Here is a 144,179-nt window from a genome sequence, read left to right on the forward strand (position 1 = left end):
TGTGGTATCAATAATCAAACTAATAAGAAACAAAACTCATTTTCAGTTCACAATCATTCATTAACTAATATACGATTGTAAAACTATAATTTAATTTCATACTATTCATACATTTTAACGGTATTATTGGACTACAACGGTTATACTGTTCTACTTCAATCCTTTTAAAAGTATTTGAAATATTTTAGTTTTAATATTACCTTACGTTTTGCAAACAAAGCTTAAAATACACTCCAAGCTCAAAACTTAAAGATTGTAAATTCTAAAGTAAACAAGGAGTCTAATATACGGCGACTATTAGCATATTCCCTCACCTGGAAAACTCGACTATCTTTGAAAAGTTTCGTTCATATCTTGAGACATAAAGTTTCCTTAATGTTTTCTGAGGTTTTAAAACAGCTGAACTACTTTCTGTGAGGAATCCGTCTAAAATAAGCAATATTAATACAAGAAATGTTTTTTTATAGGAATGGATATCTACCCTAATAACCTACACAAGGGTCATAATTAACTAATATTTCTTTATTTATTTACATCATGATTAATACATGGACTCTGTATTAATTTGTAAAGCAGTAAAGCATAAATTTATTTCCAATACTCTGGAAATGCATCACCAATAATTTAACTAATAATAATGATTCTTAAATAAAAAATACCTTCAGGATTCTTCTTTATTTTGAATTTTCCAGTTGGTCAAATATATGGAAAAAATCACCCAAGATCAATGCTAAAATGCTGAAATATTTATTGTTGGAGGAACAAAGAATTAGTCTTTCAGTGTAAAACGCAATATTAATAAAATGCAAGCAATATTTTAGCACAAACCCATATTTACTGAGTTTATTGGATTCAATAGATATCTGGTAAAACTGTATTGCTTAACTTTATGGATTGGTTACTCTACTGTAGTGGACTGCGCCGTGATAATATTACGATGCAATAACCGCATTACACGCAAGGGTATAAATTGCTTAGCTTCGAAACTGCAGTCATTTTTAAGCTAATTGCTATGGAGGCCTTGTAAATCATAAAATAGGTTTCTTGTAACATAAAAAACTTAGTAAAATACTCGTAATTAAATAACTGTATAACGTGATAGCGTAAATCATTCAAAAAATATAACTGTCGACTGATTTACACGTTGTTTAAAATGTATTAAATGTGGAGGAATCCAATGAGTTTGAATATTAGTTTCAAATTATCTGTATGTAAAATATCCGCACAACTGTGTATATTATAATTGCTTATTTCACATATAAGATTTTGAATTTAATTACTAAAACATTTAAATAGAAAAATGCACGACTAGTAATGAATGGTACAGTATTCACAATTAGAAAGAAATTTTATTGAATCTATTAACGTGTTGTTGGCATTTGCTAAACATCATTTTAAGCACTAGTTTCAGAATCCATTTGCATCACATTAATCTACTCGTATGTACCATTAGGTAACACATTGCAAATAGTATTGGTAAAATACATAAGCAAGACTAATAGTGTGTTCATAGTGCAACACTATTATATGAATGTTATTAAGAGAGAGCTTAACGGAAAGCGTATTTTTTACAATACTTTTATTTGTTTAAAATTTATTTTATATATGGAAATGTATGGTGTTTAGTGATCTAATAAAATCCATCCATCCATAAATATAGCGCCCCTTATACACTTTACACATGTATTTATCACTAATAATGTTATACAATTATTTTAACAACTACTATTTACCATCATCACTATCAATTTTTAACCTAATTAATTAGGCTTTTATTCACCAGCATAGGTTTTTTTACGTAAAACAACTAAACTTCATACAACAACAAAGCCTAAGTCTACTATTTAAAATTTTAATTGCAGGAATAAATTAACTAAATGCAACCTACATATAACATTAATATGTAATTTAAATTTCAATAACATCTATTTATTATATAATAAACCAACTACAACGCAGATCAATTTAAGTTAAATATAACACCAATTGTTGTTGTTTGTCCATCGCATTGTTGTGTTTTACAGCTGTTAGTAACTAGGGACTCATGCGTTATGAGTTTTTTATTGACTGAAGGGAATAACAATGTTTTGCACACAGTGAAAACATTTTTTGTGCTCGGCCTACGATGTTGTTTCTCACAAAGGTATTCGTTTATAAATCTAAATCGAAAATATTTGTGTTGTTAACGTTTGGAAATGTGGTGTAAAAACTTCAAACGTTTAGCCGTTATTGGATATTTTATTTTGTAGGTTTCTTCTTACTACTTAAGGAACATCATTTATAGTCCTTTCGTAGTTAATCCAATTATACTATGTAAATTTATTTTTTTAATTGTTGTGATAACATTTTTTTTTGTTTTTTTCAGTGCATTAGATAAAACAACTTACAATTGTTACATGTATATCGGCTTTTCGACTCGTTTAAACATTCATAAATACTGTTATAATTATCTAATTTGGGGAAATAGAGTGTATCTTGATCAAATTTTGACATCACTTGTACGAAAGTGTTTGAAAAAAAAACATGGAAACTTTGTTACATGATATGTTAGTTAACCTAATAGTTCGACAAACAAGGATCAATTATGTTTATAGTTACTTATTATTTACTTTTTACTTTCCAACCATAAGTTTAGCAGCGGACATTGAGCCCGGGCTATCAAAACATAGCTCACGATAAATGTCATACGGGTGGCGTCGTCCTGTAATCCAGCTACTAGGAGGTCACGAATTGTGGATATTTAAAGGCATGCACTGAGGATGCGATACTCCCTGGTGTGGATTAACGTCCGCACGAGTGACTACTACGACTATCCGCAGTACTATCCTGATAATTAGACCAATTCGTATATACCATGGCAAAAAGTGGTTCGTATTCCACTATAAACTATAGGTCCCTTAGTTGCCATTAGCTGTATGGGTTATTAATTCAGCTGTGTCTAAGGATTATGTCGGCCTTGGTCACTAACAAGACTACAAGATCGCGCCACTCATCCCACACTCATCTCCATTCATACTTGGCTTAAAATACCTACATTTGTATGGTCGCCATTTCAAAGAAAAGTATAAAGTAAAAGTAAGTCATATATAATTAGTAAGATTAGTTAAAGGGGGAAAACACAATTTCCTTATCCATCAATGTTGTTGTAAAAACAAACACACTCTATAAAATGTAATTTTTACTGCCTTTGCCTGAATCTAAACCACTTTGACGGGGCACAAACAGATATACAAGCCACCATGATCGATGCTTATTTAAAAGTCAAATATCAGGTGGAGCTGTTTTGCTCACGTTTCTTTGGCTTTGGAATAAAATAGCTTTCGGGTGTATCGATGAAGGTTATAAAATATTTACTTTTTATGCAAATCTTGCTGTGTAGTACCTACATACTGTGTGCATTTTACACATTATAATTAAAAAACAAAGGAGGAAATAAAAAAAAACTTGAATAAAGGTAATCCAGTAACCCATTTCCGTACATAGCAAAAACTAACGTTTAAAAGTCGTCGCTTTATGTATGGGTTAATCTTCGAGTATTACTTTATATAGCAGTGGGAAATGGATAAATGTAACGTAAACACTCGTCTTTTCAAAACAGTTTGATATTGAATTATTAATATTGCAAGGAAAGATAAACTCAAACATATACAGCACCTGTGGGGTTATCAGGTCTTTGAGGACCGTTAGCCAAAGTTAAAGTGTTTTATTTATTCTTTCAGCACATTTCAACGTTGTACGATACATTTTGAGACGTTTAAGGTTACTATAAACACATTTTAAGTTTTCAAATAATTTTACGATGGTTAATAATAGGTACGACGATGTATTGTGCATCTAGTCAAGGGGTTGATAGTGATACATCTGTCTAGGAGGCCCCAGGTCCAAATCATAACAATCATTAATTCCTTTTAACTAACTATATGATAAAAAGTCACTCAGAGTTTCTTTATAATTTTACTTGAAATGGCGACCATACGAAAGTAGGTATTTTAAGCCAAGTATGAATGGATATGAGTGGTGAGATGTTGTAGTCTAGTTATTGACTAAGCCTGACATGTTCCATAGACACAGCTGTTAACTAATAGCCCCCTAAAGCCAATGGCAACTAATGGACCTACAGTTTATAAAGGGAATCACATTTTTGCCTTGTAATTTGTAAATTGGTCTAATTATCAGGATAGTACTGCGTATGTCGTAGTACTCACCAGTGCGGACAATCCACACCAGGGAGTAATGCATCCACAGATCATGCCGATAAATATCCACAATTCGTGACGTCCTAGTAGCTGGATTACAGGACGACGCCACGGTCCCAGTCAACTTTGGTAATTACAAAAAAATCCTATAGTCAGAAAATGTTATTTTTTTAAGTAGGATCATTCATTTTGTTTTCGTTGCGGACCAATCAAATTGCAGCATATTATAAAATGGCTAACCCTTAAATTGAGTGAATATTTTGATCTCAGATTTCTCAGCTGTCTCAAGTATCTTTTTCAACTCCTGACGTAACTTGGAAACACTCTTGCAGATATTAAACCAAATCCATGCTAACCATACGTACCAAACGTACCAAACGTATGCTACACGTATAAGGTCTTTTCCAAGGAAAATCCTAAAATAAGTAACAGTGATTTACTATCAGTTAAATATAAAAATCCTTAATAATCAGAAAATGTATAGGCCTACAGAAAAACAACCACTGTAAAATATAAAAGGTCTGATAGTAAGAATCTATTTAATGATTTAATATTTACAAAAACGTTTTAGTGTCTGCAATTTATTTTGGCTTAAATAGTAAGCTTAAAAAAATTTCTATCATAAAGGTTTAAATTACAATACTCTTTGAGAGAATCGTCATGTTTTATATGTTTACAATTTTGTTTCATTCTGTATCTAGATTGCATACACAAATTTAATGTTTAAAATTATATGTTTATAATTATGTTAGATTAAAAGTAGTACAACATTTATAAATTAGCTAAAGAATAATATGATAATATTTATAAAGCTTGTATAATAATATAAAAGCCTACTTCTAAATGTTATCATATAAGCACATTTATTGGCACTACAGTGTCCACACAAAAAAATACAATAACAAATATGAGATTGGACGACGAATCAAGATAATATAATCCTCAAATATGCATCCCTCACTCAATATGGTATAAATACCCCCGTCGCAGCAAACCTGCATACTAAGCGAATTTCCATTTACCCGGCTTGATTTCTACTAAAATATTCCCTCTACATTTTCAGATTTATTTCCCATAACATTAAATTTAGTGAGTAGTTAGGTTTGCTGCTACGGGGAAGATGTTGAGGTGTGTTTTTTCAATTGAAATATTGATAGCTTAGTATGAAATAAACCAAATTGCCAAATTTGATAAAAATATATCCATAAACAAGCAAACTAGAACAGTTTATTTATTCTCCATAAGAATAACACGGGAAATTTAAATTTACAATTTTTTTAATTTTCTCTGTAGTCAATGAACATTTAGAAACACTTCAATATACTAAATTATTTGTTTTTTTAAGCTCTTCAAAATGGTCTAGAGAGAAATTTAGAAATTTAAAGTTTTTAGGGTCAAAAATGAGAAAACCCCATTTTTACCCCATAAAACCCCCCATAAACCCCTGATCCCATGGTCCAATTATGCTGGTTCGCAAACTCGTTCGAATAAATGTAGGTTTACACGTTTGTACCAAATTTCATCAAAATCGGATCAATTTTGCTCGAGTTATCGCGCTAACGGACACATATATAAATATATATGTAAATTAGATTTTTAAGTGCTAAAGGTGTGAAAGCCATTGAAATTTATCGACAGATTAGTGAGGTGTGGGGCGAGAACATTTATGAGTGACGGAATGGTACAAAAGTGGGTAAGGGCATCTAAAGACGGCCCCACTAACGTTCATGACGAGCATCGCACTGGGTACTGGGGACAGTGACGCTGCCCAGTGCGTGGCGCATATTTTTTTCATTGCATTCTTTCTTTGAATTGTGTTTCATGCGCTGTTGGGTTCCAGAGCCAACATCGTCCTTATTATACATCTGTGTGTGTTCAGGATGACCTTCGGAATTAGATTACCTACTCGGAGGTAAAACCTGTCATGGATCTTGAAATTGTTGATCCCCTGGGTGATCCTCTCATATAAATGAGCTTCAGAGCTGACCATAGCAAAGGCGGAATTGAATTGAAGATTTTTTTCAAATAATTTCTAGATCTAAGCCTCAGAGCTCTGTTTTCAGATTGGGAGTTTCCAATAAGTTCCTGAAAGTGTGGTGAATACCGCAGATAAGGTACACGGTTCTCTCATTTATGGCAACAAAGAGTAACAATTGAACTGTCTCGGCCAGTCTTTTTTTTTTTTCTTAAAATGTAAGCCACCACAATGTTATCATTTAACGTTCATTTTTCCGAGGTTGGATGTATCACCACGGTGGTACTGCCACTCTGTAACCTTAAAATGTTCCATTGGGAGATTGATGCAAGCGGCCACGTTCAAATTTCCTCCAGCTACTCAAAGTTCTTCGTCTTACTGGTGGCATTTAATTTTAAATTCGGATAAAATACTATGGTTAATCAAAAAACAGAAAACACTACAACAGAATTTTGTAAATTACATGATATGGTAATATAACGGGTAACTGCACTGTAAATAATCACTTTCAAACATCCATTTCATCACACCGAACTGTAAGCAAAACAACTCGATAATTCAGTGAAATCAAATACAATGTAAGGTAAATAAATTAAACTATTACAAACAATTTGTTGTCAAGTCTTGCTAAGAAACTATTTATTTATGATCCAGACTTATTTAACAGATGTTTAAATAAAAGTATAAATTCCGGCTTTGCTCTGGAAGTAATAAGCCCTGCAGTCTGTGTTTAACCTTAAAAATCATTTCAAACTACGTTCATATGTTTAGTTGTAAACAAAGGGAATTGAGTTTTATACAATGCCAACAGATAGCGCTGCCATTCCCTAACTTTTGGCCTTAACTGTACTTAAGGGATGCCCTTTCTTAATTTTCCGAGACGTATTTGCACATCTACGTGAAAATACCTTTAATTTGACACCTCAAACGTTAAAATTCGTCAAGCCGTTATCGAGTTATAACTGTGAAAATAAAACTGCTTGCGTATTAATCAGGGTGTCCCGGAACTCTCTACCAATATTTTAGGGCATTGCTCCTGGGTAAGAAACATAACTAAATATAATATTTAAACTGTCTGGAAGTCCTTAGTTACTCACACAGCCGCCATTTTGTTTTTCAGTTATTAATTTTTTTCTAAAGAATGGTTAAACATACGAAATGGAAACTTTGCACAAACATGTAAGACAACTAGACAAAGCTACAAAAAAAATATCAAGATTTTTCAAATTCATAAAACAAAATGGCGGCCATTTAAAATTTGTGTAAAATCAATGGTTTTTGAGTTTTTTAAGAAAGAAAATTTTAAATGGCCATTTTGTTTTATGAATTTGAAAAATCTTCATAATTTTTTTGCAGCTTTGTCTAGTTGTCATAAATGTTTGTGCAAAGTTTCCATTTCGTATGTTTAACCATTCTTTAGAAAAAAATTAATAACTGAAAAAAACCAAATGGCGGCTGTGTGAGTAACTAAGGACTTCCGGACAATTTAAATATGATATTTAGGTACGTTACAAAAGTGGGTAAGGGCATCTAAAGACGGCCCCACTAACGTTCATGACGAGCATCGCACTGGGTACTGGGGACAGTGACGCTGCCCAGTGCGTTGCTCATAATGGACGTTAGTGGGGCCGTCTTTAGATGCCCTTACCCACTTGCGTACCATTCCGTCACTCATAAATGTTCTCACCCCACACCTCACTAATCTGTCGATAAATTTCAATGGCTTTCACACCTTTAGCACTTAAAAATCCAATTACAGCGCGCACTTCACAGTCGGCGGCAGTCTCAATTGGCGACACCATTTTGAATGTTCGATTCCGGATGTAAACACGGCCGATTGTTGTCAAATTTCCGGCTAGGGCTTGCCAATAGATGCACATATACAGCGAAAATGTCCAAAATGCCAATCGCAGCACTGCAACGGAGAAATTTAAAAACGGTACTTACTTAAAAAACATGCCTCGTACATTTAGATACCCCGTGCGTTGGTTAAATCAGGTAAACGTTAGTCACGCACGGTAATTTATTATTGTCCAGGGAAATCAAGGAGAATTGCTGACTAAGATTCTCCTCTAACCAAAGCTTAGACCCACGTGTTTTTGAAAAGAAATACTAATGTAATATTACTTCAAATGTTTGTTGTCTTGGTAGGTTTTTTGTACTTGTAGCTATTAAACTGAATAAAAAGTATATGGTCACCATTTAATAAGAAAGAAAAAAGTATTATTTCTTTCCTAGGACGTGATTCTTTTGACCCAAGCTCAAGTTTTACTCATTTTTTGGAAAATTAGCGAGGGTTAAAAAGTGTTTGCCTGTGTGATTAACTATATTTTTCTCATATTGGAACATTATTTAACCAACTAAGTTAGAAAACAAAAACACTGTTCATTTAAATACAACCTCTCAAAACTACTTCAAGCTTGTTTTCAATTTTGCTAATGAAAATAAGCAGCTGTTCAGTTAGTGATTCAATCATTTTGTCTATTACGTTTGTCTTACTTTATTATACTATCGATGTATCGAACTATTGATAATACTGCAACAATAAGCTACAACCAATAAAATCAATCGATAAATAATATCGATACATGAAATTGCTTACAATTGAAGTTTACAACAGCTGATTTTTACTTCTTATGAATTAAAAAGGTTCTGTTACTCCCTAGAAGAGCTCCTTTAGACCCACATTATTAAAAAAACGGCTATTTTGCTGCAGTATGTCGAAATATAGTTTTGTCTACGTTGAAATACAAAGCAGAACTTCGATTAAATAGAAAATCATCGCTCACACCAAAAATGAGTAATACCGTACATACAAATACATAATATCGGGAAATGAATTGGAGTTTAAATACATTACATACATCTTCATTTAAAAATATACAAATTGTTAAGCGAGTAATACATTATATTTTATGACAATCCTGATAACTTTTCCATATTATTATAATTAAATTAATTTCAGTTAAAGACTGGTAACATGTAGCACTCGCTACTGACATTTCAATTATCTTTTACGTCAAAGCGTTACGTATTTTATTAAAGCACCGTGTAAAGCTTCTACAAAGGACTTCTACGGTAAGTAGCTTCAGCTCCTCCTTGAATAGATGAAAATCTTCTTTGTTATTACTGTTTTAATTTATATCTTAAAAAATTGTAAAATATGCAAAACTCATGTTTGTATTAATTACTGTTTGCCCAATGTATTATTAAAAGTGTTTGGTAAAATTGAATCACTATTGTAAACTCTGAAGTGCAATGCCTATATTCATTTTCAACTAATTGGGTGTGATAAAGTTTGGGGTGTCCTATCACCCATCACTACTTCCTACATCTTCTAGTTATGTACAATTTTCGTTTTTATTCCTATAAGATATTTGACTAAGTATGGTTCACTTAGTTGGAGCCAAGGGAAATCAAAGACCTCGGCTAATACTGTGGCTTCCCCCTAACCACATCTTTAGGTAGACCACCGTGCTCTGAGGTAGTCGTGTGTGGGAAAGATTTATAAGAAAATAAAACTTGGTATCAAAGTTCAGAAGTTCACTTTCATTTAATTAAAGTTCTAAGAGTGAACTCACACAATAAACGTGTTAATAATTTTTGTCTGAAGATTTTATACATACTGGAATATAATACGAAGTATATTTAGTTAATCTCTTACTATAAATTAGAAGAAAAGTCTCACGAGTCACGACATATTAGAATATTCACGCAGATTGACAAGTAGACAAAATACTGTAAGTTTTAAAAAGTTCATCCTTTTTCGTTTTCATTAAAATTATCTAGTTATTTTGTTGTAAGCTTTTACATATCGAATGTTTTATTTATTGAGTGGAGAGAACGAAGCTTTTATATGGCGACTCTTGTGTATTTTCTCATACGCAAACTCCTCCTATAATAAATTTACGGCTGAAGCAATTGATTTCAAATTTTGTATGGTGATAAAGACCATAACGGTGAATGCCAACATCTATTTGGATGGCGTTCACAAAATCCCAACAGTAATCTACCCAATGGGTTCTCAAAACTCAAAAGTAATCCGTATTTGACACGTAAACAAAGGAATGGGATCAGCTGTTAACCTTTCAATGCAGTACATCAGGAAGTAGTTGATGGAATAATTTAATTGTAAAAATCAATTATTATCAATTATAACATAATATAATCAATTATTATATGTTATTTTCAAGCGTGATTTGGTTTAAGTTCAAACAATAGTTGTATTTTGTTTTTCCCTACGAAACAAGTGAACTATTACGTGTATTTGTGGTGGTGTTACATTGTTTCATCTTTTAAACCAAACATGATTTATTTCGTAAAAAATTAGAGGTTATTTACTTCACGATTACTATATATTAGAAAACTATATAATTTAACAGCACTGTCTAGGTTTTAGGAAAAACAACATTGAGTACTTTTATAACCAGAACCATGTTTTAATGTAAAAAATATTTATATGTCGATCATAAATAAATTTCCCTAAATGATATTGTATGTATAGAGGACCTACGACAGTATAATACGCTAACAACTCCACTCGACTATGCAGACGCCTCTACGAACTTCCGCTAGTAATATACAAAATTGTTTTCACCTTCATATTTACGAACATAGCAATGAAATTAGCTGGTATTGTATTTATAATGATGTCGTTTTTCATTAAGTAAGGGACGTTGTAATAGAAGAAGAAAAAATATCTTTCATTAAAAAAAAAATTAAAAGAAACATGCAGCAGAGAAAAACGTAGATCATATCCTTCAAGTTTTGTTATTAATTTGAAAAATAAGAAGAGTATACTGTATTCTGAAAGGAAGACAATTAACGCGATTCGTTAGTACTTCCTTTCATAACTCAGACTGCAGACCTACTTGAGTTATGGCTATTTGAAAAATAATGACGAAACGTGCTTTTGACCACTGTAATCATTAGTCTTGACATACTTTGTGATAAGCTTCAAGTGAGAGATAAAACAAAAAAATATTATATTTGTATACCTTTTAAAATTTATTGTATCATTATTACTGAATTTTATCATATTAAACTGTTACATGAATTCGTAATATTATTTTGCCAACACTTGATCAGCATTGTACGTGTTATTAAATTTACGGAAAGTAAATAAAAGAAACGTCATATATCACTTAAAACATAATATTTACGCTCATACAGTACTGATATTCACAAGACGGTAAATATACAAAAAAAAGATGGAAAATGGTGATCGATTTCGATTGGACACTCCAATCATCATCAGACTCAATAGGGAAATGACAAGAATCTTGAATGGCGTCCCTACTTCACATTTTTATAAGTACAACTGGAGTCAAAATTTACTTGCTCATTAATCAGCTTCTTTCTATTTTTCACATTTTCCTCAATATACAATTCTTGGAATAATTACTTGTGTTCCTATTTAGATTCAACGTCACTGGCAATCAGCATGTCAGTGTGTAGACTAGATACTTTGCGAAATCCAAAAATATCCAACTACAGTGGGTTTAGTAATTAGTTTCTAAATTACCTTTTCAATTTAAATTTAACCTTATCTAACGTTTATCATTCTGTTTGTGTAGGAGTATGGTTGGACTTGGAACGCATGCTATATGTACTATTAGCTATGGTACATAGAGTTCGAAAACGTTACTTTAATCATCCAAATTAACATGTTTCATAAATGGATTTATCAGCAAAATTATAGGAATACTTTGACCTTATTTACAAACAATGAAATATAGGGCCTACAGATAGAAAGATATGAACAGGCTTTGGTGGTGTTTTTTTTTTCAGGAAGTAAAAAGAAAACATAATTTGTTCTGTTAACTACACTTTAAGTCTATATAAACCAAACGAATAAATAGGATTTTCTTGGCAATAATTAAACATCAGAGGAATGTAAGTATTTATTTTGTTTCTTGAATTCCTCCTATACACATTTCATTGCACATAATAATTCAACAATATAGTTGGCATTTTATGTCTTGAAGATTATTGAAAAAATCTATTTAATACTTTGGTCATTCTGGGGGTATAAATTCAAAATTCCAAGTAGAAAAGTTATGGCATAAAAACACACAACTATGTGATTATTAAGGAAATAACCTGCGTGTTCTTTCGTGTTAATAGAATTCAGTACTAGATTCCATGTAAGATAAGGATATATTTTAGGTGTTGAGGATGGTGTAGTAAACGCAATTATCTTTCATTAATCCAATACATTTTAATACACCATACCCTTTTATTGAACATATTTCATTGAAGAGGTGATTTTTGTAAAATAAATTCGTGTTAGTTAGGCATTAATAAAGTTTTTTATGTGTTTTACTATTTAATTTACCAGTAGATTACTCTCCCAGTTAAGATGTAAAAGTAAACATCTTAACTGGGAGAGTTAACACTTACACTTACCTTTTCTAACGGTTGAATACATGTCTTGCAAACAACATGTACTACACAGTATATTGTTAACTCTCAGTATTACATTAGATACATAACCAGACAATATAATTAAGATGATTTTATTCAACGCCAAGAATTATTTGAGGCCACTCAATGTACAAGTCTTATAGCAGCCTACTTAGGCTATTGCTAAACTTGTAAACACACTGTAAGCCCATAACAACTTCGGTATTTTCTTGCATTTATCTACACTTAGGCGTATTTCTGAACAATCCTCCATAACATTTCCGTCATACTATCTTATATACAGGGTTGAGCAAAAGTATGGACACCCCCTTTTAACTTTGTAATTGGTTACATCAGGAAAACCAAACCCTGCACACCTATATACGGTCATTATTGTTTAACCCATTTTTTTTTAATTATTAAATCAAAATATATGTTTAAGATTTTAAAAATATTGCTCTATTTAACTAAGGTAGATGGATTGTCGTATGCCTTGAAAATAACCGTCGATTTCGACGGGTTTCACCTAGTATTATTAAACATGAAAGTATAAAGCACTAAAGGCTTTTGACACAGAAGCTAATTGGAAAGTCCCTGACACGATTCCAGAAAAGCATTTCTCTTAGAATACTGACTTAAGCTTCAATCTTATTAGGGAATAATTAATTTTCCTTCATAATAGACTTGCAGTGAGACAAGGAAACGTGTTTTCTGAATATTTGGTACGTCACACAAAACAATCGTTATATAAACTGTTATACATTTATCTGTAAAACGAAAACACGTTTGCAGTCGAATATTTGGTTATTGGAATTATTATAAAGACAGTAGTATTATATTTTTCTATTACTCAAAATTTAAAAGAATATTCATTTTCTCAAATCATATTTCTTCGTAGTTCGAATTGTTCTCTAAGAAGATTCGTACATAGAGAGATTTATAATTTTGTATAAAGAGATTTTTAATTTTTATTAACTCTACATGTATTAATTTTTGAAAATTAAAAAAAAAATTATGTCCAGTACCTATAGAAATTTGTGTTGGTATTGTGAAATAAAATCTGTTATAATAATTTTAAATGGTCAAAATAATGACGATTCCTGGTATTTTATGACAAAGGAAAGCAAGCCAATGTGGAACATCTCATAACAAACACCAAAATTTTAATTTGTGAACACACACAACTTCTATGACATTATATTTAGAATTTTTAGTAGTTTATTGTGTTACCACAGCAATCATACTTTCAGCCTGATTGTAAAGGCTGAAACTTTATAATACGAGCTAACAGACTCAATAACACGAGACAGTATTTCTGTAATGAAGAGGTGAGGCAATATAATATACGATACTTAGAAAAAATAATTAGATCCATTATTGTTTGTGAAATGACATCAGTTATTTCAGTAGATATCTGTTGTAAAGTGTTTTCTCCTATATAAATGTCTTCTTTCCGACTGTATTTAAAGTTTTTCCCTTGGTATGTCTTTAATTCACACACGTGTGTGGCTTTAAAAATGTGTTGTACTTAGTCATTGTTGGTTGTTTTGGTTTGTGTTCCGGTTGGGAATTAAAACTATTGTTCACAAATTTCTCTCAATTAATTTTTGCAGCTTACTCAAAGTATCTTATCTCGGGCTGATTATTGTTAACCTCAATATTTTCACAAAGAGATTTAGTAGCACTTATTACAAGTAATCTCCTCCATACATTTCTGTCATTATATTTATAACTTTAAATCGATAAAAATATTGTTTTATATTTTGACTAAAAACTTTAGTCAATCTGCTTCGCAAATTAAATTTGTGATATAAAGTGATTAATATTTATCACTATTGAATGAAAAAAATGCTTCAATTCTGCTGCTATTCTCACAACTCTATCTCTCAGTTTTTTTTTCGTCACAAGGACCTTTTCATCGACACAAATTGTTTCTCTTTCAAAACCAACGTCCCGGTTAACTGACTCTTTGTGTAAGTTTGGAATCTTCGAACAAGAAAATGGCTTCATGAGATTTATCCATCTTTCTGTTTCCATAGTCCTTTGTTATCATACTGAATGATCATACTAAATGCTGAATGAGGGATTATAAATGACGCACCACCTTAATAGGTTAGTATTTTACAGCCTACATACTGTAAAACAGGGGTTCAAATGTTTCAGAGCCTTAAATTGATTACTTATTTTTGTATTTTAAAAACAAAAGCCCATTGCACCCTTGTTATGGGGTTTCTCGTCATGACTATCTGCGAAAAAAACACTTGATGTACCTAAACGGCTTTTACCTTTAAAGCGGCAACCCAGATATTCGTGAAATATAAATGAAACTATATTTTGGTATGATGACAGTAGTATGAATCCAATTTTCAACAGTGAAACAATTAAGTTATTATAACACAGCCACCCTAAACTAAAATCCAGTTTAGACATTTAGTTATTACAAATTTTGAATATTATTACTGTAGTTATTTTTCTCACTAATATCTGAGTTAATAATGCACCATTGTTGGATAAAATATATTTGGACAGTTGCAAGTGTTTTTTTGTGTGTAGCCTAATTGTTTCTTATCTGACATTTTCTTATATTCAGCCCCATAGCCTTAATGTATTCTTTTAAAAAGTGCAATGTTCGTACTGCAGTTTTAATTCTAAAACAAATTGAAGATTAAAATAGTTGTAAATATACAATATTTGTTTCGATAATTTCAATTATGCACATTGTTAATATAGAACGGTATACAGATTACTCAAGTTTGAAATGTAAAAATTATGAATGAACCAATTTTTTGTGTTTTTAAATATATATGATATTTTAATCATATGGGATATCCCAAATGCTCAGCACCCAGCTGATATCCTTACCTTCACCCAGTGACCATTGGCACGACCACACGGACCTCGTACGTGACGTCATTGTATGTACGTGGACAACATAATGTGTAGTCGCGAGTCGGAGGACGATGCTGAAGGCCTGTGGAACCATCAAATGAAGGGAGTTCTTAATGTGAGAAGTGGTGAATTTGATTGACAAAGAGAGAACTAGTTACAAGATATTGTCAATCGAAACATTTAAGTGTTTCTCATAGATTTTTTCGTAGTCATTGACAATTGAAGACTAGGAGTAGAATTTAAGATGAGACTACAATTGGTTATAGAACTTGATTTATTTTTTCTATTATCAATGCTACAAACAGGCTATATTTTTCTTCAGTACTAGAAGTGATTTAAAATTTGTATTTGTACAGAAAGCCAACAAAGAGTGTTACTAGCTGTATATAAAATGATTTATTTTTTACAAGAATTGTTTGATTTTTATGTTTTACTTGGGCATGTTTATACAAACATATATGGCCATCTTCCATTTGTTTTATTTTTTAATAACAAATAATCAAAATGTTTTAAAACTTAGGAATTAGAATAGGTTTAACACCTTTTAGTTTTAAATCTTGACCCATTTACAAATAAAGTTTTAATATCTAAATGGTATTACATTAATTTACCTTTTAGAACCCAGATAATTCAATAAGGGGCAACTGTTGTATAAATTAAGAATACCATAGTGTTTCTACAAAAAGTAGGGTATGATTAACGTTATCAAAGTTTTGATGTAAATTGTGTCTAAACTCCAAGGACACTTCTCCCCCTGTTCTAAGCTCAAACTAGAGACTTGTTTTACCTAATTTATTTATTTTAAGTTTTAAGGTTCAGGAATGGAGCTTTGTATACGCTAGATATACTTAAAAGATACTGTAAAAAAACATAGTATTTTATATTCTAAAATGTTCTAATACCAATGCTCAACATTCTATGAAAATGGAAATGTATACAATGATAAACAGTAATATAATAAGTCAATAGAATTAGGTCATACTTTATGTTTAATAAACCCCATGTAACATTAAGATCTAATCATGGCATTATAACGAGATTACCTTAGAAGAAAACTACATGAATTTATTTACAGTAGTTTTAAAAGTTAATAAGCTAAGAGCCATACCATTTTTCAACAATTAAATATTAACAAATTTAAGTTTCACTCAATTTCGATTAACTTTTTACATGACCACACCGTTACACGTACTTGGAAATGAGTTTTACAGAGGTACAAGGTAAATTAATATTGTAAACCTGCGTCAAAATTTTGCAAACTTGCATGAGATAAAACAGCTGAGCCGGAGGGTAAATCCTTTTATCCTCATCAAAAATCCATCAAAATATTTCTCCCGCGGCAGTTTGTCTTGACTCGCTCCATTTGCCAACCTCGCCCGCGACTACCTCCTAACAAGTTACTGACGTAGAATTACGTAATATTATCATGAGGTTTAGAAATATTACTTTTTAATGTGTATGACATGACTCGATTTCTGGAAATTGTAGTATTAGTCACATTAAATTTAAGAATTTATTTAAAACTGTGCCTAATTTACTTTTACTTTCAATGTCGATGTGACTTGGGATTATGTTATCAATCAGATGTTGTTAATTTCGTGTTTCTTTTTGTTTACAACTTAATAGAATAATATTTGACCGGTGTGCCACCCACCATTACTCTTTGAGTTTATTGTATCAAAGTAGATTGTGCAAAACCACAAAATCTTGTTGATTAACCTTGGTGGTTATTTTTTTGAGTACTGTAATATTTCTGGATTGTACAGTTGTAGGTAATATTGAAACAATAAAGATTTTTCAAAAATAAAAACTTGCTATAATACAATACGAGTATGGATGATTAACCACCCCAAAGAATTTATGGTCGAAAATACACTTCTTTATTTATTTAGTTATTTCAAATTTCAAATGGACGTTCCACGTATGAGGGTCTGACTTAGGGGAGGTACAAATGAGACATTTAGTTCAAAATTCCTCCGTGAACAGCGCTGTAGTAGAGAGCACTTTGGCAATGAAGGTTTAATAATCGCAAAAATAGTTCTGTTCATAAAATAAAATTATAAATGCCTAAAATTCAATTTTATTAATTTTTAATTACAAAATTAAAGTATCATAACCTAACCGAACTAACCAAACTTGCTGATAAAGAAATAATATAACAAAAGTTTATAGTAATCGGAAAAATAATTCTGTTTATAAAATAAAACTAGAAATTGCTCAATTAAAATGTTATAATGACTTAATAATGAAATTAAACTGTAATAACCAAACCAAACCAACCAAACTTGCTGAAAATAAAAAATCTTGGACAAAAAATTAATGCCACCGGCGGGATTCGAACCCGGGACCTGCAGTATATCAGCCCGGCACGCTAACCATTAGACCACCGAAGCCGATGGCTATCGACCGTTTTGTTGCGGTAATGGCGTTCCCTCAGCTAATAAGAAGCCCTCAGCTGTCATCGTAGCCTCTTCTATACCTCCCCTGAGTAAATACCCACGTATGACCACATGGATTAAGTCCGGAAAACAGCTGTTTGCCGCCTACTTCAAATAGTGTTAAAAAAATATTTAAAAAAATATTTTTTACTGTACTAAACAATTATTAATCCCACCCTTGATTGCGTCTCGCGTGGGATCAACCATGATATACTAAAATAGTATATTATTGTGTGTTTTAAAAACAGCTGTTTTGTTGAAATAATACGAAATAGTATATTTCACTACTAGTCCCGAAAGTGACCCATTTCGTGACGAGTATTGAACGATACTTTTTATCACGATTTAAAAAAAAACTATTTCTTCAAACCGGGAACTTCAGTTGTAACTTTGTTTATGCCAGGCAAAGTATTGTTTGTGTAGCGAAAGTGATGTTTATGTCAGGAAAAGTCAGCTGATCACTATTTGTTTTTGGTGTATGGAAATTGAAGATTTTCGAATACAGAGTGATTAGAAATATTTGTTCACTATTAAACAGTTTACAATTTTGTCATTTTATTTTTGAACTAGCTGTGTGCCCGTTCTACGCACGGGGACCTTATACCTAGTAGTCAGTTGAAACCTTCTTATATTACGATTAAGAACAGCAGTTAGTTTGCATATTTGCAGATATGCTGGCAAAACTATTATATATAAACCTTCGCAAATACAGTATCTGACAGTTCAAGCCAAAATAAATGCTTCGCAATTAAATGTCACCCGGATCGTTATGGTCCATATGTCCAATGATTAAACTAAAAAATGTTTTATAGATCCATGAAGCGTAGCCCTAAAGTAGGCCTATAATTGAAGTTACTTTCCACATCGGTTAACTTAAACGTATTTAAAGTACTACCTCAACCTCACCATTTAACACTTTATTCCGGTTGACATTTTCAGTATCAAAGGTGCTCTTGTCCATTCCGTGAAACACTGAGAAATAAGGACATTAATGCGTTACCAACAGACATACACACAACAATCCAAAAAAGGCCACGGACTATTGATACATAAACAATATAAAGGCGTAAACAATTCATGATGGTTTGCCCAACAAATGTTTTACTCAAATAGGTTATCATTTTCTTAACATACCGGGTAGGCTAAGATTTGGAATCCAGACAGAAAAAGCAAAACTTATACAGAGTTAAGACATGACTTTTAAAATTGAATACGGACGGCTCTAATAAATAAGGTGCAACACCAACGATAACTAATTTGTAAACTACAGTGATGTGTTGGTACCTACGTAAAAATGATTCTAGCAGCTACCAACGGTTCTAAGGAAAAGAACCAGTACCTACGTAAGAACCTACCTAAGAACTATAGTACATCCGACCAATTAAATACATTAATATCTAGTCCCGAGGTTATTGATCTCTTGCTTTTGGATTTTCTCGTAAAAAGTTATAGCGTAAACTTATCGGTGTCAGTTTAAAAAAAAAAAACAACCTTACCCAAACAACTTTTTGTTATTTAATAGATTACGCATTCTCTAAACAATGATTAGTATATCTATTAACATTAGAAGGAAATGTGACGAAAATCACACAATGTTGGGGTTTTGGTCATTTGTAATTATATTTCTTAAGTAGGTAGGCCATGTATTCTATGGAAAAGTACCGGTATCAAGGATCGTCGTCAAAAAGGTTGTTATGAATAAATATGTAGGCTTACGTACCCAAGATATGAGCTATGGGCCTATTGGCTGTATGGTCCAGCGATTGCATCACACGGTGAGTAGAAACAGAAAGTGACACATTGGAAAAGCGAGTTTAGCACTTCCTCTGTTAAACCTCTGTTACAATCACCCACTGCAGTTGTGATTTGTTACTTTACACTTTACACAACCGCCATTGAAGCGTCGTCAATGAGTGGAAACATTTTTTGTAAGCTATTGGCGACGATCATTTCAGTGTCCCAGCCCTATACAACACTGATTCAAGGTCTTCTTTCTGGTTGTCAAAACTCAAGAAACATTTTATACTCAAAGAATTTTTGGTTCCGATTTGGACGATGTCTAGTTATTTAATTTCATTTACGGTTACACTATTACAGGGGTGCCCACAAGGGGGGGCTGTGACGCAGACTGCGTCATTGAAATTCTTGGGGGGGGGGCTCAAAAAATTCAAATGGGGGGGGTGGCTAAAGCTAATTGCAACAGTGTTCAACGTGACGACAATCCAAAATATATTTAAAAGTCACCAGATAGTAAGTGGATTAATTAATGACAATAGTTATATTATTGAATTCAATTAGTTAAAATAGGATTTTAGGATTCGTGTAGGAAGTTATTATTTAAGATTAGCAAGACGTGAGATCTAAGAGGGAGGGTATGGAATGGCTCAACTGCTGTGATAGATAAAAGATAACGCGTGGTACAGACACGTCCAGCTACACCGCGACTTAGCACAGAACGCTTTGTTGACATAAAGCTCGTTAAAATACAATCAAGTAGCATAGGCTACAATACTTTACACTATTGTGTAGATACTCGATTACCTGAGATAATAGGGAGGGGGAGTAATGAAAAATACGGTTAATCCAATATATTATAAAAACAGTTGACAAACTCATCAAAACGCTGTAAACAGCCTTTAACGTCACGATTATCATTTTTATAAACAAAATTCAATATTGCACAATCATTATTATTGTGCAATAACATTATTATTGTAAATTTCATATCATTTATCTTGGTACAAACGGCAACGTTTAAAATTATAGCTAATCACCAGCTCTAATTACTAAGCAGCATAACTACTCTACTAATCACCAGCCAAACATTGCATTGCTATAAATAACGTAAATATTAAAGGAACCTTTAGAAAGTGTTATAAGGTACTGCTCATGATAGACAGATAGGTTACCAATAGGTGCTGTATCACAGCATAGAAATTGATAGATAAGTAATAACAAAGTGTATATTTAGAGATAATTAAAACACTCTTAAAAAAGAATGTAACGAGAACAATCTTGTTATTCTTTTTCTTTGTTAGGTTTCTCTCCAATTCATACACAAATTCAACAAGTCACCATATTTAGGCCTACTCATTGGCCAATCACAGCCTTACTAAAGCTACCATGGTTACTAATCACTCAATCACAGTTTACTAAGCATTATATCGTCATCATTACCCCCAGCTGTTGTCTGAAATCTGTTATAACATAGCGCACAGCAGACAGAAGTGTAAAACGGAGCAGACGATTGTTGGCGCAAGCGTCGTTTCCATTTCATTTTCATCAAAGGAGCTGTGATGTTTCTAAAGGGAGGGAGAGGGGGTCGTTATATCGAGAAAAGACGCTGACAATTCGTTAAATAGAGGTTATGAACGCTATATGGATATTCTGGCAATACAAAATTCCTTAAATTGAGGGGACTTATAAAACTCTAATTTTATTTATATAGAAAGATAAGTTTTCCAGTCCTGTACAACACTGATTCACGGTCTTTTCCCTGTAATCAAAATTTAAGTACAACTTGATACACACAGAATCTCCGGTTCCCGACCTGGATGATGGCTAGTTATTTAATTTAATTTACAGTTACCGTACATATTAGTACCCATGATAAATCAAACCCGTTATGTAAGCCAAAGCCACACGGTTAGTAATCTCACTTGGTTTTGGGTTTGCTTACAAACGTGATCGGAAATGGTTAGGGCCCATAGAACAACAGAATAAAAATATTGATTCGTGACAGTATTCGTAAACAACATTTATGTAAACATATCAGTGACAGCTAAAAAAGGTCTCTTTATCAAAACAGCTTGTCGTAATTTCATATGACGTTTTCTCTTAACAGATTATTAGTATTTCATAAATATGTAGGCTATGTAGTAAACAGGGAGAAAAAAAAACTTGAAAATTCGTACAAAATTGGGTTTTTGATCGTCCGTTATTTAATTTTCAAAATAGTGAGGCCATATTTTAATGGCTAAGGACACTTTTGCCAATCCTGTGAATTAAACCATCAGAATCATAATTGGTACCCTAGTTTTCTTCAGAGTAGGCTGCGGGAAATGCCTTCTGGGCCGTGACAGACGGACATAAATTGAGATAAGACGTGTTTCAACTTCTTCAATGTATATACGTTAAAATAAACCAAAATATGTATAATTCAGTGCAATGTACAGCCAAAACTATAGCTTTGTTATATATAGATTAACTGGGTTTGAATTTTCAATATGTAAAACAATGTATAAAACTTCTTTTAGTTTTACAAATAATGCTGGGCGGGGGAATAATGTTTATCGTTTGTTGTGTACCTCATTTATGGTGAGGGGGGGCTGTTGCTCAATTGGGGGGGGGGGTGCGTCATGAGTCTAGGGGGGGATGGGCACCCCTGCACTATTAGACTATATTATTGCACTTGCGATTAATTAAATTCGTTATGTAAGAAAAACGTTTTTAATCTCACTTGGTTGGGATTTGTTTTCAAAACGTGATTCGAAATGGTTGCGGTATTTGTAAACAACATTTGTAAACATATCATTGACAGCTAGAAAAAATAATCTTGATCCGAACAGCTGTTCGTTATTTCATAGACGATTATGTGATAAAAATTGAACGAAAATTTGACAAAAATCGCACAAAACTGCATTTTTGAACGTCCGTAATTTTATTTACAAAGTAGTGAGGCTATATTTAAATCACTAAAGACACTCTCGCCAATCCAGTGAATACATTAAAATGACTTGGATCTTGATAGGTACTCTGGTTTTCACTGAGAAGATTGCGTAGAATGCCATCTTGAGTGTTACAGACAAAGGGAAAGACAGACAGACAGACAGAAATAGAGATAAGACTCGTTTCTGCTTCTTTAATGTATAAAACGTAAAAATAACCTAAAAGTATATAATTCTGAGCAAAGTACAGACAAAACTTTAATTTTATTTATATAGATATCAAAGAATAGGTGTTTTTTAAGAAGAGATTAAGATCTAAAAATGGTTTTACAATCAAAATATACGAGAAGTTTCTTAGAACTCAAACCAGGTCAAGGATATTGTTCTTGTCAAACTTAAGAGCAACACACCGCTTTAGGGCTTTCGGCAGCAAACTTTGTTTCAAAACAGAGAAATAAACGCTACACTTCAAGTTACTGCAACTCATCTGCAAATCATTGTTTTGTGACATTACTCCTAATAAAGCTTTGACGTTAAAAGTGACATGTAAATAAAATTAGTTACATAAACGAATATATCATTAGATATAATCAATTAAATGCAAGGAAACGCGTTCATTTTATTTACACCGACTTCGCGTATTCAATAATGTACTCTCTTGATGTTAAACTGTGAGGCAATAAGCAAAAGTATTACTGAAACACCTTGGAGTACCTAATAAAAGTCTGTTCAATTTAAAATTATGAATATCCTGTAATAAATCAAACCATTTTCTATCATCATTGTAAAGCAATTAGTCAATTATTTTTAAAGATTGTAAGAATGCCAATCTCTTTAATTACGTGTATTCACTAATTTATCCCTTTAAGCCTTTAATTCTTATACCCCACGTTTATGACTGTATGTAGGTTTGCACCATTACCTATATTATGGCTGGTTAAAAACACGATATCTCTGAAAAACCTGCTAAAGTAATGGTATCTTCTTTGTAGGGCATCTGCAGTCAACACTATTTCCTGACGCTAAGCCCACCATGATTAATAATCCAAAACAAGGTGTTTCAACACAACCTAACAAGCCTTCAAAGAATTTTCACTTTCTAGGGATCTAACTATTTACCGCGAATGATATTCTTTGGCTTCCAAAGTAGCTTTTAAAGCCAAAGGGGTTTTTTATATTTAGCATAAAAAGATCCTAACAATTTCGTAGAACGATGGTTTCTAAACTACGTAAAATAAAGGCATATGTATTTCATCATTGCATTTCATTTTAACTTGACAAAATAAGTTACAGTTTGCTTTTAACCTTTGAAATACTCAACTATATTTTCTTTGAATATAAAACTGGTTACACTTTGTATAAATATGTGCGTTGTGTACTTCAATAACTAACACTATCCTTTCGTTTACCCATTTTACTTATTTTAAATAATCCACCCATAAAACAGAAATTCTGTGAAATAACCAGTGATGAGTAAGAAGATGGAAGCTGAAACTCTACAAACTGTATAGCTAACCTATAAACAGTGTTTCTGTGTATTCAAGATAGTGTGCATTATTGAAAGCGACAGTGTACGCGTGCTGTTTAGTATGAGCACCGCGCCCTCACGTAGTTCAGTCAATGTTATAGCCGGGTATATATCGGGCCCTCGCCGTCGTAGAGGCATGTACCTCACTACACTCCAACCATCAACATGAAGGTGAGTAGTAAAGCTGGGACACTGAACATTCATGCTTACTTTTCTTCTTTTTTTTACATAAATAGTTTTAATGTGAACATGTTACGAACAATTCATTATTTTTTTTCTTTTTCTACTATAGCTAAAAATCCCGGGCTCTTGCCTAGTATCCTAGGACAAAAAGTATAGCAAGTTTCTTAATGTACAATGTTATTATACGAATGGAGACCAAACCTATCTAGTGCTGGCATATAAAATATGACGCATATATACTTAAAAATAACATACACTTTACTTACCAAAGCACAAAAAATAATTAAAACTCATGGAAATCCTTAAGGATTTTTTTAATAATCGAGATATAATGCCATTGGCACTATTTTTACTTCAAACACATAAAATACGATAATTTAGAATGTGTCGGAATTATTTTCTGAGTTAACTGATACTTTTACATTATACCATCTATGATTCTACTGTCATTTCCTCCCATACAAATGCTACATATTCTTAAAATCAATATTGTTTCATCAAACATAATCCCGCAAAAAAGTTAGTTTAGTGTTGTATTTGTAGGTAAAAGTTTAACTAAATTGATTGTTTGTAAGGTTATTTAGTTTACGAATAAAGTACAATATATTTAGGTGATAAAAGCCCCTAAATTTAATGAGCGCTTATTGTTTACTCCGTTTTGACCAAAAAGATTTTTGAGAAAATTTGTGTGCAGCAGATTGCCCACTTCGCACACTAGTTAGTAAAAAAACTATTTCCATTACTATACAAAACCATTGGTTAGATCTTTTACCCATTCTTTAGCTTTTACCCACACTCAACTAAGATTATTTCTGCAGGTTATCCTGGTTCTATCAGCTGTGCTAGCCTCAGCCCTCGCAGCACCTCCTGCTGATCCTGCTGCTCCAGCCAGACCGTCAGCACGTCTGATCCTGTTGCCGGCGCGTCAGCAAAACCCTCCCCCTGCTGAGGCAGCCATCCCCTCCCCTACTACAGCCCCCGCCGCTCGGCGGGACTCCAACAACGCTCAGGTAGGGATGATTTCACTAAACTTCTGTATACTAGTTAGCATACATCGTGTCGAACGTTCTGTGTTTGGAATATTACAAGAGTTTAGTCAGAAAAAATGTCAAGGGGTAGCTTATACGTTATAGTTTCTACCTGCCTTTAGTAAGTTTAAATTCTGAAAAATAATACAGTCATTCAGTTATTGCATTTTATAAAACATGTACACTTCAAATATTGAGTAGAGCTATGACGAAGAATTTGTGTCGTATGATAGCATAGCCGTAGGTTGACTCAGATTATAAATCCCACTCTTGCTCTGGAGATCCTTGTTTTGCTGTTAATTGTGTTTTTAAACCTATTATACATTTTTACAAAGCTAAAATAGTCTTATCCTTTCTCTACAGCTTAGTCATACTTGGTTTCAATTATAGTACGTTTAAGCTGAAACTCCTATGCAGCCGAAGACATGTTTTGCTTGCACTGCCATTTGATATTATTTGGTATTACCTTCAGTTTAGTTTAGGAATCACACTTTATTTATTTGAAAAATTATTCACAGTGATCAACCTCACACTCTCATAAGTGATTTTAAATTTTCTCTTTGATTTGAGTCCACTTAACTTAACATTAGAGTACTTTCCCAATTCCTTGGAACATTTTAAACAATTATACGTTTGTTTTACAATAACTTCTTACCCATCCGCAGACTGAGAAGCCGGATGTCCAATCTGAGAAGTTGCTGGACGCTGGAGAGTACTACGTGTTGACACCAGAAGGTAAACTACAGATGGTGAAATACACCACGGCCGCCCTCAGATCACCCGCCCAGCCCGCTCAGCCCGCCCAGGTCAAACAGCAACCCGAGCCTTTCGCGCAGTTCCAGGTCGAATACTTGCAATACCCTACCTTCGAGTTCCAGCCTTCCCCAGCTCAAGTAAAGGCTGAGGAGGAAGAGGAAGAAGCTGCTGGATACGAAGCCAAGGTGGAGTTTAGAGACGTCAAACCCATTCCAGCTCCGATCTATGCCTACAACCCGGCCCCAGTGGTCCGCATCCTCAGAAAATGAATTTGAAATGTGAATTTTTGTGTGTGGCAAATAAACAGTGTATTATTTATCAGGCAAAGTCTTGGTTTTCCTTTACCTATGAAGGATTACATTATTTATTTTTGACAACTAATATTAGGGCTAGAAGAAAGAAATTAACTATTGACCAAGATATAATGCATTAATATGTTTGAATACGTTTTTTTTTTTGCAAAAAGGTAACTATGACAGAGGGAAATTTTGATGTTGATTAATTTCGTGCTGTGCCTGTTACTATTTACATGAGTATAGTTTAAGTTCAATGGAAAAAGGCATCATCGCCCTGCATACTACACTAATGCCTTATACCAATTTATAAGGTATAGCCTATTTGATAAGAGACCGTGGCTTGTACCAATACAAATTATAAACTCGTCTCTCCATTTATGTATTGTTGATATCTATATGAAAATGAAACTGTCTCTTGACCATTCGTCTAACTTGAGGAATTGCCAATACATAACTTAATAATTATTTAAGGCCCGAGCCAGTCACAGGTACTACGGGTATATTTAGACAAGTCATATTTATTAGCCTGGAAAAGCATATTATTAGTAATCTTCTCTGATACACAAATAAAAGATGAGCTTTAATAGCAAAATTTTACAATTACATCTAAACATGTCATAAAAATATGAGAGTCTAAATTTGTGAACATGATTTACAAACATTTCATAAAAAAGCACACAATATATTATCGTGCACTAAGTAAATCTGTCTTTACTCATTGCCATCTCGACTCTCAAGGCTGAGCCGTCGCTATGATGAGTCAGTTCAGTTGCCTAGGTTACAGCAAACTGTTTGTTTGGTCTTTACACATTCATATGAGAAACGGGATAAAAGGTGGCATTGTTAATTACAGTACGGTAGAGAGGTAGGTTTCAGTGTGCTTTGATGGTTTTTGGTCTGTTTGATCAACAATAATATAAATATACATTGACTGTCCACAATATTTAATAGGTGAGTTAACCACGTTTAACTTTTATTCTAAATAGAGAAGTTGAGGGTATAGTTTGACCGAAGTAAATTTTAGAAATGAGGTTGTTATGAACAACAATTAAAACAATTACCTACAGGCAAGTGACATTCCTTCACCAAAAGTCATACTATATAATATTTAATTTCTATATGGGGAATTTTATCACTATTACTATATAGAACACACAACGTACTGTTAATTTGAAACCGGATGTTTAGCTCTTGGCTTGTATGGTCCCAAAGGCTGTAGTTGTTTGTAATTTCCTAAGCTCTAATTTGTACAGTAATACATTTTACAAAAGTGGCCGTTATTTTACATCAGTTGACCGAAATAAATATATGTAGGCTGAGAGCCTTCGAATACGGTATGAGATTTTAAATTGAAAAAGGGCATCATCTTAAGTTTTTATACTTTAAATATGCAAAGTTTGTGTTATCTCTATTGTTGGATAAAGACTAACTACTGTGTTTAAAATTTTATCAAATTTGTTTATTGTTCTATTTTTGTTGAACAGATTGTAAATTAAATAAAATGTAAAAAAAAACTTTAAACCGTATCTTGTAATCTTGTTTGAAATCTTAAACCATAGCAAAAGGATTAATTTACATGTAAAACAAAATGCGAAAATAACAAAGTTTGTATTCAAGGCAAGGGAAAGATATAAATAGAAGAATTAACACCCCATATAATAGTGGAATCTAAATACCTCTGGGGCCCATTTCATAATAAAGTACAAGTTACAGCTTGTAACTTGTAACTTCTATTAGATTTGCATTGGGCGATCAGCTGATTTACTAATAATATTAGTTTGCGCTTTATTATGAAAAAGGCCCAAAAAATATGTAAATAAATTATGAAATCAGAGGGTATTGAAAAAGATAACTTATACCGTTAGCATAAATAACTATATGAAAACATCCAAGCTGCATGTAACTCTATAATCAACGGGTCAATGTGTTAACTAATTCCTTCTTAACTATTTTACTTTCTATGTTATCGGTAGGAGTCAGCTGTTTTTTTAGAAGTTTTGAAACTTCAAACTTGACATTATGATGAAAAATTAAAATGACAGCGACAACAATAATAAATCAACGATGGTTTTTTGTTTAGGCTACATTTATTGTGTTTTGGTTGTAATGTAGTGTTAAGTGGTTTTCTATTGATCCTGATTTACTAAGTGTTAATAGTGGTTTTTCAATAATCTAAACACCAAGGCATTACGTTTTTATCTAGGCCTACCCTAAAAACATAATTATAAAACAAGACCCAGGTACTGTATGTAAAAGCTTAGACCAGAAGTCTTGATTTTTAAGTGTTACAACAAAAGGAATAGGCCTACATTATTGCTACAATTTACTGCTAAATTATTGCTAATAATTTATCAAAGCTAGGCCTAGTCCTGCAGAGAATAGTAGCTTTGATAGTAGGACTAGTTTAAGCCACATCACTCGGGACAAAATTGTGACTGATCTTGTCTTCCAAAATTCCAAAAACAGCTTCCAAGAAAAGCGGGGGAAACAGCGCTGTGTTCCCGTGCCACCTCTAAACATGTTTTCTTGATTGTTGTTAAAAAGCTAATGTTAAATGGCCCAGTAGTGAAAGTGAGGCAACTGAATTCAGTTCAATCGTTCGAAAAATCAAACTAGCTGCTGCACTCCTCATGGGATGGCAATCATGTTCCTTGTTCAATAATACCATTGACTTTATGTGGTAGCCTAATTAATTGAAGATTTATGGCAAAAAAAAATGCTTCATTCATAATAACAGAATGCATTTTATCAAACTACAAGCGGGTTTTGCTACTTTTTAGTATTGAATAGTTAATGTGTGCAAGTTATCTTATAGAGTTCAAGAGTCATATTTCTAAGGTAAATAAAAAACCACGCCTTGTTCAAAGGTTTGTAATGCTCTGTACCCCAACCTACATAAATCTTTAACTAAACTAAGTGTGGGCTCGCTGCTGGTTCAATTAAGTTATTTTTTCAGACTATGAAGCGCCACGAGGATAGAAAGCGAGGCTCGTTGTCTCAGTATTGCGATGGTAGAGGAGACAGGAAGACCAGAAAGGTGGAGCCTGAGAGGGCCATGATACCACCTGAGTTGTTTACATTGCCCAAAACAATCACAAGAGATCCAAGAGAGATCATGAAGAGAAAACCAGTGACCAAAGCTGCCCAGAAAAAGGCAGCTTTGGCTAAGGCGAAGGAGGAAGAGGTGAGGTTAGGGTTTTGTAGGCCTTCTAAGACAAAAGTGACTCAATTTTACTAAGGTTTGAATGTTTTAGTAGGTAGGGCCTACCGTACCAATTATACTCAATTGCCCTTATAAGGTCAAAATTATGTGTTTAGGCCTACCGGTACTGTGAATTCTTGTTGTATTAATTGAAGATCTTAAACCTGCCTCATAATGATCACACCCTCCTATTATGTTATTTGAATTTTTTAATAGGCTATTTAAAAATTAGCAAAATGACAAAGCTGGGCATACCTTCTATATTTATATTTAGGCCTATTTATTTATTTATATGGCAAAGCTGGACCTTTGCGATGTATCATTTTTATGATTTAAGCTACCTATTTCTTACATTTAACTTAAATGTAAAATAGTAGCTCAATCTGGCTTGTTTTAGAACAATTTACCACAACTTTTCCTGATAAAAAAAATTGATAAAATGCATGAAAACACACACTTAAACTGTTTTACGATTAATGAAAACAAGAACGATCCCTATGACTGAGGCTATGACCACTTTTAGATCCAGTGGAGTTGACCATCTAGCCTACCATTGTTCAGGAAGAATACAATGTTCAAAGTGATAAAGTAATGAATGATGTTATATTTAAGCCCAGTTCTTGTAGATATTTTCTATATTTTGACTAACCCAAAAATAATGAATGAGTTGCTAACCTGAAGGCTAGTGTCTTGGATTTTGAACAGGTGAGAGACACAGTTCAATTGAAAGAAGTAAAAATTGAAAGAAATACCTACTCTTTACCAACAATACTTAAATGTCAATAAGTACAGCCCAACTTTAATCCTAATTTCTATCAAACGTTTTTGTTTAAGGCAAAGCTGAGATCCTACACAGCACTGAGAAAGGAAAGAGAAGAGTTTCGTCAACGGTTAGTCAAACTGATTGTGAAAAAAGATCATGAGGAAACAGGGACGAACACATTCCCTACAGCTGATGAAATGGAACTTTTGCGGTATTATTACTATATCCGCCACGGCATCGACACAATCCACATTGCTCCGATTGAGAAATCGTGGGTGGATCATGTTTTTGCCTTGATTCCAGACAAATTGCGGAAACAAACTGAAAGCTTGGAAAAGCTGACCGCAGAGATGAAGGTAAACAATACCCTTTCGCTATGTATAGAATTAGAATTTAAATAAGCCAGGTTCCATTGACATTTCCTTCCTGAGAAAGATAAAAAATCTTCCATTTAACCTCTGACAATTTTTAACACATCAGAGATCAAAACATTGATATATATAACATAGATTAATTGACTCTGTGGTTTGTATACTCTGTTTGCAAAATTTAGGCAATTTGAGGCCAAGTTCCCCCCCAAAATTTTGTTTTGCTTATAGTCCTCGCCACCCTAAGTTGAGGCAGCCAAAGGCCGCACTAGATGTACACCGGCTTATGGGCCTTGGGCTGCCTCAACTTAGGGTGGCAAGGACTATAATGGATGTTGCAGCTGATTGATGGGTTGCATAAATGTTTATTTTATATCAGCTGTTGAGCTACTGTTTTAAAGGTAGGATCAAGTGGAGGTTTCTTCCCCTAAAACTGCCTAAATTTTGTGATTATAGTATCCTCCCCTTCCATCAAAAACACCATAACTGCAGTTGTATGGTAAATCAGTGATGTAGTCATAAATTTTCATGTGCAGGATTAAAACACAGGTTTTCTAAAAAAAAAAAAAACATATAGAATTTTTGGAAAGAAAGCACATGGGGGATGCGGTTCCCGTCCCACTACATCACTGGGTATAATATAGCCTATAAGCTTAATCAATAATTGATAAAAATAAAAGGATTACCTTATCCAACCACGGTTGCTGGTATGACAACTAGTTTCGTTCCTTAGAACTTCGTCAGGTCATTGTATGCAACCTCATTATCAATGTATTATACATTTGTGGTATGTCAAAAGATTCTTTAAAATACTGTCAAAATCACAATAGTCAAGGACTCAAAACTAGTCATGTTGATTAAATGATAAAAATAGAATAAAAAGTTATAAAACTGGTTAAAACTGTAAATGCTGTCCAGCACTTAAAACTGACTGAATCATGAGGTGTCTTCATCTCTCCAGTGCCACCTGTATTTCAGTTTGTTTTGTTCTTTTTATATTATACTTCTTTGATTTGTAGCTTCTCAATATATGTATCAAATATAATATTTGAACTTAAATTAATCAATAAGTTAATCAGTTATGTATTGCTTGTAATATGTTACCTTGATTAGATAAGTTCTTTATTGCAGCACCCCAGGCTCCAACAAACTTAACTTAGAGCCAGTCCTACTATATCATATTAATGTTGTCTTATTTGTAATGTTACAGGAAGACTTTATGATGGCAATTAAAAAGGCGACAGTTGATTTTGTTCTGAGGGATCCGAACGACACAAATGCTGATTCACTCCTGCTGCAAGTTCACACTCCGCTGAGAGATGAACTGCCAATGTTGACAAAACTGTGGAAACCGTCCTACGATGCAGCTCGTCAGAAAATACTGAGAAATCTTCACACGGTCAATCCGCTGCTTGCTCAGATTTTGGATTTGTGGCATAAGCACTTCAGGTTGGCTAAACATAGTACCTATGAGATTTTTATAAGGTAGACCTAGTTTGCTAAATTGAAATGATATTTTTGTAGGCCTTTTTTTCAAAAATGAGAATTCCTAAGTTCTAATAAGGTACTGCAACCCTTCAGCAAACTCAAACAATGAGAGCTCAGTGGTCTCAAAAATGTTAATTCTTAATTCCATGATGACTTTGAATTAATGAATTAATTGAAGATGGTTTATATTACCAGATCCATTAAGTGATATATTTTTAATAATACACCCCTATGGATTTAGATTTCTACAGTTCATGTTCAGGGGTCTTAGGAATAAAAAAAGAAGGTTAGAATATAGGTACATTCCTTGGATGTTGACGGAACAAATGAAAATAACTAGGTAGTCTATAACTATTATAGGTAGTTAACTGTTGATCTTGGATCAACATTTTGCAGTTTGTACTTGTTGCTGAGGGTCTAATCTGGTAGTATGTCGAAGGTCTAAGAGTACAGTCAATGCAAAAAACTCATCCACTGATACTGATTTAGACCTTGCGGGATTAGACCTTGGGCACACAGTGTAACTTTTTTAAATAAATTATTATAAAATGAGAGTTGCTGAAGGTCTAATTCCCGGAAGGTCTAAGATTCGAGTCCCGGAAGGTCTAAGATTCGATTCCCGGAAGGTCTAATATTCGAGTCCTGGAAGGTCTAAGATTTGAGTCCCGGAAGGTCTAAGATTCGATTCCAGGAAGGTCTAAGATTCGAGTCCCGGAAGGTCTAAGATTCGAGTCCCGGAAGGTCTAAGATGTGGGCGGGCATTGCGTCGCCATAGATGAAGGCTATACAAGCAGGCAATAACGCAACAACTTTTAGAGTTGTAATTATCGAGATGTTTCATTCACTCCAAGATGGTTCACTCCAAAAAGTAATTTTACAAATTATTTGCCTGTTCATTCACTCCACTGTTCATTCAATCCTACGGGTACAGTTAGCTCTATAAGTAGACTAACAAGTAGAGAATATAATTTTTGAATTTTACTGTACATTTTATACTATATCAACAACATGTTTTATAATTAACTAGTGTTCCTGTTGCTCGAAATCAAGCAATTGCTAAGTATTATGTAAGTATTACTAAGTATTATAAACTAACAATTTGGAATCCATACAGAAAAAGCAAAACTTATGACAAAACTTGTAACTCGAGCAAATATAATCCGGTTTTGAAGAAATTTGGTACAAACGTGTAAACCTACGGTTTAAACTTTTTATAGTAGTATTTCCAGTTTGACTTTTTGGTATAAAAATCCCTATTGGGCCACCCGAAACCAAACAGTGCATATAATATAGTTTTTTTATATTTGTGCAAATATAAAGCTCCTATGGCCAATTTTTATATAATTTAGACACAAAGGAAATTTCTTCTTAACATGATTTTTAGTGATATTGAAGAAAACTTCTCATTCCTTTTGGGTATGGACATAATGAGTTTGTTAATAAACTTATTTGAGTTAACATAAAGCCACTCATTAGTTCATATGCATATCATTAGATAAGTTTAACATCCCTGTCAATAGCTTTTCCGGGGTAATTCTCACGTCCTACAGAAAATAATGTTTTACCTATGTAGCCTACTATGTATCACTAATAGCCTATTTGTATAAAAATGTCCAAATTGATTATTTATAAATAAATAGTAAAAAAGCATATAGCTTTTTATCAGTTATTAAGTTACGGAAAATTCATCACCAACCGTTATAATATATCAGCATACTAAAATGTGGCGAATATGGTTAACATTGTTTGTTTTATAAAGTCTTAATACATTACTGTACTTTTTTTAAGAACCATCACTATTAGGGCGTTTAGGCATAATATTTTTACGGAACATAATAGGGCTCACAGCTGATGTTTGGCTTGGGGTATTTTGGAATTAGTCATCCCTAACTTTCGTCACATTCGTAGTTATGGATTTTTGATATTATTTCCAATAATTCTAAGATTATTTATAATGGGTGCCCAAGAAAAAATATCAAAAATAGTTTGGTGATATGTACTATCTCGTTCAATTTCCTACTTATAGCCTAATAAAATTGTAATACTCATGCAATTGCTGTTAAATAAGTTGCTGTATAATAGGAGTTCATGTTTTTGGCGTATTATGTCAAGCTGCTGAAGTGAATTACAAATTTTTTAAATTGTTTTTAGAGGAATGTATATTTATTACATCAAGTTCAAACAACACCTTTTACTGCAACCGCCACCAAAATCGTAGTTTGAGGATCCAGATTTGCACTTTATATTCAAGGCCGCTTGTGAGAGTCAATAAATTGAAGCTATGCCTTTAGTACTTTTTAAAATATTTAACTGGCCCAAGACTTTTTTCAACCCTGTATAAACAGTACATGTATGTATATAATATAGAGTGAGAGAGAGAAAGAGTGACCGAATATAACATGTCATATTAACTCCTGTGATCTTTGTAACTCAATTGTATTATTGGTCATTATTATCCAATACTTATTCTTTTGTTTTGGGTTAAGATTGTATTCCCATGTTCGGTTGTTACATGATATTCTTCAACCGAACCCATACAAACAAAAGATCAAATTGTCATTATTATTAAAAAAACAGCATTTGTACCAAAACCGTTTACAACAACAAATCGAACGATTAGTGTTTTGGCAGGAGACATCCTTATATATAATGTTATTTTAACACCAACTTTAACTTATTTCTGCCGAACTTATTTAACTTATTTATGCTGATTGCACAATGGTTTTTAATTACCAATTTAAACTGATGTAATGATTTATTCTGAGCTATAGCAACTGTTATGGCCCAGCAACTATGCCAGTAACAAAAATTAAAGTATCCAATAGTCAATGATATATTATAAATAAGGATTTTTTTATATCTCCATCGTACTTGTAATAACGAGCTAGCAAAAAAAGACGTGAGAGTTATTAAAACTATCACTAAGAGGAATATTACAAGTTGTTGCGTTATTGCCTGCTTGTGTAGCCTTCATCTCTGGCGACGCAATGCCCGTCCGCATCTTAGACCTTCCGGGACTCAAATCTTAGACCTTCCGGCACTCGAATCTTAGACCTTCCGGGACTCGAATCTTAGACCTTCAGGGACTTGAATCTTAGACCTTCAGGGACTCGAATCTTAGACCTTCCGGGACTCCAATCATAGACCTTCAGGGACTTGAATCTTAGACCTTCAGGGAATTAGACCTTCAGGGACTCGAATCTTAGACCTTCCGACACTCGAATCTTAGACCTTCAGGGAATTAGACCTTCAGCAACTCTCATTTTATAATAATTTATTTACAAAATATACATTGTGTGCCCAAGGTCTAATCCCGCAAGGTCTAAAACAGTATCAGTGGATGAGTTTTTTGCATTGACTGTACTCTTAGACCTTCCGGGACTTAGACCTTCGACATATTACCAGATTAGACCCTCAGCAACAAATACAAACTGCAAAATGTAAGTCGAAGGTCTAATTAGACCTTCCGGGACTTAGACCTTCAGCAACACTCCCACTTGAAAGATCAGGTAGGTAAGCCGTTTTCAAAAAAATTTAGAGAATATGAACAAGTGTAGGAATTTCTGGTTTCTACGTGGATTTCAAGACATTGGACGATTTTACCATACATATGGGTAAAAAAATGATTTATTTTTTTAAATTTTAATTGCAAACATTAGTAATGATTGCAATTAAGTAATGGTTGCCCACATTACTTACTTTCCAGTGTATGGAAACATTTTGAGACATTAATTCTTTAGTCAGCCATAAGAACGTTCATCTATTGACTAGTTTAATTCGATCGCTAGTGACCTGAGGTTGGTGGATGTGAAGACTTTGTCCAAATCTGAGTCGGCTTTGGAGCTTCATCCCTTCGGCAAACAGGTGACGGCTCACATTGACTATGCCAAGAGGCACTTGCTGACCGAGTGGATACCTTCCATACAGGCAATATTTGTACAGGTAGGCTCCAACCAATCACAATAACTGTCAAGTTTCCCTCTTTACACACAGGAAAAAGTTGAATGAAAATTTTTCTAAAGTTTTATTGTTTAGCTACGGATGTTAACTTTGATTACTTTTTTCATTATTTTTGGTTTCAACAGGTTATTCCTAATAGTCCTAATAGCCAATCACAATAACTGTCAAGTTTCCCCCACACAGGGGAAAAAGAGGAATGGACTATATGTTTTAATTTTTCAAAAGTTATATTTTTTGGCTACGGATGTTAGCTTTGATTACATTTTTCATTTATTTTTTGTTTCAACAGGTTATTCCAAATGGACCTAAAAGCCAGGTTTTTTCTGGTTGTCAAAATAGAATATTTAGGCAATTGTGAACTAGATGGTGTATATAGTAGAGGCACTACTGATATGGAGCATTATATTAAAGCGAAGTTCTTTATAAGACTATTTATTTATATTGTCTAACAACTGTTTTTGAACATTAAAAGAAAATGCATACATTATGAAAGTCAAGTCATGTAGTATTGTTTATTTTTCATTAAATATCTGTAATCTGTTAATATCTTCTGTTGGAACTACAAACAGCTTCACGACTTATTAGAAAAGCTGTTGTGTTGTAGTCCAAATCGAAATGTTCAACTTAACTGCTTGACTCAAATGTAGTTTTTAAAAAGGATTACCGCATGTAATTTGTAATCCAGGATTTAGAGGATTCTTTGTGAATAGTTTATTCAGTGATGCTATCAATAGTGACATTGCACTGGTTGACCTTTGTTCAGGGAAGCAAGAAGAAGCAGATTCCGGCAGATCACTTGAAGCGAAGGTTGAAGCGTTTCTATGACTGTGTCTCAGCCATTATGACCTTCCAACTACAATCCCTCTGTCTCAACTCTATATTGGATTATACTACTTTTATTCTGGATATCGGGGTTAGTATACTAAAGTAAAATTGTTATTTGAAAGGTCTATTAATTATTGGATGAGTAGCTTCCTCCACTAAAAACTAAAGTAGGCCTAATTAGCGAATTTCCCTATAGGGAAGTAGCTATTACCGTAGGTCTCATGGTAAGACCTAAGCCCGGGACCGATTTACTTTTTCATTTTGATGTCCCCAGAGGCCAAAAACACCATTCGTTCAAATTTTTATATATCTATATATAGAGAGATATATATATATATATATATGTGTCCATCCGCACGATAACTTGAGTAATTTTTGTCCGATTTTGATAAAATTTGGTTTGAAGGTGTAAGGCAGGATAAACTTGAATGAGTTCGCGAACCAGCATGATCGGACTATGGGAACGGGGGTTTATGGGGGGTTTTATGGGGTAAAAATAGGTTTTTCCCATTTTTGACCTTAAAAACACAAAATTTCACAATTTCTTTTTAAACCATTTTGTAGAGCTTAAAAAAACAAATAATTTAGTATATTGAAGCGTTATTATGCGCCTAATTGTTATGGAGAAAATTCAAAAAAATTGTAATTTTAAAATTCCCATGTTATTCTTATGGAGAATAAGTCAACTGTTGTAGTTTGCTTGTTAATGAACATATTTTGATCGATTTTGGAAAATACTTTTATTTCTTACTAAACTATTATCATTTTATAAAAACAATCTTTTTTACCCTCCCTGTTGCAGCAAACCTAAGTACTCGTTAAACTAATTCTATTTAAATAGGAAATAAATGTGGTATTTTTATAAAGGCATTTCAGTGTAAATCCAATTAGGTTAATGGAAATTCGCTTAGTCTGCAGGTTTGCTGCGGCGGGGGTATTATATATTTAAGTTAGCGATTTTTACCAGACCTACTCTTTACTCAGGTATATATCTAAGATAAGATTCCTAAGGAAGAAAATTATCCAACATGCAAACCCACACTTAATTAACTAAACCACATCTACAAATTAATTAGTTAAGGGGAATTTGCATTTAGGCCTACATAATATGAGTCCATAAAGATAATGTGAACACTTTGAAGGCTTGCAGAAGCTTTGACTGAATAATTGAAAATGTTTCTCAGTAAGCATTATGATGAATAAGGAAGTTGTGTTTCTAATTTTGCTTAAAATCTTCTTTTAGTTTCTGAGAAATTGTATTTGCAAAACTAATTTTACTTTATATTCCAAATAGCATTGGGTAATAATAATAATAATCATATTAATCCTTTACAGAAGTGTTTTCATTACTTTTTATTTGTGTTGAATCAAACCAATTAGGCTAAGGTATTACCGTCTTTTGCAAAATAATAAGAAGCTAGCTATGGTATAGTGCCAATAATGATTTGGTTAAAAAATATGTGTCCAAAAACAATGAAACAACACATTAAGAAAGTTATTATTTTAATATCATTTTATTGATCTATTTTATTTTATTATTCTATTGTTGGTGTTTATCGTTGGTGATTCACACTTTTGGTACATTGTTAATTGTCATTATTTATATAACATATTTATTTTACAATTAACCCATTGACAACAGAATTTTTTAAATTCTATATTAATAATTTTTTTATGGTTATGGCCTTTTATGTAAGTTATCATATAGGCTATGTATTTCAATAAGATATGTCCATTTTATCAAAAATAAAAGTCGAAAAATTAAAATCTGTGTTTTCCTCCTATGATATCAGTTACTGTACACTCACTAATGCCGCTAGCTTCAACCCAAGCCCTATACTCCTTTTTCATTTTACACGTTTTATTGTGGACCCTCCACTCCAGCTAAGCCACACATCAGCAAACTCAATTGCACATGTGCGGGATTCGAACCAGCGTGCTTGTAGCCGACTGAGCTATCATGTCACCTTGGCTGAACGGGTCGATTGCCAGTTTATGACGACACTAGCGCTCTTTGGTTGGATTCGACGTACTACTTTAGGGCCAGTGGGTTAGCAGTATGACTAAGTTATCTCATGGCAAAACACGGTGACAGGCTACACACATAAGTCATCGTCAGGGTCTTTTGATAACTGTCTAGAATAGGTTCTTCTGAGGACTAACGTGGCGACCTTCGGATTTGTAGGCAACCAATACAGTTTGTCTAACTAGTGAGAACAACCATGTCTTGTTTGCTCAAGCAGGACTTCCAACAACCTCCCATTCGATGTCATCAACTACTAATAATACACTACTAATATTTCCTATTTACAGATGTCCAACCCTGGGTTTGAGATAAGCATTCTTCAGCGGAACAAGATAATCCAGTTTGAACCGTCGTTCGCCAAGTTCCACGAGGTTGTACTGCGAGTGTACGATCAGATGATTGAAGCTGTCAGTAGGATACCACGTTTGGAGACTAAGCTGTACATTGATCTGGAGGACACGCCCAAAGAACTTAGGGTAACATTACGAATAATTACAACTTGTTAATGGTCTCGTAACTCTTTACCAAGTTCCTCTACTAGGCCTACGTAAGGTGTTTTAATCATTAGAATTTTCTACCGTAGAGTAAAACTGTCTATGTTTCATGGAGATAGATGATGATCAAACTCATTGAACCCCCACTCATTTACAATATCCTTAAGATTCTAAAAATAAATCGCTTAGCTAAGATTACATCCATGTTAAAGGATTTAATTGGTAGTAAAAAATAAATCATGAATTAGGTTCTCTAAAAAATATACAATTTTAACTTACTGCCTATGCCTATTTTAGTGTGGTGTTATTTTTTTTTATTATTAACAATGTTACGCATATGAATGGTCTTCTATGGATAGGTATCACAACCATTTTACTAAACTATTTGTGTTTTTGTCTTAACTTAAGCCGATTTCCTTTCCAGCCAGTGATTTTAGATGAAATTGTCAATGAATGTAGAACGAAAGTAGAAGAAACTCTTCACGAGCAGAGAATCGGACCTGAACTGCGAGTCCAGGACTTTGACGATTACATCCATCTCATCAACGGAGACGTAAGTTACAAATTAAGTTATCAAGCAATAAAATGTTACATGGTGAATTGAACCTGTAGATGTACAGCAATTCAAATGTTTTAAGTACTATAGGTAACCGGAGTATCTATTTATGTTCCTTGCCCACCATAACTGTTTGACGTTCCATTGTATTTCGTCTGCATGTTTTGTGTTTAAACATTTATATTTAAATAATATTTACATATTATTAGGAAAATATTTTCAGGCGCAAGAAGAAGTAGAGAAGTTCCTGACCCAGGACCACTCGTTTGAAGACTACAAAGTGCAAGTTGCGTTGTACGACACGTTGATGAAGGAGATCCCTATCCAGCTGGCACACGTCATAACAATGGGACTGTTTGAGATGCATCGCGAGGAGCTGATCGCAACAATGGTGTCCCAGGCGAGGAACCTTCGCGATCAGCTGATAGCTCGACTCACACGCGACTACCAGAACCTCTGCAAGCAGTAAGTGTGGGTTAGGCCTGTTTTAGTGATTATCAGAATATTTAAATTATAAGATAAATTGTATAAGATAAATTGTTGTAAGATAAATTGTTGTTATAAGGTAAATTGTAAGATAAATTGTTTTTTTATCCAAGGAACACTAATACCTTTACACGGTTTGCACAACTACTGCTTTAATACTCTTAGGCTATGTTTGATTCGACTAAAAAACTGATGATGTTGACGAATTTATCACTTATTTAAGGTGTCCAGTTTTGTAAATAGAAATTTATTGTAAAATATGACGATGCCATACGTATGTTTTGTATGTTTTACGGCAATAAATGATTTGATTTGATTTGAAAGCGAATGAAGTTGACTTGGTTAAAATGTATTGTCTTCTGCCATTTTTGTGATTGTAACTAGTTGACTAGTTGGTTTTCTTACTTAAAGATTAAAGTAAGTCTCATTTATAGAGTTAAGTAAATTGGTAAGGTCATAACAAAACAAGATAATGTGGTTTAACAACTATATGTGGACTATGTGATTATGTGGACTTACAACTTGTGGTTAGTCATGGATGATGAAAGCACAAATATAGCAAATCACGCATGAATTATTCGTTCATGTGTAAATACCTCTTCCTTCGTACCAATTGGCCCTCAAATCTTTGAAAAGCCTGTGTCCCTTGTTGGTGACTTTAAGTTAGGTTGTTAGATGATCTCATTAAAATATAATATTTCACACACAAAACAATGGAATATATTTTACGTTTGGCATATTGTTTTGACACTCAATAATTATTCCACTATCGTGATTTGATATGAATCACATTGCTCTTAAATAATTTACCACGAATTATCTCAAATCTTGATGTTTTGAATGCAAATAAAATGACTTAATCCCTATGAGATGAAAACTTCTGATTTGTAGGCTGGGAGAAGACTACCAGCAGATCGCAGACAAGGCACTGTCAGAGCCGGCAAACACTGCGGAACTGATGAAGCTGATAGAGTACGTGAGAGTCGTGGAGTGTCAGACGGTGTTTGAGATGGAGGACAGACTCAAAGAAGTGATGGGATACATTCTGTTCCTATCAGACTTCACTCTTATATCTGCCATAGAGATGAAACAGAACTCGCTGACCTTCCAGTGGTACAACAAGATGTCCAGTGTGTTGGAGGAGAACAGACGCATCGTGGAGCAGAAGACACTGGAGTACCAGCAGTCACTGAAGGTTAGTGGAATGTTTAATCAATTGATCGTCCATTCAATCGTTAAGACAGTGTGGCACATAAAGCTGATAGTTTGTGTCGAATTGAGTAGCAAGTCTTGTGAAGCGTTTTTACTGACTAACACCTTTCGTTTATTTAGGACCATCTTTATTAGACAAATAATAATAATTATTATTATTTTGGTGGTTATCTGCACCGTTGGAATTTGTTTCACGCTTTTGCGAAGGAACGGTCCAAACCCTGCTCTTGTTACTATTTAACGTAGACTTTTTAGTATCGGTACCTAGATAGTATCATTAATTTATCACCCAATGACAAATAATGGCATCTAGGCCTGGTTTTTTATTAATCAAAAATTTTGATTTGATGGCAATGACTTTAACAACCACTCGGCTACCCAGACAATTATCAAGGAAATGTTTATTAAATAAGTAAAATTTTGTTTTTAGTGATTTAGTGCTTTTTGGATTATGATAAAGATATAATTGCCACTTTTTACTTTAAAGCATTCTAAACTCATTCCAGGAAAGAATTGAAAAGTTCAAAGACGATTTGGAAGCGTACATGAAGCAAGTTGATGAGCTGCAAACGTACGGAGACATCAACGAACTTCATCGCTACCAGAAGAAGGCTATGATGCTTGATAACAAACTGGACCAAGCCATGGCGAGAATTGATCAGTTCAATGAAGAGGAGAAGGCCTACAAGTGGGAAGAGAGCTTCTTCCCCATGAGGAAACAGGTAATTTAATTTTGCCGACTAAATTAATTAGTGTAGCATCAAAGATGTATCAATGATTGGATAGTTTCTCACAAGTTTCCATTAAAAATATACCTTGTGTAATTGTGTTAACTGTTAACATTGGCCTAATCTTACAGTCATTGACCAGTACTATTTATTGGATTCCCTGCATTATTTGCACAGATGTACACATGAATGATTGTCACAGATTGCAGACAGACTCGCGCCATACAAGCGTCTCTACGACAACGCTGTAGAGTTCCTGGAGAAGCACGAGCTGTGGACGACCAGCAGAGTAGGCTCCTATGACCCTGAGGATATTGACCAAGAGACGCAGGGCTTCTACCGCAACATCTACAAGCTGGAGAAACAGTTCTCTGACCTACCTGCTCCGGGACAACTGGCTAGCCAGGTACCTTCATGTATACAAAAACTTAAAAAAAAAAAATGTTTCAAGATTGCTAATTTAATTTGTCAAATTTCCTTTCTTTGTGATTGACATAGTGGTCAATGACCATGAAAGATTAATACTTTTTATATGTATGTAAATGTATATCATACTGAGAAGACTCACCCACTATAGACTTAAATCTACTCTTCCGATCAAATGCAAATTAAATCTATTCTGGCCTAGGGCATAATTTACTAAGAATACCTTAATAACTGTAAGATATGCAGTTACGTTTGTTCCAAAATTTGTTTGTAATATAACAGCTTAAACACTGATCTGCTATTATTGTAGGTAAGGTAACCATAGTATTAATTTTTCATGGTTAACTTATAAGAAATGTCGATTGATAGCCCAATGAATGAATTGGTTAATGTCCTATCTTGAATAAAAATCGAGTTCTGGTACATCTCTACTACAATTTTGTTTCCAATCCTAATTTTCATATTTATTTTAGATAATTTCCTTACTGAGATGTTTCAGTTAGTGTTAATTTATTCTAATATCTGATTAAATTTGTATGAGAAAATGGTTTTGGTTTCTCGTTTATTTAGTTCTTGGTTATCGTACTAAATTGTTGTTATTATAACACACCAATAAAATTTCTGTTCCAATAATTTTCAGGCTATTTAACTCATCATTAGCTATTTTGCATGTTAAGATGGATCATATTACCTTGTATATTTAAAAAAGCCTTTATCGGCATTTTAATAACGCTGATGTATTTTACAATAAACTAAATTACTTATTTTGTTGTTGTAACAGGTTAGGCAGCAAGTGGAAGATTTCAAAGGTCACATGCCGATTATAATGACACTCGGAAATCCAGGCATGAAAGAGCGTCATTGGGAAAGAATATCAGAGATTGTCGGCTTTCCCCTTAGAGCAGACGCGGAGTTGACTTTGGCGAAGATTATCGATTTGGGTCTTGAAGAATACATCCCGAGGTTTGAGGCCATCAGTGATTCTGCGACAAAGGAGAACAATCTTGAGAAGAATCTCAACAAGATGATCAATGAATGGAAAGACATTGAGTTCACAGTGTTGCCTTACAGGTCTGTGGAATTGAAATGAAGGTTCATCATTGCTACTTTGGATTTACTTACTTCAAACAAAAACCTAGACTAGAGTAAATTTTGAAAAAAATCATGTTCAAAAAAGATACTATAATGAAAAGTACTCTGTGTTAGGTAGGCTACTGTTATTGGCGTTATTGCTTTAGCTTTCATCAGATCTCACCATGCATTTAACAGATGTTTGTGTTTACAGAGACACTGGGACCTACATCCTGTCCAGTGTGGATGACATCCAACTGCTGCTTGACGACCACATTGTCAAAACACAAACAATGAAGAGTTCGCTGTACATCAAGCCGTTTGAAGAAACCATTTTGTGAGTTGTGTAAGACGTGTGTTAGAGATCAAAAATGAAAAATGAAACATTATATCTGTATTTTACATCCTTTAGTGATTTTATTTTGGACTTTGGAATATAAGTTGAAATAAATTTTCATTAGGATAAAACTTAAATTTTATTAACTTGAATATTAAACCTCTTATGATTGGATTACAGTGGCTGGGAGGCCAAGTTGTCGCTACTGCAAGAGATACTGGACGAGTGGCTGAAGGTGCAGAGTACATGGATGTACCTGGAGCCCATCTTCTCATCACCTGACATACAACAGCAGATGCCTGAGGAGGGACGAAGGTTCAGTGCTGTAGATAAGGTGTGTGATTGTTATCGTCTGCAAGATGGTCTTACTAGTCCATCACTACTGTAGAGAGCAGGGTGTAACTCATCAAGGTCCTGGGTTCAAATCCCACCAGATAAATAGATGGCTTTGTCTATCTGACTATGTCTCAACCCTAGTCGTATGTGACGTGAAAAACGGTCCCGAGAGAGTCATATACTAAAGTTGTGGGTAAAATATACATTTTTTTGAGTAGAGCCCCAGCCTCTTGTTCTGGATGTCCAGATAGAACTTTTAAAATATGTATCATCTTCAGTTGGTTTTTATATGTGTTAAGTTCATTGGTTTATTCAAATATTTTACAAATTTGGGGTTCCCTTTAACATTGCATATTTGCCTGTCATAGATAGGCCTCAAAGATATTTGATGACATTGTGGGGTTACAATACTACCAGAACGTCTTTATGGAACACCCCTTATAGAATAGTTTTTGACATTTAGAGTAGTATTTGATAAGATATTAGTTCTAAAATGTATCCATAGTTTAGTTATGGAAAGCAAATGGACATCTAATACCTATGTGGATTGTGGATTGGTTGACAGGTTTGGAGAGATGTGATGAAGACAGTAGTGTCGGACACCAAAGTCATGTCCGTCGTGGAGATTGACAAGATGTTGGAACGTCTGAAGAAGTGCAACAACCTGCTCGAGATGATACAGCGAGGTCTCAATGAGTATCTGGAGAAAAAGAGGCTCTACTTCCCAAGGTTCTTCTTCCTCTCTAATGACGAGCTGTTGGAAATCCTCTCAGAGACCAAGGATCCCACTCGGTGAGTCAAAACCACCACTCACTTGGTGAGTCGGTGGCTCAGTTGGTAGCGTAACGGACTTTGAGCCCAAGGCAGCGATGTTGTGGGTTCGGATCCTGGTCACTGCCACTAAAATTTATCTGTACAGTTCACCTTCGTACCGTACCGGCTCATCCCTTGCTTTGCTGGATAGGTTCCACGCACAGATCTGTAGTCTATGTGGACGGGCAAATGCAAGGTTAAAAGAGGTCGCCAACCTCTTAAAAAAAAAAACACGTCAATTTTTCACTGTTTCTAGTTATTGTTGAGGAATTGTAAACTACCAAGTTATGTGGCTGGAAGTAAAATTTAATATGACAGTGAAGGTGATAAACAATATAGCTCGGAAGTGTTCTCAATCATTCATTGGATCCAAAACAAAATACTCTTGAGTGAACATTGTGTTATGTGTTGTTACAGTGTGCAGCCTCATCTGAAGAAGTGTTTCGAAGGTATCGCCAAGCTGCAGTTCACCGAGGACCTAGATGTGACCAAGATGAAGTCCACTGAAGGTGAAGAGGTTGCTCTAGTGGATGTCATCTCCACCTCCCAGGCCAGGGGACAGGTGGAGAAATGGCTGCTGCTGCTGGAGAAGGATATGAAGATCAGCATACACAAGGTAGGAGCATCAGCATACACAGCAGAGACAACCTTTGGTTCAATTAAACTGCATGGCTTGATCCATGCACTGTGGGTGATGTGTATAATCATTAAAACGTTAGTTAGCTCAATATGTTAAAAATATAGAGTTTAATTCATGTTTCAACAAGACAATTGTATCATCATAACCAAGGTAAATCGTGGTAAGGTGAAAAAGGGATACAGCCTAACTTCACTTATATTAATTACTTGATTAAGTGATGTACTCTTTGTGTGTACTCATAATTAAAACTGAATATGAGGGTTAACATAGCTATTTAAATAAGTTAAATTATCTAGACAAATACACTACATTTTAAAAATGCAGTTAATACATGTACGTAAAATATCTAAACAGTAGTCCAACAATTTAACTCTATTGTTTAACCTGGGGATTACATTTATATTTGCCATAGCTCATACTACACTATTAGTTAACTACTTTGGGAGTGAGGTGATCTAATGTTAGAGTGTGGGATTTAGGTCTTTAAGGTCCCGGGATCAAATTATACAATTACCAATTGATATTATCTAAGTGATGATGCCACAACCCTCTACGGTTAGCCTGAAATGATGTGAAAAAAGGTCTGGGCTAAAGTCTAGCACCCTAAGATAAGTTGGGATATACATAGGCTGCACTACTAACTTAATTTAAAACAAAGTTTGTTTTTTCATAGGCACTGCTGAAAATTCCCCTCTAACTTTCTTGTAATTTGTGTTTCCTCTTTCTGCAAACGCAAAATGTTAGCGTTTTGCATTATTTTTACTCATTTTTCAATAAATTCTCTTACCGATCAAGCCATTTACTTGCTCCTTTTCAACATTTCAACCCCGTATTTCACTATATCCTCTTTAAAAGCGCCACTCTATCGCACTTTATCTTAGCCATCAAAGCCTAAACAAGCACGTTATATAAAAAAAATGTTTCCGTCATTTCTTACTGTTTTTATTTTTTTCATCACTTTACTGTATAGTTTACACTAACCTTGTGTTGTGGCCAGATGATCGAGCTGGCCATGGAGGCGTACCCAGACACGCCCAGACAACAGTGGGTGTTGACGTGGCCTGGCCAGACTGTGCTGGCCGTATCATCTACATACTGGACCAGTGAGGTACATTCGGCCATAGCCAGGCCAGGCGGTCTACCTGAGTATCTGGCCAAGTCTAACTCTCAGATAGACAACATCATAGAACTGGTCAGGGGCAAACTGGAGACACAGAATAGGATCACACTGGGTGAGTTTTGGTTTACAGTTAGCCATTTTCAACTATTATTTTTTCATAAGGTATTTACTCCACCACTGATCACTCTTGACTTATATTATATTTATTTATTGATTTAAAAGTGTTCGCTAGAACACTCTGAGACTTAAATGTAAACACACTTTCATAAACATCAAAACCAATCTTTAGCCCATCTTCCCCTTTCCTTTTTCCAAAGTAAAGTTTATGTGTGTGTTACTGTTGTAAACTCACCCCTATGGTGTGTGAATGTTATTACAGTTCATCTACCAGTCTTTAATTTAAGTGACAACAAACAACCAAGACATACCGTTATACGAATGCTCTCTCTGAATGCTAATTCTTGTGTTTTCAATCTTAAATACTAAGTGTTCATTGATCTTTATCACAAATTGGATTATTCATTATTCATAATCACCGTAAGTAAACCTATTTTACAATGTCATGATGTTCTACAGAGGCACTGGTAGTCATTGATGTCCATGCGAGGGATGTTGTGAGTTCACTTGTCAAGGCAAAGATTTCCAAAGACGATGATTTCCAGTGGCTCTCCCAGCTTCGCTACTATTGGCAGGTGATGTAAACATGATATATTTAACTTTTGATCTTGGTAGAAAAATACAATTATATTTACTTGGTACTAATTATGATAAAATTGTTTCGTAAACAAGTTTATACTTTGAACATTTTATGAGACAAATGGGTACTATGCCAATTTTGTCTGGTTAGTTGTTGAACCATGTATGATCTTGACGTTAACTCAAGTTTTATTTGTCTCAATCAAAAATTTTGGTGATTTGAGTCTGAAATAGGTTTTGTGAGGTCAAGAACAACTTATTAGAGAAATGGAATATTTGTGCGTTATCTTAGTGGTCAAAGAGAAAGTTTTTAAAAATTCCTCTTGCTAGACTTATTATGGTTTATGTACCTAAATAAATATGTACCTAAATTGTAAACTTTCCTTCTGTGTAACAGCTACCCTGCTTATTCAATGCAGTATTGTATATTGCAGGAGAATGCATTGGTAGTAAGTATGATAAACTCTACGCTCAAGTATGGCTATGAGTATCTGGGTAACTCGTCCAGGCTGGTGATAACTCCGCTGACAGATCGCTGCTACAGGACTTTGTTTGGAGCTCTTCACTTGCATCTTGGTAACTAGGAGAGTTTATTGTAACATTGGGAAGTATGTTGGTAGTAGAAATTTGGTACGTTAATGTTGAATGAGTTGATAGCCTTTAAATTGGTCTATAAGTATGAAAGAGTTATGTGTTAGAACTAAATATTAAATACCTCCAACATAAAGCCTTTTACTGTGGATTAAATAGGTTCGGAATTTGAATTTACCAACAGCCCCTTTAGTCTGCACTTAAGATTTTAAAAATGTGTCACCAAAAGGGTTATTGTGCTGGTTAGATAATGAATTTAAAAGATGCAGTTTTCTTTTCTAATAATATTATAATATGTTGTAAGGTGGAGCTCCAGAAGGACCTGCTGGCACTGGTAAAACAGAGACTACCAAGGATCTGGCCAAAGCAATCGCTAAACAGTGTGTGGTGTTCAACTGTTCTGACAGCATGGACTATATTGGGCTCGGCAAGTTCTTCAAGGTAACTAACTAGTCTTGATAAGAAGGCTTACAAACATGTACCTAAATTGTTAAACTTTCCTTCTGTGTAACAGCTACCCTGCTTATTCAATGCAGTATTGTATATTGCAGGAGAAGGCATTGGTAGTAAGTATGATAAACTCTACACTGAAGTATGGCTATGAGTATCTGGGTAATTGCTTAGAAGGTCTATTATAATAGTTTATGTATGAAAATGTGTAATTTGTTGTGTACAAATGTTTTTAATTTATCAAAATTTAAAAATCTATTAAATAGTTTTTGTTATCAGCTCTGTTTTAACAGAAAAAACAAAGGGCTAATAACAAGAAGTTGGATGGTTGTGATGGAATTGGTAAAGACAGACTGTTAAACATAAAGTGGTTGACTTGACTAAGGTGTTGGAGCTTAGAGACCTCGTAAACCAAATGTTGATCTACTGTAAACATATAATTGATGATGTAAATAACAAATATTTTACAGAAATATTCTTCTTACCTAAGAGATCATGGACCCACAATACAAGATCTGTTAAAAACAACCAGAATGAAGCATTTAGTATATGATAGAATCTCCTTTAGATAAATAAAGGAATTGAAACATTTCTTTGTCACTTTGGCTTTAATAAGTTTAACTTATTGATAATGATATTTTTCTAGGTACTTACCTACCAGGTCTGATCATGAAAGTCGCCATTGCTTTCTATTTTATTTTATAAATTTAAACCATAAAGTGAAAATTTTACTAGAAGAAACCATATTGTTCCAAATTGTTAACCCCGTATTTCTTTAATTTTTAATAATGCATAATTTTAGCCCATGCCTTTAAATGCAATCTTCCACTCTTCCTTTAGGGTCTTGCGTCTTGTGGTGCCTGGGCCTGTTTTGACGAGTTCAACAGAATAGACCTAGAGGTATTGTCAGTTGTGGCTCAACAGATTCTGACAATCCAACGAGGAATCAACGCTGGCAACCCCAAGTTGTGGTTTGAAGGTACGGAGTTGAACCTTGACCCGACCTGTGCCGTGTTTATCACAATGAACCCTGGGTATGCCGGGCGCTCTGAACTGCCTGACAACCTTAAGGTGAGCCTATTATGCATTTCTTAAGCAAAGCATGTAAAGAAAAAATAAGACTGTCTTGACTCATATATTTAAATATGTATTTAAATATATTACTCTCCTTACAATACTCTCAATAATCAATTCTTTACAAATCTTGGTTGCCCCTAGGTTGGAAGAACTGTGTGAACAATAATTAATCAACAGAGCTTTGGCAATGGAAGTTTGAAGTTAAATAAAAATTGAGTGGGCCCTATAGAATAAAATTATTCCCAGAGATTTTTAGGGGGCGTCCCTGGTGCTGTTTGAAGTTCTTCCAAGCTGAAAACAAATCTTAAACATACTATGAATTTACTTTGCTCACTACTACTCTAACTTTAGTATTGCACTTCAATGTGAATCTTTTGTAGTGGCCTATTGTTTATTATAATATACCAAACTCTTTTGAATGAATAGTATTGCTAAAAAGAAATACCCAGGTTATTGAAAACTAAAGAAATACGTAACAATTCAATTTATTGTGCAGAATAACAATATAGCAATTTACAATTCAATGGTTTCTCAATATTTAGTCAATAAATGCATGTAACTTAACTTAACTTTAAAAATAATATAATGTAATGACTGAACTCAGATTTCGAGTGCAACAATTAATGATAACCTTAGTCAAAAATTGTGAATAAACCCCTTGAAAGAGAAGTATATGGCGCGGTTACAAACCGACTCCGAACATGCCAACTGAGGTGTGATATTTTACTTTAATTTGAGATGACCAGTACTCGCAAATCCTTCGTCGGCCAACGACTTAAAAGATGAAGATTGTGTCTCGGAGTCCAACCTGGTTAAACAGTAGTTCTGTTTGAACGCAGTAAACGTGATGAAAGATTGCTTATTATTTTATAGCTAAAGAGTACTATGGCGGTTCATCTATCATGAAACACACGCACTACCCCAATTAACACTTCCATGTCTAGTCGAACCTGCAGCCTACCTCAACTTTAAGTATCATTTTATTTTCCCCAAATCAAAGCAATGGCTGTTACACTCTTAATTGATATTTACTGAAATATTAACAAATTTAAACAGCGATTCTACAAATAATTTTGTTGCGTTAAAATATTTTACAAGTTACTTTGAATATCCCTACAAAAACATGTTCACTTAATTTAATATAGAAGCATAAGATTACTACAGTCTACTATATAATACTAATTGATTTGCTAAAAGCGGACATAAAAATCCTTTGTGGGACTTAAACCTGAAGAAATGTCCTTTTATAACAAGAAATAACAAAACAAAATATAACATGAAATTTTACCACATGTGCGATTCACTGAAAAACTACAATTATAAGAATAAATAAAAATAACATAAATTACTTACAAATTTGGACGTCCAACACTGATATATACACTGGGATAGGTAGGGAAAACGTAATTGAGTTTACCAAAACACGATTGAATCAAAGAAATTAAAGATTTTATCGAAAACAATTGTATACTAAACCCAGACACAAGCAAATATCTGTACAACACCAACCCTTCCCCTCCCACCTTCAAACCTCTAATAAAAACCCACAAAGAAGGAAACCCAATTAGACCGGTCATTAATGCAATTCCAGCCCCATCATACAAAATATCAAAATATATCAACGCACTAATCAAAAACAACTTACCTAACACATCCACAGTATCATGCAAAAATAGTAAAGATTTCATTCAGAAGATTCAATCACAAAATATTCCTGAGAGATATACTTTGGCTTCCATTGATGTAAATAATATGTACGGAAACATTCCACGCAATGAAGCAATAGAAGTTCTGAAAAATAGACTAAAATCATCTAACAATTTTTTAGAAAATGAAATTAATGACATAATTAAAATAACTACCATAATAACTAAACAGAGCTACTTTTCATATAAGGGAAATATCTACTATGACCCCAAAGGTTTTCCCATTGGTGGACCTTTATCTGCCACATTAGCTGAATTATATATGCAGGAATTCGAAGAACAAAACGTCCTTCCTGATTCAAACCCGTTCTATAACAAAATAACCTTCTACGCAAGATATGTAGACGACGCATTCCTTGTAATGAACTGCAATAAACGACAATCTAATCTCTTTCTAAACCACATTAACAAAATTCACAACAACATCACATTCAAAATGGAAACAGAACAAAACCATCGTATAAATTTCCTTGATTTAACCATCACAAAAAACAGCACAGGAAAGGTAGCTATTGGAATATATAGGAAACACACCCAAACGGACCTCATAATACCTGCTGACTCCAACCATCCATACAATCAAAAAATGGCTGCCTTCCGTTCATCTATATATATATAAAAGGCAAAGCCCTCACTGACTGACTGACTGACTGACTCACTCACTCATCACTAATTCTCCCACTTCCCACTTACCTAGGAGGCTGAAATTTGGTACACTGATTCTTTAGGCATTAAATAGGAAAACTAAGTGGTTTTTATTCTGATCGGACTCTCGGGCTCCGCCCCAGTGGCTCTGGAGTTTCCCATGTTAACCTAATGAGTACTCATATTTAAATGGAATTAATGAATCATGACAGCTGTTTCAATTAAACAAGTTGGTTCTGTTCTATGATGTTCAATAGCATTAAAGTTACGAGGATTACCAAACAGAGTGCAGCACAATTATTTTTTTAATATTTGACAACAGCTAATTTGAAACCAAAAGGTGAGTGAGCGTAGCGAACGAACTTCACCCCTGAGGCGAGGTAGCGTAGCGAACGAGCTAACCTGAAGGCAAGTGAGCGCAGCGAACGAGCTCCAACCGTAAAGGTGAGTGAGCGTAGCGAACGAACTTCAACCAGGACGTGTGAGCGCAGCGAACGAGCTCCAACCTAAAGGTGAGTGAGCGTAGCGAACGAACTTCAACCATGACGTGATTGAGCCATGCGAACGAGCTCACGTATGAAGTTAAACGGGGCAAAGCCCGCGGGTACAGCTAGTTAGTCTATAGGCTATTAAACTACAACCTCAACGACCAGGAATATGCAAAAGAAATTAATATAATAAAAACAATAGCAAAAAACAATGGATACAACCCCACCATAATTGACCCCATTATAAACAAAATGAAAAAGAAAATAAAACACGGACCTGAAAACGAGACTACAGCCCAAAACCCCGAACCAAACCCAAAATATATATCAATCAAATACACTGGCAAAATATCAGAGAAAATTGGCAAAGTTTTCAAGAAATCTGGCTACACACCTGCATACCAAGTCAAAAACTGTCCCATACCACTATACGACATAGAAGCAAGTACAAAGGCCCGACCAATAGAAAAAGACAGAGGAGTGTACAAAATAACCTGCAATCCACCATGTAACAAACAATATATTGGCTACACGAATAGATCATTTTCCCAACGCTTCAAAGAACACAACACTAGTCACTACAAAAATCCAACCTCAATAGTAGCAAAACACCTCAAACAAAACCATACTCATTCAATAACATTCCCCGATTCCCTTACTATCCTGAACAGAACCCAGTCAAAAACCACAGCCAAAATACAGGAAAGCTACCAAATCTATAAACAAGTCACCGAATCTGGACCCGACAGCCTACTTAACATAAAAGAGGACTTCAATAACTCCATCATCTTTAAGACCATGTACGAAATAGAAACCAACCGATTTGGCAACCCCGCAGAAATTAGACAACGTCGCAGATACAACAATTCTGTGAATTCCACACCCCAACCCGTCCATCCACCAGACACTGTTTCTGTCAGTCTAACAACGATCCCGGCACAAGTAAACACCCCGCGCTCGCAACACACGCACGCCGCGCCGCGAGTGGAAACGCTACCATGTGAACTGGCACAGTGACTCTTGTATATATAAACTGTGTATATATTAGAATGTAAGTGTAGGATAGCGAACTCTGAAGATGCCACAACCTGTGGCGAAATGCGCATCAGGTATAAAAAACCAACAAGAACTTCAAGGCAAGAAAAACCAAAAAGGTAATTGAACAATAAAATGGTTGAAAAATTATCCTAAAAGTCTAGGGTGATTATTGCAATACAGTACTGCTTCAATGTTGCGGGTTGAGATTTAGGGGCTTTATGAATATCAAACCCTTTGGCAGCAGTGATACAGTACAGAAGTTTCATGTTGAAAGTTGAACGAGTAATGTTCAACATATAATTTTAAATAACTTTCACTCACTATTTGAAGAAAAAAAGTTATTACATGACTTTTTTAGTGATTGAACTGTGACTAATGAGGTTGAACTGATTCGTCATTTCAGGCGCTGTTCAGATCAGTAGCCATGATGGTACCAGACTACGCCCTTATCTCAGAGATACAGCTCTACTCCAATGGTTACCTCAATGCTCGGCCTTTAGCCGTCAAGATTGTCGCCACATACAAACTGTGTTCTGAGCAACTGTCTTCTCAGCAGCATTATGACTATGGTGAGTCCCTCTATTTCAATTGAAGAATATTTGTTTAAAGTACCTACTGTAGGTGAATGCTTTCTTGTTTATTTTGTGTAGTTTGAAATGTTTTAAATATGGAAGTATTATTAGGTTCAGCACAGTTAACCAGGTTCCTGTTTTTGAAGAGATAATGTGCTTTTTACAAACTTAACGTGCATTTAAATAGGATGAATAATTTCATAACTTTTAAGGAAAACTAATTACAAAACAAAGGATGTTCTGGACAATATTTATAAAAATATATGGTTTCTCCTTCCATGATTCAATGTCTCTGTCAGCTTATCAGATTCTTAGTGTCAAAAACTACCACTATAGCAGTTGTCTTCAACCCTTCTTTTTGCCTGCTATACAAGTATAGGGCCTAGATAGCTCTTGCTATACAATGGATAAGGTTTGGCTAACCCTAGTGTAAAGTCAAAACTGCTATTGCTGGCAACATGTTAGATATGCTATCTTCGAAATGATGCTTCTTAACTCTTGTTATTTTAGTGTTACAAAATAAAAAGTGTAATCAAAAGTCAAAAGTTTAATGTAACTTAAGGATTATGGATTTTTTTATCTTAAAAATAAGAAAACACCTATTCTGAGACCACATTATGTTGGCTAAACCAGGTAAACCAAACTGATGATGTTAATCTGAACTCTCAATACCATCATTTGTATTACTTAACTGAACTCACTTTACAAATTTACAGGTATGAGAGCTGTAAAGTCTGTGCTCACTGCTGCAGCTAATCTCAAGTTGAAGTATCCTAACGAGTCAGAAGACATCATTGTTCTCAGATCCATCAAAGATGTCAACCTGCCCAAGTTTCTCAATCATGACCTACCCCTGTTCCATGTAAGTAGCTCAGTCGTACTTTTGTTGTAGGTTTATTGGTATTTCATTTATGTAATAATATTAATATGTTGACTATATTTTTAAGTATTTTCACCATATTTGAAATAATTTTTTTAAATTTTGTCCTAATAAGTGAGGTGCGAGGTTAACATATTTAACAGCGTTGCTACCACTTGTAGAAAGTTATGATGGTGGCCATTGCTGCGGTCTTATTTTATCAATTTTAGTGCACAAGAAGTAGTAGCTATCTTCAAGGAGGACCTTTCTTTGTATGAAGCTCCACTGTATGAAGTGAACTTTGTTAAACCAATTTTGCACCAATGTTAGTAAATTCAACTCCTAAAAATTCAAGTTAGGACTTATCTTCTAATTCCATCCATTTGCTTGTTGTAGGGAATAACGTCAGATCTGTTCCCGGGAGTGACACTGCCAGACCCAGACTACACAGTGTTGAACAAAGCAGCTCAGGACGCGTGTGAGGCTGCCAACATGCAGTGTACGGACTTCTTCTTGGAGAAGATCCAGCAGATTTACGAGATGATGATTGTCAGACACGGCTTCATGATTGTTGGAATGCCCTTCGGTGGCAAGACGTCGTCCTATAGGATGCTGGCTGATGCTTTGGCACTCATCGAAGAAAGGGTACCGTATTTGTCTGTACTCTAAGACTTTATACCAGTGAAACTTATCTGGTTAACTTATATACTAACTGTTGTATGTTAGTTGTTAAAACTCAAACACGCCAACGTATTACATTTTATAGTGATTGCTGATCAACAAGGTTAACATAGCAAAACTATCGTGGTGTTAGTGTGGTATCCAACCATTTTCAGTTATTATAAATGTACAGACGTTATACAATTTTTGTTATTAAAAGTTATGTTGTAAATTTTTGACATCAGTTGTGTAATAGTTGAGTGAAAGCTAAAACTCGTTTGGAAAATGAATTGAAAATGGTTATAAAGATGAGATATCTTTCTGTTTGTCATATTGAGAAATGGTGATGCAAGAAAGTGTATCTAATTTAGGGATGGACGGGTCCCGAAATTTCGGGAATATTTCGGGAAAAAAATATTCCCGATTATCGGGACAGGATTACATTTGATTCGGGAATTTTTCGGGACGGGATTTGGTCCGATCGTCTGCGATTTTGCAGCTTCGCGATTGCCGATGACGTCGCTATTGCATTCGATAGGTCCGCGAACGCAGGAGACGAAATCATTTCGACAATCGCGCCGTGACCGCGGAGTCCTACCGACGATCGCGCCGTGACCGCGAGTCATACCGACGATCGCGCTGTGACTGCGGAGTCATACCGACGATCACCCCGTGACCGCAGAGTCATACCGGCGATCACCCCGTGACCGCGAGGCATACCGGCGATCACCCCGTGACCGCGAGTCATACCTACGATCACCCCGTGACCGCGGAGTCATACCGGCGATTACCCCGTGACCGCGGAGTCATACCGGCGATCACCCCGGGACCTACCGGCGATTGCGCCGTGACCGCGGAGTCCTACTGACGATCGCGCCGTGACCGCGGAGTCATACCGACGATCATGACGTGACCGTGGAGTCCTACCGACGATCGCGCCGTGACCGCGGAGTCATGCCGACAATCGCGCCGTGACCGTGAGTCATACTGACGATCATGCCGTGACCGCGAGTCATACCGACGATCATCCCGTGACCGCGAGTCATACCGACGATCACCCCGTGACCGCGGTTCATTTTGACGATCGCACCATGGGCGTGAGTCACAAGTTTCTATGGGTACCTTTATATTGTTACCCATTTTTTTGGTTTTTATAGATCAGTGCCACAAACGGTAAAAATTGATTTTGTATGTCTTTTTTTGGTAACTGCAATACTCAAGACTTTCTTTTTATGCACAGAAAAAATCCCGTCCCGTCCCGAACTAAAAGTTCAATCCCGTCCATCCCTATTCTAATTATTTAACCCAGGAAATGGAAATAGTTACTTTAGAATTAGTTAGATAGGACCTACCTTATGTAGCCTTTAACTGACTAAAACGGATTAAAAGGCTAATAACAGATCATTGTGGGACGAGAGGTAGTAGTAGATCAAAGACCTTTTTTAGACTTCTAGTCCTTACTGAGAATAATGATCAACCACAACAAGAACAAAGACTACAGCATCTACTGCAAAAGTTAATGTTTGATGTGTTTATTTATGTATTTTCATCTAATTTTGTCAGTAAGTTAAGAAACCTATCCACCATAAAATCCTTAAGTACATAGTAATTTTGCGCACCATGTTTTCTAAATGATTCTAACTGAAGTTTCAAATCAATTATCACTTTATGTAAGCCTAATATTAACACTGTTGTCATTATACCAATTATCTTAACAATCTAGTAGTTGGGACAGTACAGGGTGTTTTTAAAAGAATGCCGGGGTTTTAAACCTCGGAATCGTTGCTCAGGGACTATTCAAGATAATTAAACAATTTAACGTCAAATTGAAGGGAAAAGAACAAAGTTTTTTTCTAATTCTTTGATACAATTTGGAATGATTTAATAAAATTCAGATTTTCATCAATCTTATATGAGCGTAAAACTGGCAAAGTCTGTACGCTTAGGGCGATCGGCGGGTTTATCTGATGTTCTAACTGAATCTTTTTAGGCACAAAGACTCTATATTTTACATATAACATCATTAAGTGACCAATTTTGGTTTGTTCTACTGAATACTTCATCAGGTAATATATTTTTCAGGCTTCTGATTCAGAATTGTCGGATTTCTTCGACTATAAGTCATTGCTTGCCACCATGGTGCCACAAAACTCATTAAACCAGCTTCAAGTTTCTTTATCATCAAGTAGATTTAAATTTAGTTTAATTTAGCAATGGAGATAAACTCTGCGAACCACAGATTACAATATTTGCCTTCTGTTGTGCCTTAAACGTCGTACTGGCGACTGGTCAAGCGTACGAGTCGCAACAGTGGAATAGCACCGCGCACCTGTTTTACGCATGCCAAGATAAAAGTTTCCTCCCTTGCTACGGGGTAAACAAAACTTAGTTATTTAAGCTTCAATTTGACGTATAAGACGTTTAGTTACCTTGAATAGTACCCAAGCAAATTATCATTTAAAATCCCGCCATTCTTTTAAAAACACCCTGTATAACATATTTGTCCACTAGGGTGGTATGAATGAGCACAAGGTAGAGATTGCAGTCATGAACCCCAAGTCAATCACGATGGGTCAGCTCTACGGACAGTTTGACCCGGTCTCCCACGAGTGGTCTGATGGGATACTGGCTGTCAGCTATCGTCAGTTTGCCATGTCAACCAACCTGAACAGGTATATCTGATTGTTTCATTGAGTTTACTGTTTTTTTAACATCACATCAAAAATTTTTGATTTCAAATTTCAAAAATGTTTTGAAATTCTTAAATCACTACAAGCATTTTTGTTGATGCATTTCTGATTACATTTTGTGTACTACCCAATTTCCTCGACAGAAATATTGAATTAAATTGATGAATTTCAACTTTTGATTGGTTGATTTGAGAGTGGCATCACTCACTACTGTCAATCCCCACTAATTTTTCTTTCCTTGTGAAGTATTCTACCCCATAGAATGTTTAACAAGAAGCATGCCCTCTTGACAATTCTCCCATAAATATACCTCCTAATTAAAAATTAAAACTGGCGCAAAAATGTGAGTTTTTCTATATGCTATAGCTTTTTTGGCATTCGACACCAACCAATTATAAAAAACAAGTTCTGCAATGGATAATGGATGTATACTTCTTAAAGATTACAAGATTAGGGTTGTACAAACAATGCTTATGTTTTATATTGTTTACCCAGGAAATGGCTGATATTCGATGGTCCAGTGGATGCAATCTGGATAGAGAACATGAACACAGTTTTGGATGACAACAAGAAGTTGTGTTTGATGTCAGGAGAGATCATACAGCTGGCTCCAACAACCAACTTGATATTTGAACCCATGGATCTAGAGGCTGCCTCTCCAGCTACGGTGAGTGTCTGACCAATGGTATTGTCAAATCCTTATATATAATACGTGAAGGCGATTTCTTCGAAACACTACTCCTCCGTTAGTAATGGACGGATTTTTACAAACGATGTGTCAAAATTAAGTATTTTTTGTGTATACGCCCCCTTTCACCAATTCATGTAATAAAAATCCTCGGGCTTTGCCCCACAGGCCATCGAAATCCCAATGTATTTCTTATAATGAAAAGATTTTGTTTACTTAAACAGACAAATTATTTGTATTAATTACAGCTGTTTGTAGTAAAGAAAGACAAATGATACACACAAGAGCATTCGTTTTCAGTTTCCATAACTGGAGTGGACTGAGCATTCGATTTCAGAGTGGGTTCGTTTCCAGTTTCGATAACTGGAGTAAAGTGATTGATAACATTATCTTTGAGTTGATTCTTTTAAGTCATCGGAAATTGTGACTGTCATTTGTTTTAAAATATATATACACCTGCAATACTTTGCAATTGCTCGAATTCGAGCAACAGGTACACTAGTAGCTCTGTAATGGCTGTTGATGTGGAGATGTGTTTCGTTATGAACATAACCAATATACGAGAGATGATATGCAAACAGTAGCAGATATCAATCCTACTGTATTCATATTTGTTTGGAAACACAAGTATAACGCTCTAATAGGATCCCAGTGAAACACAAACATTTTATAGGCATCTTAATTGGTACCCCCCAAAAAAAATTAAAAACTGATGGCATATCACCAAAACAACTTCCTTGCATTTTTATACTGATTACAGTTATGTTCCAAGTTCTGACACAAGAAAAGATACCCTTCACAATACTACATGGGTTGTGTTGTGGGTCAATTAGTATCGTGATTGAGCTTATATTGGCCAAGTGCGTTAGTTAAAATCTAAAACCAGGGATGTGTTCATTATTATTTTTCCTACTATTTTAGCTGGATTCCACCCTTAAGTGATAATTAATAGGGTTTGACCTCCTTCCCACAGAAACCTAATTTAAGAACAAAGGGAGTATTCAGATTTTGCCTCATTTTGTGTTTTACTGGACTTTGACAAGATTAATCAGTGCATAGACAAAAAAATTGGCAAGAATAGTGATGAATGAAGCACAGAACACAGTGTTGGTCCAAATTTCAACTAGCTTGCTTGGCCTCAGTTGGATTTTGAAGCAGATTTTGAAAATCAGCCCTTGTGTCCATGAGGATAAACTATTATTATTCATAAAAGATGTTGCCAACTAACTTTGTGTGTGTAGGTGTCCAGATGTGGTATGATTTACATGGAGCCAGCTACTCTAGGCTGGGAGTGTCTCTTACAGTCTTGGCTCAACACACTTCCACCATGTCTCCACGCTCAGAACAAACAAGTCATTGTGCATCTCTTCCATAGGTTCTGCCCTGTCTTGTTCTACCTTCTGCGGCGCACCAAAGTTGTGGTATGTATTTTTTTGCTATTTTCATTATCTATCAGTATGGGGTATAATTTTTATTTTACTAACATTTTTAATAAAATTTTATGCTTTTGTTTTCCTCCAAATTTCAAAGGGACCTCAAGTACTTGCTTTTAGAATTTAACCAGCCAACTATGTATTTTCCATTCTAAGCTCTTGAGTTTTATCATTGAAGTAAGACTCCTTTACAGCTTGTGACTCGGAAGCTGGCACTTGGGCCTAGCGCGGGCACTATATGCAGGGTGTGGGTGGATGTAAGGAAAACACCGGACTGCAAACCTTTCTTCTGTTTCAGGGTTTACTCCCTGTGATTCACGTACTGAGCACCTTCAGGAGGATCGCATGGACAGTTGACACAACCCGCAAGACGGCACATGATATTTTTGAACTAGATGCTAGTACTGATCGGTCAGGGGCCAGCTTACGTGTCGCGAGCTGTACATGTGCAATTTTAATTTTAAATACTATACTTTTAAAAAATTTACTACCATTTTATTATTTGTTTATTGTTAATCAAGGCAGGATGTTTTATGTCTTACTTGTATGTCAACTCTATGTTTTTTTTATATGTATCGACCTTATTAAGAAAAATCTAGCACTTTTATGACACTTTCAATACTAATCTAAGCTATTTTCTTTTTTAGGAAATATTTCCAACTTCTGATTCAAACCTCATAAGATCTTTGACAAATTTATTTGACTGTTTTCTGAATGACTTCTACGATGAAGAATTTGTCAAGAATATCTCCGATTTAGATACAAGGGCACAGTTGGAGGTGAGTTTAACTGTTTTGATGCATTCTTGGCTGAGAATACCTAAATAATTCTTTTTAGTGATTTTCCTTTAAATTTGTTTATTGTAAAATGTTTCCTCAAATTTAGTTTTTTATAGTTACAATGGTATTTAAACTATTTATTTTTTTTATTTTTGATGAGTTATTTTTTTACTTGTTCTTAGTGTATTTGTGTATTTATATAGGTTATTTACCTTTTTCCAGGGTGTGTTTTTCTTCTCGTGTATCTGGTCCATTGGAGCGTGTTTGAACTCCGCTGGCCGGGAACAGTTCAGTGTTCTGTTCCAAGGATTGTTGCTGAAGGAGTTTCCAGCTCACCTGAAGGAACAATTTGGTCTACCAGATCATCTCATCATGCCTCCTTTAAAACCCTACATTTATACAATTCCTGAACAAGCGACAGTATTTGACTACAGGTTCATAAAAGAAGTGAGTATGCTTGCCTGGTTTATGTTAAATGTTGTTAAATTTGTGAGTGGTTTGAATACTTGTCCCATTTTTGTTGTCCCACCTTCATAATATTTTGTGTCCCAACTTCATATTCTAGAACAATAGGTTCTAGCGCAAATCTGTTTTCACATTACTTCAGACTAAGCCCAGAGGGTTGACAGCATTATCATTATCAAATATGTATAATCCGTTAGAGATTTGTGGGATATAAACCCAGGACCTCAGGGTCTGGAGACCCACGCTCTACCACTAGACCAGCTCGCTCCCAAACTCCTTTATTATTGATAATGTATTCTGTTAAATTTCAATACAAACTTTTTAAAAATCAGGAGGGTTACTCATCAACACTTATTATATTTCATTGAATGAATCGGTTGCTCAGGTTGTTTGGCAGCAATGTAGGAGGTTTGACTTATGGTTTGACTTATTAGGTATTCAGTTGTGACTTTTGCCATTTAAATTTACCAGTACATTTCACTCCTGTACTATACCAGCTCACTCCTTGCTTTGCTGGATACATCCAAGGCACAGATTCAAGGACTATGTCGATGGACAAATGTTAGGTAAAAAAGGCCACCACACTCTTTAAAAATAAACTTGATGTGTTTCTTGGTGTTGTAGGGTAAAGGCAAGTGGAAGCTGTGGTCAGAGGACTTAACATCTGCATCACCCATCCCTAGAGACATCCCTGTCAACCAGATAATTGTTCCCACCGTAGAAACAGTCCGAAATATGGCTTTGATGCATCTCCTCGTGATGCATCAAAAACCTGTCATGTTTGTTGGATCTACCGGCACCGGAAAGTCTGCTTATACAATGGTAAATAGATTTTGAGCTAGGCTACGTTCGCTTTATTGTAAATTTGTATGTGATAGTGAATTAATAGTTAGTATAGTAATAGTAGTAGATAGTTGTGGAGTAGCTAGTTAATGATAAGCTAGTAAATCCATCAAGATTTTCTCAAAGAGCCCGGCAGCAGGTGCTCATCAGTTTCTAAGAAAACAGTAATTGAATTTAAAGAAACTTTTCTCACCGGTTCCGGTCGGTGTGTTTCAGATAGTCCTAAAGGGATCTCGCCTGTTAGTTCAACAATCTCACTCATTCAGACACATTGGGATCTGAATGAAAATTAATTCCCCTAGCTTAGGCTTCAAAAGAGAGGAATGGCAGCAGTCAGCCTACACCGTGTAAAACATGGTGCAAATATTACCACTTTATACTCCTTCCATCCCTTGCGCACATTTTCTGAGACCCCAAAAATGTAATCACAGATTGCAATAGATACTTGGCGGGAGTGTTAATTTTCTTTCACAACATTTTCAAATGCTATGAAAAGACTAATTGTATTTTGGGAGGGAAGGGGGAACCGGCTAACAGTGTTGGGGAAGCTACTTTTAAAATGTAGCTAGCTACAACTACTGCTACATTTCCAAAAAAGTAGCTTAGCTACAGCTACAGCTACAGTTCCGAAAAAGTAGCTAGCTACAACTACAGCTACAATGAAATGTAGCTACAGCTACAATTTTAGCTGCTTTTCCAAAGACGTTACTTTTTATTCCACGCACATTAGGTAAATGTAAAATTAATTGCAATAACATTTTTATTGAACAAACATTTAAACAAGAAATGTCAGTATTGTATCTAACATTACTTGGAAAACAAATTATTCCTAGATTTGATTTAATTTGTTGGCATTATAAACCTAACATTACAACAACAGCATCAAATAATTGGGTGTCCCATCATATTTAGTACTTATTTTTAAATATTGCATTATTTTTAAGCATCTTATATGTAAATTTCATTAAGTTTAAAGGACATACAACCAAACTATATTTTAAAAGCTCATTTTATTTCTTTAATATAGATTTATTTATAGATGTCTTATATCAACAATTAAGACCACTTAAACTGTAAAACGATTATTTAAAAATACTTTTTTGTGTTACAGAGCCTAGCCTATTGAAATTGGAGTTTATTACCTCCCTTTACTTTTAATGTTAAAAACGACATTGCTATAACTTTTAACCATAGTGATAAGTTACTTGTTCTCTATGAATAACACTTTTCAATGTCAAGAAATCGTCCTTTATTGTCATTATGCATAGGGCAAGTGCTTCAACCTAGTTGGTACAGAAAACAGTATTCAGCAACTTATCCTGAAATCGGCTTTTAATTTAAACATGTTGAAATTTGTAAAGTAAAAATAACATGTAGGCCTACTTGGCTATGTAACAAGTTGGCTATAGTAGCTTTGTTCTTGCAAGGACTAAACAGATATATTCCTAATAATTGAACTTGGTATTCGTTTTAAGCCCTAGCATAGCCTAGGAATAGTCCAATACAAGAGCTGTTAGCAGGAGCAAACTATTCTATTTTTTAAATGTAAGTTTCATGTTATATGGAGATTTTTTCGTTACAATTATCATGTAGTCTAGGCATATCTTAAATCTCATCAGGTAATTTCCTCTTTGTTAATTTAGTAAACCTTAGAAAAATCTTTGTAATCTAACCAAGGAAGGGCTTGTGATGATGAACCACAATCAACAGCTGAAGCAAAGGTTGGTAGACCAGCTTTCACATTATTTTAAGGTTGTTGGTTTTCATTAAAACCCTAGTTAAAACACTATCGATATAACAAAGAAACTAAATTGATTACTAATTTCCCTGTCAATCACTTGCAAGCGTTCAATAGCTTGTATTGTCACTGGTACCGGTAACGTTTAAACGTCGTCTGCATGTAGCGATTTTATTTTATCTGACAGTAATCATAGAGTAGTAAATTAAGGAAATGAGAGCTAAAAATGTGGATAACACTAATTTAATGGTCTCCATGTCCACACAACGTTGTAATAGGGAATGACACGGCTGCAACCAGCTGTATGAAGCCAAGAAAGTAGGCCTAATTGTTTTGAAAATCTCAGTCTCAGTTTGAAAGATGTTGTTTCACGTAAGGTTGAGGTTATGGTAAAAATCACTATCTCAAACAATGTAAATGTAGTGAGAAAAGTAGCTAAAATTCCGCTACAACTACTTTAAAAATGTAGCTAGCTACAGCTAAAGCTACAAAATTTTAAAAGTAGCGACGCTACAGCTAACGCTACAAAAAAAGTAGCGCGCTACTGTAGCGTCGCTACTTGTAGCGCGCTACTTCCCAACACTGCCGGCTAAAATAGTAGAGGATCAGGACAAGGATTTACAATTGGCCTCAGATGAGAACTACTAGCTTGCTTGCCGCCACGGAAGCCCAATGGAGACCTCTTGATTTCTGAACAACCCTCATACTAATGCCATAACAATGTGTTTCAGGACTATCTGTTGAAGAAGATTGATAGTAACATTTACAAGCCAATGTTTATCAACTTTTCTGCTCAAACCTCTGCAAACCAAACCCAAGACATAATCATGGCCAAGTTAGATAAACGGAGGAAAGGTATAGTATCATGTTTCTATTAGAGGGAAATAGTTATTTACAATTTTATGTCAATTTCTGTTTTTCTTTTACCTCTCATTACCTCGTTTTTCCAGGTGTCTACGGCCCGCCACTAGGCAAGAAGTGTGTGGTGTTTGTGGACGATGTCAGCATGCCAATGAAGGAGACTTACGGAGCTCAGCCTCCTATAGAACTGTTGAGGCAATGGCTCGACCATCAGATATGGTACGACCGCAAGGAGGTGGTCGCCATGAAACTCATTGACATACAGGTGAGGGAAACTGTCAATACACAATGTACCTTGTATATTTCTTTTTTAGTTTAGTATATGTTGTTGGTGAGTCGGTGGCTTAGTTGGTACTAGTGGTTGGTACTGGTCTGTGAAACAATGGTGTGGATTCAAATCTGGGGCCACCACTTATAATTTGTCAGTACAGTTTAACTGTAGTGGATACGTGACAGGCCTGAGGCCCATGAAGAAGGTTCAAGGTTAAAAAAGGTTGCCACTCACTGAACAAGGATGGTAGGAATACAAAAAAATATCTAAACTTATTTGGTGTGATAGCAGTCTGGATACCACAGCTTTAGATAGTCCAAAAAACCATTAGCAGGAAATGAGAGCCTTTTAGTTGCTTAAAACTGTGTGTACTGTAACATGGCATAGACTGCAGACAAACAGAACTAATTAGCACAAAACATCTGTTTTGTGATTTACCTCAATATTTAAAGGGGTCTTCAAAGTACGACGGTTGGTGGCTTAAAATTATGACTTGAAGACAAAAATCAAATTTTCTTTCTAGAGAGAAGACATAGTTTTTGTGTAAGTTTGTTGATGATGTGTTGCAGCTCATGTGTGCGATGGGTCCTCCCAGTTCAGGCAACACAGTCACTCCTCGGTTCAGTAGACATTTCAACATTGTGGTCATCAATGAGTTCACCGATGAAGTCATGGTGACCATCTTTAGTAAGATCATGCTGTGGCATCTGGACACTAGGTAAATGGAAACCGTTGTGCGAAAAGAAATACACACAGTTGAATTTTTTAGATATTGAAAATAAAGTAGTTGGAAAGTGATAGATTTTGATAACCATAATGATAAAATGTGCCTTATTTGTACTGTGTAGCATTGTATACTATCTTAGATAGAAGGCACCAAGCTCCCAACACCTTTGTGGTTTAAAACTCTTTATTTTAGAAAAGATTCTATAGCTATTTCATGAAAATTAATAAGTTGATTTAGTTTGATTCAATTGGATATCTCGTTGAATTGTGTGGTTAAAATAAAAAAATTACAACTAAATTAGGTTAAATTAATTTTTAACAGTACAATGACAAAAATGAAATGATAAAGTCTTGCATTGGGACTTTTCATGACTGAACCATCAAAACCAATACTATGATTTGAATACAAGCCCAATAACTTGATGACTACTCAGTCAATTATTAAATTTAGTTTTTTATCTTCATAAACTATATTATCAGTGGGGAAAGGATATAATTATTCATGCAAAACTTCTGGAAAATGATATGTGAATGGCTCCTGTACTAATTACAATGACAGAAACGTCTATTGTTTTACATATTTCTGACAGTTATGTTTGTTGTACAGAGGGTTCAGTAAGGAGTTTGACCCTTGTATTGACCAGCTGGTGTCAGCCACACTACTCATCTACAAGCAGAGTCTGGCCAACCTGCTGCCCACACCAGCCAAGTCTCACTACTTGTTCAATCTACGTGACTTTTCCCGCGTCATTCAGGTGTGTAAACTGTACAACCTACATAAATGAGATAAAACTAATTATAAACTTAACCTTAACTTTTCCAGGTCTAAATGTCATGAAATACACTGTTTTGCGTAAAAGACACTTAATATGTTTAAACACAATTTAGCATACCCATAATTATCTCGATGAAAAAATTCATTTGGAAATTTTATCGAAGACAACGCAAACAAATTTAACACATTTGTTAAATGCTAGCGTGCTAACCTGTTTTAATGATTAGATAAAGAAAGATTATTAAGGAAAACTAAAGAAAATAAAGCCTTAGAAAAATAAAACTAAATTTACTATACTATGTGACATTTATTTATGTATTATCTTTTGACAGAACAAATATTTGTTGCCTTGTTATTTTGTTATTGCTTGTTAAGTTTGACGATGTCTATTACAATATGTGTATATTTTTGAAGGAATAAAGAATTTGTCTATTGTCTATGCGTTATGCATGTTGTATTTTATTTGATCATGTTCAATTTTTCTTTTCATCGCAATAATCACAACAAAGTCTAAGGCAACAGCACCAGTAATTGGAAAATTATAAAATTATGTATAAATGGAATTGTGAAACAGTGATCTAGAAGGTAGGCTAACATGGTTAATGCAGATTAAATCTTAGGAGATGACTGAGTCATTGAACTGGCAAAAATATTGGCCTATACCTAGGATGTGGAATGTTCAGCCTGTTTTGAACATTGATTGCGGCAACCCGTTATAAATTTGGGTTCAGTATTTTGGTCATTCATCTGTGATGTTTGTGCCTGTCAGTTATTATTGTTTGACTATACAGGGAGTGTTGCTGTCAGTACCTGAGGCTATGGAGGATCTGCTGGCCATGAAGAGACTCTGGGTGCACGAGGTGTTGAGAGTCTACCATGACAGACTGGTAGATGACAAGGACAGAGATTGGTCAGTCATTTCTGCTATGTTTGTGCCTGTCAGTTATTATTGTTTGACTGTGCAGGGAGTGTTGCTGTCAGTACCTGAGGCTATGGAGGATCTGCTGGCCATGAAGAGACTCTGGGTGCACGAGGTGTTGAGAGTCTACCATGACAGACTGGTGGATGACAAGGACAGAGATTGGTCAGTCATTTCTGCTATGTTTGTGTCTGTCAGTTATTATTGTTTGACTGTACAGGGAGTGTTGCTGTCAGTACCTGAGGCTATGGAGGATCTGCTGGCCATGAAGAGACTCTGGGTGCACGAGGTGTTGAGAGTCTACCATGACAGACTGGTAGATGACAAGGACAGAGATTGGTCAGTCATTTCTGCTATGTTTGTGCCTGTCAGTTATTATTGTTTGACTGTACAGGGAGTGTTGCTGTCAGTACCTGAGGCTATGGAGGATCTGCTGGCCATGAAGAGACTCTGGGTGCACGAGGTGTTGAGAGTCTACCATGACAGACTGGTAGATGACAAGGACTGAGATTGGACAGTCATTTCTGCTATGTTTGTGTCTGTCAGTTATTATGGTTTGACTGTACAGGGAGTGTTGCTGTCAGTACCTGAGGCTATGGAGGATCTGCTGGCCATGAAGAGACTCTGGGTGCACGAGGTGTTGAGAGTCTACCATGACAGACTGGTAGATGACAAGGACAGAGATTGATCAGTCATTTCTGCTATGTTTGTGTCTGTCAGTTATTATTGTTTGACTGTACAGGGAGTGTTGCTGTCAGTACCTGAGGCTATGGAGGATCTGCTGGCCATGAAGAGACTCTGGGTGCACGAGGTGTTGAGAGTCTACCATGACAGACTGGTAGATGACAAGGACAGAGATTGATCAGTCATTTCTGCTATGTTTGTGTCTGTCAGTTATTATTGTTTGACTGTACAGGGAGTGTTGCTGTCAGTACCTGAGGCTATGGAGGATCTGCTGGCCATGAAGAGACTCTGGGTGCACGAGGTGTTTAGAGTCTACCATGACAGACTGGTAGATGACAAGGACAGAGATTGGACAGTCATTTCTGCTATGTTTGTGTCTGTCAGTTATTATTGTTTGACTGTACAGGGAGTGTTGCTGTCAGTACCTGAGGCTATGGAGGATCTGCTGGCCATGAAGAGACTCTGGGTGCACGAGGTGTTGAGAGTCTACCATGACAGACTGGTAGATGACATGGACTGAGATTGGACAGTCATTTCTGCTATGTTTGTGTCTGTCAGTTATTATGGTTTGACTGTACAGGGAGTGTTGCTGTCAGTACCTGAGGCTATGGAGGATCTGCTGGCCATGAAGAGACTCTGGGTGCACGAGGTGTTGAGAGTCTACCATGACAGACTGGTAGATGACATGGACTGAGATTGGACAGTCATTTCTGCTATGTTTGTGTCTGTCAGTTATTATGGTTTGACTGTACAGGGAGTGTTGCTGTCAGTACCTGAGGCTATGGAGGATCTGCTGGCCATGAAGAGACTCTGGGTGCACGAGGTGTTGAGAGTCTACCATGACAGACTGGTAGATGACATGGACTGAGATTGGACAGTCATTTCTGCTATGTTTGTGTCTGTCAGTTATTATTGTTTGACTGTACAGGGAGTGTTGCTGTCAGTACCTGAGGCTATGGAGGATCTGCTGGCCATGAAGAGACTCTGGGTGCACGAGGTGTTGAGAGTCTACCATGACAGACTGGTAGATGACAAGGACAGAGATTGGTCAGTCATTTCTGCTATGTTTGTGCCTGTCAGTTATTATTGTTTGACTGTGCAGGGAGTGTTGCTGTCAGTACCTGAGGCTATGGAGGATCTGCTGGCCATGAAGAGACTCTGGGTGCACGAGGTGTTGAGAGTCTACCATGACAGACTGGTAGATGACAAGGACAGAGATTGGTCAGTCATTTCTGCTATGTTTGTGTCTGTCAGTTATTATTGTTTGACTGTACAGGGAGTGTTGCTGTCAGTACCTGAGGCTATGGAGGATCTGCTGGCCATGAAGAGACTCTGGGTGCACGAGGTGTTGAGAGTCTACCATGACAGACTGGTAGATGACATGGACTGAGATTGGACAGTCATTTCTGCTATGTTTGTGTCTGTCAGTTATTATTGTTTGACTGTACAGGGAGTGTTGCTGTCAGTACCTGAGGCTATGGAGGATCTGCTGGCCATGAAGAGACTCTGGGTGCATGAGGTGTTGAGAGTCTACCATGACAGACTGGTAGATGACATGGACTGAGATTGGACAGTCATTTCTGCTATGTTTGTGTCTGTCAGTTATTATGGTTTGACTGTACAGGGAGTGTTGCTGTCAGTACCTGAGGCTATGGAGGATCTGCTGGCCATGAAGAGACTCTGGGTGCACGAGGTGTTGAGAGTCTACCATGACAGACTGGTAGATGACATGGACTGAGATTGGACAGTCATTTCTGCTATGTTTGTGTCTGTCAGTTATTATGGTTTGACTGTACAGGGAGTGTTGCTGTCAGTACCTGAGGCTATGGAGGATCTGCTGGCCATGAAGAGACTCTGGGTGCACGAGGTGTTGAGAGTCTACCATGACAGACTGGTAGATGACATGGACTGAGATTGGACAGTCATTTCTTTTATGTTTGTGTCTGTCAGTTATTATTGTTTGACTGTACAGGGAGTGTTGCTGTCAGTACCTGAGGCTATGGAGGATCTGCTGGCCATGAAGAGACTCTGGGTGCACGAGGTGTTGAGAGTCTACCATGACAGACTGGTAGATGACATGGACTGAGATTGGACAGTCATTTCTGCTATGTTTGTGTCTGTCAGTTATTATGGTTTGACTGTACAGGGAGTGTTGCTGTCAGTACCTGAGGCTATGGAGGATCTGCTGGCCATGAAGAGACTCTGGGTGCACGAGGTGTTGAGAGTCTACCATGACAGACTGGTAGATGACATGGACTGAGATTGGACAGTCATTTCTGCTATGTTTGTGTCTGTCAGTTATTATGGTTTGACTGTACAGGGAGTGTTGCTGTCAGTACCTGAGGCTATGGAGGATCTGCTGGCCATGAAGAGACTCTGGGTACACGAGGTGTTGAGAGTCTACCATGACAGACTGGTAGATGACAAGGACCGGGAGTGGATATTTGACTTGCTGCATCAAGTTGTGGCTTCCAACCTAGAGGAGGACCTGGACCAGATGTTTACTCACCTGGTGAAAGACAAACCTCCCGGGAGCCGGGTATGATTGTTTGTGTTTTTCTGCGTCATTGGAATTTTTACGTTTTTAAGAAGGGGACAGTCCAAACCCTAGTCTTGTTCTTTAATTTTGAAATTTTGATACACAGCACCATTAATTAAATGACAAATTGCATATGGGCCCATTGAACAAATCTTGCCACAATCAAGATGGTTGAGTACAGTGCAGTGTGGTGGGTGATTAAAGATAATCTGTAGTGATCATTGATGAAAAGGCTTAAGGTTTTTAGCTAGGATTGATTGATATGAATTGCTAATTATTCTTTATTCAATTTATTTACTGATTTCACTAGTGTCATGAATCGAAAACTCCAGATGTCGTAATTTTCTACAGTTACATGCATGTCGGAAACAACATAGTACATCAAGATTTATCATCTGCATTGATTCAACAATTCTGTTGAAATTACAGGTAGGGGAGACTGAACTACGCAGACTGTTGTATTGTGACTTTGCCAACCCCAAGGCCGATGTCAGGAACTACATAGAAGTCACAGATTTAGATGCTCTACGAAATATTGTGGAAGGTTTCCTCAACGAGTTTAACAACATGAGTAAGAAACCAATGAACCTCGTCTTGTTTAGGCAAGTGTTCATTTGATTAGGCTTATACCTAAATCAGATTTAAAAAAAATTAGATTAATTACTTTGTATGATAATTATTTTGCTTTTGGTTTTTCCAAAATTAATTCTTGTAAGTAGTATAAAACAAGCAAATTCTCTCAAAACGTATTGCAAATATTAAGATTTGTATGATCCGGATTTGTTAGAGATACATCAATTTTTTGACTGTAGGAAACTGACTAGTCAACTAATTTAAGTGTGAAGCTAAATATCTTAGAAAATTGTTTTCAAATCCTGCCTTTAAGCTTTATGATCGAGTGAGTCTCCATAAATAAGGAGAATGTTCTTTATATTAGAGAACACTTTGAGATAAGAGCGATACAACGTTCATCTTCATATAAAGGTTCCCATGGTCACACATGTTAAAGATGTGGTGGTCCTGAAGCAATAACAGTGTTAAAACAGATGATCATCAACTTTTACCATTGTTCTGGCCTGGATACAATTAAAGACTTTGATTCTATTTGATACCTATAATTATAATATAAACTTTTCCTATAAATCTACTATCCCATTACTAGGAAATGTTTACATAACTTTTTACTTTTCGCCTGCAGGTTTGCTATTGAACACTTGTCTAGAATCTGCCGCATTCTCAAGCAGCCCAGAAGCCATGCATTGTTGGTTGGAGTAGGTGGAAGTGGACGACAGTCACTCACTCGTCTAGCTGCTCACATCTGCGAGTATGACCTCTTCCAGGTAAACAAGGAATCTTAGTTCTACCAACAGCAACAATATATCAATGTGTGAAACATCAATGTAAAGAAGAAATATATTGCAACAAAAACTATTAGTTATAAAGTCAATGTATGCAAATGTTTATTTACATCTTTATAAATACACATAATATATTTTTTGTAGATATTATAGCTAAACCTTGTATATATTATTATATTTCTATTTAACCTACCATTTTTCTATTTAGGTAGAGATGGGCAGACAGTACGGAATGTATGAGTGGCATGAAGACTTGAAGAACATCTTACTGAAGGCCAGTGCTAGTGACCAACACGTGGTGTTCTTGTTTACAGATTCGCAGGTAAATCACCAACTCACTGTTTAAGATTTAGACTCAGCTGAGGTGTATTTGGATCCAAATAAGAGTAACAAATACTTGGCCTTTTGTGCAAGGTAGTACCATTGAGAATACATGTATTAGAGTAGACACTATTGTTACCTGAACAGCGCTGTTGCAAAGAAGCGTTAGCGGCCAGAAATACACCACCTCATGTCTGTTGGTAACGCAGTTTAGATGTTTTTTAATATTGCGTTTGCTGAAGGTTTTTAAAATTTGTTTAATTTTGAAATTTTGTTAAGTTGATGAAGTTTGTTTCTTTGGTCATAATTTTGAGGTTTTATAATGCTATGTGTCCCCTCTAATTGTATATACTCAATGGCAGTACCGAACAAAATATTAATTCAAAGTATTGCCTTCATTCTAAAAAAAAACACACTGTGAACATGTTGAGTGTATTTCATTGTAATTCTAGCTGTTAAGGAAAGTGTGTGAAATCAACAATTTTCCTTTACTTTACAAAAATAAAATTGTTTGTGTTTGTTTTGAGTTTCTGAAAGTAATCAACATGTATTTACAGATCAAAGAGGAGGCTTTTGTTGAAGACATCAACAACATGCTCAACTCTGGGGAGGTTCCCAACTTGTTTGGGATTGATGAGAAAGCAGAAATTTGCGAAAAGATGAGAACCATCGACAGACAGAAAGACAAATCTCAGCAGGTCTGTTTAAGAAATATACATGATGTATATATACTTGAAAAATTCTACATAGAATGATGTTTCATTACCATTATAACTGCTTATTTCTGTATCCTTTTGCAGACTGATGGAAGTCCTGTAGCTTTATTCAACTTGTTTCTACAAATTGTCAAGGATCAGTTACATGTGGTTCTAGCATTCAGCCCAATCGGAGATGGTTTTAGAACACGAATTCGTAAATTTCCAGCTTTGGTGAATTGCTGCACAATCAATTGGTTTCAGGTAAGCATTTATGTCGTAAACTAGCTGTATAATGTCCATAATACAAACTAGGTGAAGTAATTCTATCAAACAAAAGTTTGTACATATTATCATTTTTGGTATTATTGTGTGAATTTGGAATTATTGTCATTATAGGTATTTTTACTTGACTTATATGTTGTGTGATTGACTGCTATTTACCAGACATGGCCACCAGACGCTCTACTGGCTGTAGCTAAGAGGTTCCTGGGAGACATAGAGTTGCCAGAGACAGAACGTCAGGCTTGTATAGACATGTGTCAGGAGTTCCACACGTCCACTCAACAGTTGTATGTTGTATATGTTGTGTGATTGTGTGATATTCACCAGACATGGCCACCAGACGCCCTACTGGCTGTAGCTAAGAGGTTCCTGGGAGACATAGAGTTGCCAGAGACAGAACGTCAGGCTTGTATAGACATGTGTCAGGATCCACACGTCCACTCAACAGTTGTGTGTTGTATTTGTTGTGTGATTGACTGCTTTTTACCAGACATGGCCACCAGACGCCCTACTGGCTGTAGCTAAGAGGTTCCTGGGAGACATAGAGTTGCCAGAGACAGAACGTCAGGCTTGTATAGACATGTGTCAGGAGTTCCACACGTCCACTCAACAGTTGTGTGTTGTATATGTTGTGTGATTGACTGCTTTTTACCAGACATGGCCACCAGACGCTCTACTGGCTGTAGCTAAGAGGTTCCTGGGAGACATAGAGTTGCCAGAGACAGAACGTCAGGCTTGTATAGACATGTGTCAGGATCCACACGTCCACTCAACAGTTGTGTGTTGTATATGTTGTGTGATTGACTGCTTTTTACCAGACATGGCCACCAGACGCTCTACTGGCTGTAGCTAAGAGGTTCCTGGGAGACATAGAGTTGCCAGAGACAGAACGTCAGGCTTGTATAGACATGTGTCAGGAGTTCCACACGTCCACTCAACAGTTGTGTGTTGTATTTGTTGTGTGATTGACTGCTTTTTACCAGACATGGCCACCAGACGCTCTACTGGCTGTAGCTAAGAGGTTCCTGGGAGACATAGAGTTGCCAGAGACAGAACGTCAGGCTTGTATAGACATGTGTCAGGAGTTCCACACGTCCACTCAACAGTTGTGTGTTGTATATGTTGTGTGATTGACTGCTTTTTACCAGACATGGCCACCAGACGCTCTACTGGCTGTAGCTAAGAGGTTCCTGGGAGACATAGAGTTGCCAGAGACAGAACGTCAGGCTTGTATAGACATGTGTCAGGAGTTCCACACGTCCACTCAACAGTTGTGTGTTGTATTTGTTGTGTGATTGACTGCTTTTTACCAGACATGGCCACCAGACGCTCTACTGGCTGTAGCTAAGAGGTTCCTGGGAGACATAGAGTTGCCAGAGACAGAACGTCAGGCTTGTATAGACATGTGTCAGGAGTTCCACACGTCCACTCAACAGTTGTGTGTTGTATATGTTGTGTGATTGACTGCTTTTTACCAGACATGGCCACCAGACGCTCTACTGGCTGTAGCTAAGAGGTTCCTGGGAGACATAGAGTTGCCAGAGACAGAACGTCAGGCTTGTATAGACATTTGTCAGGAGTTCCACACGTCCACTCAACAGTTGTGTGTTGTATATGTTGTGTGATTGACTGCTTTTTACCAGACATGGCCACCAGACGCTCTACTGGCTGTAGCTAAGAGGTTCCTGGGAGACATAGAGTTGCCAGAGACAGAACGTCAGGCTTGTATAGACATGTGTCAGGAGTTCCACACGTCCACTCAACAGTTGTGTGTTGTATTTGTTGTGTGATTGCCTGCTTTTTACCAGACATGGCCACCAGACGCCCTACTGGCTGTAGCTAAGAGGTTCCTGGGAGACATAGAGTTGCCAGAGACAGAACGTCAGGCTTGTATAGACATGTGTCAGGAGTTCCACACGTCCACTCAACAGTTGTGTGTTGTATATGTTGTGTGATTGACTGCTTTTTACCAGACATGGCCACCAGACGCTCTACTGGCTGTAGCTAAGAGGTTCCTGGGAGACATAGAGTTGCCAGAGACAGAACGTCAGGCTTGTATAGACATGTGTCAGGATCCACACGTCCACTCAACAGTTGTGTGTTGTATATGTTGTGTGATTGACTGCTTTTTACCAGACATGGCCACCAGACGCTCTACTGGCTGTAGCTAAGAGGTTCCTGGGAGACATAGAGTTGCCAGAGACAGAACGTCAGGCTTGTATAGACATGTGTCAGGATCCACACGTCCACTCAACAGTTGTGTGTTGTATATGTTGTGTGATTGACTGCTTTTTACCAGACATGGCCACCAGACGCTCTACTGGCTGTAGCTAAGAGGTTCCTGGGAGACATAGAGTTGCCAGAGACAGAACGTCAGGCTTGTATAGACATGTGTCAGGAGTTCCACACGTCCACTCAACAGTTGTGTGTTGTATATGTTGTGTGATTGACTGCTTTTTACCAGACATGGCCACCAGACGCTCTACTGGCTGTAGCTAAGAGGTTCCTGGGAGACATAGAGTTGCCAGAGACAGAACGTCAGGCTTGTATAGACATGTGTCAGGAGTTCCACACGTCCACTCAACAGTTGTGTGTTGTATTTGTTGTGTGATTGACTGCTTTTTACCAGACATGGCCACCAGACGCTCTACTGGCTGTAGCTAAGAGGTTCCTGGGAGACATAGAGTTGCCAGAGACAGAACGTCAGGCTTGTATAGACATGTGTCAGGAGTTCGACACGTCCACTCAACAGTTGTATGTTGTATATGTTGTGTGATTGTGTGATATTCACCAGACATGGCCACCAGACGCTCTACTGGCTGTAGCTAAGAGGTTCCTGGGAGACATAGAGTTGCCAGAGACAGAACGTCAGGCTTGTATAGACATGTGTCAGGAGTTCCACACGTCCACTCAACAGTTGTGTGTTGTATATGTTGTGTGATTGACTGCTTTTTACCAGACATGGCCACCAGACGCCCTACTGGCTGTAGCTAAGAGGTTCCTGGGAGACATAGAGTTGCCAGAGACAGAACGTCAGGCTTGTATAGACATGTGTCAGGAGTTCCACACGTCCACTCAACAGTTGTGTGTTGTATATGTTGTGTGATTGACTGCTTTTTACCAGACATGGCCACCAGACGCTCTACTGGCTGTAGCTAAGAGGTTCCTGGGAGACATAGAGTTGCCAGAGACAGAACGTCAGGCTTGTATAGACATGTGTCAGGAGTTCCACACGTCCACTCAACAGTTGTGTGTTGTATTTGTTGTGTGATTGACTGCTTTTTACCAGACATGGCCACCAGACGCCCTACTGGCTGTAGCTAAGAGGTTCCTGGGAGACATAGAGTTGCCAGAGACAGAACGTCAGGCTTGTATAGACATGTGTCAGGAGTTCCACACGTCCACTCAACAGTTGTGTGTTGTATATGTTGTGTGATTGACTGCTTTTTACCAGACATGGCCACCAGACGCTCTACTGGCTGTAGCTAAGAGGTTCCTGGGAGACATAGAGTTGCCAGAGACAGAACGTCAGGCTTGTATAGACATGTGTCAGGAGTTCCACACGTCCACTCAACAGTTGTGTGTTGTATATGTTGTGTGATTGACTGCTTTTTACCAGACATGGCCACCAGACGCCCTACTGGCTGTAGCTAAGAGGTTCCTGGGAGACATAGAGTTGCCAGAGACAGAACGTCAGGCTTGTATAGACATGTGTCAGGAGTTCCACACGTCCACTCAACAGTTGTGTGTTGTATATGTTGTGTGATTGACTGCTTTTTACCAGACATGGCCACCAGACGCTCTACTGGCTGTAGCTAAGAGGTTCCTGGGAGACATAGAGTTGCCAGAGACAGAACGTCAGGCTTGTATAGACATGTGTCAGGAGTTCCACACGTCCACTCAACAGTTGTGTGTTGTATATGTTGTGTGATTGACTGCTTTTTACCAGACATGGCCACCAGACGCCCTACTGGCTGTAGCTAAGAGGTTCCTGGGAGACATAGAGTTGCCAGAGACAGAACGTCAGGCTTGTATAGACATGTGTCAGGATCCACACGTCCACTCAACAGTTGTGTGTTGTATATGTTGTGTGATTGACTGCTTTTTACCAGACATGGCCACCAGACGCTCTACTGGCTGTAGCTAAGAGGTTCCTGGGAGACATAGAGTTGCCAGAGACAGAACGTCAGGCTTGTATAGACATGTGTCAGGATCCACACGTCCACTCAACAGTTGTGTGTTGTATATGTTGTGTGATTGACTGCTTTTTACCAGACATGGCCACCAGACGCTCTACTGGCTGTAGCTAAGAGGTTCCTGGGAGACATAGAGTTGCCAGAGACAGAACGTCAGGCTTGTATAGACATGTGTCAGGAGTTCCACACGTCCACTCAACAGTTGTGTGTTGTATATGTTGTGTGATTGTGTGATATTTACCAGACATGGCCACCAGACGCTCTACTGGCTGTAGCTAAGAGGTTCCTGGGAGACATAGAGTTGCCAGAGACAGAACGTCAGGCTTGTATAGACATGTGTCAGGAGTTCCACACGTCCACTCAACAGCTGAGTGTAGAGTATCTGTTGAGGACTCAACGTCACACTTACGTCACCCCGACATCGTACCTGGAGCTCATCAACACCTTCAAGGATATACTGTCCATGAAACGAGAGTAAGTCTTCCAGTTATACTTACTGTAGATTAGGAGTCTTTGGGCCAGGCTTTTCTGCAAGTCTAAAATGTTGGTCCTCCGGTCTCAGGCCAAAATTGAGGTGTTTTGGAAAGTATTGATTAAAAAAATAATTAATTTTAATACTGCAATAGCTTTATAGTTTATTTATTTATACAATACTCATCAAGATCTCCTCCTTATTGCGGTGAAATTGGGAACATTTTCCGTGGTTTTGGCATCATCATCATCTCCCACATTAGCGAAAAACCATGAACATCATTCGGGATTGAGAGAAAATAGTCAATTTTTTATCCGGCGTCTTCAAGGCCGCTTTCAGTGATCGCAAAAAATAATACCCCCGCCGCAGCAAACCTGCCGTCTAAGCGAATTTCCATTTGGCCGAGTTGATTTTCAATTGATCTATTTAAATAACAATAGGTTTAACGAGTACCTAGGTTTGCTGCTACAAGGGAATTAATAAAGTAGTGTGTTTTTAGTAAAATATTGATAGCTTACTATAAAATAAATAAATTTGCCAATTTTGATCAAAATATATCCATAAACAAGCAAACTACAACATTTTACAATATTCTCCATAAGAATAACATGGGAATTTTTAATTTACCATTTTTTTTAGTTTTCTCCCTAACCAAAAACCGTACAAAAACACTTTGATATACTGAATTGTTTGTTTTAGCGAATTTCCCTATAGGGAAGTATTTTAGCGAATTTCCCTATAGGGAAGTAGCTATTACCGTAGGTCTCATGGTAAGACATAAGCCCGGGACCGATTTACTTTTTCATTTTGATGTCCCCAGAGGCCAAAAACACCATTCGTTCAAATTTTTATATATCTATATATAGAGATATATCCTACTATCCTACTAATATTATAAATGAGAAAGTTTGGATGGATGGATGTATGGATGTATGTTTGTGACAAGTGAACGCGAAAAATACTGGTCGGATTGGGCTGAAATTTGGCATGATGATAGCTCACATTCCCGATTAACATATAGGCATATTCTTATTTCAAAAATCCTTTCGGGCTCCGCCCCAGTGGCTCTGGAGTTTCCCATGTTAACCTTATGAGAAATGAAATTATTGAATCTTAACAGCTGTTTCAATTAAACAAGTTGGTTCTGTTCTGTGATGTTCAATAGCATTAAAGTCACAAAAATTACCAACAGGGTGCAGCACTATTATTTCTTTTACATTTATGACAACAGCTAATTTGCAACCAAAAGGTGAGTGAGCGTAGTGAACGAACTTCAACCTGGAGGCGAGTTAGCGTAGCGAACGAGCTATCCTGAAGGCAAGTGAGCGCAGCGAACGAGCTCCAACCTAAAGGTGAGTGAGCGTAGCGAACGAGCTCCAACCTAAAGGTGAGTGAGCGTAGCGAACGAGCTCCAACCTAAAGGTGAGTGAGCGTAGCGAACAAACTTCAACCAGGACGTGATTGAGCCATGCGAACGAGATAATCTTGAAAATTAAGAAGTTAAACGGGGCAAAGCCCGCGGGTTACAGCTAGTATATATATATATGTGTCCATCCGCACGATAACTTGAGTAATTTTTGTCCGATTTTGATAAAATTTGGTTTGAAGGTGTAAGGCGGGATAAACTTGAATGAGTTCGCGAACCAGCATGATCGGACTATGGGAACGGGGGTTTATGGGGGGTTTTATGGGGTAAAAATAGGTTTTTCCCATTTTTGACCCTAAAAACACAAAATTTCACAATTTCTTTTCAAACCATTTTGTAGAGCTTAAAAAAACAAATAATTTAGTATATTGAAGCGTTATTATGCGCCTAATGGTTACGGAGAAAATTCAAAAAAATTGTAATTTTAAAATTCCCATGTTATTCTTATGGAGAATAAGTCAACTGTTGTAGTTTGCTTGTTTATGAACATATTTTGATCGATTTTGGAAAATACTTTTATTTCTTACTAAACTATTATCATTTTATAAAAAAAACTTTTTTACCCTCCCTGTTGCAGCAAACCTAAGTACTCGTTAAACTAATTCTATTTAAATAGGAAATAAATGTGCTATTTTTATGGAGGCATTTTAGTGTAAATCCAATCAGGTTAATGGAAATTCGCTTAGTCGGCAGGTTTGCTGCGGCGGGGGTATTTTTAAGCTCTTTAAGAAGGTTTAGAGAAAAATTGGGAAATTTTATGTTTTGAGGGTAAGAAGTGAGAAAAACCAATTTTTACCCCATAAAACCCCCCATAAAACCCTGTCCCCATGGTCCGATCATGCTGGATCGCGAACTCATTCAAGTTTATCCCGCCTTACACCTTCAAACCAAATTTCATCAAAATCGGATAAAAATTACTCAAGTTATCGTGTTCACGGACACATATATATATATATAAATCTATATATATATATATCTATATATATATATATACATATATAAAAATTTGAACGAATGGTGTTTTTGGCCTCTGGGGACATTTAAATGAAAAAGTAAATCGGTCCCGGGCCTAAGTCTTACCATGAGACCTACGGTAATAGCTACTTCCCTATAGGGAAATTCGCTAAAAGCTCAACTCGACTTGATCCAGCTCCTACTTGGACTGAAAATTATTTCCAGCTCCAACCGATCCCTAGTGCCAACTGTTGGCCCGACCCGACCTGAAAATTTTGGGGACCTGCAGATCTCCACTTTAAGTTACAACTTACTCCTAAATATGTTGCTTTATGTAAAACACTGAAAATAAATGTTATTAATTAGGGTAATGAGTTTAATCTGAAATCTTGGCACAATTTCTTGGAATTTAATAATTTTGAATTTCGAATGGCTGTTTAAGAATGACAATACATAAGCTTTAAGATTAATTTAAACTTTTTCTGGACACTCCATTCGAGTGAAAAGTAGGAGCATATTCAATCATCCTATTCAGATTCCATTTGAGTTTGACCACTAATCGGGTTGTGACTGTCTCATAGGGAGTTGGTGGTTGGCAAGAAGAGGTACGAAGTGGGTTTGGAGAGTCTACAGAAGGCGGCTAAGGAGGTCGGTGTGATGAAGACTGAGCTCGTTGCTCTACAGCCTCAACTGCAGCAAGCTACTGAGAACGTCAAGGCTGTCATGCAGAAGGTGGAGACGGAGAGTGAAGACGTGGCTAAGGTTAGTTAGGCATTGAGAAACATCAGTTCTAACTCCTGAAATGTTTTCCGTATGCTCGAATCAAACATACTTCTCTTGCACTAAATTGTGAGACTCTAACTACTAGGCTGGGAGGTCACAATTTACTTCCTGCTAACTTCCGTGGCTATTTTTATTTTTATCCATTTAGGTACCTCAGTAACATAACACCTTTACTTGTGGCTATCTTGTGCATCTGCTTCCACAATCCCTACATGTTTTGTGTCATCCTGTCTTGTTCCCAATGTGGTTTTATTGTTTACTGAACTATGATTTATATTTTACCTACCTAACCTTAGTAAATAATGATAGGTAAATAACGAATAATGGCTAAAATGTACCTTTTTAGACAATCCTGAAACAGTAGAGTAACGGTAAGATCATTAAACACGATTCCGGGGCTATAAAAATGAATTTTAAATATTATTAACCTCATTAAATATATTTTAATCGCCACTGACCAATCAGATGAGGTGTAACCTCCACCTTTTCCCCCAGATTCCAGATTCCAGATTCCCCTCATTAGTTTTTGTTGTTCTTCTGATCTGCATTGTCTTGAGCTTGTCGTTAAATGGCTTAGAGGTTCAATAATGACTGTCTTTTTGGTAATGAGCAACCCTTTCTTTAGGCACTCCGTTGACAGTGGCTCTGATCTGAAAATCATTGTGAGTTTGAGTAGACTCTAAAACTAGAAAAAAGCAGACAATTAGTACTGTCAGTGTCAAAATGCTTTCCCTGGAGAATTGTTTTGTCTGCACACTTGAGGCAGAATTTAAAAATGTGAACAAAAAAATATCTATTTTTACTTCCATATTTAATGTTACTTATTATAATAATTTATCATTTGTATCACTTGATGCTGGTTGGCAAGCTTACACTTGAGGCATATAAGAGAAAATGCAAAACAATTAATTGTTGTCCACAGGTGGAAGCAGTGGTGAGAGAAGACGAGGCGGTGGCCAATGAGCAAGCGGCCGCGGCGCAAGTGATCCGCTCCGAGTGTGACGCTCGACTAGCCGAGGCAATGCCTATATTGGAGGCTGCATTGGCAGCCCTCGACACTCTGACACCAGCAGACATCACTGTGGTCAAGTCCATGAAGAGTCCTCCCAAGGGAGTCAGGCTGGTCATGGAGGCTGTGTGTATATTGAAGGTGAGTCAGGCTGGTGATGGAGGCTGTGTGTATATTGAAGGTGAGTCAGGCTGGTCATGGAGGCTGTGTGTATACTGAAGGTGAGTCAGGCTGGTCATGGAGGCTGTGTGTATATTGAAGGTGAGTCAGGCTGGTCATGGAGGCTGTGTGTATACTGAAGGTGAGTCAGGCTGGTCATGGAGGCTGTGTGTATATTGAAGGTGAGTCAGGCTGGTCATGGAGGCTGTGTGTATATTGAAGGTGAGTCAGGCTGGTCATGGAGGCTGTGTGTATATTGAAGGTGAGTCAGGCTGGTCATGGAGGCTGTGTGTATATTGAAGGTGAGTCAGGCTGGTCATGGAGGCTGTGTGTATATTGAAGGTGAGTCAGGCTGGTCATGGAGGCTGTGTGTATATTGAAGGTGAGTCAGGCTGGTCATGGAGGCTGTGTGTATACTGAAGGTAAATAAGTTGCAGTGTTGGTTAGAACATGTGTTCAAAGGTGAAACCTTTCACCTTAAACATAAAACAACATAGGGATGAGTCTCCTATCCCTATAAAAGGCTCAGCTTCCAGACAGTTAATGGCACACACTAAAAGTCACAACACAATTAAATTAATCCTTTTTTGTGGTTTTTTTCCTCCAAGAATGACTTTAGATGACGTTACTTATTCGACTTAAGGTGACTATTCAGTACTTTACAGGACATCAAGCCAGACAGAGTCCCAGACCCGTCTGGTAGTGGCAAGATGGTGGAAGACTACTGGGGACCGTCCAAGAGACTATTGGGAGATCTCAAGTTCTTGGAGGGTCTTGTACAATTTGACAAAGACAACATTCCGCCACGAATCATGAAAGTTATCAATGAAAAGTTCCTTACCAATGAAGACTTTGATCCGGTCAAAGTAAAAGTTGCTTCTACCGCAGCAGAAGGTGATAACTTTGAGTTTGTTGTTTCTAATTTTTTCATGGACGAAGTGTATTAGTTTGAATGGATTTTTAAATTAAGAATAACTGCAAGTTTTTACAAAGAAGTTGACTGGGTATTTTAAGACTCGAAACAGTTGTTTAGAAATCTAAAAAAGTTGCATAGTTTTCTTGCATCTATTTTAAGGGTAGGCCTACCTGATTCCTTCAATTGATGTTCTATCTTAATTGATCTAATAGTTTTTACTCTTTCTATTATTCAAGATTTACAATTCTAAATTGAATATAACAACTTCTTCATTTAAGTCAAGGTAGGCCTATATGACATATTTAACATTTGCATAGCCAATTTAAACTTGTTTGTGTATAAAATTAAAACAATGTACTCTCTCTTTTAGGACATTTTTAGCTTTTACATTTAATTTGAAATTTAATTTTCAAATAAATACTGATCCTGCATAATATTTTTATGATTTTTGTCGCATTATAGCACAATTGTTATTGGATAGAGTCAATTATAGAGATGGCTAGGGATCAGTCATAGTTATTTACTGGTAGGTTTTACTTCCATTCCGGCCCCTCATATGTTATCATTATGATATGAATAAAGCTTTTTCTTTGTTTCATATTTATAACAGTACTGATTAATTAAATTCTACCAAATATGGTGACCTAAAAGGATCTATTTTTTGTTCTATCATGAATTATTGTTCTACCCATAGGTTTGTGTAAGTGGATCAGAGCACTGTCCGAGTATGATGTACAAGCTAAGATAATTGCACCTAAGAAAGCAGCTTTAGCAGTAGCAGAAGCTGACTATAACACAGCAATGGCTGCTCTGGAGATAAAACAGGCCAAGTTGAGGGAAGTACAGAAGAAACTGGCAGACTTAGAGGCCGTGCTGGAGCAGAACAAGGCTACCCTTAACAACCTGCAGGTAACTGGAATAGCCTGTATTCGGAAAATTATCAATTGCTATGCCAACTTATCTCTGATTTACATGGAGACCTTTGTGTAACTAGTTAGGGTCAATCTTGGTGGTGTAGAAACTGTCTAACGTCACAGACTGACGCCCAAATGACAGTTGTAGTTTCTTGTTCTTCCTGGATAGACCAAAACATCTATTTCTTTTGGAATAAACCCAGTACCATCCAATTTTAGTTTGAAACATTATTCCCATCTAAGTTTCATCCACATTATTAATGTAACCCTCTGCAAATTCAGCCTCAACACTTAAATGAATCTTAAGCCATAAATCAGGTCTTAATTGAATTTCAAGTTTATGCATCTCACTGAGCATTGAGCCCAGCATTACCTATTTTATACACTGAAACTGTTACAATTTCTAGAAAAAAAATTTAAAGCCTAACAGAAATGTTAGAGACATGTACGATGCCATAGAGGAAGTGTCCAAAAGAATTTTTTATAGTCCACGTATTAGGGTAGCAGTTTATTCCATCACGTTATTCATATAGTTTACTACACCAACAGATCTTCATTCGATCAAGCATAAAACAAACCACTAAAGTAGTATTACTTTACAAATCCTTACTAGGCTGGAGTGTTAGTACAGGTTAGTAGAGAGTCACAGTATTTAGATGTAAGGAACAACATAAAATGGAGATAATATTTATACTAAAGATATTAGTCATACTGTAATTTTTCATGGGATTTCTCAAAGAATATTAACATTTTTCTAAAGATTTGAACGATTCCTGATTTCAGGATGAAGTTGACCTCTGCACCAAGAAGCTACAGAGAGCTGAGGAACTCATTGGTGGTTTGGGAGGAGAGAAAGACAGATGGAGTGCCACAGCCAAGGCTCTTGGGGAACGATATCATCTGCTTACAGGTAAAGTAAATATTCTAACAAGCTCCAGTTGCAACAGTACAAGCTAGTTTTCCAAATCTAACACCGCTACTTTCCTTACCACAATTCTGACCGACTTAACACCTCTTTCTCTATGCAATGCTCAGCATTGTTATAGTTGGTTGAAGTCCACATTCCGTCCATGTATGTAATGCGTTCTGTGATTAATGATTTCTGTGATTTGAAACATTGGCTGAAATACTGGAATTTACTGAACAATTCTAATTAAAGAAATAGCTCATCAAAAAACCTGCTGAACATGATTATTTCAACACTAATCTTTCATTGATCTTCACTAAAAACTACACAACCTGAACCGGATGTGTTGCCGGTATTACCTATCTATCTATTAATTTGAAAGATTAAACAATATAAAGGAACTAGAGTCATAAATGTAAGAGTTAAACCTCTTACTCTGAACCTTTTTCAACAAAATTTAGTGAAGCAACGTTAAACATATTGCTCGGTTAGTAGGTTTGCTGTGGTGGGAATATTTCTATTCAGAGGGGTTTACCAAACAACACAGTCAATGCGAGATTGATTGCAGGAGACATTCTGGTTGCGTCAGGAGCTGTGGCGTACTTGGGACCGTTTACAATGCAGTTCAGACAAGATCAGATGCAGAAGTGGATTGAGCAAGTCAAGAGTTACAACATTTACTGTTCCAAAGACTTTTCTCTCACCTCTGTTCTGGGAGAACCTGTACAAATCAGAGCGTGGAATATCTTCGGTCTTCCCAGCGACTCATTCTCCGTTGACAACGGAATCATTGTCAAGTAAGTATAAATAGTTTCTACGCCTTATTTTTGTTTCATGGATTTCTGATGCATGTGGTATTTGATTGTAACTGCTTCACAGGAATGCAAGACGTTGGCCACTGATGATCGACCCGCAGAGTCAAGCTAACAAATGGATAAAAAACATTGAGAAAGCAAATAATCTGAGTGTGATGAGAATGACCAGCTCTGATTATGTGAGAGTTCTCGAGAACGCTATTCAGTTTGGTCAACCTGTAAGTCAGTTGTTTGAATAATGTATCGATAACAGAAATACAGTAGACTCCCTCTTATCTGGACACCTTTTAACCGGACTACACGCGCCATCATGGCCAAAGAGCCGGACAATTTTTATCATCACATCTGTAAGTCTAATACTGTATAAAGTATGCATTTAAACGGTCCGTTTTAACGAGTTTTTGGGGACGTCGGTTTAACCGGAAAAAGCGTTATCCGGACTGGCCTCGGTCCCAAGGAGTCCGAATAAGAGAGAGTCTACTGTACTTGATACTTGATTTAACCACTTTATTACTTCAACACTTCAAGACTTTGTAACCAATATTTATATAAATTCAGGAACATTATTTATCCTATTTGAAATCTAAGTTAAGCTAATTTCCATTTGAAAAAAATAGTTACGGTAACCTATGTTTTTGATGACTGTGACTGTTTGTTTTGATGTAATTTAATTCCTAAAAATATTTATAGTCATAAAAATTTATTAAATTTAATTTACATTTAATTAAATCTAAATAAAATCAATTTAATTAAATCTAAGTTACACTCATTACTGTAGATATTTTGGTAATCTTTTTGTAGGTACACACTACACACATGGGCAATTATCGTTTTAACCATGTTAATTAGTGATGGGTTACTAACTACTACCGGTACATTCTGAATTCACAATCAGTATTATTGTACATTGTATTTATTGATATTGAATTGATTTTTGAGTTTACATAATATCAAACTCTGTTACCTTATGTATATAAGATTTTTACTTTAGCTACAATAAAGAAAATTTCTCTCCTCCAATAAATAATTGGTTCCAAAATATTCTTCCTAAAACGCTACGAGGGGCTCACTTTGGATTCACACCGATTACTGTTTTTCAGGTTTTGCTGGAAAACGTAGGTGAAGAGTTGGATGCTTTACTTGAGCCATTGCTTCTGAAACAGACATTCAAGCAGGGAGGAGCCATGTGTATAAAGCTGGGAGATTCTGTGGTAGAATATTCTCCTCAGTTCAGGTTGGTATATTTTTTTCTCCAATTGTGTTTGGTTTATGATTCCGTCTTGTTTACCTACCTAGAGGTGGTTTATAAGTAAGTTTTAGTACTTAGTTAACCTGTAGAATCAGATATGGAATTATTATTATATTTTTCTATTATGTATAAGAAGAAGAATAAACAACCCAATAACCCAAGTTTATATTTTTTATGACACCTATAACTGTCACTATATATTTGATGTTTTCATTGCCTAAGTGTCATAGCTCAAATGGAGGTGTAATATTAATGTTGTTCCTACTCAAACAGGAAACAGATTTATCTACTTATTTATTTTACTTGTGTTTACCTAACCTATTGACATATTTTATGTTTTATGTAAGAGAATGGTCTTGTTAGTATCTGGCATCAACCTTATGTAAGATTGCATCATTGCATTAATTACATTAATTGAAAGCCCAGTGACAAAAGCAGCCTACAGAAACGATCTTGCTTGAATTTTTGTAGTGTCGAAAATATTTAAACTTTCTGCTATGTATAAAACTAATTTCATTTCAAAAGACTGGGACGGGTGGCGTCGTCCTGTAATCCAGCTACTAGGAGGTCACGAATTGTGGATATTTATAGGGATGCGCTGTGGTTGCGATGCTCCCTGCTGTGGATTAACGTCCGCACTAGTGAGTACTACGACTATCCGCAGTACTTTCCTGATAATTAGACCAATTCGTAAATTACAAGGAAAAAGGATTCCACTATAAACTGTAGGTCCCTTAGTTGCCATTAGCTGTATGGGCTATTAATTAACAGCTGTGTCTTAGGAACATGTTGGCCTTAGTCACTAACAAGACTACAAGATCGCGCCACTCATCCTACACTCATCCTTCACTCATATTTGGGTTAAAATACGCACATAATGGCGTCCCCATCTTAAATAATTGATAATTGATAATTGATAACTGTCAACAACTTAGCAGCAGATTTAAAATCAGCACATTGACACAAATGATTAGTAAAAATCTTATATGAATTGTTATGATAGCTTCCAGTGTGAGATAGTATAGCGGTGTCTGTTACTCGGCAGGTTCTATCTGACCACCAAGCTGCGTAACCCTCACTACCTCCCAGAGATTGCAGTCAAAGTGACTCTACTCAACTTCATGATCACACCTACAGGTCTGGAGGATCAGCTGTTAGGTATTGTAGTGGCCAAGGACAGACCAGATCTGGAGGCTGAGAAGAACCAACTGATAGTCCAGGGAGCTGATAACAAGAGGTGAGTCTTCACTAGGTAAAACTTGTGAATTTACTTGCAAACAGAGCTTGGTAGCTGAGTGGTTATAGTGCACGCCTAGCAATTAGAAGGACCCTAGTTCAATCCTGAGAAAGATAACTTTTCGATATTTTGAAACTAGACCCAGCTGTCTCTTGATGGGTCTTTTAATGATGGTCTTGAATGATCCTGACTAATGAAAAAGCTGAACCCAGTCAGAAAAAACTTGAAACTATCATCTCACTCCATTCTACACTCACCTTGCATTCATATTTCATAAGCTTAAAATATAAATACACAGGCCCTACTAATTACAAAGTACACTAGTACATACATACCAAGTAGGATTGCTGTCGGTGCACACCGTCATCCAGATGATGACCTTTGTGTCTCAGTCCATCCAGGCTATTCTCCACGCAATGAAGCTCTACGTTGACCTAGATCATAAAATAACTAAATACCAGAACCAGTGTGAGATCTGAGGGCTTAGGCCAAGGCTATTAAATAGAAAAAGAGGTTGCCTCAGTCACGCGTATGACGTCACCCGCCGACCCAGATCTGTTTACAAATAAATAAATGAAAAACAAACAACAATAACAAAGTACTTGACAGGTGACAGCTGTGTAAATTAAAAGCAGCACCGTCCGGGTCGGCGGGTGACGTCATACGCGCGACTGAGGCAACCTCTTTTTCTTTTTAATAGCCTTGGGCTTAGGCTAGATGTTAACCTGACCTGGAAAATGTGACGAACAATCCCAGGTCGTTGTCCAATAGAGTGGGGTTTTCTTAGGGGTATCATGATCCAGTTGTGCTATTGATTGCATGTATTAAGAACAACCATTTACTATGTTATCAAAAAAGCAAGTATATGTGTTTGTAATTAAATTTGCTTTCAGAATGCTGAAAGAGATTGAGGAGAAGATCCTGTACATATTGTCAACAGCTGGTGACAACCTGTTGGAAGATGAGGAGGGAGTGTCTGTGCTGAGCTCTTCCAAAGTCCTGGCCAATGAGATCTCAGAGAAACAAGCTGTTGCGGAAGTGACTGAGAAATCTATAGACGCTGCTAGACTGGAATATGTCCCTATTGCTAATCATTCCACAGTGTTGTTTTTCAGCATCAGTAAGTATAATGGAGGACTTTTTTGATTCAGTTAAAATTAAAATCTGTATCTAGTATCTATGATCTTTAAAAAAAATGTAATCTAATTTACAGTTAAAATAATTAAATGCTATATTTTGTATGTCTAATAAATAAAAATAATTAATGCGTAGTCTTCTCAAAAACATGTGGCAACGATATTGTCTTACATGTTTGTACTACCTATGTTGTTTGTTTTCAGCTAACCTAGCAAACATTGACCCTATGTACCAATACTCTCTTGTCTGGTTTATAAACCTGTTCAAAGCTGCAATCGACAACACAGAGAAATCTGAAAACGTTGAAGACAGAATAGCAGAGCTTACTACATACTTTACATACTCACTGTACGTCAACATCTGTCGAAGTCTCTTTGAGAAGGTAAGAATTAGGTTAATGTTTTTTCCCTATCATAGTCAGTTTGGTTTGAATTTTTAAAACTAAATACAACTTGTCCAGTGTCAGAAACGTAAACAACCAACCCACCCCAACCAAGCAACATGGCTGTCACAGAACTACTGAGTTAACTGTCTGTGTTGTGTTTGTCACAGGACAAGCTGCTATTCTCCCTGTTACTCACAGTCAACCTGATGTTCAACAAACAGCAGATGGACCACTCAGAGTGGATGTTTCTACTGACTGGAGGGGTTGGTCTGGACAACCCTTACCCCAATCCAGCAACATGGCTGCCACAAAACTCCTGGGACCAGCTTTGCCGCTGTGATCTGCTCACAAACTTCAAGGTAGATGTATCAACTGTGACCAGAAATATCTAGGAAAATAATCTAATCATTATTTATTTATTCCACCAAACTGTCAAAATTGTCATGTTGTTCGGTTAAAGTCACTGTTTGGATGAGTACAGATTTATAGCAGATCTGACAAATTATATAAAAAGACCTTTCCATTCCATTATAGCTGAACAGTTTATCACTTTTATAATGTAACTGAATTTAGTTGAATTGAACGTCTAACAGGGTGAGGTGATGTAGATTTCTTTATTCAGTTCAATACACTGACTTTTTAACCAAGCCTAATTGAAAGGAGAACTATTAGAAACAGTACATATTCCATTTAGTAACTTTACTGGTTTGTGTTTTTAGGGCTTCCGAAAACATTTTGAGACACATCAAAAGGAGTGGAAAGAGTTCTTTGATAGTGTGGAACCACACAAAAACCCATATCCCGACCCTTGGGAAAAGAAATTAAATAGATTTCAGAAGATTATAATGCTAAGATGTGTCCGATATGACAAGGTTGTTCCAGCGATTCAGGATGAAGTGGAAAGTGAGTATTTGAAATATATTCCAGCCATCCACTTTGTATTTATTTGTACCATTATTAACTATTAAAGAGTCAAATCTCGATGTGATTCAATCATCACATACACACAGAGTGGAGAAATGGTGAATGGTGTGGTTACCATAGTATAAGGAGCAAGGTGAGTCGATCCAAGCTTCTCAATATTCCAGCTAGGAGTGTGGAGCGCTCAGTAAAACCCAGCACCTAGTTATAAACTGGAAATCAGGTTAACCAAAACCATAATCAAAAATTAAAATTAATTAGAAAATTAGCTAGACAATGGTTCTGCAATGGTGCGGGTAGTTGTCAACTTCTGTGAGGAAAAATTTCAGAAAACCATTGTCAATTGTTTTAAGAAAAAGATTTTGTTTGTACAGTTGTAGATTTTAAGATTATGGTATGGATGATAAAATAGCTTAACATGTTGACTGCTCATGCCGACTTTAGTAGGCGTAACTAGCGCTTCCAGGTGGCGCGCGCCGATAATTGTCGGCGGCCAACCACCTGATATACATAGAGTCAGTATGAGCTCAGCCATTGCCGGGGAAGGTTATAACTGTTGCCAGCTTGTAGCTTAGAATGCGAGCTTTATTTTGGTATAGGTTGGTACTAACATTTCCAGTGAAATCCCGTCTGGCAATGCTTTTGTCCCGGTTTTTGGGGATTTTCTCTCTTCGACCCACATAGCAAAGACACTGGGTACGGATCCAGGCAGTGCTGCTACCTTTGGGTGTTTCAGTGAACTCTTGGGGAAACGCAGTATAATCACCGCTGCTCTTTTGTGATTCGTCAGTTTGAAATATTTGAATGCCAATTGCGTTCGCTGATTCGGTTGCGCGCCAGAGCTTCGCCCGCCATTGGCGAGCGCCCGTTCATAGGTTGTCAGCACTCAACATGTTAAAACAGTAAACTGTTTTAGATTACATTGAACTAAAAGAACCTGTGAATTTCAACCATTGATTAATCAAATAATGTTACCCAAAACGGTCTTGCCTCCTTTGTTTTCGTTAATTTGGATTTTAATTAAGTTTTAGATCCTTCTGTCTAATGTCTAACTTCAACCTCTAAACTGCAGTCTTTACTATCTGTGTTATGTAAGGTGAGAAAGTCTACGCCTAATACTGTGAATGTGTGTATCACAACTCACGACCTAACCAAACCCCTCTTTCACAGGACAGTTAGGTCGCAGGTTTGTGGAGCCGCCTCCGTTTGATCTCCCAGCATCGTTTGCTGACTCCCATTGCTGCATTCCTCTCATCTTTGTGCTGACTCCTGGTGCTGATCCCACAGCTCTGCTGCTCAAGTTTGCTGAGGATATGGTAATTATTATGTGTGTAAAATTAGAAGTTATTTTTATTTTATGTCAACAACTCTATATAAAATAACTGCTTGGTGAGAATATTTATTTTATATCCACACTGTAAGCTAATAGATTTTCCTTTCTATGGATTTAATTAGTTTGTTACTACTTAGAGAAGTATTAACAAACTAATTCAATACATGGAAAGGAAAATATATTTAAATAAGAGATAAAGATATATTTAGTAAATATGTTTTTGTAAAATAGATCCTGGAAAAAAAACTCCTGTTCCCTTGTCCAAAATATTTCAATTTGAAATACATTATGTTCTGTTTGTTAATTTTAGTAGTATGGTGCAAACCTTTATAACTTTTGGTAATATGTAATACAGTGTTAAATGTAAATTTGAAACATGCATCAGTATGTCAGGGGCACAATATTAAGTATTTTAAAATAATCAGAGCAAAGAGTATTTGTTATGTGTACAAAGAAGTGAGATGCTTTGTGTACCTTTGTTATTTTCTATGATCAGAAGTTTTTTTCTACAGGATTATTCTGTTTATATCTTATTTCAATCAAGCCCAGTTACGCACAATCAAAATACTACTCTCTGTTGATTGAATAGGTGACTTTCTTATTATTACCTGAGCATTATAAGCTCTCAGTCTTATATTAAACTCAAACTCACACAAAACATAGGTTTACAGAACCCTGAACTAAAGTGAATCCTGTGTAGGGATTCGGAGGGAACAGACTAAACTCGCTGTCACTGGGTCAAGGCCAGGGCCCAATAGCTGTGAGGATGATAGATGAAGGAGTCAAGAATGGAACCTGGGTATTACTGCAGAACTGTCATCTGGCCAAGAGCTGGATGCCTGTGTTGGAAAAGGTACACTTGGTTGGACGTTTTTAATTTCAAATTTGGTTTTCTATGGTATTGACTAGAGTCAAAAACTAGACTAGACTAACTAAACTTGACTAGAGTCTCTTGAGTGATATTGTCAAACCTTGAGTCAAGTTTAGTAGTACAAGTTAGTCAACAAATCATAACTTTTTTAAATATCGATAAATTATTAAATTGAATCAATGTTTAATCTTTGTAACTACAAACAATTATTTTATTTCTGTTATGAGCAGTTATGCTAATATTTTTGCATAGAAGACATTGCATTTGTAATGTAACACTAATGCTAATTATTTGTTTCTTTGATGAATGTTGGCACAAGTTGGTCCTGTTATTGACATAAACTTTTTCACTATACATTATTGTGAAACTGAACTATTTCACTATACATTATTCTTATTTTGCATTTATAAAATAGACAAACAGACCAAACATTATGTAGAAACAAAAATCAAACTAATTAAACAGGGCACTTTATGTTGTACATTAAGCCCAACAAAACAGTTAAGTTCTCACTGGCAGTCTAATTTTTGTTTCTCTTGATAATATTAGTGTAGTGATGAGGGGAGAGAGCTGGTCTAGTGGTGAGCGTGGAACTTTAGTGCCGGGGACTTTAATGGTCCCGGGTTCAAATAACGCCAATTACCAATGTATTTTGTATGTGATAATGCCGCAACCTACTAGGACAAGCCTGAAGTAATGTGTAAAACAGTTCCGGACTAGAACTAGGGTCCTTAGATGTGAAAGTGGGACATGGAAAAAAATTGCAGTAATGATTTTTTTACAATTATGATTGATATTTCAGCTCTGTGAGAACTTTAGCCCTGAGTCCACTCACCCTGACTTCAGACTCTGGTTGACTTCATATCCTGCAGACCATTTCCCTGTGTTTGTTCTGCAAAACGGAGTGAAAATGACCAATGAACCACCTAAAGGAATGCGAGCTAATGTCTTGAGGTAATCCCTTTGATACAAAAGTTTAAAGGTATTATACATGCTTCATTCAAGTGGGCACAAAAAGGTCATTTTATTTGTTCCTTCCCCGTGCATAGCGCTTGATTTATTTCTAAAGTTCACTTTCAAAGATTAAGTGATTATGTGATTAAGTGAGTAAGGCTACTTCTTTATTAGCCCGCTTTGATAATACTTTCAAAAAGTTCACTCTTTATTGTATTATTATACTTTTTACTTTTATTATTATACTTGTGAAACTTGCAGGTCATTAACAAGTGATCCGATAGCAAACTTGGAGTTTTTCGAAGGCTGTAAACAAACAGCGGCCTTTAAGAAACTTGTTTTTGGGCTGTGCTTTTTCCACGCTCTGGTTCAAGAGCGGAGAAAGTTTGGACCCTTGGGGTGGAACATACCTTACGAGTTTAACGAGACTGACTTAAGAATAAGTGTGCAGCAACTACATATACTGCTGAACCAGTATGAGGTGAGTGGAAGTATTTTGATTTTTACCTGGTTTCAAAACAAGATGATACCTTACTGGATAGTATAAGCTATATTTATCAGTTTATTACAGCTACCGTACCCAGGGCTTAATTTCTAATTTGAGAAGTACCGGAGCCATGACTTACCGGGGGGTCTGGGGGGTATGGAATACCCCCCAGGGAAAGAGGGGGGTCCGGGGTTCCTCCCCCGGAAGATTTTTGTAAAAATTGCACTTGAATTGGTGCATTTTAAACACATTTGAGCATGGTTAAGAATGCACATATACAGCATTATATTATATACAAAATAGTAATATAACAGGTGTAAAAATTAAAGAAGTTTGCCAGCAACTAAGCAGAAGCACTTAGTATAGTATGCAGTGTATCCACACGACCAAAACAATAATCCCGCTAACTGGGTTGTAAAATGCCATTCCATGCAGTTTTTTATTATGAAAACTGTCGTTGTATTTCTCATGCAGTTTTTGTTATTTTGTTTATTTCTTCTGAGAGTTAAATTTGACATAGGCCTATATTACACATCCACTCCACTGTTCCAATCCAATCCAATCCAATCACACAGCACGCAGTCAGTGGACTGAGATCATCGATCTGAACGAACACAGACTCAGTCAGTGGCAGTCGGCACCTGGTCGGCAGACGGCACTGTCGGCAGACTGGCTTACAAGTAGGAACACCGTTCCCCGTTGTATAATAAACTTTGAATACTTTGCCCTGAAGTAAAGATTCGGTATTTGACACGATTTTTACAAAGAATTGAAAACCATAAGTCAACAATTGAAAAATAAAAATACTATTTACAGCTAATTAAGATCGATTCAAAAATAAATTATCAATCCAGATAACAGGAGCTTCGCTCCAGTGTCCTGAGAAGTACCGGAGCTGCGCTCCGGTGTGCTCCGGCTAAAATTAAGCCCTGACCGTACCCCTATGATAACTTTATGTGACACCAGCTTAATGCTGTTATTGCATCAAAATGAAGCATTTTGATTGACTGTTAAGCTCAATACAGTCTCAGTACAGTTGAACCTACAACAAATTAAAGGTCTTATCATCATCAGGCTAAAACTTAGTGTGCAGCTGTTCCTTACTATAATATTATTTGAGACACTCTTCGTTTTAAAAGTCATAGATTCCAGTTTAGGATTCAACGACCTAAAAAGTGACATAAACACTTATTTTTATATGTAAAATGCAAAATATAATCAAAAACCCTATTTCTTAAAAATATTCTTAAGGTCTTGTTAGCCGTCCATTTTCACTTTTATGATTTTCTGTTTGTTGACGTAGGATGTACAGTTTGATGCGCTCTGCTATCTCACCGGAGAGTGTAACTACGGAGGAAGAGTTACGGACGATTGGGATAGAAGATGTCTAAACACAATCCTCCGCAAATTCTATTGTCTTCGTCTGCTGTCTGATGTGACGTACTACTTTGATCCGTCAAGTAAGTGTGATGTTGAGTGCAGGTTTCTGTGCTAAGCAACACATTGTAGTAAGGGTTGTCATGTATACTGTAAGTCTGTTATTTGTTCTTGCACAACAGTTTGTTTGTAAGTAATTTGATTTTATTGATAGACTGTACAGGCACTCGTAGGCTACAAAGCCAAGCAATACAAACAAACAATTAATTAAGATATAACTAAGGACTACTAGTTGAAACATATAGTTCACATAAAGGTACTTCATGATAATGACACTGTAACTTGTCTCCAGCTAGATAAATAATTATGATTTATGGGTAAAGCCTACACAAACAAAAAACAGATGAATAGGCCTACATTTTTTATGATTAAATAATCAGTCCAACTAAAACCATGCATATATGTAGTGGGTCTATTAAAAGTAGGATCTGTTTTTTTCCATCCTCAGAGATGTACTACGTGCCTGACGTGAAGGACCACGATGCATTTGTGAACTACGTCAAGACGTTCCCTCTGATCACCAGCCCCTCGGTGTTTGGGATGAATGAAAACGCAGACATTATGAAAGACCAGCAGGAAACTACTGTTCTTTTTACAAACACACTTTTCACTCAGGTATTGACTTAATAATAGGCAAGCATTTGCAACCCTTAACTCTTAAAAATATGTTAGCATTAACTTCCTCACTTAAAATTTAATCTGTGTTTCTTGCTGTTTAAAAAGAGATCTTTTACATTGGCAAGGTGGAACCATCACTGTCATCTTAGCAACAGCAGCATAAAGCTCCTATGATTAGGATTCATTCAGCTGTAGAAACTTGTTCATCTGAAATTACAAATTCTGCCACTTGTAAATGTGCTTTGGCTTTCTGAGATAAGTTTTACTTCTTTGAGTATCTAAATGTAAACAGTAATTCAGATAAAACCAAATTTTAACGTCCTGTAAATGGGTAGATTTATCGGATTTATTAATTAGAAATCAAGATTTTTAAATACTCCATAAATTGCTTTTAGTGATACCATTTGTTGAATAAATTTAGGAAAATTCATTGTCATTTAGCTACTTATAAAATGGTATTTAATAATCCATCCAAAAGTTAACTAAGTTAAATAACTCTCAAATACAATCACCAACCCCTAATGCACTTCAATGATGAATCCATACTTCCATAGTTCAGAAATGTTTCTTGGTTATTTCTTCTTAACTTCTATTTGATTTTTTCTCATGCTATTGATTACCATATTTCCTACAAGTCCAATATCTAATGTTTGTGCCATTTCAGGTGTAATATGTGTAATTGTTTCCTTTGTTGCCTTCAGGACAGAGTGGTGAGTTGCATGAGTTTTTCATGTGTTTTTACGGCATGTATTACATTTCTATTTTGGTTTTGCTTGCACTTTTTGTTGCATGACTTTGTAGTGTATTTATGTGGACAGGTTTTGTCTTGAAACTTCATTAAGGTATGTGTGTTATTTTTTTGCATGTGTTAAGTTGTTTTTTAAAATGTTTTAATGGTTAGGTTTCCATATTTGTATGTCTCTACTGTATTTCTTTACGGTATTACTGTTTTTTTTTTTTGTTTTTTTTTTATGACTAGATAGGTGATTATTTGTTGCTTGACTCATTCAGTTGAGTTTTTCCAATTGTGCATGCAAAAGGTTGGAGTTTGTTTATCTATGCCATTGTGTTGTGTGTCTATAATTTAATGACTGGTATCCAAATTTGTAGGTTTGGTTCATTCTGAATCTTCATTGCAGTCATGTTTCCGACACATGTGTTAAATATTATAAATCATCTATGTCCATTATGTTTATAACTGTTTGTGTTTAATGTGTCTTATATGATATTTTTATTATTTTTCAAATGATCTTCTATACTATATATTTTGCATAGAACTTTTTTAATTTAAATTCAAGAGAGTTACAATCTTTTTTTCTCAACTTCCAAATAAATCATTCCTTCTATTTCTCTTTTGACATCAGTTGTGTATTATTTTATTTTGCAATTGAAAATACTTTTGAATTGTGTGATGTCTAATATCTAGGAGTATCCTTAAATAATACTGCTGTTCCCTTTGTTTTGCTGCTCCTAAGGATTTATGGGAGTTAAAGAAACTTAAGGTAAGTTTTGTAATCAAGTTTTAGCATGTTACAGAACTAAGGTCTCTCTTTCTAACTGTTCTTCTATGTATTCAAATAATAATAATTAGAATAGTTATGATCATGATCCTATCCTATCATGGAATACATCATGCAAGACCTGGTGTTGTTATTATGACACTAAACACCTGTTTGTCCAATACAAAGCAAGTAGGGTGAATGATAAGTTTAATTTGTGAAGTCAGTTAGGAGAGTGGTTTGGTTAATGATTGCCCATTGACCAGAAGATGGCTGGTTAGTCTTGTAAATATAGACTATGGTGTTAGTGATTAGATGATAACTTAAGAAGACCCCTCCCCTGAAAATGCCAAAGAAGCTGGCGAAATGCATAGGGCGACACAAACATCTAACCTACCAAGAACTCAGGAAACAACAACTCAGGGGCTGTAATATAAAATGTCTAAATGGTAATTGTGGCTTTATGACAGTCGTGGCTAAAACACTATCTGACTATCTTAGTCAGTAATAAATTAAATCCATACAATTTACCTCATTCCATTCTGCTCTTTTCCACGAATATTCAGCTTAAAGTATGCAAAACCAAGATGTATCAAGCAAATCATAAACTAAACGAATAGCCCTTTCTAAATGTTGCTAAATGTTTGCAAAGTTTTGGAACATTTGCAAACCAATCTCACGAACTCTGGACGAGGTTAATAAATATTTTGGAAGAGTTGCCTTACCTAAACAATGTCTGAATGTCCAGGACGCGGCTGGTGGTGGCGGAGCAGACGACGCTGAGAAGACAGTGTTTGACGTGGCTGGAGGTATTTTGGACAAGCTGCCGAAGGACTATGACATAGTGACTGCGCTGGAGAAGTATCCAACGTCGTACAACCAGAGCATGAACACTGTTCTGGTTCAGGAGATGGAGAGGTTTAACAACCTGCTTCGAACTATCCGAGGCAGTCTGGGCAACCTGCGCAAGGCGATCAAGGGTGAGTATCATGACTTGAGAGAGCAACGCAAGTTCGACATTTGGTGCTGAATATGAATGCAAGTTGAGTGATCTGTGAAACTTTGGTACTAAGATCAGTTGTTTCATTTTTTAGGATCATATATTGAAAAACCCACTCATCTTGATTGTTTAACATTTAATTTTACAACAACGCTTCAATATACAATATTATTTGTTTTTGCTTTTTTAAGCTCTACATAATGGTTTTATTTCAAATGGGGCATTGTTATGTTCCATAGGTAGAAATAGAATTAAAAAAAGTTTGAAAAGTTCTCATGACCCAATCTTGCTAGTTTGCTCATTCTAATTCTTCAACTCATTCAAGTTGATTCCGCCTTACAACTTCAAGTCTACTAGGTAAAAATTAACCAAATTATCCTTCTAAATGAGACCAAAATTACTCGGATTATCTTATTCACGGTCACATATACATATATACGGAAGATTTGAACGAATAGTGTTAGCCTCTGGGGACATCGAAATGAAAAAGTAATTCGGTCCCGAGTCTAGGTCTTACTGAGCCACCTACAGTCATAGTTACTTCCCTATAGGGAAATTTGCTAAAATTAGCTGCGTAACACTGTTTAAAATGTTATTTCTATTTCAGGCCAAATTGTAATGACAACAGAGCTAGAGGAAGTCTTCAACAGTGTATTGACAGGGAAAATTCCTGCTCTGTGGAAAAAGAAATCTTATCCATCTTTGAAGCCTTTGGGCAGTTACATCAGTGACTTTCTTGCAAGGCTCGAGTTCTTACAGGTTTGTTCATTTTCAAACAATTTTCAAATGTTTACACAATGTTTCTGTAATTTTGAAGTGATTCTCATTAAGATATAATTGCCTAAGACAAAGTGCAAAGGTGCAAAGGAGTATTTTGTGATTTAATATTGCATACTGAAACCGGTCTCTAGTCAATATTATTCTCCAATATTGTTCTTTCTAACGTACATCTTATGCACATCTGACTGCATGCATCTTATAGGCTATTTGATTCTAAGATATTAACCTAATTTCAGAAATGGTTTGATAACGGGGCCCCGTCTACTTTCTGGCTTTCTGGATTTTTCTTCACACAAGCCTTTCTGACTGGAGCCCAACAGAATTTTGCTAGAAAATACAGAATTCCAATAGACCTGCTCACCTTTGATTTTGAAGTAAGTACCTTTCAGTATCTTTAATCTCCCATATGTTTGTTGAGTGTTCAGAGGTACTGCCAAGTAATCATTTGATTGCAAACCTTTCAAAGGTGTACCAACAGTTCACAGTGGGCAATGATTTTGTAGTGTAATAAAAAAGAATAGCCTAACAATAAATTTAATAAGGAACCATAGATTCAAATATTTCACCCAATTAGTTGGACATTTTCAACTTTCAGGTTATAACAAAAGAGAGACTGTCACTTTCTCCAGAAGATGGTGTCTATGTGTACGGACTGTTCTTGGAGGGAGCTCGGTGGAACGCTAAGATTCACGCCTTGGATGAATCTTTACCTAAAGTTTTATACGACTCTATGCCTTTTGTAAGTTCAATTTTAACATAACCTTGTAATTTATGACACTTTTGACCTGAAGGCTGATATATCGAATGCATTGAGTAACATAACCAAAGACTTCCAGTTACAACTATCTAAGCCAACAGCGAGGAAAGTAAGTCAACACGAACGAGGGGAGTAAGTCAACAGCGGCTGAAAGCTATACTTTCCTAAAAACAAGGAATTTGGTTGAGGAGTGTTAGTTGAACACTCTAGGTCGTTATTTTTTAATGGCTGAGTGTTTTAAGGAGTTATTTCCCCATTTAGAAGAAAGCACTGTAAAATGAGGTTTTGAATCATGTCTTGGTCAAGGCATGAGTTGTATAACTCATGAGAAGTCCACCTGTCTGTGCCAGAGATTGGGGGAGGGGGAGGCTCACCTACAATATATGGTGGATGGCTCGGATGGAAATTGAATGGATGGGTTGATTCTTAGTTGCATCAAAAATCTGACATTTTGATGCATATTATTGACTAATTATTATAAGTCTACCAAAACTTGTTTTGAAATTATTTTAATAAAAAAATATTTTTTGGGCTGAATAACTTTACTGATTAAACTGGACACTGATATTGTTATAGATGTGGCTGAAGCCTATCAAGAAAGATGAGCTGGAGGTACAGTCTGTGTACAAATGTCCACTGTACAAGACCACGGAGCGCCGAGGTACTCTGCTGACCACAGGACACTCTACCAACTTTGTCATAGCTATATTGCTGCCTAGCAAACACCCTGAGGATCATTGGATCATGAGGGGAGTGGCTCTGATGTGTCAGCTTAGCCAATGAGAACTTTCTGTATTTTTGTATTGGAATAAATTTTTTGTTAAAGTTTTGGTTTTTTTCTATAGGTATTTTTTTTCCTTGTAGCTTAACTTAAGATAATCCCTTTCAGATGTTACACTTTTCAATGGAGGCTGTTGTTGATCTTGTGTATAGAAACTGGCATTGTTTAAAACTCTGGTCTCCATATATCTAACTAATATTTACAACATAACTAACAGTACCGTATCAAAGTTGTGTCCAAGTATGTGGGTGCATACCATTGCCACTTGTCCAGTTCCTCTTCCCATACTAACCCACCTCCTCACAAAAATGTGCAATGCAATTAATTAATTTAATTATTCATGAAAATTAAATTAATTTTAATTTACAAATTATGGTTACAAATTTATGATATGAACTGTAAAATGTGTAGGCCAAATCAACTATGTAATTGCTTCATAGAAGATAGTAAAATTTATAAATAAAAAACTTTTAAAACAAAACATTTTTAAACACACTAAAAAGTAGAAAATAATTTATAAATATGTGGAGAGTATAAATACTTGTAAGATTTAATACGAAAAACGTGGGGTGCCTGCAATAGATAGTTTACAATTACTTTCACCTATTGAACTAATGTATGATTATCAATTGCATGCACCCAACGTTTTTAGTTTTAAATCTTACAAGTATTTATACTCTCCACATATTTATACATTATTTTCTACTTTTTAGTGCGTTTAAAAACGTTTTGTTTAAAAACGTTTTTTATTCATAAATTATTTTATACTTTTTAGTTTTTAATGTGTGTGGATGTTAAATCTATTTCAAGCATCTATATCAGATTAAGACAGAGGCATGTAGGAAATCTAAGGTTTATTTGAGATTCCATACAATTTTCATATATAATATAATTTTCATGATTTTTGTGTTGAAAGAAAGATAATTTTGAGAACTAGGGAATGTCGAAGCCATAATTTTAGTTTAGGGTTTTAGTTTTTTAGAAATTAGGTTTTAATTTTTTTAAAGTCTATCAGCCGACTAGCAATTTAATTTTGTTGCAGTGGTGGTTTAACTAACAGCTGGTTTCTAAGTGTCATTGAAATGTTTACGTTACAAGTTGTTTGTTTACACAAAACAAAACTTTTGTTACACAAAAGTTGTTTGAAAAAACTACATTTTAAGGTGAAATAGTTTGTATGCAAACTATTTCACCTTAAAATGTAGTTTTTTCCCTACCAAAAAGATCTGCGTTATCAGGAAAAAGATCTGCGTTATCAGGAGATATTTAATTTTGAGCTTAACATCTCAAACGTATAATAAGGTTTTGTCATAAATGCAATCTGTGAAAGTGTAAGTTTATGCCATATGCCATGAAATGTTTCGCTTAATCGTTTAAGATATAAGTGGATTACATGTTGATACATCCTTTTCTTGCTGTTCTAATATGTGTATGACGGCATGCCGACATTTTTATTAGTAATGAAAATGTCAACTGGTGTAGTAGGTCTCTAGAAGACTGTACGATAAGTTGCAGGCTGTCAGTAGAAACCAAAACCGATTCATACCATACCATAACCATCCCAGTAGTACTGTATGATTCAGAAACTTGAAAAAGGGGTGCATTCCAAAAGTAGACCAAAAAGCGGGCTGGGCAGGCTTTGCGTGGTGGAGAGAAGATACGTCAACTTAAAGTGTATTCCAAGGAGTACTAAAGGTAGACGACCACTTGGAAGACCAAGTAACGAAAGACATCTTCAGACTGGTATCTTCATTAGAAAAGGCAGGGGATAGAAGAGAACGGGAGACCAGGATCCTTTTAGAGGTTTCAGTGGCCACTGAGGTAAAATAAGGTACGGTAAGTGATAGTAGGCCTATATAAACAGGTAATATGAAGGTAGTATGTAGCTACTGTACTCAAAACCAGTGTGTTTGAATCAGCCACCAAATTGTAAACTAGCTGTACTGAATCATATTCAGTTTTAATTGACTACTCGATTACCGTACGTAGGACGGGCCAACAGCTCGTTCCATTTAAATGTGAGTATCATAAGGTTAACATGGGAAACTCCAGAGCCACTGGGGCGGAGCCCGAAAGCCCGATCAGAATAAAAACTACTTACTTTTCCTATTTAATGCCCAAAGAATCGGTGTACCGAATTTCAGCCTCTTAGGTAAATGGGAAGTGGGAGAATTAGTGATGCGTGAGTGAGTCAGTCTTTGCCTTTTATAAGTATAGATAAAAATAAAATATTTATTCAGGCAAATTACAACCAAAAGATTATTTTATTTTTATCAAGTAACTTACCTTTTTATGGTGATTGGAAATCATAACAATAATCAGAATTTATGTTACCTGGTCTAGTTAAAATAAAGTACCGGGGGACCAAACCTTGCTCGGAATCGATAAAACAATATCGAAAACAGACATAATTGGTGATAATATTTTTACGTTTGAGAAATTAAAATTATATTTTATCTTTAAATTTAAACTTGAAATAATTGAAAATAACCCTCTTATTGACAATCATCATTTAACATTTATTTTGTTTGATTACTAAAGAGTTTGAGTAAAAATATATAAGTATTTTCTCACACTTATTCAACACTGCATTACCAACACCTTTTTGACATGTGCTGCTCCAATTGGGCATCAAGAGAACTAAGACTGGATGAGAAAACTCAGTACTGTATAGCAGCTTAGAAATTTCTTTATATAGTGTAAAAACTATCATGGTTAATGCATATTTAAGCAAACCTATAGCTAGTTATGATTTGCACTTTTATTTACAACTAGCAGAGTACCCGTCCTTCGTACGGGGTTGGCGTATAAATATAAAATTCTTATTGCAGTTTTATACTCATGCTTTGCGTTTGCAATGGCAGGAGGACACGGTGCCCAGACAGCACGTGAGCTTGGACTAAACTTGGTTTTTACATATTTCTGAATTGGTATGACAAACTTGGAGTTTGGAACCCACTACAAATTTAAAACAGCTTTGGTTAAGTGAACTTGTGTGAATGCGCCAAAACTAAACTTGTTTTATTTACATATATAACCTGGTTGGCCAAGTCCACAATTTAAACACCTAACCAGACCCACGACAAGCTTGTTCATGTGAGTCTAAAGTGAGCAGTGCCATATGACAAAAGAATTTTCCCTCCACCCCTACCCAGAACGCTCCTAAAACCTGTTTCTTTGTGCTGAACCACCATTTTTGTTGGATTTAGACTTCCTCACTCTCAGTTGTCAGTTCTCACTTATCTAGTTCTGGTGTTGTGAGTTACTCGTTTCGTTACTAGTTGTGAGTTTTGTTTTGGTTTTGATACCAAGACGAAGCAAAGAAGAATTAAGGGATTCCTGTAAAGGTAAGATTTAAACTCCATTGATAAAAAATATACTTGTGTTGGTTAGTCTATGATGATATAAGTAAGCTAAGTTAAGCAAACAATTAATTTCATAGCATCAAGAACCCGTAAAATTTTGTTTATAGCCTAAATCTTTTGTGCTTTAACCTTTGACATACTCAGCGCTTCACTGAATCGACGTCACTCACTATACTATACTCTATAGTCTACTGCTGAACTCAACAGAACAGTGCCAAAATTTGTGTTTAACCTAAACCATTATTACGTTGTTTGTATTCAGTAGCCTTATTGATGTGTAAGTTCCATCACACGCTGTAATCATTATAAAAGTAAAATAGTAAGAAATAAAAGTTTTAAAAACAATTTTAAAAACAAAGGTAAGTTAACACCCTGTGTTTGCAACACCAACAAATTCCAAATAATCAAATAATTATAACAAATAAAAATAATGAAAAATGATTTTAATAATAAATTTCAATAAACCAAATAATTCTAATGCAATTGTATTTTTTATAGATCTTCTGAAGCAGGCGGTGGAGTTGATGGGTTCAGAAAAGAAGTTGAAGGTGAAGTGGAAGATAGTGGGCATTGTATTTATTATATTAATAAATTGTCTTGAAATGTGAATGTCTTGCTTTCTAAACCTCATATATAACCAATATTTTTTCAAGATCACTCATAAAGTAGGCTTCATTTTATCATAAATCTTTCTTGGTAAAAAACAAATTTTAAGAAAAAATGTGGGCTAGCAAATGAATGGTGTGAAACAGCTTATATGTTAAATAGGTATAAATTATATTACTATTACTACAGTATAGCCTATTATAATAATTATTATTATTATCTCTGATCATGACAGTAATTGAAGTATATAAAACTTCGTACCAAGTTCTGAGTGAGTCTATAGGTGTGAGCTTGTTTGCCCAAGTCTAAAATGTGCTAAAACCAATTCCAATATGAGTCTAGGCCAAGTCCAATATGAGCCTACTAAAAGTGGGCTTGGGTCTCCAAGTCCATAATAAGCCTGTTTAATTTATCAGTGTGAGCTTGTTTGCCCAAGTCTAAAATGTGCTAAAACCAATTCCAATATGAGTCTAAGCCAAGTCCAATATGAGCCTACTAAAATTGGGCTTGGGTCCCCAAGTCTCGAACAAGTCCATAATGAGCCTGCTTAATCCACCAGACCCGTTTTGTATCCATCATTCCAAGCTTAGAGTGGGTTTGTGCCCATGAGTTCACTGTAGGTTTGGGGTTGGGAATTGGGTTGGACTTGGGGAGCCAAACCCATAACAAGTTGAACAACTGCCAACTTCGGTCTCTAAAACAAGTCAAAACCAAGCCTACAGACTTTGGTCCCTGAGTCTAAACCAGGCTTGGGGACTTGGGCCAATGGACTTGGAACAAGTTCCCAGCAAGCCCATTGTGCTGTTGGGGTGTAGAATTTGGAATGTTTGAAAGTTTGGATCTTTTAATTTACGGTATACTATAGTATAGTATAGCACACCTACCATAGCTATAAAATGTTCTACCACTGCACCTAAACAATAGAAAAAAGTTATCATTGTATATCACAGCTTTTTTGTTGCTGCTTGGTTCATCAAATTAGCTGTTGTCGTTGTCATAATCATCGATCTCTAGATCGATGTCATAGATGCAAAAACATTAATAGTGCTGTTGGTAAACCTTATAACTTTTTAATGCTATTCAATATCATAGAACCAACTTGTAGTTGAAACAGCTGACAAAATTCTTAAATTCCTTGAATACTCATAAGGTTAACATGGGAAACTCTAGAGCCACTGGGGCAGAGCCCGAAAGGATATTTGAGATAAGAATATGTCTATATGTTAATCGGGAATGTTAGCTATCATCATACCAAATTTCAGCACAATCCGACCAGTAGTTAATGCGTGATTGAACTTCAAACAAACAAACAAATAAACAAACAAACACACAAACTTTCACATTTATAATATTAGTAAGATTAATTTTCAAACCCATTCCCTGGATTTCCCTGTTTACAGCCATCTATGTTAAGGTGATGTTTCAGTGGCATTGGCATTACATAATGCTAAGACTTTATTATCGATCTCTATTAATGGTCTTTATTAGAGGACTGTTTATAAATTTCTGGCATTGGCAAAACTCACTACAACCGCTGATATTTCATGTGTAATCTTTACATTGTTGAACATAACCTCAAACACCACATTTTATGTTTGAAATGTGATTAGTGTTTTTTCTTTTAGTTAATTGAAGTATGCAATTCCTGTTTAAAAAAAAAACTAAATGACCAGGGAACACTTTCATGCAGTTATTTTTCATATCTGTCATGGATTTTAAGACAACAAAGCTTAAATGGTTGTATGGGGATGAAGCCCCATCCTACAGCACCGTAAAAAAACATGAATAACGAATTCAAACGTGGCCTATGTTCACTCCAGGATGACATCCGTTAAGACCGTCCAGACTATTGCTGTGAAACTGATAAATCATAGCCATGTGAAATACCGTGAGATTGAAGCATCCTTAAACATAACTAGAGCATAAATGCTATATCCTACATGACCATTTTTTGGCCGTAAAAAAGATTTGATCCCGCATTGTCTGACTTCGTGGAATGAAATGTTGAAAACTAAAGGTGCATCAATGATAACAATCCAGGAAGTTAAATTGGCCATCCTACATACAGCCCTGATTTGACACCAAATTACTTCTGTTTGTCTCCACACATCAAAAACGATCTCAGCGTGGTCAACATTTTTCATCCCCAGACGAAGCTATGTTTTTGCGTTTAAAAACTATATTTTGGACCTATAGTATACTTCCGCTACTGGACCTATAGTCAGAATAGAAAAAGTTGTTCAAAATTTTTACAAACACAGGTATAAGATACGTACTAACCTTAATGGTGAAAATTAAAGAAAATAGTAATACAGTACTAGTTTTTATCTTAATTACTTGCTTTCTCATTGTTAGGTCAGAAATATAAGTAACTAGGTGAAACCCGTCGAAATCGACGGTTATTTTCAAGGCTTACGCTAATCCATCTAACTGCGATAAATTGAATGAAATTGAACATATTTTGAGCATTTAGCATTGTTTAAAGATTAATAAGTGTTAAAACAATAATGATATTGATGTTAATTGCATTAGTTGCCAAATATGGTTGAACATTCAATAAATAAAATATCTCCCATACTGTACGTCATCGGAGTTATTAGTATATTATCTGCTATCTCATCGTTTGGAAGAACCTTTAAATAGTATTAAAATCGTATTGGTGGATCTTTTGTAGCTAAACACTTCCGTGATTTCATCAGTGTAATGCAGATTAATCTATGATTTTATTTGAAAAAAAAAATCTGTTTGTTGGGAAGACACGTTCTAACATCAAAGGGAGATATCCATTACAGTGTAAGTTTGATTTTTCCTTCGTCACGTCGCTTTAGTTCATTTCGTACTTCTGTAACCCTCTATCACAGTTTTCAGAAAATTGTTGTGGGGTTACTGTTAAAGCTGGAATTCCTTGACATGGGGGATGTCAGTTAGTTGTCTCAGCCATATCAATTACATAAAGTTGTCAATATAATCTCTCTCTCCGGAATGTTAGGTGTAGTGGAATATCCTTGAAGTGAAGTTGGCTTTTATTCTTAAACTGTTAGGGGCCTCCTCATTTATATGCGGCTTCATTGGCAACAAATAATGCAAATGACATAGCAATGAGGCATTTCTAAAAAGCAAAACTAATGTAAATTGGCTGTCACGTAAATATTGACGTTTACATGCATTGTTAATCAGCGTATCTTAACGTATCAACGTAAAGGATGATGTGATCTAGTTTAAAAGGAATATGACCTTTCTGTCATGGCAGTAGCTTCTTAAATATTATTTACTCATTGGGCCATATTTACAGCCAAAATGTTGTGTTATTTTCAATAACATATGGGTAAGTTAGATAGATTTTTTTGCTGCTGATCAGTGCACTTTAAGAATATATATTTTAGAGATAAATTAAATGGTTGCTGAGTAGCGCTAGTAAACATGCACAACCCTTTTCTAATAACATTCAAAGGCTCTCTAAGAATTCAAGTTCTTATTTGTATACATATGTATATTATGTTTTCGCTAAGCTGAATGAATACATCGAAGTAACCTCTCTGAAAAGTCTGCAGTATATTGCAGTTTTCCAGCTTAATGACTTTCTTTATCATGCAAATATTTCTACATAAATATTGTAAAATGTTTTATCCAGTTGCTGTAAACTACTATTAATTTAACCAAATATGGACACGGCTCAAATGGGCACCGTGCCCTTCTGCACTTGTAGGCTATTTTTTTTTTGTATTGTATTACACAGTTGAATATTTTTCCAATGATCGAAAACTTTAACATGTATGAAAATAATCTCATGAACCTATGATGATCTGTCTAGAACAATATGTTAAAAATAAAGACAAAATGGTGAAAAGGGCAGTCACCGTACAATATATATAAGGTCAATAAGAAATAATTTTAAGAGTTACTGTGATAAAAGGATTTTTCACTGATTACGTCATAGAATAGAACGTTATATATTGCAAAACATGACATGATACAGAATAAAATTTATTTTAAAATCAGAAAATAACATTGAAAATGCTTCATTGCAATTCAATGCAATTCAGTAACTACCAATTAATGTGTCTTGTTTAAAATACAATTTACAAATTAACAGCTGTTTCATTAAAAAGTATTATCCACATGGCCAAAATGTAAACAAATCTGTAGAGGGATCTTTAAAGGCTTCTGGGGCAGAGCCCTAAATTAATTTACCGTACTTGGTTTTTCTTCTGATAACTCATCTGCAGACCAAGACCTTTCTTTTGACACCCCTACCAAGTTGCTACGCCCAGCCATTCTCTCAAATTAGTGGAGACAAAGTTTCCAATTAAATTTTTAGATTCCCCATGTTAATCTTATGGGAGAAAATCCAACTTTGATGGAAGATCCTGCCCAAACTAATAAAGATATCAAAAAACGAAAAACACTTTGCAAAACTACAGATCAGGGCAATTCTTTTGACACTTAAATCATCAAAATCGGTCTAAAAATGAGGGAGGAGTTCTGTTCACAAAAATCGGCTTAGCGTATTATATATATAGATAGGAACCCTCTCGTAATTTAGTGCTTTAATTTTATTTAGTGGCATTTAGCTTTTTTTGTAAGGGAACTGGCCTAGCATTGTCTTAACATATAGCCTTTTGTAACATCATTAAATGATAGCTTTCTGATAGCCTAACGGTAAATTGCATTTGCGTCTGGTGACTATCACTCTTGGAATCTATAACCAGCAACCTTCAAATTTGAAAGCGTTTAATCAAACATTGAAAACATAGTTGTCAATCCTGTGTTTTATATAACACCTATAATCTTATTCTTGGTAACGGTAACAAATGCTATCGTTTTAAGCTGTGAAACACTTGTATGGAACTGATCAAAGATTTTGCCACAAATCCAGGGTTTGGACGGTTTCCTTGCAAAATTTCAGAGCTGACACTAGCATACTTAACCTAAAATAAAACCAAAGCAATCACAATTTATACAGGTATCAAAAATCGAGTTTTAAAATAATCATAAACTCAATGTATTATGCAGCACTAGAGATACTGTATTTCAAGCTGAGATATACGAGTAGAAACACGTACTAGCCTTGGGCTAAGGGTGGGAAGTTGGGGGAGAGGATCACGTCTGAAACTGGAGATTATGAACCGACGTTAACGACGTGCAGGCTGTATCACGTCCCACAGTGCTGCCACCTTTATAGAAAGAAATGGCCCTAATTTTCCCTCAGTTTCCTCAAGAAGTGTATTCTGGGGGGACAGAAGCTATTTGATAAGAATAGAGCTGATTGGACGTAAGGAGTAATTGTTTGATTGAGTTAGTTTTATTGAGTCGGATGGAACTCTGGGTATTGAGTTAGGTATTTGAAGTGACGATAGCAATAATTTGATATCGAGCTATATTTGTTGACTAGAAGGTAATATGGAGGCGTTCATAGGACTCTAGATAAATGTATTAAATATGCCCTTGTCTTAACTATAATTTTAACTTTTTCAGATTTGAGTAAATATAGTAAATATGATATGAATACATAACTATTTATAAGACGATTACCTACCTTGCACTTCGTTGCATAGTTATAGAATAAACCTTTCTGTTATCTAAATAACATGTTGTCCAAGCTGTGTTTCTGTAGAACAACGTACTGTTAGAGACAGCATCACATTTGAATTAATATTGAGGCAACTGTTGCCATTGCTTTTAGAGTATTTTTACCCTTTTTGAACCACAAAACTATTAAAATTGTAATAAAAAGTAATAGGGTTGGAAAACGAATTCAAGTTTTTCGGCTAATAGTCTTCATTAATAAATATATTTACAAAGTTGTGATATCACTAGCATATATCTTTCTACCTATATTCAGATCTAAATACTATATTGGCTTTTGTAGTTTATGGTGATACAAGTTTTACTATTTTAATTCGGTTTTCAACAACTACATAAATCAAAGTATAGGACGATGATGCAACCAACATTTAAACACGCACTCGCATGCGATTAACACGAGATTAAAAGATTGTGTGTCCTTGTTTAGACTGTGGCACGACATGATTATACCACCTGATTGCAGGACACCTAGTCCTGATTAGGGAAATAATGAATCTCGTCTATATTATTTGTTTCACAGACCAAGTGTTTCTCAGTTTGACGGCGCAAGGTAGACAATCTAGCTACATGAGGCTTGTACTGCGTGAAACATCACAAATAATATCACGGCGCGCGCGGCGCACCAAGGAACGTTATTTTAACAAACTGTTTAACATCAGGATCACTGGTAATTGCATGAGATGGTTTAAAATACCAGCATTTAGTGTAAGCAGCACAATATTTGTTGTATAAAACCGGGAAATGAGGTTAATTGATCAATTACAGTTTGGAATATTATAATTAATCAAAATACATGCTATATAATTCATTATAGAACTCCACCACACTCTTTTTCAAACGCGTAATTGTGTCATCATACTCCTATACACAACTGTTTACCAGTACTTGAATATTACAAAGATCGTTTTAGTAGTGCTGCATGCATCCAACAAACATCTCATAAACGTTGAGATATACTATTCCATTGTTATAATTATTTATGATCTCGTACTTTTCATTGTTAAACGATTAAGGAGATACGCCTTCTCCGGAACAAAACATGTGGGTAATGAATCTATGTTATAAAGCTAATAAGATCACGAACCTTTGTATTGAAAATCCCCGTAAGGTACTTAAATGAAAGGTCTTCATGTGAAACTACCCCGATGATATCAGTTATTTGATAAACCCTCTCCTAAGGGCATAAACATCAATAAGGGCTGTATTTAATCACATTTAAACTATTGCTGATTTATCAACTGTTACATTTGTTTTTATTTTATTAGTTTGTATATTTTAGCCACGAGTTAAGCTATTGATTCTACCACACACTTTGATTATCAATCCATAATTATTGCCACTTAGGTCGTAGATTTACAGTGGATTTAGAGACCCACATTATTCTCTTAATATTCCTGCCCCGTTGCGAAGCACGGGCAGAACAACTAGTCTAATCTAATGTTTATTCGCATGAAGGTAAAACGTCAGGTGATGTTTGTGAAAAGAGAGATTTGGAGGGAAGTGAGGGTATAAATTCAAAGCACGGAGTGAAGCAGTGAATCTGCCAACGCGGACAGTTGAAGGATTGAGTGTCTTTTGAAAAACCCTTCGCAGTAACTCTAAATACTCCAGAACTAAGAGGCGGAGTTGGAAAATGTGATGAGTAATTATTAATTCAGTACGTATATTTTACATGTTTTCCACGTTTCAATATTTTACTCATATTTATTATTTTGGGACTCTATTGAACACAAGCTCAAGTTGAACGATAATCTTGTAAATCGTTTACTATTGTAAATCAGCTTATAAAATATTGCCGTCTTGTTTTGCTGTTGTATACAAACAGCTGTAGCTGTTTAGGAACAACACTTACTACTCCGCCAACACAGTGATGAGTTTAAATTTATCTCAATCTAAGTCCATCGATAAGTTATTTTGGCAAAAAAAATACAATGGGGCGTGATGATAACCATCGATACGTTCTAATAACGATGCAATACTATTTTTATCAATCGGGACTATTTTCTTTAAAATCGAGCAAACGAATTTTAATTGAGAAAAGTACAGATGACTCTTTTTTCCTAAGAGTTAAAGAACTTCTTTACGTGAATTTAATACAGCCGAACCCTCCGTATAGTTACTAAAAACTAATTTAGACTTACTTTAGCCACAAAACGCGTGCAATGGAAAACACCCGTTATCCCAGCAGTATTTCGAAAACTTACAATGATATAATAAATCACTTTGAAAAATTACGAAACAAAACAATCTCAAATAATGCATTGCAGAATCCGTTCGCTCGTATTCTCCTCATCCCGAACGCTAAGTTCGCATTTCTCAACGCTCGGGGAAGCAATCCATCTTTATTCATCAAGACGCGATCTCTGAGAAAGTAGAGCTTATAACGAGGTTAGAAGAAATTCATCAAACATTAACAGCAGCTCGTGGAGCGCATCTGCTCAATTTGGCGCACAAAGGAGTCGTGCAATTATTACCCTTTACTTAGGCTTCACGCTTGAAGGTCCTCAAAGAAGATGAGTTTCCTTCTGCCAGTTTTGCTCTCATTATGAAATACAAGATGAGCTTTGTGAGTTGTTGAGGAAAGAGGCGAGTTGAAACTCATTACGGTTTTGAACACGGTTTTGGTTTTCTAATTATTGCTGTGTGAATGACATTTTTTATTTTTGGAATTTTTTCAGGAATCGAGAGTCAATCAAAGCATAATTTTTAGGGTGGGTATTTAAAAAGTAAGGTTTTATGAAAATATGGGTTTTAATTGATTCAATAGGAATCGACCAAACTGGAGTGCTCACTTTGAAATAAACTTGGCAGGACACACAAAAAACTTAATCCATTTTGGGCCACAGTTGACAATAGTAGTTTAAATATGAGGTAATGACACTTTCTAATTGCATATATCTATTAGAGGATACCAATACGGAGAATTGACGCTTAAAATATACGGTATGCAATTAGAGTTAATCCCAACAACATTGAAACATATGAGTTTCAAAATCTTTCAAGGTTAGAATAACCTTAAAAACCCAAAGTATAATATGTATAATAGCAAAACGTGCTGTACATTAAACTATAAATTAGTATACCTGTATTTGTAGACTACCAACTGTAAACAAAAATACATTTAATCAGTAAATAAGCCATTAAAATAACTAGTTAACCATTAGGTTTTAGAATCTAGGAAGTTCTTTAGTTTACAAGAAATAAAAGTCCTCCACGAAGCAGCACACATACATACAGAGAATTTCAGGTTTTTTATGATTTTTGTTAAAACTCTTAATTTAATGGTGAACCTCGTTTAGCCTCATTAATGTTTGAACTAAAAGTACTTTGGATTTTAGGACTCTAAAAATAATGTCTACCATATTACATTCTTCTCAATAGTGAAAATTGCCAATGGGATCGACAATTATCGTTGTATTGTTGCAGATAGAATAACAGAAATACAATGTATATTTTCATCCATATTATCAAAGTCTTCTAGACATACGCAAACATTAAACATTAACCATGTGTTTGACAATTCCACGTCAGTAACCGCCACTCTCATGTAAGGCAACCACATGTTAACTCTGATAACCCGCAACTCAGTAAATATGTTGAAAAAGCATTAATGTACTCAGCTAATGCACATCCTCAGTGCGAGTAGTTGTGGCGGTTCCCATTAGTACATAATGTGCGTCCCGGCTGAGCCTGGATTGTAAATTAGCTTTGATAGAAGAGGTGGGAGGGGAGGGGGAAGCTGTCCGGGCTGCAACCCACCCTCCAATACTAGAATCAATTTGAGCCTGGGATGACATGGGCGGTATCGTCGACAACGCTGTATGCTCCTTCAATCTACATCTAGCACCGTTGTTGTCTGATAGTAAATACTCAAAATGATATAGGGTAAAAAATATTATATATTTTAAGAATATAATAATTTTGTTACAATCCTGTTCTTTTTGTAATGTAGAAAAATACTAAAGTGTAAAATGAATGATTACATATTGGAATGTTTATAAGTATCATTACAGTGACTGTGGTGAGTAGCAGTAGTAAGGGATGCTGCGGATCAATACACCCTAGATCACCAGAAACATCTGTGGTACAATGATGGTACTGTTTCATTACAGTCACTGTGGTGAGTAGCAGTAGTAAGGGATGCTGGGGATCAATACACCCTAGATCACCAGAAACATCTGTGGTACGATGCTGGTACTGTTTCATTACAGTCACTGTGGTGAGTAGCAGTAGTGAGGGATGATGGGGATCAATACACCCTAGATCACCAGAAACATCTGTGGTACAATGATAGTACTGTTTCATTACAGTCACTGTGGTGAGTAGCAGTAGAGAGGGATGCTGGGGATCAATACACCCTAGATCACCAGAAACATCTGTGGTACAATGATGGTACTGTTTCATTACAGTCACTGTGGTGAGTAGCAGTAGTGAGGGATGCTGGGGATCAATACACCCTAGATCACATCTGTGGTACAATGATGGTACTGTATCATTACACTGACTGTGGTGAGTAGCAGTAGGGAGGGATGCTGGGGATCAATACACCCTGGACCACCAACACCATCTGTGGTACAATGATGGTACTGTACATTACAGTGACTGTGGTGAGTAGCAGTAGGGAGGGATGCTGGGGATCAATACACCCTGGACCACCAACACCATCTGTGGTACAATGATGGTACTGTATCATTACAGTGACTGTGGTGAGTAGCAGTAGTGAGGGATGCTGGGGATCAATACGCCCTGGACCTCCAACACCATCTGTAGTACATTGATGGTACTGTATCATTACAGTGACTGTAGTGAGTAGCAGTAGTGAGGGATGCTGAGGATCAATACACCCTGGACCACCAACACCATCTGTGGTACAATGATGATGATGTATCATTACAGTGACTGTGGTGAGTAGCAGTAGGGAGGGATGCTGAGGATCAATACACCCTGGACCACCAACACCATCTGTGGTACATTGATGGTACTGTATCATTTCAGTGACTGTGGTGAGTAGCAGTATTGAGGGATGCTGAGGATCAATACGCCCTGGACCTCCAACACCATCTGTAGTACATTGATGGCACTGTATCATTACAGTGACTGTAGTGAGTAGCAGTAGTGAGGGATGCTGAGGATCAATACACCCTGGACCACCAACACCATCTGTGGTACAATGATGGTACTGTATCATTACAGTGACTGTGGTGAGTAGCAGTAGTGAGGGATGCTTGGGATCAATACACCCTGGACCACCAACACCATCTGTGGTACAATGATGGTACTGTATCATTACAGTGACTGTGGTGAGTAGCAGTAGTGAGGGATGCTGGGGATCAATACACCCTGGACCACCAACACCATCTGTGGTACAATGATGGTACTGTATCATTACAGTGACAGTGGTGAGTAGCAGTAGTGAGGGATGCTGGGGATCAATACATTCTGTACCACCAACACCATCTGTGGTACAATGATGGTACTGTATCATTACAGTGACAGTGGTGAGTAGCAGTAGTGAGGGATGCTGGGGATCAATACACCCTGGACCTCCAACATCATCTGTAGTACAATGATGGTACTGTATCATTACAGTGACTGTGGTGAGTAGCAGTAGTGAGGGATGCTGAGGATCAATACACCCTGGACCTCCAACATCATCTGTGTTACAATGATGGTACTGTACCATTACAGTGACAGTGGTGAGTAGCAATAGTGAGGGATGCTGGGGATCAATACATCCTGTACCACCAACACCATCTGTGGTACAATGATGGTACTGTATCATTACAGTGACAGTGGTGAGTAGCAGTAGTGAGGGATGCTGGGGATCAATACATCCTGTACCACCAACACCATCTGTGTTACAATGATGGTACTGTACCATTACAGTGACAGTGGTGAGTAGCAATAGTGAGGGATTCTGGGAATCAATACATCCTGTACCACCAACACCATCTGTAGTACAACGATGGTACTGTATCATTACAGTGACTGAAATTACAAGAATATTTGCAAATCAATTTAATAAAAATGTACTTTTTTGTAATTGTCTACCTTTGTGGCCAATATAATTAATTGTTGCCTTTCTCATGTAATTTCTATAGATTAGTAATGTTAAATTGTTAAACATTAAACAATTATTGGTTTTAAAACTAGTTTGAAGTTATTCATAATCAGTTCGTATTGTTACATTGAATACTAAATACATTTTGAATTCAATTCCCCCAGCATAAATATCGAAAAAAGTACATAACTCTTACAATATTTTACCCATATTTCCTGTGTGTTTTCAAAGAAATGAGATGCGGACGCAGTGGGTAGGTCTCTAGATGTGCAATTTTTACACATTGTTGTACCCATGTGAATATTCATATGAATAAATCAGAACATTCTTTCACAAAATCTCTCCCTCATTTCCATATTGCTTCCTAGGGGTTGATATAGCGTTTTTATAACATCATGAACACGAGTGCTATTAACAGTTTGCTTCAACTTTTTTGATATTGGTGATTAATGACATATTTGCTATAGTATATTTCTGATAATTGCCTACTCAGTTAAACCATCAAGATGAGAAAAAATATATAGATTAGCCTGTGATTATATTCAAACTAGCCAAATTTGTATACACAATTTAACTATTCCAAACTATTACAGAGCAAGGGTTTTCAAATATATATTTACTGAAAGAAGTCTGCTTGTTAAAATAAATGTTATTATCAATTGAAACATTACGTGGAATTGCGTATTTAATTTAGATTTCTTTTCATCCGGAGAAGTTCAAGATTTCACATGATTGCAAAGGCATGTTCGGTTGAAGCTGTATTAACTATTTGCTGGTGTTGATCATTCATCACAGTTAGTATGTTTTGTAATAAAAAAATACTGATATACACTACAGGGATCATACTTGCAATACAATAATGTTTTAGTAGATAAACTTGAAAATTATTAGTTTGCTGATTCGAAACATTGAAACATTAAACTTTTGAAAACTCATCAAATATTTATGTAGCTTCATTAGATTATCTGGAATTGCATTACGTCTTTCTTCTGCACAACTCCACCTCTAATTCATTATCTGTATAACTATAATTAACATGATTTTGTTATTTAATTTTACAGATAGTCTACTGTAGAATTTGTTACCAAAATATTGAATTTTTTTAGATAACCATTATAATAATGAAACTTACGTAACATATTATACTTAAGCTGATTTATTAAGCTGAACAAATTACTGCAAATCAATACCGATATTAATCTCTTCAAGGTTATTAATTTCAAACATAAAAATTCAGCACGGAAACGCATTGATGTGTGTATAAATAATGTAATTATTCATGCGTACAGTACACAGTCGAGGTTGTACTCTGTACTCTCGCCCCCCACAGATCAATAGGCGTAGGATTTGGCAATGACGTCACCGCCGTTGCCTAGCAACCGGAGTCTGGGCTGAGGCCATGCCAGGGGTAGGAAGGGGGAGGGATCGCGTTCAAACACTATTTATTAGCATCAACGCTCCGAATACTTCTGAAATTTTAAGCTGGCGAGAAAGCTTGGAATGGTTGGTGAATTGTTGAGTCCGTTCGGTTGTGGATGGCCGCCTCCGCAACCCCCGCTTAGAGGGTGATTATGTGGGCTTGGGGCTTATGGAGAGTTTACAGGGAAAATAAGCTTCACTTGAGTTTATAAATTACTAATGCAATGTTTATTGCGTACTATGGTTTTAAACTTAGAAATTATTCTCTTTCTGGTCGACGTTTCCACAATTTTATCTAGAATCTCTGGCATTGAAGCGATAACAACTCTAGACAGGAACGTAAATAACTATTATAACATATATTGTCAAGTAGTTAAGGGTGTTAATAAACTTGAGAACTTGTCTGATTCGTGCCTTCCCTGGATCCATTTTCAGGATGGATAACTAGTTATCGATGGAAAACTAGTTAGGTTTTAATCGATATGGAAAACCTGTCCTCAGTCTCTATGATGTTTTGCGTTATTATTGGAGTACCCAGGACACCCAAAAATAATCTTCTTTTAGGAAATTGTTTTACATTTTCACTTCATCTGCTTTACAAACACTAAATTTGACATCAAATACAGACAAATATAATAGTATTTACTGTTTACAGTCTGGTGTTTTAGCCTCAGGTTAAAATAATTAAAATAATATTAATATTTAAAATAATATTAGTTATACACCAGTTCAGGGGCAATTCCACACCTTATGATGTCAAAACTCTTAAAATAATTGCTAAAATCTTTTGGAATATTTATACACTCTAGCGTGTATATCTTCAATGTGCTTCTATAATAGTTCTTTAATCGTCATTCTTTGATAATTTTTTTATCTATAGGTAAAATTTAATTAGTAAAAAGTAAATGAGACTGTTCAGCAATACGTGTTTGATGGGATTTTAATCAATGGTTCACTATTGAAATATTATGCTGTAAATACATGACCTCCAATTCTCTTTTATTTACAACCTAGAGACGCTAAATACCAGGTACAATCGTATAACATGTAATTTTATAACATGAAAATAAGTCATGTTAACTATATTTCCCCAGTTACAAATTAACTTACTCCAAACCTTTAATCACATTCAGTTGTCAATATGCAGCCGAGTGTGCGATGGTGTAATAATTTGCGGATGAATAAAACCATTATTAGTCATTGAACAAGCAAAATCTTCTATAGAGTTCTTATTTTAATCATATTTTCTCAAATTCATTGTTAATTGGAAATAATCGCACGTTTCAGCTTCATTGGTTACAATTCGCCACTGCTTTATTCAATCGGAAATGTAACAAGTTAAATAGTAAAATCACGCACAGAGTTATGCAAAGGATAAACTGGAGCCAAACCAATTCAAACGTAAAACATCGACAGCTGTTTGACGACAAAGTCGCCGTGTATCGCAGAATGTCACAGGACAAAACGTATCGACAATCTCCGGCTAATATTTACCAATGTTTCGTGATTTTGGACTCGACAAAGCAGAACAAACTCTTCCAAGCGTGAATTTTATTTCGAAGTAAAACACCACGCATTCTGGTTCTGGAATTTCATCAGTAAAGTTTTCAATTACAGTTTAATAACAAAATAGGATTAATTCATTTGGAATAATTGTAGACTCTTATACGAGAGGGTAAGCAGATTCACATATAAGTATCTTATCCTATTATAAGTACAATTTTTTACCTGTTGGATCAAAGTCTAGATATTTGTTTCTTGTAGGATAGTAATTACATGTAGACCTATTGTCATAACATATCATTGTAAGTATATTTAAAACTACTGTATTGTAGTTTTCGTCACTTTTTACAGCGCAATATATTACTTTTATGCATGTTTAAGATGCTAAATTGCAGCAATAAGAATTTTCATTTCAACTACGTAAAGTTGAAGTTTTGTTATAAAAACTTTCAGTTTGATAAACCAAATTGGTTCCTTGAAAACAAGTTATGAAACAGATGTGTGATCTTACTTACGTTTACACACATCTGTTGCAAATCTCTCTGTCTGATTGAAAAAGAAAGTTTCATCTTGTGAATGCTTTAAATACGTTTGAACGATGTTTCAGTTTAATTAATGGGAATAAAAATTGTTCACGTATAAATTACATGGAACATGTAGTTTTGAATATACGATGTTCAACTTTTGTGGTAATACATAAGTTTCATTGTATTCAGAAGCCTACACAACCTCTTAAAACATTCCCCGTCCGTTTGGAAAAGATAAAACTCACAAATCCCCTTGTAAATCTCCCTTATCTGCTTACTTTCGCACGCTTAGATTGGAAGGAAGGAAGGAGGTTCCAGTAGTGAGATCGGACCTCCGGCATGATGAGAAGGGAGGGAAGTACAAACATTGTCGAGTCACCCCTTGGAGAAGGCAAACAGCCGCCATTCCAACATCAACATAAACATCAACATGTTGTCGAGAGTAGAGGATGTTGAAGGGCTTCTGTTGTGCCAACGATGGAGGATCGACTCTTGGAGGAGGAGCAACTACTATACATACATAACACTACTGCCTACATGGGCCTTATTAGCTCGGTAGTATAGTAGTTAGAGCTATTGTAATCAAATACTGGTTTAAGGGGAGGAAAAGTGTTAGAAGCACTTTTAAAATTGTCAAACAAAAGCTGGACCTAGCCGTCTTTGAAGGCAGAGAGTTTGAAAATTGGCAGCGAACCATACCCGGTAAACATATTACTTAGTTTGGTAAAACTTTCTTCCAAGTCGTTCATACTGTTATCACTAATATTGTTTTTTACTCATATCGGGATAAATGAGTATTACTGATCTGTGGTCCTGACTGAAACCAGCTAACTCTAATAAAAATAAACTGCAATGCATCAATTTCCGTACTTCAACACTTCATTAACCTTCAAGGTTGTAGTGAGGTCATTCAGAAATTCACTGTTCCTTGGTTTAGTGTAGTGCAAGGGTTTGTTCAATAACACATCACGAAGTTGTAATACATTATAAACCATAATTATATTCCCAGTAGTTGTCTCTTCTATAGAGTATATTCCTAAATACATTTTGTTATAGCCATCAATAATCTGGCTCTCAAAGTAACATGATCATAGATACAACCACAAAACAACGCAGTTAACATAAAAATCTTGAAAGAAAATAATCTCAAAATTCTCACAACACCAAATTACTTTGTACAAGTGGTTGTGTTTTGTGGGGGATCTAAAATCGATATAGCGATACAGTATCCTGGGATTCCCAGTGTCCATCACAGCCCAGATAATTAAAATTTGAGCTGGGCAGATAACCGAGCGCGTCGGGGGATGTCTAACCCCCCCCCTACCCCCCCCCCAGAACCAACCCCCTACTCACCACCATAGCCAGGCTGCGACTGGGGAGCTGCTAGACGGGGTGACGACACCTCACCTTGCAAGTACCTGCCAACTCCTTATGCGGCCCTTTAAAGTTTAAATGACCCGGGGATTTAAATTTATTGTTGCAATCAATGGTAGATCTGGATGTTTTATGAGCGGAATATTTCGTGTTATTATGTTTACGGTTGATTGCAAGCATCTAATAGAGATCGATGATTGCAAGTTGTGGTTGTAATTAGATTATTCATCGTAATGATTATCGCCAATAATCTACATTAGTTTAAATTTAAAGAAATAAGCTTATCAAGTTACTTATAGCAATAGACAGCTGAAAAGGAAAACCTCTGAGTAATTTTTAAAATAAATCGTGTACAATAGACTCACGTTCGTCAAAAACCTGTATTCATGCAATAAACTCAGTATGCTAGGGTTTCTCGTAGGTATCGAAAACAATGATGGTTATGGACGATAAAGAATGGGTCTTATGTCTTCTACTATACTATTAAAAGTGTGAAAAAAATTGCAATTTCACATTTTTAGTTAGGTTATTGGGCTAAAGTCACAAATTGATTTCATAATTCGAAGTTTCATAGCTCATATTAAAGCTTATTAAAGCTGTTGAGCATGTTTCAAAAAGAAAATCACTATACGAGGCAAAATTAATTGAATATTGCTGAACAAATAGAATGAATAATTTGCAAAAACTTCAATGTAACTAGCGAATATTTAATGACAAGGGAGCTCAAACAAGCTGAAACATAAAATCCAATATTAAAAATAAATACCGTTGAAAATTAAATGTTTTAGTCTGGCGGACAAACATTTCGTGGCCAACGTTCAGTTATTGCTTGGGACTTAATAAAAGCGTTATTACAACTCTCTGCTTCTCCTTTCCCCTTTCGACATGAGTTGCGAAACTAGTCAAAATTATTTTATTCCGAACTTTTGACTCTAAAACAATTAGTTAATTTGGTTTTAGTTCATCAGTTTATGAATGTTGAATGTTAGTTAGTTTTGGACAATTTCCAGCTGTAGGCCGAATGGATTTTTAGTGCAATATAACAAGTTGGAGCATTCGGGACTTTGGTTACTCGTGGTTAACGTAATTTTATTGGATAAAGCAATGAAATTAATAGAATAATTGATACCACACCTGAGAATTGACTTGATGTTATCTATAATATCATAAGTTGTTAAGGTGTAGGTTGTTCAGAAAACATGTTTGATTTTCACTCCAAACCTCTCCAGTAGAGTAAGTTACGTTCAAAACATTTAAAAATGTATAAAAGCTTTCTGACACTTAGTGCCATCAATTATACACATAATACATAATAGACTTTCCATTTAATGTTCCTATGTAATTTGGTTGATCCATTGTAATGTTGTCCCATTTTGAGCCAAAGATTGAGGTGCAATCTGTTAAGATTGTCTACCAACTAATGACAATATTCTGTGTCAAATCAATCGGCTGTTTGCTACGGTAATGCATTGGTTTGAATTAATATTTAACACTTATAACAGGCTACGTACCTTGACGTCCACAATTCCTCAGTCGAACTTCCGTTGACTAGTTTTGACTACTAGTAGTCGAAGTAGTCGAAACTAGTCAACGTAAGTTCGACTGAGGAATTGTGGACGTCAAGGTACGTAACCTGTTATAATTGATTACCAATTCTGGAAGGCTTCAACATGAATAATATTTAACACAATACAGTAGTACCTTTAGTACACTCTGGTGAGATGGTTCTATTTTCTTGGCTTCAAATGTTTACATGCCATGGGAAGTCTAACGATCCTATGGAACTTTAATAAATCATTAAAATTAGTAAGGATATTTGCTGCAATCTAGTAAGATAAGAACCACGACGAAATTAGAATTAATATTACCTATTGATTATATGCAAGAGGTTTTTACGTGACTGTTTTGTTGACTAAAGTCCTTCGATTTGTTTTCTTCTTGTTTCAGACGGATCAGATACGAGAAGCAGCATAACTCAGCTCCATATCAGACGCTTAGTGAGCCAATAAATAAAACAATATCGTGGGAGGAGGGGCTCGATCCTTGCCAAGTTTCTACCCTCCCCCCACCCCGTTCTCTCTCTATATCTCCCTTTATTTCTCCCCCAATCCCTCCCCTATATCTACATTCCTAACAGCATCCTTGGACCCCGTTATAGGTTTTTGTCTCCACCACAAAATCACCTAAGGGAAACTGTTGTATTTGTTTATTAGACAGAATATAAAATGTAGCTTGCTAACTTTGTTTGAGAATTCGACTGTGAATTTGATTATTTTGTTCAAAGTGTTTTACTCTTATAGCTGTTTTGATTTGTCTTTACTTTTGGAAACATGATGTATAGTTGAAACAAGTATATATTTTTGATTTAGGTATATTTCCCTTGTGGTTGGCTGTAGAATGAAGACAATGTATGTTTGTTGTTGATAGTATAACAACAAAAGGCTTAATAAGGAAAGATAACTACAATCCAGAGAGAATGGTCTTATCCTAAAATATCGATAACGTTTTACTTAACTTGAGGATCTACAGCTTCAGGTAGACTCCGAAAAAAAGGGGTCGTCACATAGGCTAGGTAACATCCATTGTACTAACATTGACAAAATAGCTTAAAATATCTTCAACATTAATACTCTGTAACAAGCAAATTAACCAATTGTCTGTTAGCAGGTAAACTTGATAGAATACAAATTTCATACATAACCATGCCAGTTGGACGGATGTCAAACACAGTAGCCGCTTGAAAACTATGCAAACATGCCAGCAAAACATATGTCAGTTACGTGTCTCTTAGTAGTATTGAAATTTTCCTAGTTTAACTCGAATATTTTTTGAATCTTGCTTCTACAAATCCAATGCATTGTTTGGTGAAACAGTTTGCGAAACTGATTTTCTCTTAGAACATAGCAAAACAACAAAAAAAAACACAAAAAACAAGTTAAAATAACAGCTTAACAACCCGTTACAAAACACAAGGAGCCCTGATCCGGCTTATCGTCCCATCTCACTTTTACAAGAGGCAGAGAGGATTATACAACCTCTACAGCCAGAATCGTTCACAGATGGACAAACAAAAATTGCCAATTACCGGCCACCTCCGCCATAACGATCTGCTACTTTCACGGACAAAAATGACAGTAAGTGATCAAACGGGAATTAATGTATTAATGATACATTACCCCATCACCATGGCAACAGAGGGGTGCGGGGGAGGGAGTGGCGTTGCCATGGTGACCCAGCATCCGATCGATCCCGGAGTTGGTCCTTAGCTACCTGGAGCTGCTGATGTTCTAGAATTCTTCTTACTCCATGTATAATAGTCCAATGATGGACGTTATTGTAAGATAGAAGTTTGAAGGACCATAATGTAGAAGCTGCAAAGGTTGTAGAGAGTTTTCGAAGTACAATACGATAATATTAAGATAATTATGTTAATAAAAAAATTTAAGAGAAATTAAAAATCCTTTAGCTTAAGGGGGTATTTCTTTTCTATGACTATTATCAAGAATGTTTCTTATTATATACGTTTGCATTTATTATAAAATAGTTTAAATATTAAATAGTTAATATAGTTTAAATAGTTAATATTTAATGGAAACTTGTGGTATGAATAAATAGATTAATTATTGTTGACCAATATTACTTATTTATAATTAACTGAATTGCACACGTCTTTAAGAAAATGGATTACCACATACAAAGTTAGTAAATATTACCAAAAAAACTTTACAAGGAACATTATTACCTTTATTACTAGAAAGATATATTTAAACCGAAAAAATATCAATGTAAAGACATAATTAATACGAGACTAGTGTGGGGTTATGGTTACAATAATTATCACCATCTGGAACTAAGCTTTTGTAATTATAAAATATTATAAAATTTAATAGCTAATAAAAGTACCTTCTTCATTAAGGCATTAAAGTTATGAAGTTGAATTATCAGCCACATAAAATATACTTTTGACTCTTAACAGACGTCAGTATGCAAAATTCGATAGCAATCCATATCTGAGAATACAAAAAAGTTTTATAAGGAAATACTTTTACCGTGCAAATAGGCTACTTTCAGTAACTACGGAGAATATAGCACGGCGCAGGCTAGGCAATATGGCTACAGAGGCGTTGTGGTGCGGGCTGCGTCATACAAATATCACGGCGCGGTGCACTGCACTCCCGACAACACAACACTTGTCAATATTGTAGAGTGCAATCCTAGATTAAACATTTTCCCAATTAAATTATTGTCCTGACTAGTTTCATATAATGAGGAGAGCTCTCGCGGTAAGGGTTACTCGTTAGATATTTTTAATTTATCCAAAATAAACTCACTTAGACGATAAATACATTTTGTTTAATTTGAAAAATTTGATGTCTCATATCACCGTATTTCCAAAGCATAGGTTTTATCACAGATTTTTTTTGAAATTTTTGTTTTCAATTGTAATTTTCTTATAAAAACCCCAAAAGTAATGAAAAATTGAATATTTCTTGAAATTTCCCTGAACGATTTCGATTAAAATTTAGTACGTTATACTCCTTTCAACCTGAACAAGATGGTATATCCTCCATTGCTGTAAAATTACGGTTCAAAAGTAATTGCAGAATTTGTGGCCTATCCCCATAAAATCTCATAGCTACTCCCTCAGCTTACTCATTGTAAATATTGTTGACAGAGTATTTAGATTGGAGATAGTATGTGTCAGGTTGCTGATGCCATTTATTTATATTCAAGTGACTTTTCAGTACCCCCTTGATATCACAGCTTAAAACCTATCAGTTTACATTTACTACATCATATATTTTTTCGTGAATCTAAAAATCTAAGTTTGGCTACCATCACGTAGGATCGTTGTTACAGATGAGGTTCCCCAAAGACAGATGATATACAGTTGAGTCTAATGTTTCACCACTCACATCGTTACATAGAGTGATGTTCTCAAGAACACTCAGGTGTTCCGCTTACAATGATTGGATGTCATTTGTACATCGCCACCAAAGACTATTGACATAGAATCTATACTTCCCAGCATAGGAATCGGACATTCTTCTCAGTATACTGTTAAAACATCTTGCACCCTTACACCTTTTAGCTACATTACTAAGTCAATTAAATTTTAAGATAGATTTGAACAATATTTATGAAATTGTATGTCTATCTGCCACCTTCTTGGCTATTTCAAAACAGTTTATGTATAATATACCGCATGGCTCATTAAGCATTGATGGCACATAATGGTAATTGTGATAATCTTAAGGTAAATACTTTAAGGCTTGAATAATCTTAAACGCCCTTTTATTCCACTGGATATTTATAGGCGATAGAAATTTAATTGATCTTGATTGCTCTCTGTTGTTTATGGATTGTTTAGTTGAAATAGTATGGCTAAGAAATTAATTTACTCATAACACAACGAAACTCAACTTTAAATAATCTGAAAAACAGATTCAAACAAATGCAGAACAATTAAAATTTATAAATAGCATTGAGTTATGATAATTATTATGACCATACCGACATATGTGTTTAAATAGATTATTGTATGTACATTATACTGTATTAGAATTAATGAACGTGTAAATTATATATACGTACATGTCATCAATATCATAAATAAATAAAATTAACGAACCACATTTACTGTAAACTAACTTCCTATAAAACATTTCTGGTTTTACATTGCAGTATGACTTTTACAACTGTAATGTGATAGGTACAGTATATGTATATAAATAGCTGGAATTACCCAATAGAAAGACGTCTATAACTAACAATCGGTTTTAATAACGAAGATTTAATTTAACAGACTGTGATTGCTGACCGTCATTTACAACAATGGACACTCTGAAATATTGTCAATTTGTGTAACGGATTATCTCGAATGAATAATGTATTGCGGTAAATTTCAACTAGTTTATTCTCTCTACTTAAAGCGAAAATTTGTGAGTGCAAACTGAAAACTAATATTATATTTTGCTGCTTCCAGGACATAAGTAGGGTCTAAAGAATAAGTTTTCTATCCTAGCATTTTGGTTTGTAAGCAAACATATTCCATTTTTTTCCTTTTCCGCCTTTATAAGAACTCTTTTAAAACCCCATTAAAAATTTACTATGTTATATTATTCCTATAGATATTTCAACTTTTCATTGTATTATTTCATGTTAAGAGACTCATTTAAGTGGTAACGGATGACATTTAGGAAGATAATATTAAAATTTAAACTCAAACTTTGTAAATCAACAAAATTGTGTTTATGCACCCAAAGTACGAGGATTCGCTACACTTCAGTTTGAGTTGAGGAGTTTCAACATCTTCAGAGCTTTTAACATCTCCTCCAGAAGATCTAAAATCAAATTAGAGGTTGTAGAGTTAAATGAAATTCTGTTTTAAAATCCTTCCTTGTTTATTTACTAACAATAATCTTGTTGTATTCTACTCTCAAAATTTAAAAAAATTATGTTTCAAAGACAGAGGAAATGGTTGATAGGTTTCGCCGGGAACTTATTTCAGTTATTTATGGATATGATAAATAGTTTAACCATAAACTCGTTTCTGTTTAATAAATTATTGTGTGTGCTATAACAGTGACTTGCAGTTTTATTCTACACTAAACAGTAACCATTCGTGGTGAATAATTAGTATCTTAAAACTACCACAGATAAAATGAGCTGATCAAAACAGATTCTAGGCTCACTATGGTAGTTAAGGAGAGTATATGGACTCATTTGTGGCGTAATGTGTCCAATAGATGAGCTGATAAAACTATGTGTTGGTACACGGTGAACGGGACACATTTGTTGAAACTGCTCTCGAGAGAAAAGTTATTCAAGTGGAGCACACACGGCTCAGATAGTTGGTGTGAGGTACTTTTACATCTCACTGTTAAATAAGCACAATGTAAATACTAAATATCTATATCCTAAAAATATACAGTATCAAATAAAGAATAAAACTAAGTTTGTTCCTAGTATTGTCCTAGACCCTGGCATAGATGTAACCTAACTATCCTGCTTGAGTTACAACACTACAATACCCATGACTCTGCATTCAAAGCTGTATGCATGGAACAAAATAGTACAGATTTGATTTTTTTTCACCAAAATACGAATAAATTTGTTGGATGGTTGTAGATAACACTTTTATCATGGGTTGTATCGTGTTGACGCCGAAGTCGTACTACTAAATATGGCTTTGTGTTACGAGTTAATACTTTCCTAAACCGACAACTTATTTTATTTCAGAGATAATGTATGAACGTATATGAGGGTTTTTATGAACCGTGTTCTTAATGTCCATTTTTTAGACATACAGTATATGGTGAAAGTAATTAGTGACACACAATTAAAAGATATGGAAAGTAAATGAAAGATAGGTCTAATAACACTTAAAACAAATATTTACGCTTATACTGTTACTCACAAGTCGGTAAATATACAAAAAAGGTGGTAAGTGGTGATCGATTTCAATTGGACACTCCAACCATCATCAGACCCTGATGTTTTAAGTGTTATTAGGCGTATCTATCATTTACCTTCCGTAAATTTAATAACACGTACAATGCTGTTATTTAATTAAGAGATCTTAGACGATTCTACTTTGATAAAGTCTAATTAAAGTGTAGTGTAGATACAGCATTACTTTACAATATTTTCAAAAATATATCTTTGCCAAACTAAACAATTACATTTTCTATAACTAGTTCAGATAGTGGACATTTTTTTGTAAGCTAAACCGTAGTGATATTAAACACCAAAGAAAAATTAAAATTCCCCAAAATAGGTGGCACATTCAGTTGATTATGAAATGCCACTCGACCGAGGACTGGCATTTCCTGAAGAGGCGAGGTAATGTGGCTCTAGCATTCTCAGCTATAAAGGACCTGAGTTTACTGCAGCTCTGCTCTAACTGCAGACATTACACCTTGCCTTCATTGTACTCGCTGTGACTCTAGCATTCTCAGCTATAAAGGACCTGAGTTTACTGCAGCTCTGCTCTAACTGCAGACATTACACCTTGCCTTCATTGTACTCGCTGGGACGACGTAACCGCTTACGTCAAACATTGTTTGCGATTCTCGTGAAATATAATTTACAACCAAACATTATAAAAATATTGAGAAGCGTTGTAGACCTTTTAGTGGTTATAGCATGGTAATATCTGATCGTAAGGTCAGAGTTTGAATTTCAGTAATTAAAATTGGCTTTTAGCTATATGGTACCACGACATGGAGTCCCAACTTTAAACTGTGTGTCCACCTAAAATAGCAAGCTATGCGAATAAGAAGAACCCCCTATGTATCGACGAACTCCATCAAATTCAAGCCACAAAAATATTTTAATCTTATACCATTAAAGTATTATAACAAATTGCTAGAGAAATATTATTTTTAATCTAAAATTTATTTCAAAATATTGTTTATCAAAAAGGTTGGTAAAATGATTAATTATTAGTATATGATGATTCAAAATTTATGTTTATAAAAATTTAAGAGTAAAATTGTATGGACATTTTTTTAATTCTGATGTTGGATGTAAACGATAAATTCTGAATATGTATAAAATTTATTTTATAAGAAAGTATATAATAACATCAGCAATTTAATACACTATGGTACTAAAGAATTAATGGAACGTAGAAACTTATAAGTGATCGATTCTAAAACAAATCGTGCAAATGTTCCCGGACCAAAGTATTATAATTAAAAATGCCAATATTGGATTGCAACGTAACTCAAAAGTATATAATTTAAATAAAGTAAAACTATCAAAGAACTAAATAAAAATTTACATTTGATATTTACCGATATCAAATCATTTGGTGATAAAAAAACTGTTAGTTAAATTTCAAATAACAAACTTTTTACTTGTTTTAAAACCTGTTGTTTTGAAGAACATTTTAATAAAGTTGCATAGGGTTTTTATTGAAAACTGCCAAATTAGTAATTCTGTTTTGAATAGTTATTTTTTAAGAAATTAGTACAAATTTAAGTAAAATTTAAAAGTAAACTGAGTGATGTAGGTTCTATTCATGACAGAATAAACATTTTTCATGTTCAAAAACAGACATTTTAAATTGTTTTCTGGAAAGTAAATAAAAGAAACGTCTTATAACACTTAAAACATATATTTACGCTTATACTGTTATTCACAAGATGGTAAATATATATAATACCCCCGCCGCAGCAAACCTGCAGACTAAGCGAATTTCCATTCGACTGATTGGATTTACACTGAAACGTCTACTTAAAAATATAACATTTATTCTTGATTTAAATAGAATTAGTTTAACAAGTACTTTGGTTTGCTGCATCAGGGAGGGTAAAACAGTTTTTTTTTGTAAAATGTGAATAGTTAGTAAGAAATAAAAACATTTTCCAAATTTTATCAAAATATGTTCACAAACAAGCAAACTACAACAGCTTACTTATTCTCCATAAGAATAACATGGGAATTTTAAATTTACGATTTTTTGGAATTTTCTCCGTAACCATTAGGCGCATAATAACGCTTCAATATACTAAATTATTTGTTTTTTTAAGCTCTACAAAATGGTTTGGAAAGAAATTGCTAAATTTTATGTTTTTTGGGTCAAAAATGGGAAAAACCTATTTTTACCCCATAAAACCCCCCGTAAACCCCCGTTCCCATGGTCCGATCATGCTGGATCGCGAACTCGTTCGAATAAACGTACGTTTACACGTTTGTACCAAATTTCATCAAAATCGGATCATTTTTGCTCGAGTTATCGTGCTGACGGACACACATATATATATATATATATATATATATATATATATATATATATATATATATAAATATATATATATATATATGAATTTGAACGGATGGTGTTTTTGGCCTCTAGGGACCTCAAAACGAAAAAAAAAATCGGTCCCGCGTCCAGGTCTTACCATGAGTACTACGGTAATAGCTTATTCCCTATATGGGAAATTCGCTAAAAGTGGTACCACTTACCATCTTTTTTGTATATTTACCGTCTTGTGAATAGCAGTATAAGCGTAAATACTGTATATGTTTTAAGTGTTATAAGACGTTTCTTTTATTTACTTTCCGTAAATTTAATAACACGTACAATGCTGATCAAGAAGAATTTAATTGTTTTCTGAACTTGTACTTTTTGGGCTATCACCCCAATCCCCCTGCCTACTAATAATGTTATAAATTAATTAAAATGCAGGTTCAAACCCCTACTTCTAAGCTTATCAATTCGATAACCATTTATTTGGTAGTAATAATATTACAAATCCAAGACTTACAGAGCCCGAAGCATAGTTTTTACACAATCGCCCCTTGAAAAGACCAAAATTCAACCAACTCTATAAGCCTGTTTACCCTTCGTTGGTTCATAATTGAATTTATAATTCGACTCAACTAGTTTTACCAACTCTCAGCTTTATAACATTTAACAGGAATTGGCAAATTTTAAAATATGGAAGGGTTTTAAAGGTATTAAATGGTACTGATTTTACAAAAGAATAAAACTAAAGGATAGATACATCATTCCACTGTTTGTGGGATACAAAAAACGCTGGTTATGACTACCACTAATGTTTGGGAATAGTTTTGACCAGAAACCCTTGTTCAGTTGTTATAATTACGATCAACAGTCTATTCAAATCTTGTTAAAGCGTCTGTTCCTGATTTTAATGTTGACTATTTCCTCTCTCAAGATGGTGAATACTTTTCTCAATCTCACAAATGATCTATGATTTATTGACACATTGGATTTTGAATCAAGGATGTTGCTATAACAATGTAAATTTGACAGTTCACATTGTCACTCAAATTCTGTCTACACAATGCTTTTATCTCTTATTATATTTAATATATTTTTTTCTCTAAAATATTTTACTTAAGTTGTCTGCCCTGTCTGAAGATGTAGCCAAAGTTTAGAGACGTTGTAGTCCTTTTTGTTCTATGGCTTAAGTTTTGAATAATACACTTCTCGTAGTACATAGTTAATATACAATTAGTTTAGGAGTTAATTCCCAAAAGTAATATGATATAAGGAATAATTAACTCTGTCAAATAACAATTAATTGTTAGTAAGTTGTAGTAAAATCATTTTTAGAAATGTATTTAATTGCGAACAATCAACAGTGATTTATGGAACTACTGTATTAGAATGCACGCATTACTATTCACAGGGAATGTGTTGCTAAAATACAATCTGATTTTGTTATTTAATAGACATGACTTTGATCCTTTTAAGGTAAATAAGGTCTAACTTGAATGAAGTCTCAACAAAACTGTAGCTAATATTGCTACGTTGTCTATAGCTCATTAGACTGGACATTGATAAGGGGGTAGGAATGAGTTAGACTGGACATTGATAAGGGGGTAGGAATGAGAAAAGCTTTAAAAAAAATGTAATGAGCTGGTAGGTGGCATTGAGCTTATAAGGAGGTCAGAATCTGATATGGAGGTAAGCAGTAAGAGTGTACTATAATTTTGGAACGCGATGACGTGATAAGGAGTTCATGAGCTAACTACGAGGTTGGCAATCTAGTAAGAAGTGTGATGTGATGGAGGCACCCTCACTTAGCAGGTGAACTAAGGAGCTGTATGTGGTGGAGGCTGCAGACTGGACCAGGACCTAGAGGTCGACGCCCGCCACCCCATCACCCTCCCGGGGTGTTCCCCACATCAGTAGCTCAGCCTCAACTCGCAGTCACATCCCGCGCGTCACTCGTGCCGCACCCTCTCATCGCAGCGATGCAACTATCACACCACTCTCTACATTCTAGCATTCTTTTTCGCCCCTAGTACTACACGGTCGATAGTTTCAAAATGCAAATTTCGATTGAAATCCCGATATTGTTAATGAGCGGGATCCCGGCTGTATCGACCGGGGGTTGGTGGGAGGGGGAGGGGGTGCGCACGCGTCACGGCGGCAGGGGCGCACGCGTGTAGCCGCCGTCACGACGGACACCACGTCTAGCTCACACTCCGGCGTCGAGCTCACCACCGGCTGGTCCCTTACAGGTAACTCACCTTCATTTAATATATTTTATTGGCGATCGTTTATGGTTTTTGTTGTTACGATTGTATCAGTTCAGTTCCGACCTTCGAGGGAGATATACGGTGACTTGTGGTCTTTACAACTAACTGTAGTGGATATTACTCATTACCGTAAGGGTGTAATGGCTCTAACCTTACATAACTTAACTAACACTAACGAGTAAGGACAGAAAATCATTATTTTTCCAATAGTGTTCTTTTGCACGGGTTTCAAAGCTTCTCACTACTCCCCTACTACAATCACGGCTCACGTCATCCACGCCAACGACCCCGCGGATTTCCGTGAGCGTCGGCGATCGATATGACGTCATACCAGCTGGCTGCCACGTCCCCTTCCAATTATTATAATTAATACGTCCCCTTTAAAGGGTGTCGCCCAGGAGTGTGCGGGGCTTGTCGCGGCTATTGTCTGCACTCGGGGTCCAAAAACTAGTAGAAGCAGCTGCAGTGGAGCTCCGTAACGTACACTGTACGCTGGGGTAGCTTGTGTCGAGGCTCTGTGCGAGTATTTGTGTGGCGACTTTGCAGAACATTTACAGCATACGGATAAGTGTTTAGTTGTAAGTTGTGCATGCTTTACACTAGATGACCTTGAAGATTGCAATATCATTTGGACAGTTGTTGAGGTAGTAGACATGATTTCATTTTTATCGATACAGTTTGGTTATTGCTGGATAATATTTATTTAGTTTGAAAATGAAGTATTTGATTTATTTTAGTGTTGAAACTATGGTTCAAATTAATTATAGTTGAAGTGTAGAAATCCAAATAGCATTGTGTAATATATTTTCTTAAAGAGTATGAGTCGTTTTATGTGTTTAGCAGCTGTTTTTGTTGCACTTGCCCTAGATTGCTTGTAATTAGTGACTGAATTGCATTGATAATGTCTAATTATGATCCATGGGCTTTATTACCAGTTTGTAAACCGATTGACTTAGTAATTAATTTAGTAACAGTATAATTTTATTTCAGCAGTTTCAGATACAGAATATATCTATGCAACACACAACCTTTGAATCTTTGATGCATGGGAATAAGATTTTCATGTGAAAGGAATATGTAAATGACTTCTTGAAACTTTTAAAAACAGTAAGTAAAAGAACATTTCTTAAATGTGTCGGTGTTAAAATGGTAAAACACGTGAACGAAATTGAAACCACTTTAGCTAATACAATTAAAATAAAATCGCAATTATTGACAATAAGTTAACAAAAATAGCCGTTTTCCGACCGCAGGAAAGTTCTAACTAAATATTTAAACAATCAAAGAGTTTAGTGACCCAAAGATCAACTGATAATCAAGGAGCAGACAAATTATAGAATCAGTTGTCATTATCAATTGAAGGGGTGGGCAATGTCTACACCCCGTCGTGCAATATGCAAGGTCCCCGCCTACAGGGTGGAATACTGGCCATAACTATCGAACTGGAGGCAAACATTTGATCACTTCGTCAATAATTAGAATCGTTTTGTTTAGTCAGATTTAATCCTTTCAAATTATGTATTTAATAATGTCATATTAAAGTTGTTTTTGCATCCTATCAACTAAATACTGCAGTTTTACCGTTAACTTTAGTTTCTAAAAGCTACTTATCGAAAATTAAAACACCGATAAATTAAACTAACCAATTGGTTAAGTGTATTGCAATCCCTTGCATAACAAATCATCACAAATATGCTCAATTGTAATAAATAAGTATTCAAAGAGTTCCATGTCATGTTATTTAAACCTTCGATTTTACTTATTGTACAGCTCAAGAAACCCGTGAGAAACAACATTATTTACATTTATTTAAAATCTGAATGGAATAAAACTACTTTCTCCTTCCAAGTCGTTATCGGAAGTAAATTATTTAAAAATCCACAACATATTTCTTGAATATAATTTCCACCTCGGCTAGCAAAACATGGTCGAAAACTCCAATTATTGAACTTTAAAAACAAACTGCTGGTTAACCGGACCCGGTAGCAGTGGTCTTTGGAAAACCAGTCAATGCTAGTTTGGGATAGACTTTAATTCACCTCCCCCCGAATGGCTTACCCCCGTGATTTCGCTAAGGTACTTCATTGACTTTACATTCCCAACGGAAAGTTGAGGTTGAAAAATTAAAAAATGAAGAATAAATTATAAATTTAATGAAGTCCGACTGAGGGATCTCCCCCGTCTGGTCGGTCGGCCCCGGGTTTTCTCCCGGAGAGCGGGTGGGGCCGGTACTGCGCGGGGGTTGTCCGTTGTACGCAGCCTCCCCTTGTTACAAGGGTGGGGCAATATGACCTTGACCTTACCACGCAGGTAGCAGACGGTTACCGTCGTTAACCTTATATAATAAAGTGCGATCTTCCAGTTGGCAAAGGTGACTTGGACAATTATTGTTGTGACTTGTTAACTAGTTTTGTTTGAGGGGTTTTATTTGTTTGAATTACTTTCTTCAGTAGCATCGGGTGTGCATTTTCCAGTGGTGGTTACCACATTCTGTATCCTTGCTTGGTGAATTGGAAACTGTGAAATCAATTGCGAAGATATACTAGGCCTATAATATTGAAATTCTCTTATGAGGGTAGATGCATTTTTCTTTTTGTTTTATATACATCTTTGGAGTTTTTTTATGTCATAACGAGTAACTGCGTTGTGTGACTTAGGCTAATTCAATCAATATCCATTACGACTAATTAACAATACATAATAACATACATTACATAATAAAAATAAGTTAGTTGCTAATTTAAAAAGAGTGAATTTCGTAAATTATGAAAGGACATATTGATATTCACAAATATGAGTCGAGAATCAATAAATAATATCATGGTTAAATTAAATGAGGAAAAATACATTTCACTGAGTGACTTTAATGATTTTTCAGTAATTTTTTTAAAACAAAGTTTTTAATATAAAGAAAATATCCCTACGATGTTTCCGACTCAACAATAATTATGAATCCCAGCCTTACTTCTATATGTGTTCATACAGAAACTATTGCTATGGGATTATATCCTCTATTGATATTATATTTAAATTATTTATATTTAAATATATATATAGGCCCCCTACTAGTAGTTCTCAATATGATCTTGATAAATCCAGTAACGCTAGAATGCCTTGTATACTCTACGATTAAGTCAAAAGATACTTTACTGATGCCTTAAACAATCATAATATTTTTAATAATCTGTTAAACATGCTTCTTTGTACCACTTATACAGTATACATTTTAAAAACTACGAAATTATAAAATTGCAAAACAATTTCTAGTCCGTTTGTTAACAACCTTGACTTTGGATGCCGCATGTATAATATGAATGAATGAATTAATTAATTCATTCATTCATTCAAGTATAATTTGAAGTATGTTTTGATGTGTTACGTGTTACATGCCCCGGCTATGCATGAGTTTTATGTAGTTGTGTGTTTCGTTGTTGTAGTGTAAGAATGTTTCTTATATTTTTTGTAATGTGCATTTTACTCTCTGGTTTCAAAGCCAGATGGCAGGCAATGAAGTATTGATAGGTAGTACATTTTGTGCAAACAGTTATAAAGTCAAATTAATGACAGAAGATGAATGTGATGTCAAATTAATGACATCAAAATGCCTTGCAAACCAGCCGGAAACATACTGTACCTTTAAAATGATTTTACTATCACGTTGAGAAAGTATTTAATCTATGGTAATATTGTGGAGCAAAACTTTGTAAAATAAGCGATCAGAAATTTAAACGCATAGTTCTGTCATTGTTATACAAAACTTACTGTTCTAAAATAATACAGTATGAGCAAGGTCGCTTATCGTATGCAACTAAACATAGCATTTATTTAAATTAAATGGCTTCCTTGCTTAAAAAAAAAAAAAATAACATGAAGGTTTTCTGTAGACTAAAAAGTGAAATAAAATCTAATAAAAATATTGACATTGTAATCAAAACTACTGTTTTGATTATAATGTCAATATTTTTATTGACATACTCAATACTTTGAGTACAGTGGTGAAAATTCAAACAACCTAAATATTAATATTAATAAACACCAATAAAACCTACTTAACCAATATACTTAATTTAAATTCTAACGGAGTTACATGTGTAAAAATAAGTAGATATTACTATGTCCGTCTTCTGGAGCCCCAATCAATAATACCAATCAGGTTTAGAGCCTGGTTTTTAGACACGCACCTTCAGATATAACCGTTACTCACAATCTTTGCTGAGTAACTTTTAATTCCAGTCGCTGAGTTGAGTTTTACTGGGCAAGACACGATATAGTCATGACTTGAGTCACTCTCTCCTACTACAGTGTATATAAACGAAAACAAGACAATAGTTTTATTATTGAAACCATTAGTTCTTGGTAGAAAGTGTCTTAATATTGGTATTAATTGCAAAGGAAACACCGATTTTTTCCATCCCCATTTTCCAAGGATCGCCTTAATAGAATTCTTGCTTGAATAGATTTAACTTGGATTTAGTAACAAAATAGTTACACCCCCTACTAAAAAATATTAAATGACTTTCTACTTATACGTAAAGTGTGAACTCTATAGTCCAAATGTTTTTAATTTCATACGATAGCATATAACTCAAAACACATATAACTATATCGAAAAAATTATCCCTTTAAGCAAACAGTAAAACAGGTGCCTAGTTTCGCTTCACAATATCTATTTAAAATCAAACCCAACTTGATGAAAATGCAGATAAATTACGCTTTAAGCTAAGAACACTCACATTGTTAAAACAGAAAAAAATATAGACCTAATAAGCAGTATGGTCAAAATAATCCTAAAAATAATTAGGTCCGATTACAATAATTTCCGGTTCAGAAAATTAGAACCAATTTAATTATGAAAAGAATCAGTCCATGATAAATCTGGACGTCGACAATGATAATTAAAAATGGCGGGGAAGGGTTCAAGCGTTCAAGGCCGCTTGTGATTGGTCCACAGCTCGGGTGATGTTTATGATGGGAAGGGATGGTGAGGGGAGGGGTGGGGGTGCGTGCGCATCCCCAATGTTACATTTCAGCCTCCCTCGACCGATATGCGGAACCCTTTAAAATCTTTTAATCACCACAATGCAATTTCTGATTACGTCAGTCTAATTAGTTTTTATTTTATTCCCAACGCGACCGCAGAGTTAATCGGTTCTTCATCTGAGGTTATACTTTTGGGGTTTTATCTTGTTTTAATTTGCATATCTTGATAGTTCTGAATTGGACTTTTGGACATTAGCCTTTTCATTTGGGGACCTGTGTATTACTATTTAATTTGTAAGTTCCCCACTTACTTAGAGGGAGATTAATCACACATTCTTATTGGGATTTTACGCGATTATACCACGAGAAGATATCATTGAAATATCATTTAAATGGTGATGCCATGCTACCTAACATTACTTTTGAAAATAGTAATTATTACTTTCACAAATTGAACTGTGTTAGCATTTCTTATATTTAACTGTAAAACTGATTCGTTATAAATTATAAATGGAGAAGCTTATGTTTACAGTAGACCACAAATTCGTAAAGTAGTTCAAACACACCAACCAATACTCATTTGTTAAACATAAAGTAACATGAGTTTGAAGGGAGACAAGCAATCGATAAAGTGTAAATTTGGGATCCGAACAGTGAGTGTGTGCTACTACTATGAGTAGGGTAGAAAATGATGCCTGATAAGGCAAGTACTAGCTGATAAGATAACCCACTAGCTTACTACCGTTCTGCCACTCAAGTACAGTACGTCACTCGCAAATTAAAGGAGAACAACCGAAACAAAAATGGAAATTAATCACGAGTCTCTGATTCGGTTTTGGGTTTTTAACTGAGCTGATACCCAACATAGCTTTGCTATTATTGCCTCGCTGCTTATAAGAAACTAATGAGTTGTTTGTTATATGACAAATTGCCAGGTGTTAAGATGTATTATTTTAATACCTTAATCTTTAGCAGTTATAATTTTAATACAAAAGTTACATTTTGGTAGAACGTTTTATTTATAAAATACAGCTGCACCATTAAATGGGATACAAATTATTTGTAGAATAACGTTAAAAACTAATAACTATAAAAACTAGTCAGAACGCATTAAAAAGATTAAACCATCGTAGCTAGGACAACATGTCATTTCACCATAAATGGATAGTCATTATTCTATGTTTAAATTCAAAGTCAAAGTCCTTAATTAAAATTCTTGAAAGAAAAAATCTTTGAATTGTCTTAGTGTTTTGAAGTAGGATATTTTCAATTGACGCCATAATAACCAATTGGTTTTACAAAAATCAAGCATTTTTCATTTGTTTGTAGGCAGTAAATTGCACAAACTCTGTTGTAATAAAAACTTGACCAACGAAAAAAGCTGCGCAGGAATATATATAACCGAATTTAAAACTGAAAATGAACACACTTTTTTCAGATCCTCTAATTAGCCATACACTTGAATTACCAGAGAATACAACCATACATGTACATTTTAAGCTAACCCTTTAATTTATTTAGACTAATAATTAGAATATAAAAATCGTGTTGAAAAATAAAATAAGGTCATAAAAAGGTTCTATTTTATGTAACATGTTTACATAAAATAAAAGTTTAGATTGATTGGTCAATTACTCTGTGTAAAGTTAAATTTAAAATCAACGAAACACTATTCTACAACAACGACGAACTGAACAGGCTCTCAAACCCCAGGCTATAGTTTCACACTACAAAAGCTACTTCACAAAAGTGTCCTGGTAAACTACTTTCCTACGGGAACCCTTCCGTAGAGAGTTCCGGGAGCGACACGATAGTAGCACGCGTGCTGCCATGAGGGGAGGAAGTCCGGGGGGACGGTGCGGGGGTGATAGCGGTGATAGTGACTAGTGACTCATGTCCCCCCCTCTCACTCACTCTCTCTCTCGCACCCCTAGCAGACCATGACGTCACATTGATCGCTTCGTCTACCGCATTGCAATACGTTGTCCCTTCACTGTCGTCTCAATGTAGGGAATGAACATGTTCAAGGGAGGGTCGTTGTGTCTAGGGACCCCCTTTACATTGAGTTCTGTGTCCATGCTTATTTCCCCCGGATACATGAGTAATTTTTCGTCCTTTACAAGTGGAATATAACATGACTTGCTTGTAAACTTATACGAATTTCATGTGTGATTGTTCATGGTGATAGGTTATTGTTTTTAATCAGGATTCCAAAGTTTGTGTACCACACACTATTACTAGACACATGTTTTCGTCATTGTCCATTGTATATATTGCGTATCCCCTTTTTATGGTCAGGATTCTTAAATATTAGTCTCTACGTGGTTTAATCATTTATCGTTTTTGTTTTCGTTTAATATTAGTAGTAAACATTTTATTAAATATTTGAACAGAATCTAACTAGCATGTTGAATATGTTTAAGGTAAAATGGTGTGTACAGTGAATCCAGTATGAAATTTCTTTTGTATTTTTTGGTAGCTTTGAAGTATTGAAAATGTGTAATGCATTGAACAATCATTACAGTGTTTGTGTTTGCTCACAATCATGTTTTTTCGATTAATTTGAGAATCTATCTCACTCGCAGTCGGCATTTATGTCAAAGTAAGTAAAAGCAGTCTTGGGATTTTTTTTAAGAAAGCTTAAAATATGCAATATTCATTATTTTAGCTTTTATGTTTTAATCAAGAGACATCCTAGTATGGATGGGTCCTAAACGTTTAAATATTTAATATTTCTGCAAAGATTTTTATTATTATCCTTATTTTATTTGTGTTCCTAGGTAGGCCTAGTTGGCATGTTCCACACTGTTTGCGAGAGAACTTCATAAATCTTGGTTTTGTGACAATCTAACGTAGGCCTTTTGCTATATTCCATCATTACTGAGGAAGATCAGCTGTTTAGTTAGCCAGGACCATATATTAATAGCCCAATGTCAAGGACAGCTGGGTCCTGTTTTGAACCATCAAAAAGCTACTGATCTTTCTCAGGATCGAACCGACGACCTTTTGAATACTAGGTGAGCACTATAACCACTCAGCAATCCAGCCGTATAAACTGTTTTAATGGTTTTTTTTAGAGAAAATTAAATGTCATATTAACTGTTTCCGCAATTGTTCATAAAATCGGTAATTTCTTAGTAGTTTAAACTATAATAACTGATCGATCAATCAACCATTAAGGTGGAGACCTAGGTGCGTATTTTAACCCAAATAAAATGAGTGAAGGATGAGTGTAGTATGGAGTGAGATGATCTGTGTGTGTTACTAAGATCAGCTAATTCATTAGAATTTTGAACCATAAAAAAGCTACTGACTTTCTGCAACCTTTTGATTGTTAGGCGAGCACTACAACCAGTCAGCTGCCCATTCCGAAATTTATTGTAATTAATTAAAGAACACCCTGTATAATGCATGAGTAGTTGTTGCTCTGTGTGTAGTATGTTTGTTTGATGTTGTAAATGTAAGTATGCTTATGTAGGATCTTCCTGTACAATAATAACGGTCCCGCACCAGATTTGTTGTATCTTGATTCATAAGGTCACTGCAACTTGGCACAAACCGAAATTAAATTTAGTACTTCACGAGTGCTCGCCCCGTGGTTGAAAAGTCAACCAAAATGTATTGTGCAAACTTCTCATTTTTCACCTCACGCTGTAAATAAAGCATGCGATTGGAATGTCTTCCATTTGTTTTAATTTTCTATTTTGTTGTTATTTCGTCACCAGCATGGCAACCCATAAGGCCCATGCAATTTTTTTACTTTCTCCCCCTATACCATAGTATATAGAGAAAGTATTATTTTAATTTTTTGTGCTTATTTTTGAGCCTATTTAATTTATAAAGGGATTCTGCACATCTACAGAAAAAATATCTTTCATTTTGCACCAACCACCTGTAATTCGGTCCAGTAGTATGTTTTAATATGGTCAGGCTAGTTGTCATAAGTTTTGCAAAAGTTTTTTTAATATATAAGATTAGTATTTTTGAACTATTTATAACAAAGTTTATAATTTACAATCAATCGTAACATTTTTACACTTTTCCATATACTGAATAAGATTTATATGCATTTGTTGTTAGTCCTAGTTAATATACAATTTATTTTCTGAAATTGCATAAAAATAATTTTTTCTGACTGCGAGGCAGGACGACAGTTTTAATTTTGAAAGTGTACAGAAATATTTGTTCGTGTAGAATTTTCTGCACATTATCAGCAATACTTATGGACTCTTGAGACTGAACCCAGACTGAATTCCTTAAAACACATTCTATTACTCATGTGTGGTTAGTGCAGACGGGTATGCTTTTTAATAACCTTTCAACCCATGTAATACAGTAGACTTTGGGTAAAAAATCACATTCCTTTAAAATATTGATTGGTAGTGTAGATTTTAGTCATGCATCAATATCCAATAGCTTTTGGTGTATTTGAAGCATGTTTACTTTGTTGCTATTGGCATTCACTATACTATGCTTAGGCAAGATTAGATATTCGTGTAAATGATATTATGTAGTTAGTGTGGGTTGTTACATTAAGCCTTCCACCCTACTGGTCTCTATGTAAACTATATATAACTGTTTGTAATACTGTATGCATACGTAAGTATTGTTGTATCTGCTCGTACTGTACTCCATTTAGGTATTACTCTTCCTAAGTATGTGCTCTATGTAGG

The 144,179-nt window shown here is 35.6% G+C and overlaps 2 protein-coding genes and 1 long non-coding RNA gene across 3 annotated transcripts; all 3 read left to right on the plus strand.

Annotated features, from left to right (window-relative positions):
* Positions 1 to 24,175: 24,175 nt before the first annotated feature.
* On the plus strand, positions 24,176 to 26,392 carry LOC129001698 (translation initiation factor IF-2-like). The gene is made up of 3 exons (XM_054429092.1): positions 24,176 to 24,269; positions 25,100 to 25,291; positions 25,975 to 26,392. The coding sequence occupies exons 1-3, from the start codon at positions 24,264 to 24,266 to the stop codon at positions 26,332 to 26,334; spliced, it is 558 nt and encodes a 185-aa protein (XP_054285067.1). The 5' UTR covers positions 24,176 to 24,263; the 3' UTR covers positions 26,335 to 26,392.
* A 15,270-nt stretch (positions 26,393 to 41,662) lies between these two features.
* Positions 41,663 to 102,075, plus strand: LOC128999957 (dynein axonemal heavy chain 7-like). The gene is made up of 57 exons (XM_054426756.1): positions 41,663 to 41,724; positions 42,248 to 42,463; positions 42,672 to 42,875; positions 43,677 to 43,966; positions 44,181 to 44,303; positions 44,484 to 44,637; positions 45,205 to 45,431; positions 45,870 to 46,068; positions 47,090 to 47,324; positions 47,789 to 47,904; positions 48,343 to 48,484; positions 48,804 to 48,940; positions 49,790 to 50,020; positions 54,307 to 54,472; positions 55,192 to 55,337; positions 55,731 to 55,979; positions 58,506 to 58,666; positions 59,180 to 59,351; positions 60,614 to 60,787; positions 61,453 to 61,584; positions 61,807 to 62,031; positions 62,674 to 62,871; positions 65,362 to 65,485; positions 65,581 to 65,756; positions 66,332 to 66,480; positions 67,096 to 67,243; positions 71,187 to 71,405; positions 71,835 to 72,007; positions 72,604 to 72,745; positions 72,972 to 73,085; positions 73,642 to 73,782; positions 73,885 to 74,043; positions 78,505 to 78,734; positions 81,694 to 81,874; positions 82,818 to 83,045; positions 83,729 to 83,957; positions 84,674 to 84,888; positions 85,677 to 85,803; positions 86,369 to 86,597; positions 86,680 to 86,833; positions 87,716 to 87,849; positions 88,910 to 89,101; positions 89,995 to 90,221; positions 90,442 to 90,620; positions 90,791 to 90,982; positions 91,343 to 91,526; positions 92,715 to 92,860; positions 93,578 to 93,730; positions 94,551 to 94,702; positions 94,964 to 95,183; positions 96,493 to 96,649; positions 97,075 to 97,241; positions 99,492 to 99,723; positions 100,351 to 100,502; positions 100,760 to 100,897; positions 101,119 to 101,262; positions 101,857 to 102,075. The coding sequence occupies exons 2-57, from the start codon at positions 42,287 to 42,289 to the stop codon at positions 102,061 to 102,063; spliced, it is 9,972 nt and encodes a 3,323-aa protein (XP_054282731.1). The 5' UTR covers positions 41,663 to 41,724; positions 42,248 to 42,286; the 3' UTR covers positions 102,064 to 102,075.
* A 2,897-nt stretch (positions 102,076 to 104,972) lies between these two features.
* LOC129001875 (uncharacterized) lies at positions 104,973 to 106,035 on the plus strand. Its single transcript, XR_008491508.1, has 2 exons — positions 104,973 to 105,408; positions 105,925 to 106,035. It is a non-coding gene; the product is annotated as an uncharacterized LOC129001875 (long non-coding RNA).
* Positions 106,036 to 144,179: the final 38,144 nt, after the last annotated feature.

This window comes from Macrosteles quadrilineatus, unplaced genomic scaffold, assembly GCF_028750875.1.
Source record: "Macrosteles quadrilineatus isolate MER2022 unplaced genomic scaffold, UCM_ALF_1.0 Scaffold_8__2_contigs__length_117827958, whole genome shotgun sequence".
Lineage (NCBI taxonomy): Eukaryota > Metazoa > Arthropoda > Insecta > Hemiptera > Cicadellidae > Macrosteles > Macrosteles quadrilineatus.

Coding starts and splice junctions, on each gene's coding strand:
- LOC129001698 (XM_054429092.1), top strand. Junction 25,292..25,974: donor GGGACTCCAACAACGCTCAG/GTAGGGATGATT, acceptor ACCCATCCGCAG/ACTGAGAAGCCGGATGTCCA.
- LOC128999957 (XM_054426756.1), top strand. CDS start 42,287: ATGAAGCAAGTTGATGAGCTGCAAACGTACGGAGACATCAACGAACTT. Junction 61,585..61,806: donor ATACAAGGGCACAGTTGGAG/GTGAGTTTAACT, acceptor ACCTTTTTCCAG/GGTGTGTTTTTCTTCTCGTG. Junction 100,898..101,118: donor TGCTCACCTTTGATTTTGAA/GTAAGTACCTTT, acceptor TTCAACTTTCAG/GTTATAACAAAAGAGAGACT.